Source organism: Stegodyphus dumicola, chromosome 1, assembly GCF_044657685.1.
Source record: "Stegodyphus dumicola isolate Sdum_Otavi_A_Nest chromosome 1, ASM4465768v1".
NCBI lineage: Eukaryota > Metazoa > Arthropoda > Arachnida > Araneae > Eresidae > Stegodyphus > Stegodyphus dumicola.
The window spans coordinates 39,386,543-39,516,729 of record NC_140768.1 but is presented as its reverse complement, the minus strand read 5'-3'; the positions used below and the strand labels follow the sequence as shown (position 1 = coordinate 39,516,729).

General features: G+C 32.3%; 1 protein-coding gene and 1 non-coding gene across 2 annotated transcripts; both read right to left on the bottom strand.

The window, feature by feature from the left end:
• Positions 1-10,073: 10,073 nt before the first annotated feature.
• On the bottom strand, positions 10,074-87,121 carry LOC118183416 (CDK5 and ABL1 enzyme substrate 2-like). Its single transcript, XM_035352936.2, has 12 exons — positions 86,767-87,121; positions 37,332-37,444; positions 36,978-37,080; positions 34,116-34,193; positions 33,773-33,902; positions 31,935-32,115; positions 31,070-31,197; positions 27,174-27,280; positions 21,662-21,698; positions 21,519-21,581; positions 19,848-19,952; positions 10,074-16,069 (listed from the first exon to the last, which is right to left on the bottom strand). Exons 1-12 carry the CDS (start codon positions 87,066-87,068, stop codon positions 15,929-15,931), a joined length of 1,488 nt encoding a protein of 495 aa, XP_035208827.2. The 5' UTR covers positions 87,069-87,121; the 3' UTR covers positions 10,074-15,928.
• On the bottom strand, positions 38,270-38,342 carry TRNAM-CAU (transfer RNA methionine (anticodon CAU)). Its single transcript has one exon. It is a non-coding gene; the product is annotated as a tRNA-Met (tRNA).
• Positions 87,122-130,187: the final 43,066 nt, after the last annotated feature.

Here is a 130,187-nt window from a genome sequence, read left to right as displayed (position 1 = left end):
GCTGCCACAGGATCTATAAAGCGAAAGCATGTTTCGATGTCCATCAAACAAAAAGTGGAATTGCTGCAAAAATGGATAAAGGCATATCCTTTGTTTCTCTAACCATTCCAAAATCTGTTTATCAATTTCACGCTGCTCTGAGGGGGGGGACGTCGCGGCGCGCAATGAACTGGAAGTTGATCTGCCAGCATTATCCTTATCTTCAGGGCAGATGTTTTTCTTTTATTTGGCTTATAACTCCTTACTAAATGTAGTATTTCATCTCGATGTACTCCGTCTTTGATACGATTTAAATCAAATTCCTCGTCATTATAAATATCACGAATACACATCAAATAGTTTTCTGCTTGCAATTTTCTTTCGACTATGCAGAATGTATGCTTTATGCATGCGCACGTTGAAAGAAATGCTTGATAAAGTAAACAAATAAATATTAAGCTTTTTTTTTAATTTTGATACCTTTTAGATCATAATTGCTCTTTATTTCATAAATTACGGTTTTGTATTTTTAATTTTATAATTTCTGCATGCCATCTTACCAGATTTAAGCTGATGATCTATAATCCGGAAAAAACGATAATCCAGAATCGCCGAAGTCCCGACGAGTCCGGATTAAATACTTTTGACTGTAGTACCGAATAAAGAAACTGAGCTCACCCAGCCGAGTGACAGAGTGGATATACATGTAAGATAAAAATATGAAAGCAAACTTCTAAATTTAATTCACTTTAACCTCTTATATTTTCTATTTAATTTGGGAACTTCATCTATCTGTCCTTAAAATAGCGCTTAAGTCTAAACTGCGTCATTCAAATTAACCATGCGATCTTGCGTAATTAATGCAGATGGCTCTTGACCAATCATCAAATTGCAAACCAAAACTTATCTCTTCGTGTGCTTCCATTTTGTATAACTACGCACTTTAGCTTTGCTCTCTCCTGTGCTAAGATGTAATTTCGCTGGCTTTCTTTCTATCTCAACAATATCAAAAATGTAAATCTTCTGTGGAAAGGCACGACTAGAGTGTTAAGTGATTGTGGCCACAAATATCAATTGAAAATAAAAATTGAATTAAAACTGCCTCGACTGCCAAGTTCTTTAGATATTACCAAGTTAACATTATTAGCATACTACGCAATCAAAATATTTCTTCAATATGAATCTAAGCAAGCATCGACACTGCTCCAGTTTTTCTTTGTGCTTTTATTATTGCATACATACTTTTGGTGCGGCCGATTAGAACCAAAATAGGAGGTGCACATCTACATGTTATAGCAGTCCTATATACAAAATTTCAACGTTCTGATGCTACTCTTTTTTTTAGTTATGCGAGATACATACATACGTATGTACGTACAGACGCCACGGAAAAAATCTTCTCTGAATCTATTTTAAATCAGTTTTATAATTCGTTTGGGGAAAAAAAATAATTTATTCTGTCCTTACGTATAGATGACACGCAAAAACATAGGTAAATTGCATTCGACAGAGGTCAAAATGGATATTTTCGTTGAAATATGATACTCGAAATTCTTCGCAAATGGAATACTTCCTTTTTACTTCGTACAAGGGAAGTAACAATCACTTGTAACGAGAAGGTTTAAAAATTTTTCTGCCACATCTAGTTTTTAGTTCAAAATCAGTTCCTTTAAAGTGACTGTTCCTTTTAACATTTCCATATCTATGAGGAATGTTCCTTTTATCAGAAACAGTTGGCACAAACTTTCGTTGAAGTGTAAATCGCTAAATAAAATGTTGTGATTAGTAATCTCTAAAGGGTATAACGGTTGGACAGGGCGCATGAGTTCTCCTACTTCTGTTTTTACTTTCATTACTCTTACATGATTATCCTTGTCCAGGAAAAACCCTTTGTAACTATATCCAAAGGCCAAAATATTCATTTTTTGTTATCACATCTAACTAGAACAACTTCACCGACTCATATCTGTTTCAGACTGTTTTTATTAAATTCTGCTGAATTAAAACACCTAAATATTCTTCCCTAAATCTTCTTCTTAACTCTTACCGTAGCTTTTGTTGATACCGATATCTTTTGGTCAAATTAATTCTGTCCAAGTTATCTAAGGCTGGTACTCCTACTGTCTTATTAGTGCCTTCCATTTGGACAATTTTCATGAGTATCTTTTCTGAATTTTCAATTTGTTGTACAGACAGCTTTCCCTTCATTATAGTCTCAGAATTTTTACAGTTATTGTAGAAGGGCAATATCCAGGCTATTAGTCGCAAAATCTTTGAATACTTGGAAAATCGTCGTAAGTATCATCGCTCGTCTGAGACAGAAGAGTTAACTAAAACAGTTTCCTCCCTTCTTTCGCTCTTCGTAAACCTCTGCACTATTGGTTTGAATCTGAGATTTGGGCCTGTTTCCTTCGGACTGCTCTAGCCACTCAGATCTCGCATCATTTTGATGTAAGGAAAAATTTTGGAAAGCAACCTCTGGATGGGAGGTCTGCGAGATTATGACTGCCAGGAATATGTTTCCATGAATCCACTGTAGTGATGCTTCGAATTTTCTTAACTCTATTTTTAATGAAAGTACCCCAATTATCTTCCTTAGTCCATAACAAAGTTGTGAATCCGTCCAACACGTGGTTGGGACTTCTGTCAAATTCATTTCTCTTCTAACGTAAAATATAATGCGTGGTCTTACACAACAGGCTAATACAGCAGGCTAATAACCGATAACTAGAATATTCCGATAACAACAGGCTAATAATTGTTGCTTTCTTCAAGGGAGCAGTTCTGCTCTTAGCTTGAATTAAATGAACATTGATTTCATCACTTTTTTTTTTTTTTACGAAGAAATACAACTACGCTGTAAGCAGATTTACTGGCATCTACAAAATTACGAAGACTTAATACTTCTTGGAAACCTCCTGAATCAACATATCTTGGAATTTTAATTTACAATAATAAATGAAGATCTTCCGTCCACAATGAAAAGCCTTTTACAAATACTTTCGGGACATACGTCATCTCAGCCTAATTAAAGTGTCCAGCTTTCTTGTATTAGCATCTTCATGCAGATGGTTACTGGGCACAACATTCCAATGGGATCAAAAATACTGTTGACAGCTGAAAGAATATTTCTTCTTGTTACAGGTTCTTTTTCAAAAGAAACATTATCTAAGTTTCAAGGGGCCCACCAGCGGCCGAGCGGTAAAGACGCTGAACACTGGTAGTTCGGTCCGAGGTTCGAATCCCGCGAACGGGCTGGCTGCATGGGCGTTTTCGTGGTTTTCCCCATGTGTAACGTGTATACGAGCCAGTTTCCCTTGGAAAGTCCTCCACGAAAGGCATCCCTCCCTTTAGGCAGATAGCCCTCGTGTGCTTTGCCATAACTGAATAATCCAATCCAATCCAATCTAAGTTTCAAAAAGGATATATTTCTGTCCCACAATAATCCAAGAACGAGAGAATCCTTTTCCCTTTTATCTCCTGTTGAAGAAGTATATTGCCATCCACGTAAAGTCAAAACACGCTGAAGCTAGAATTTGTTTAGCCTCATGTGCAAATTGCAATATTTCAGGGGCGTAGCTAGAGGGGGGCAAGGGAGGGGCATCTGTCCCCGGGCGCAGAATCCAAGGGGCGCCAAACTGATGTTACGACATTTTAGAATTTAATGTTTTCCATCCTTGGCAAGCAGTAGGGGGCGCGAAATCTTCAGTTGTCCCTGGGCGCTGAAAACCCTAGCTACGACTCTGCAGTAGTTTCTCTTCATCAGATACAGATATCATACAGTTATCCACATAAAATTCATTTGTTAACTTACGCACATTTCCTGTAAAATCATCACGGTATTCGTCCAAACGAAAATTAATGACTGCAGCTAAGAGGAATGTACTGCATGCGAGTCCAAATACTACCCTTTTTATAACGATAAATTTTCAATATTCTTTTCTCAAACTTCTCCCACTACAAAAAATCTCAAATAGTCTTCATCTTCTTCGGCAATAGAAATCTGTAAGAAGGCCTTTCTTATATCCGAAATGATGCCAATCGATTTTTCCCGAAACCTCAGTAGCAGTGGAAAGATTTTCTCTAAGAGGTTTGGTCCTTTCTCTAGCACATCACTGAGTGATGGAGAATGACCGGCTCTACAAGAGGCATCGAGAACAAGTCGAACGTTTGTGGAGGTTTTCTTGAAAACGCCTCGATGAAGTAAATAATGGCATGGAATTTTATTTTCTTCCTCGGGTGGTACTTCTTCAATAATATTCTCCACTAGCCATTAATAGAAAACAACATCTTAATCTGCATATCTGCCTTTCTTAATAAGTATCTTCGCAGTTGATGCACATCCGCTCTCTGCAATCAATTTATTTTCCTACAAAATCTCCTGTTCCTCTAACCAAGGTAGCTTTACGACGTACCGACCCTTCTCACCGTTCGCTGGAAATGTTGCATACCTAATTCATGTGTCTCTTCTTTAGATTTTATTTCAACAGATCTCCGATGTCTAGAGTATCCAAGTTCCCTAGATCAGCAATTGATGCATTTTTCATCAGTAGACAGGTTATTAAGTTTGCAGAGGTGCTAACAGGATTCTCATCAAACATTTTCCCCATAATCAGCCAACCAAAAACGTTTCATATGCGACTAAGCCACACTTAAGATAATGATTTTTCTCCGTAAACAAATGACCATAAAAATCAGCTAAAATCAATATCTCGAAATCGGGAAAATTCTCTCCATAATCATTAAGCCATACCTTCTTTTCCTTTTACTCTTTTCCCCGTAACCCTCCTTTCTTTAGTCGCGGAATTTTTCCACAAATAATAGACTGATCTAGAGCTTCTATATTACAGGAAAATTTATTGTTTAAGGGTTCAATGTCAAATTACTGACGATGCTCCTTTATCTCCAGCGTTAATCCTCCAAGAAGTGTGTGAATCAAAAACCTGTTACCAGTTGTTTCCATACCCAACTCTTTTATAGTTTCTCTCCATATGTATGAATGTTGGGGATCACTATCGATGAGTACCCGTACTTGTTTTTCTTCATTTCCTGATTTCAAGCTAACCTACAGTCTGTTATCGCTTGGTTTTGATTCTTCAGATTTAAGAAATTTTTAATTAATTTGTTAGTTTTCAGATCTGGACACATTGAAACCAAATGTTTTTTTTCCACAAAGAATACATTTAATATTTGTCTTGCAAAATATTGATCAATGGTCCGACTCTTAAACGTATTGTTACGTTATTTTTTCTTCTTTTCTCGTTCGTAAGTACGGGTTCGCGCGGATTTGGAGTGAATAACGACAACAGCACTTGATTGAAGTATCGAAACACGCTTTATTGGCCAGTGTTCTCAGGACAACTCCAAAATCACGTTTTTATAGTTGTCGAGGAACTACTATAGACACGCTGTAACAATCAGCGACACAGCCTTCAGGCTATAACAGTGGAGAAAGCTTCACTGCAAAGCACCAGAGTACAGCTTCCGACTCTGCTTGGTCGTTCTCGGAACTCCACGTACTCTCGAGATTCTCCACGCTAGAACTCGCGATGCACTCGATGATACACTAGAGTACAGCTCCCGACTTCTCGGTTATCGTTCCCGGAGCTCAACACACTCTCTCGACGATGCACTTGACTACCAACTCGGCACTCATTGATTGTCTATCAGCTCGATGGATTCTCTCTAACTGACTCTCCGCGTACCAGCAGTTTATATAGCTCTTGGCTTGTGTTTGAGCACATTCTGGGCTAAACCGGTAAGAATTCGTTTTAGAAGTCTCTATCCGTCTATGGCATATCGCCAATCTCGTCGCCAAATGGGCGATTTCTCGCCAAATGTGGTAACCCTGCCTTCCCTTGTCATTTTATGGCAACCATACACCTGCTTTGCGGGAAAGCTGTCCCACCGCACCTGGACATTTCGTAACAATATAAAGCTGACTTTCTTATCTTTAAAAATATCTTGTTTCTGCTTGAAATTCAGAGTTTGAGCCTTTAAACTATCTCTGCTCTCGCGTGCCTTTTCACAAAATACACAAGTTACGTTTTGTTTTCTCTCTTCGAAAACGTCAGAAAATAAATCTGCAGCTTATTAAGAGTCATCAGCAGTTGATTAAGAGCTTTAGTCATCTTTTCTTTCTAGACTAGAAGAATTATTTGAAGTTTAGATTTTGAGCGTGAAGGTGCATTTGCTCCTCGCTCCCTATTTTAACTTCGCTAATTTTTCTTGTCCTTTATGCTTGATCAGATAGCCTGGCTCAGTAAAAGTAGGCGGCCAGTGCAACTCTGATCAAAAATCCAGTTATAACCACGTGCAGTGCTGATAAGGACCCCGTGTTTCTGAGATTCCTTCTCCTTTATTTTCTTCTTTCTAGGTATTTCTTTCTCCTGATGAGGAGGGACCTTTAGCTGCCCTCGAAATCGATTGAGTGTTTCATTATACCTACGCTAAATACAAGGTTGTTTTTACGATTTTGATCTTTTCTTTCTCTCTTTTCTCATATTTATTTGAAAATCCAGATTTCGCTAAGAGAACTAGCTCCTCTCTTTCCGTTTTCATAAACAGTAACAAGTTTTTTAGCTTTACACAGTATGGATTCTCCACTGACGTATCTAGTGTACTAATTATCGCATTTTGCAACCACACACTAGAAATGTCTTCCGATATGCAAGATTCAATGACAGGGAAAAGCATGGCAGAATATTTATCCGAAGTCAAACCAATGGATTCCAGTTTATTGCACAGTCTACCAGTGTCTAATTTTTGGTTATTACCTGTCACATTTTTTATGACTAACTTTAAAAGTTCCTGCAGCTAGAATTCAATAAATAATTCATCTCAACCAAAACGAGATTTTAGGTATTCTACCAGTTTATTATAACTTTCACCCACTGGGGAATAACTGTTAACAATATCACGAGCTCTCATGTCTTCAACATGCATTGTATTAAATATTGAAACTTATCCTCATTTTCTATATTTTCATCTTCACAAATTCTTTGGAACTGGCTCCAAAAGGCAAGTCAGTCCTTAATTTCACAGGTAAATTTAACAAGTTCAATCTTTGGCAATTTCAGTTTCCTTTTAATTTGAACAGGAGAAGAACAAACTGACTGGTTACATTGAATTAAAATTCTCTTTATACAAATGTCTACTTTTACTATAAAACTATCTGTCTTCTCATTGTATTCTTCAATAATCAAATACTTGCGCTCATATTTTTCTGCATCAGCATCTGCAACTAATAAATCACTTATTTCAGAATCGAAACTAGAAAGCTGAGCATTTATCCTTTTTAAACTAACAAAATTTGATCGAATTTCTACCTCATTAGGTTTTTCCTGACTTAAAAAATCCCTCAAGGCATTAGAAGTTTTAGTAAAATTGGTTTTAGTAATAATTTCATGCTTAAAAGTTTAACCGCATTTATCTTCAATATCCAATGAGGTGACATCCAGGTTCACCACTAATGTTATGATGAATTTACCTGAATATTATTTCATTTAGTCATTCTTGCCATTAAATTAAAGCTGACTACATTCCATACTCTTGAAAAGAAATATTTAAAATAAACAACTACATTCTCTTGCTCAAGAAAGCCAAAGCTTTATTTTATACGTTTTACACACTTAAGGAAACCAAAACATTATTATTCTAATCTTTCTTACTATTGAAAAAAAAGAAAAAAAGAAAAAAAAGAAAAACTCTAAAATAAAAGGAAAACGACGGCCATTGACTATCGTTGACAAATATAAAATCATGGAGCTCACAACAGTTGGAGTACTTTGTAAGTTTTTAACAGTTATCTTTAGTTAAAGCTACTTTCCTGTCCTTTCTAACTTCAGCTTACAAATTTCTGCCAGATTGTGTTTTTAGAATCACGGGTTAATGCAAATGAAGGAAGAGTCGTACGTACGAAGTTCCACTGACTTCGTTAGACAGTCAGAGATTCTGACTAGCGCAAGTTTGCCTTTTGGCTACACTTTCTCTAAGCTGTTACTATGCTCGGCCGTATTTCACGCCCTTGATAGCTTCGCCGTTTAGTTAACATTTAGGGGCCTACACCTGTAGAATTTTAATAGATTCAGTTATATCCTTTTAGCTAAACATTAGTTAAGTTTGATTTTTCTTAGTACTTTTGAGTTCACACCCAGGTAGAGGCTTTTCTGTACGTCCTGAGAAAAGGGACATCTGTTAATCCTTATTTTGAGCAATAAAGGGTAATTAACTCTTCTTGAGTTTCCTGAGCTAAAGCGATTATTCGCTTACCAGTTCTCAATGTTCCAAACACATAGCTGTAAATTCAAGGTTAGAACCCTATAACTGGGTTCAAATTATCGAACAGTATCAAAACAACAGCTGGACAGAAGCCTTTTGTGGACTGGCTTTAAAAAAGTAGTTTATTTGGAGTACACATCTGAGAAAAAGAACAAAATTCAAATAGAAGACAAATAATTATTATGGATTGAAGTGCCCATTACTTCTGACTGTCCTCCAAGCAGAACTATTTATTCAATACGTAAAAAAACTATTTATGAACTGAGAAAGAAATTAATTCTTTTACATGCATTTTGGGTTGAGAGAAGTTAATCCCATTAGAAAAACAGTTCCGAAAGGAAACTTCCTTAATGAGATCATTATTTACATGTTCTTTTTCATAATATGGTAAACTCTTAACTGAACCTGTGAAAAAAAGGTCCATTAGAAATCAGCAGAATCTGTTTTTGGCAAGTTCAGGGGAATATGTTTGTTTATTTATTTATATATCATTGTTTATAGTTATGTTTTTTTAAAAGTTAATGATGATTACATAAATATTGAAAGGAATTACTGAATAAATTAATAGTATTAAGTGCACGTTTCGGAATGCTTTACTGTGGCTTATACTACAGTGCGGCTTATCCAACGAATTTTCTTTTCTTTCTTTTTTTTTAAAGTTAATAATCATATGAATGGCATATACACCAGGGCGACTGATCTACTCGAAATTACGGAAAACTATTGACAGTGAATGAATGCAAGTATAGGTATCATTTACAATAGTGCTTAAATTCACTCGATGCCTGGCTCTGATTCCGCTCAGTTTTTCTCAAAACTCTAAATTCCAGTTGCAACTCCGAATGTCCACTTTGTTTTGTACTTGAATTGCAACATCAGCAAAAAATTCTGTTAAACATACAGCATGTTTTCTAGCAGTTATTAAAATCAGTATTATTGGAAAGAGGGTCGGTTAAACGCTTAGCAAGCACTGGACCACAATCAGTACTATTATCAGCTATTAAAAATATAAAGAGAAAAATGTAAGGGAGATTTTAAACAGTTCAGAGAAAAACACTTTATGTCAAAAGATAAACTCAAAAAATTAAGAGCTTTTATGAATTTTCCTTATCCAGGTAAAAAGGGTTAAATGGATTAGAAACTAAGTTGAAAGAGATAGCTGATCTGATTATGAAGAATATTGCTTAAATTATAACTTTTCTTTTCTTTCATCTTTGATACCACATCTTATTATAATTAATTTACTCATCTTTTATATGCTTTATAATTAATATTATGATGTATATAACTTATCAACATTTTTATATATGTCTTTCCATCAATTAAATTAATTTGTAATTCACAGCTTAAAACAGTTTTCCAAAAAATTTTGGCACTCCTAGCCCTGGTTTGAAACTTTTTCAACAGCACAGCAATTCCAGCTCTTTTTCTCAGCTGTCTTGATCATCATCTTTTTTAACAGATCTTTCAGATGATCAGTCAACTATATCATCTCCCTTAATCATAGGCTGAATGCCGAACTCCTTAGGACATTCATATTTTCTCTACATGTAATGTAGTATGCAGTCCATTCCAAAAAATGCAGAAAATCCTTTAACATGCTCAGAATGTAACAATGTAACTAATTTTATTTTAGGCTTGTCAGTTCTATTAAATCAAACTGATCTAAAATTCTGAATAACATATGCAAATGTTTTCTAAAATAGGATGGAATATTTTATATAAAATATAGAACATACTATCAGTCTAAAATTGCAGAAATCTGTTATTACTATTAAAATATCCCTTTTAAAAAAGTAACTGAATAACAAAGCTTCTTTGTTTCTTTAAGAAAATAATTTATTTGCATAGAAAGTACTAATATATAACATAGAGCAACTGTGATATTTCAGTATGAAGATAATATTTCACAGTGACATACATTCCATTTACCCCAAGGTGATATAAAAACAGTGAAATTAAAAACAATACAGCATCTATTGTAATAAATTAACACAGCACTTTACATTGCTAAATAAGTTTTCTCTTATTTAAATAATATACAAATGTTTAAATTCGGTGGACATTTAATGCACACTTTACACATACATCTACACACAAAGACTGCATATTTTGTATATACAAGAATTTCAGTTAGAGTAATTAAGTTTGCATGCATTTAACCTATGAAAAAGAAACAAAATATTTTTTTATTTGATAAATCAATCTCTTTTTTGCTGCTATTTTAACATGAGAAAAAATGTATAAATAATGTAACAAGAATGAATAAAAACATACTATACAGGTCACAGTGGAATGTTCATGTGAGGAGTTACATATGCTATTTTAAATTTAGCAGCATATCACTCAAATGAGAACTGTTAATTCCATTTATCAATCAATATATTATTGGTATCATAAAAAAAAAAAAAAAAAAAAAAAAAACTGTACGTCAAATGTTAGAGTTTGGATGAAAAAAGAAGGGTTTATATATATTTACAAAATACCTATATAAATATATAATCATATGTCAAATCTTTTAAACAATTCAAGTAATTTAATACAGAATGAGTAATGAGTTAGCTACAAGAAAAATATATTTAAATTATTGCTCAGAATAGATATTAATTACTCAGTTTAAAACAAAAATCTTGAGATAAGTAAACTAACTATTAATTTAAAATTATTTTTTTGCAAAAATATATATATTTTTAGCACAGAAGACAAACATTTGAAAAATATGGAGACTTTTACTACATATATACTTTACATCCTAGATATATATAAAAAAAGCAATTAGCAAGTCATTATAACTAATATTTATCAAACATCTAACTGAGACAAAAGGCTCATGGTAAAGATTGACTAAAAATTAGGTAACTCAGATGGACTAAAAAAAATAGCATCATGCAAGTGCAACAAAACCAAAAGAAACCTTATTTTGAGTATTTTATTAAATATAAATAATAAACATTTATTAAATACAATTAATGTTAATGTATATACATGTTTGTTAAAATTTAAATTCGTTTAAATTTAAATTTCATTCCTTGCAGCAATGGCACAAAGAATTCATTAAATTTGTATTTAAATTCAATTTATTTAAATTCAATTTATTCTTATGAAACAATAAATGTTAAATTTACATATTTATAATAACACATTTTCAGTTTTATATATTATTTCGATTGAAATATAATAGGAGCTTCAAATAGCTTCATCAAATTAATTCTCTGTAGTAGCTAGTTGCAAAAATACCATCAAATTTATAAAATGGCGAAAATAAGGCAAGTTTTCTGACAACAACAATTTCAATTATAACTAAAGCAAACTGAAAGAATTTTTTTGACAGTCTCATTGAAAAAATGATTAGCAAGAAAATTATTTTTCATAATCGAACTTATATATATTTATTAAAAAAAACTAAATTCGAGAGACTATAATTATAAATTATCTGATAGGCCATCAATTAAAATTTTGGAGAATAATATACTGAATTTTTAAATGGCTTTCAAAATGAAATCTTTGTGCTTTTATTTTATTAAGTAAATATAGTTTAAATCATAATTCTGGAAACTTTTTTCTGGGCTGATTTTGCAGATTACGAAATAAGATTTTTTTTTTTAAAAAACAGCTTTAACAGGGCAACAATTTAATAATTGAAACTTTCCTTGTAAAGGACATGTTTAAACACTTAATTTTGCACATTTTTATAAAAAGCGGTATATGACCAAAATTATCCTAACTTAAAAGCATTTCATTTGATTCTTTTTTTAAAATGGAACTACTGTTCCAAGACCAACTATTCAAGGATGATTTAGATGTGCATCGTTTTAAATATTCTTTAGGGCAAAACAAACTAATTAAATTTTTTCTTATAAACTATAGGAAATATATATTAGTTTTGCAACAAGGAAATAGTGTGAAACCAAACAGAAACTCATGTAAACTGCATAAAATAATAACAACAGTAATAATGAAAATAAAAAAAATGTATATAATCATTTCAAATACTATTAATTTTCTAGCTCTCAAATTTTTTTTTCACATATGTGCATTTAATGTATCCACTAATTAAGAATAAAGTGTAATACTCAGTTTTATGAAGTCTTGAGGAGAAACATTAAAAACTCAATACACTTTTTTTTTTTTTTTAATCAGTTACAGCAGTGTGCAAAGACTATCTGCCAAATTAAAAAGATGCTTTCATGGAGAACTTTATAAGAGAAATAAGGTATGTTTTCACAGTAACAACGAGGAAAATCATAAAATTGCCTATGTAGCTTATTCTGCTAGAAGCATTCAGTCATTTTCTTATCCACTTGGCTATTAATAGGAACCAAACTCAGAACTTATCCTCCCTTTCTTTTACCATTTTTTTTTTTTTAATTCACAAGAAATTTCACAATTTAGAGAAATAAAAACCAGCTCATTCAGCAATGAAATGAAAGCTACAGATTAAATTAGCAAAACAAAAAGGTTAAAATATATGCGATTATTCAATCACTAAAACCCTTAACAAAAATTCAGAATTATTTCATTTGATATTTTGAGAAAAACCAACCATTAAATTTTATACCATATACATACACTATCAAATTCTGTATTAAATTTAAAATCATTATTTAAGAACCTTGAGGTTAATCTCAGAATAACAAAATTGATAGCTAAATTTGACTGGCTTTGTCTAGAATTGTTGGAGGAGATCTTAAGTAGATCATGCATTTAGTAAAACTTTATGAGAAAAAAACTGCAGGTCTGATGTCTTTGTAACTAAAGGATGAAGACAATTTTTTAAATGATCAAGAATGAAGTCTGTTGCTTTGAAATTTTGAATTATGCTATTTAAGATGGCACTGGATGGTTGAAATATTTGCACTTGTTTTTACAATTAACTATACTAATATTTCTAATATTTCTAATTGAGCTAACTGCAAAAATAATGTTTTAACTATAAACATTCCCTCGCCCACAAAAGGTTTGGACATTAATAAAAAGAATAAACTATATATTGCTACATGTTACCTTTTAATCAATGAAATATCTAAAAAAACATTTAATGTCATCTATTGATATTATTGAGTTATTCGGCTTTAAAATTTACTATGTTTTAGTGAATATCCAATGAGTATAGAAACAGTATGAAGAAAAAAATTTGCTCAAAATCGCACCTTAACACAGTGTATTAAACAATTTAGTCAAAACCTCTGCTGTGACTGTCGAAAAATGCATTTTAAATATGCCATCTAGAATGCCCACAAGCAATTATTACACCCCAGTGCTAGTTATTCTCTATGCTTTTAAATAAAACAAAATATTAAATTATAGCAAAGCACACAACAGCTATTTTTCTAAGAGGAGAGATGACTTTGTAAGGGAATTTAAAACAATATTCTGAAAAAAAATTTTTTTTGGTTGTTTCTGCAATAGTAACTTTCCGCATTCAACCATACTAATCTTAATTAGCTATACAGTGCTTTTTATGATTAATTTTTTTCAGTGTTATGTCTCTTGCAGTGATTTATCAGAAATATCAGTGTATTGTATCTTAAATTAGGGATTGTTCATCAGAAAAGGTTTTAACCATTTAATGAAGCATTTTGAAGCTTTGTTCATTCGGTAGACTGGTAAACTAATACAAACATTTCTAATTTATATATATTAAATATAATAATCAATTATACATTAATACATATATAAATAATGTACATTTATTAAATATAATAAAGCTTAAACTGATATATATCATTATACTAAATTAAATAGTTCAGTTTTCCACGTTATTTAGAATGCACCACTTGAATTAAAAAATATTAGGAGGAGGGAAATACTGTAAGGCATGATGAAAAAGGGAACTGGACAAGAAAAGTTGATAACTATTTTTCACTTTGCAGTAGCTTTTCCATCTTACTTGATAGATGTCTATCATGGAAAGTAATATTGATTTTTTTAAATAAACAATAATGTTGAGTATTTTTATTGTGAATAATTTATGTCCTATTTTATAAAAAATATACCTTTTGGAAACCTGTGTTTATAAATAACAAAGTATAAAATTTTGTTTCATTTGTCACATTCCAGTAACTTACTACTCTCTAAATAGTATGCACATATACAGCAACGATTCTCAAAACAAGGGCTGTGAACCACTAAGAACTTAATAATCAAAAAATTATTATGAATTGAACTATTTTGAAGTTTTATATATAATAATGCAGTTATCTATGTAAATAATATCTAATACTTCTTCTATCTATACTTCTTCTAAGTTTGGTTATATAGAGAAAAGTATTAACTATTTTTCTAATAATTAAGCTTCTGTTACATGGGAAATTTGTTTTTAAAATGCCCTTCTTCATTTTTAATAAGCCTTTTATTATAGATCCATGCTAGATTCTGATACATTTACTACTTACTCAAATAAAAGTAATAGTCAAAAGTTTTACCTCTTCAAAACAAGTCACAAATTGAAAAGAAGGGAAACCCTTATGTAAACGAATTAACAGCAAGTAACACATCAGCATTCACAAGTCCTTAAATATCATCTGCACAATACACATTTACTGTGTCATAGAGTATAAAACTAGAAATGTCTGAAGACCATTAGAGAATAACTGGAATCTTTTATAGTAGAGTTATAATAAGTCTTAGATCTCTAGTTCCTTAACACGTTATAACTAAGAAATGACGTATTCCCAACCTAATTTTATTCTTTAATATTTATAAGCATTTAAATTAAGTAATTAAATCATAAAAAGAAATATTTCATACTGTTTAAGCAGAGTATCTTAATCCTTTATAAAAATAGCATTTACTATAATAGTTACGGATTCATATAAATAATTTTTTCTTTATATGTAAGGGTTCAAGACATTTCCTAATGAAAATATACTATATAGTCATATGATACATAGATTAACATGAGTGAAATGTTTATTATACATTTTAAGATATAATTTATTATTCTAACTACTCTGTAAAAGTATGGGTATCATCAATAATTCTAAAATTTCTTCTGCACTTGGTTAAAATTCAATAAATACAATTAGTTTAAAATCTGAATTAGCTAATTATATACCATTGCTATACTGAAAATTTAAAATGTGCTTCAAGATAAGACATTAAAAATATCTTACTATATTTCAAGCTTCAGAAAAATTTACCACTACATCATTATGTATATATATTATTAATATAGATTATTAACATACTATTTCATATACTAAAATGCTCTACTTAATTTAAGCAGATTTCAAAATACCATATACTGTCAGAGAAACAGCTGCAAAACTTAATATGGCACAAATAATAATGCAAACAAACACAGTAAAAAATCAAATTAAGGCAGTCATTATTTATATCATCCAGAATGCAGGTATACCTACAATAACTGGCTCAATATATTATTAAATACATCACATACAATTAAAATATATTAAATAAAGGCAAAATCTGTTCTTAAAACTTCACAGGAAAGGCAAATTTTGTTAGGTGATTTACAGTTAAGAAATGCATATAGAACATTTACACACAACAAACATGGATGTATATAAATAAGTAAAAATTTAATCATTATCTTACAAAATGCTCAACAAAATTTTCAATGCAGACTCAATACTGCAAATGACTACATCACAGAAATTAAAAAACACCGATGAAATTCTCCAATATCTTACAGTTGAAATCTGATTTAAGATTCATACAATAATCGTTGATAATGAGGAAATATTTCCCATGTTGGAAGGTGTAAAGAGAACTCTAAGGCAACCAATACTCCAAATTCACATGATATTAAATCTCTGTGATTCAATCTGAAACCACTTTCCATTTTCTAAAAGAAAAGAAAAAATACATATAGACTATAGCAGATGCAGAAATTAATTCATCTCCTATACTTTTTTCATACCTTATTGTATACATTGCTTAACAAAAACAAGCAAATTCCAGTATTTCCATAATAGAAAAAATAGGATGTCATTATAGTAGTATATCCAAATCAACAACTGTTCTCACAATATGATTAATCAACAATACTGCAAAAAAAAACATACTTAAAAAAGTTATAAGTAAGTTTCTTTTCACTTGTACTGTTATCAAATATGAAATCTTGAATAATTTTGATAGTGATATTACAGATACAGCAATAAATGGGGTCATTATACAAACAATATTATCTACATAACTATATTATATTATATACAAATTATCATTATTATGTTATGTTCAGCAAATATGTATAATGGGTAAAGCATTGTAATCAGCATTATATATAATGATCTATCAAACAATTCATCACATAAATTCTGAAGTATCCACCAAGTTCCTACTTCACATTTTTTACTGACTTGTTTGTTCTCAGAGCTACTGCCGAAATCTAGTCCGTCTCCACAGATTTGAGAAGAGAGATGCAAATCACAAACTCCAAAAGAAATGATTTCCATAAAAGTACTCGCTTTATAAAATAAATTTTGCATAAATAATTTATACATGATCACTTTATGTGACATTTTGAAGGGTTTTTCTTTAACATGATAACAGAGAAAAATCTTATTAAAGTATATTTCCCATCCATGCATCAGCTTTACAGAAAACTGTTCCCAGTATGCATAATGCATAGAATAAAATTCTACACATTCTGCATTGCGATTTTTGCAATAGAATGCAATTGTATATATCTCCCTTTCTAGGCTTACCATATTTTTTAAGGGCCAATCCAGGACACATTTAAAATATATCCTGTGTTGGAACCACTAATTAAGAACATATAACCCAGAAATATTTTTTGAATTATTTAAAAGTCTTAACAGTTTACTGAAACATTAAACTTTATTTATTTAGTAGTATTTTTCACTAGACATGACTTTTTCCAGAAATGGTTTGCTTGTTTTAATTACATCATAAAATTCATAACAAGAAGGTTCTGAATTAATTTTAACATTTAGCAGACGTTTGAAAGCCTATTCCTTTCTGCAGGCCAAATGTTCTTTATAATTAAAAAAGTTCTCTCAATTGAAGCAGATGTCCCAGGCAAAGACATTGCAAACTCATCCATTTAAAAAATATTGTAACTTGAAATATGTCTTTGGAAACACTTTAAAAATTTCTTTCCACTTCTCTTCAATAGTATCTGATACTTTTTCAGAATCTAATCCACAACCTACTCTTTCGTTTTGAATTATATGGTTCAACAATGTACATTCATCAAATAAGTCATCAATATTTATGGAATCTTTTATAATTTCATTAACAACCTGTGCACTCTCTTCTAAATCAGACTAGGCAATTTCAGTTCGTAAATTTATCCACTGAAACTTACTAACTTTATCAAAACTGGTTCTCCACAATTCTAAGTATTGAATACTAGAATTATAAAAATTTTCTAAGCTTGAGTTTTGTTCCTGGACATCATTATTTTCTTTAAGAGCGCATAGCAATTCTTTGGCAGAAGATGGTATAAATTTGTGGGTTTTTCTTTTCTGAAGTTGACAGATAAATGCAGAATATGTTTTAAATGCTTCTGTTGTTGTGATAGAATTAGCTTCCAGTTTCAGAACTACATTATTAAATAAGTGTAGAGTACCATATAAAAATTTCAAAAAAAGTTCACTCTCTAGATTTAAAAAAAAAATCAAATAATAATTTTGGGCATTTGTCACAAAATAGGAAGTATGATTTTAGGCAATCAAAAATGGAAAGAATTTTATCTATTGCAGGTAACAAATTAACAAACCTTGTGCTGCTATGAGATAATACTTTTTTGTAATCTGTTTCCACAAATTCACAGAACTCTAAGTTTCGTTACTCTTACTGTATATATGTGAAAATATTTGTTAATTTTTACAACAATAACTTCTATGTTCAGGGGTAGAGAATCATATGCTGTTTGTACTGAATTATGTACAATGTGGGCTGAAAAACCAATTCCTAAAAATAAGTTTATCTAAATCATTTTGAACTTTTCTGAACACATTTGCATTCCTCTTTCTCTTCACACCACCAAAATTACTGTTAGTGTTATCGGCAGTATAACAAACCAACTTTTCTTCAAGTTTGTATTTTTTTCAAGCACTGCAAAAGATACTGAGTCAAAATTTGAGCAGTTTCATCTGAAACTTCATCGAAATTTAAAAGCTTAACTTGAATTCCCTCCTGTAGGTTGAAATATCTTACGACAATCGTAACAAGTTTTACTTCACTTTTGTTTGAGCTATCCATCATTACTGTTACATAATTAACAATTTCCAAAGAATGCAATACATTATCAAATATAAATGGCAAAATAACTTTGACAATAATTGCTTCTGTTTTTTTACTAGCAGATGAAAATTTTGGGTCATACAACTTTTTAACCAGTTTAGATGTGCAGTCTGATGCTTTGAAACTGAGTTTGTGTCTAGCAGTAGCAATGTGGTATGAAAACGAAGCTTCTTTAGCAGCACATTCAAGATCATTGTTATTGCATAGTGCAATAAACACGTTCATTTTTACTATCATTACATAATTTCAAAAATTTGTATTCTTGTTTAATACATTAAATACACATTTTCTTTTGCCATTGTTATGATGAGACAAAAAATGAATAGAGATAAAATGATAAAAGCCGTGTAGACGAGTTACTTCATACATGAGAACAACAAACACATTGCCCCTGTTGTGTTGCCAAATAACTAAGTAAAATGTTGTGGTGGGCCAGTAGCCATGCCTCCATCAAATTCGACAGTGCTTTTCCGTAGGTCGGCTGAGAAATGGATGGCCAAAGGAGAATTTTAAAAAAAAAAAAACAGGGCTGTCTGGGGTAAACCAGGACATATGGTTAGCCTATCCATTTCTCTTAGCAGTTTCAGCTGCATCCTTTAATAATAATAATTTAAATTTAACTGTATTAATTCATCTTTTTAATTACATAAGTAGTTGAAATAATGAAAATCTCAAGTGAAGAATATCACGGATAAAGATGCATATAAACTGAAAATGCAATATCTATATAACAGTGATCCAAGGTATACGCTATAAATCATGAATCAAGTCACTTATACAGATGAATTTATGTTTTGAAGATAAGCGCTGTGTGTTCAAAAGAAGCACACATTCTAATTGACTCAAACAATAAAACACGAAAATAACCTAAACTGCATCAAATAACAAATCTGCAATAATCCAGTTTAATAATTCATGCCATTTAGTCATTTTAAAAGATAATGTTGCAACAAACACAATCCAGAAAATTGTATAAAATCACATTTTTACAGTAAAGAGAATCTGTTTATAAATTCCAAGTAGATAAAACTAAAATGCAGGTCATAAGTATCCAAACCATTATTATTGATTTGGATCACAACTTATAATTATACATAGTATATAAATATTTTAGAAAAATACTTAACTCTTAAATGTATAATTAAATTACTGTTTTTGTAAATAAATAAATTACACTGATCATTGCACTATTTTTATATTTAGTGTTCCCAAATTTTTACATCTCTGTTTAGTTCTTCTGGATGAGATAAAAGATTCAACTTTTAGCATAGTGATACAAAAAATTAAAGATTTATTTATGCAGAAATTACACAAAAGTTGATCGTAGAAAAAATTAATTTTTATCATAATACCTCAATCAAATTTTTCAGGTCATTTCCCTTAACATCATTTAGCTTTGCAGACAACAACAGACAAGCAGCTGCACATGGTTTTCTGTTATGTTTATTAATCAGCATCTGCAAATAAAAAAACTGAAGCTTCATCTTCAAAAATTAAGTACACGAAAAAGCATATAATTATGAAACTTGATAGCAAATGTTAAAACACAATTACTTTTATTAAATTCCTATTCTCCACATTATTTTCAAACGAAGCCCCTTTTGCAGTGACTCACTTTTCCAAGCATCATTATTATTTATCAATACATTCTTTATATTCATTTCTTAAAATCTAGACGTGAGACTAAACATGATCCTTAATTAATGTTTATATGGAAATTCAGAATACATACACATATATACAGGGTGATTCACTACCAGGCTGACAAACTTGCAGGGTGTACAGAGATGACTCAGAATCACACAGGAATTGGGGTCACAAATGCTGTCAGTGTGAGCTATGGTGCAAAGAAGCACCGAAAAAGAACAGAAACAGCAACACATTAATGGGAAAGAAAAATTTTATTGAAAGGTTGTACTACAACAGGTGTTCAAAATTACGACCAGAAGTCGTCAGGCAGGCCTGAAAGAGGTGCTGCATGAAATTTCTTACATTCTGGTCAATTTCTGCCAAAGATGGCACTGAAAGGAAGGTTGCATGAACAGCGATCGTGCTGGAAAATGTCATTTATGATCTATTTCCCAAGGTAGTAGGATAAACGCATATTCAAACTATGAACTGATAAACATGCTGATCGTGTGCGGAGTTGCGGATTGTAATGTGAAAGTCGCTCGGCGGTTGTACTGGGAACGTTACCCGAAACGCGTGCTCCACATCACATGAACTTTGCAAGCGTGAGCAGAAGGTTATGTGAGACTGGTTGTTTAACGAGAGCTACACTGAACCGACAGAGAATACCTGACAATGAGGAGGCAATCTTACATCTGGTAGAGACAATCCAAGTACAAGTACTTGAGCGATAGCCTAACAAATGGGCTTATCTCAATTTACTCTCTGGAGAATGCATATTATCTTCATCGTGTCCAGTTATTAAAGCCCAAGGATTATCCACTCTGGAGTATTTTTGCTACGTGGTTTTGCAACAGACTGCTACAGACAGCACATTTCTGCATTAATAATGTTCACAGATGAAGCCTAATTCACATGTGAGGAAACTTTAAATCACCATAATGCCCTAGAAAATCAATCACCTATACACAGATACAATTATTTTTTAGACTGAAAAGAAGCATGCTAATGTAAAAAATTTAGGCCCTTAAGGATGGGATCTGAAAATCATTCTCTCGCATGAGCAAATCCCTCCCACTCTTCTTTTGAAGAGCAAATACCTATATCAGTTTGCTTTTGAAACAATAACTGTTTCATTTGAAAGTTATGCCAATCAAAATATTTTCTGAACTCTATGAAATAATTAAGCAAAATATAAATCAAAGACAATAGTAAAATTGACAGTATAAAGTACTTTAACTTAAAACTGCTTTAAAGGAACAAAAACAGTTATAATAAATAGAATATAAATTGCATACAGATTAAAACTGATCACTAGTAGAAATTTGTTTTACATGTTATGTCCTTTACGAATATTAGAAATGAAAAATATATACAGTAAATGAAATTTATACCTTCAGGATGAGCTTTTCAAAAAATACATATGCTTGAGCCACAGTCAAAAGATCAATTCCACACTAAAATATTTATAAGATATTATTAGGTACATGAAAGCAAATCAAATTGACCAAATAAAAGTAAATTATACTGCACTTACCTCATAATACGTTATTTTCAACATTTCTCTTTTTAAGCTAACAAAAGAATAAAATTTATATTTACATTTCATTACAATTTCAAATTAAGATTTTCAAAATCTTATTAAAAATTTCCATACTAATTACACTTTTTAAAATTTACATCTCTCATAAATACTTTATTCTTTAAATGGAATCAAATGTTAACTACTGATTCAATGCAATTTCTTCTAACATTATCTAATGTGAAATACCCCCATATGATAATTGTCATAATGGGAAAGAAACAAAACTGTAATTACTATCATCAGAAACTACTCAAAAAACAGTACAGACATTTTATTTATATTTTATAAACTATAATGTTTATGAATTATTATTTAAAATTTTTTTTGCTTCTCCGTGCAAGAAACATGGTATTTCTTTAGCCTATTTGGTAAGATTGTGGGGGTATAATGGAAAAGTACCAATTTTTTTACGATAAAATACATTCAATTTTTCTACAAAAAGCAAAATTAAGAATTTATACAATAATTTTAACAATCACAAGCACCTACAGAATTAAATTGTTTATAGTTAGTCTGGTATTTACATACTAACTAATGACCTTGGCCCAATTTGGCATTTTTTTACAGATGAAAAGGTAAAATTACTTGGTAAAGGTGGTTTTTGTGACTTTCTTTAAAAAGATTCCCAAACAATTGAAATTCATCGTAAGTTGGTAAACATTATCAAGATATGACAATAAAACACAGTTTAGCAATTTAAAATATAAATTTTAATTATTAAATAAGAACTGCATGATACATTTAAAAAATAACGCATTTACATTCATTTCCAAATCTTTTTGTAATTTTTTTGCACTATTCTCTCCAAGTAACCAGCAATCTGTTTTTTCATAAAAGAAAAATAAGAGACTTTCAAAGACTTAATTTAACCTTAGCATGTACAAACCTTAGCATAACCGGCTATCTACCAAATGCATCTTCTCATTGTCCCCTTTAGAGATTTTGTACCAAAATTCTGTATTTTTGCAAAAAAATTACCACAGTTCCTGCCATTGTGAGCAAATTCCACAAGTGAGTATTTTAAAATTAAATTTAAGGCAAAAAATATCACGATTTCTTTATGAAAATAGAATGTATGGAATACAACAAATAGAATGCATATGAAAAAGGCAAAACTGCTTGACTGAAGGACTGTCATAAGCATGGTTGCCTGAAGAATAGTTATGTGCACGATTGCCAGAGTTTGGCACATTCTGATATTTCGGTGAATTTCTACAAAATGGTTGAGATAACATTTAAGTATCATTAGTTTTAGAATAACCGCCCCCAATATCATTCTGAATTCTAATGGTAATAATAAATAAATACTAAAATTAAAAAGCCCTAAAATGACCTCAAAACCATTCTTACAGTTAAAGATGGGACATTTGAATTCCGAAACTGATGAATCTTAAAAATGACTTTGGCACTGAAAACCTTGAAGATTTGTACTTTACTCATCATTTGAATCCTAATCTAAAAAACGCTATGAAATATTTTAAATTGAAATTTTGAGAATATTAGTTTTATGGATGACTGTTACAATTTCAAAGGATCTGGACCTTCAGTATCATCTTGTAGCATCCCTGACTGCTACACTTTCAATTTTCTAAAGAGAATTAACTCATTAACTCTTTTTAGAGTTTACCTATGTTAATTCAATGTTTATGAATTATTAATTTAATAATCATCTATGCTTATTTTGATTTAGAAACATTCTGCAAAAGTGCAATGTATCTGAACTGTTACTCAGTATTTTGAAAATTTTATTTATTTAATTACAATGAGAAAATAAGTACCAAGAAATTTAATATATACTTCATATGTACTTTATTCCAGGATACATGTTTAAAAAGTGTATTTTTAAAACTTGTTTTTCTTTAAATGGAAATTTTAAGTTTTGCTTTAATCAAAGGCTTTTCATATTTCCCCCTTCTTATTACTATAAAGTATTTTCTCCTTCTTATTTAACTCTTTTGGAAAAAAAAAAAAAAATCGAAGCACCAAGAAGGACTTTTGCAATCGCCATGAAATTTTATATGCAAAAACATCTTGATCAAACATGCAAATGATAAAAGTTTGAAGGCGAACAGGAACTGCGATCATAGCGTGCATTTCTAGTGTGCAATTCACAAAGTATAAAACCAGTAACACAGGCAGAAAATTGATCTTTTTTTGTTGCTGCCAATGTAATTCTGTAAAGAAGCAACTAAAGATGTCATTACAGCGGTATCGAAGACCTTGCAGACAACTTAACGACTTTGAACGTGTCATACTGTAGGGTTGCATGAAGCTGGGTGGTCATACCGAGTGATAAGCCGCCACCTGCAGCATACAGACACTGCTGTGCGAAGATGTTGGCAGCAATGGTTGCTACAAGAAAATTGTCCATGAAATGAAGACTCTGAAAGACCAAGGAGCACAAATGAGAGGCAAGATAGGATGATTGTTTGCCAGGCCTGAACCGCCTCAATGGTATCATTATCAACTATTCAACTCACTACAGCCACATCTATATCTCCCGTGGTACCGTCCACCATCTCACGGCACTTTTCTGAAGCGGGGTTATGCTCAAAGAGGCCTTTAAGATGTTTGCCTTTCACCCCACAACATCGGCGGAGTCATCTGGAATGGTGTCGCAGCCGATCATCATGACTGCCATCAGACTGGCATCGTATAGTGTTCAGCTATAAATCCCGCTTTCCTCTTGAAGCAGATGAGTTTGACCATTTTTGTGTTTGGAGAGGATGGGGCCAGCGGTCCCAATCAGCCTTTGCTTTAAAAAGGCATACAACCATAAGCCCTGGTTGTGATGGTTCGGGGCACTGTTTCTTATGACAGCAGGTCATCTTTAATCATCCCCCATACATCTTTAACAGCTCAACAATATGTTGATACCATCCTGTGGCCGGTTACATTACCCTTCACATCATCCTAGGACCATTTTCCAACAAGATAATGCCATACCGCTCGCATATCTCTGGACTGTCTCTGTACAGTTGATACTCTTCCTTGACCAGCAAGGTCACCAGACCTTTCACCAATCGAACATGTCAGGGGCATAATAGACTACCAGATTCGGGCACCACAAAATATTTCAGATCTGGAGCGACAACTGATGAATGCCTGGCAGAATGTGTCGCAGGATGACTTAGGAACCTCTACCACTCCTTGCTTCGACAAATTCAAGCATGCATTGCCCCCAGGGGCAGTTTGACCAACTACTAATTTGAACACTCAATGCTGATTGTGAGCCGTGAACAAGTACTATGACCTTAATTTTTTAATCATTTTATTATCTGTGTATGAGCTATATACATATTTAGTTTTATCAAAAACAACCACTTCCTTCATGGTGCTTCGATTTTTTTGCAAAAGAGAGTATTATGAAAGATTCAAAAGACCTGAGATGTTTTAAAGATATGGATTCAAGAAAATCCACGATTCACTGTATCTCTAATTAGACTTTTGAAATTAATATGAAAATAAACAAAAATAAAGCCCTCTTCAAGTTAATCTCTAGCTACAGTAATAAAATAAGACATCTTGAAGAAACGTTTCACTCTTTTAATTCTGAATGAGAGTTATGCATTACAAATGATATATCTTGGAATGAAAAATTATGAAAAAAAAAAAAAAAAAAGAACTGTGGTTCTTGAAATATATAAAAGAGAGGGGGAATGCAACAACAATGTTGCTTGGATGACTTATGACAACTTTTCAAGCCATTTTATCAGTGTAACAGTTTCTTAAAAAATATTTTTTTTCAATTTTATAATTATCATTACTACTTTATACTCATTTTTAGAACAATTGTTACATTCAATGAAATTTATAGCCGGAAAAAAATGATGAATACATTATAATTTAAAACTAAACTTTAATGACATTTATCATTTCAGCATTTAACCAGAAAGGCCATTGTTATTGCAAGTAGAATTACACAGCTATTGTTCTGACAATATTCTAATACGAGTTGTGACCAACAATTCAATAATTCATTTTTAGTTTTAAAGAAGTTATTCTTTGAATATAAGATTAAAAAAAGGGTAAAACTAAACTGGTTGTTTACAACCATCATATGTACCAAATATCTAATACAAAAAAGTTCATACTGCTGGAGCAAAAAGTGATATTCAAATAGAAATTATCGATAGCATTACCAAGATGATGCTCGAACTTGCTATTCCCATTAACTATCAGTCAGTGCAGAGTTCAGAGGAATTTTGGGTGTGATGAAAGTATTTCTGTAAGAAGTACAATCTTGAAATAAACAAATCAGTATCAAAGGATGTATTACAACCAAGTTTGATTTATGAGTTCAAAATAGACAGCAAGGTGAAGTGTACAGTGCGGAAGAAGTTCAGCTAATTTGTATTGGGAGATGAAAGCCTCCGAGACAAAGCCATGAGCTGGAAAGCCCTGCTCGAGGAGGATATTGAGTGTAATCCACATCAAACATGCAAACAGCTTGTATAAGGGTTTAGAGCATTAGAGGAAAGAATACGATTGCATCTGCATAACATTGGGAAGAAATGAAAGCTCAATAATTGGATGCTTCAGGTGATGACCGAAGGAAAAAAAAAACCCAGGGCCTCAACATTTTCTATTCATTGCTTTCACACCATGAGAAAGCTTCATTCATGGATGAGATATTGTCATATGATAAAGAAATGGGTACTGCACAGTAACTTCAAAAGAAAATATCATTGATCATCTCCTGATCTGTAGCATTTACTGTCAAACAAAACATTCATCAACAGAAAGGTGTTGCTTTGTGTTTAGTGGACCAGTGCTGGTATTGTGCACTTTGAATGCCTAGAGAGAGGTAAAATCATCACAGCTGATATATACTTATTCCATTTGCAAAGGGTTGCTACTGCAATGCCTCAAAAGCAAACAGCATCAGTCATCAGGAAAGCAGTGATTCTTTTTCCCGACAACACTACACCTCATATGGCGAAAGCAAGAGGTGATCACACTTGGGTGGGAAGTCACCTACCCAAGTGTAATCCCTTTTACTACTCATGTCTTTCTCCATCTGACTATCATCTATTTTTGGCCATGGATAACATTTTATGTGAACAATAGCTACGCATTTGAGATGATGTTATGCAGAGAACTGCTAGTTTTCTTGGCTCTAGCGATAAGAACTTTTACAGATATGGAATACATATGCCTGTAACTCAACAGAAACATGTAATTCAAGCTGCAGGTGATTATTCTGCTGAATAAAATGCATTTGCACAAAATGACAGGTAATTATTTCTCACTAACAACAAGACAAACGTTTTTTGGATACCTGGTACATACCTAATTTGATAGCAATTCAACATTAAAATACGATAAGAAACAAAAAAATTTTTCTACCTAAAATTAGATTTTACTTAAAACATATTCACACAAATTTTGATACAGTTCTAGAAAGATATCACATATTAAGTATTATAAAATACAAAAAGAAATTTTTCCAGCCAATAGTTACCTTCTTAATTTACTCAGTGTTAAATGTATTTGTGGAAATCGTTCTTTAAACTTTTCATTCAATTCTTTCTTGAGATCTGATGGCTTTACATAATCAATGATGGATGACTGTAAGGAGTTTTAAATATTTTTACAACAGTATTTAGTGGAGAATTATTAATACCGAATGCATAAACAGAAACAATGAATTATATAATAAAGTCAAATATAATTTTTTGGATACAATGACATATTTTTATTTATTTCAGACTTAAAGAAAAAATTAATCCATAAAATAATCCATCAGAACTTTCTTAATTAAAAATTCTAGATTTCACTGCATACAAAAATTAACAGTATAAAAAAATTACGCTACACAAATAATAATGATACAAATCTCCTTAAATGGCACATCTTGATTTTATCAATTACTTCTCATCTTTCAGCCTGCTTCCCAGTTTAGATCAACAATATTATAAATAAAATCCAATTTTCCAACTCATGGGAACTCATTACACATTACATTACTTGATATACCTTAAGCCTAGAGTTCCATTAATGGAACAGTAGTTGACTTGGAATTATTTATATGCAACAAGGTTGTCAATGTACTTTGATTTCTCACTTCCGTTCTGCCTCATAAGGGTTTGTGCTAGCCCTCAGTAAACATAATTAGTCATTCCTGGCGATATGCCAAGCTCAGAGTTGATCTGAAAGAGTGGTCTGAATTTTTGAGCTAATTTTTGAAGTACCATCTAAAGACAGGTAAACATAATTTTAGTAAATTGTACCCTATGCATCTAATATTTTTTCTGCTAATTCCCAAGATGTTATATTATCATGGTGTAACATAGAAATTCACATGCTCTTTCTCCTGTGTTAGTTACAGGGTTGAAATTCTTTGTGTTCCATTTTTGGAACACTAGGCAAAACCATTATCATTAGGACTAACATTTTCTCATTCTCATTTTTTAGTTGAAACCATTTTAAAAACTTCAAAATACCTAAAAATCTAAGATGAAGAAGGAAGAACACTAAATAATCTGCCAGCTTCTTTCCTTCATGCTCCTGCTTATCTTATTCGAGAGGATTCTAATGCTAATTGATGATTCTTTATTCACAACTAAAGATGATTTTCTCCTAAGGATGAATTTATGGCCACATCTACTGTGCAGCAACTGTCTCCATCAAAGAGAAAAAAATATCAAAGATTCGTAAATGGAAAATACTGATCTAAATACACAGCCACAGTCCAGAAAGGGAAGAGTTACACAAGTAATAAATGATTTCTTTACAATAGTGAAAACTCCTACAGAGATTCTTGAACTTCTTCTTGATGACAAAATCATTGAACTCAATGTATTTACTCTAATCTATATGCATCAAGTAAGGGTACAAATCTTTACTTGATATCTTGACAAATAATGTTTTGTATTTGATAACTTTCTCACCACTATTTCACTGCTCGACAAGTTCAGTTCAATGGGTCATCAGGCAACAGGTACAGTGCGAAAAAATCGTATTGACAAATGTCCGCTGGAATCAGACGGTGCTTTCAAAAAGAAAGAAAGAGCCAAATTTGATTATCTAACTGATGGCAAAAGCAATATTACAATATTACAATATACAAGGCTTAATTTCTAAAATTGGAAGTGCCGGAGCCCTATGGAAGACTGTGAGGGAGGAAAGAAAAAATAAATAAATAAAATAGCTGAAAATTAAAATAATTAAATAATAAAGTTAAATTAAGAAACATGTAAAGAGATAAAGAAAAATCTAATAAATTATTAAATTAATTTTAAATAGCTAAACAGAAAAAAATATTGGACCTTGTCTTATTTGAGGCATCGGCTGGAATTATAATTCCACTTAGATGCTAAGAAGCAGGCTCAGCCGATAAAATGATTAAAGCTTCACTAAGGTGAATAGTGAGGATTCTTGAAACAATATAAGTATATGGAAGTGTAGCTTTGAAGAGGGAAAAATTCAAGATTTTCTGATCACGATGCCCTGTTGATATAATTCTAGTCGTCAGGCAGAAATTTTCCCTGAATACTTTTTCCTGACTACAAGAAATTCATTTCAATCCTGGAGAATACGCTTTTGACATATGACTGGGGTTTTTTTCTTTCCTTAAAAGTCTCAAACTCTGTACAAGGCATGAGTGCGAGGGAAAAACAGGCCTGCATTTAGAAGTTAGAATTGATGTTTAAGGCATGTTTACTATTAAAATAAAATTTATCTGCTAAAATTGGGGTTCATTCACCTTTTTATTTAGGGCTCCGATGCACTCTGGCTGAAATCATAATTTATCTGAAAAACTGAGAAGTACCGGAGCCAGTCTCCGGTGCAATTTAAGCTCTGTATATATATATATATCCCCCTTATCCGGCCTTTATTTTCGCAATTGTTGGTAGTAGTCATATACTTCTAATTACAGAAGTATTTTAAATGATGAAAATAATCATGTTTTGGCAATGCCAAATTTAAAAAATAATTAATTTTTGACAAATAGTAAAATTTAACTTTTAATGCAGTCTCTCAGTTCCTATATTTCTGAGAAAATTTTACAAACTTTAAGAAAAAATTGTAAGAAGTTTGACTCCTGTATGGTAAAAATTAACTGGGATATTTAATTTGAAAATTTACAATTCTTTATGTCATTTTTCAACTTGCTTTGAAGGACTAGTAAATTAAGTTACACTAATTCAAGGAAATAAGTTTAAATAAAATGCAGCAAAAAATGTATATAATTTAATAAGCCATACAAAGAAAGCATGGGATGTCCACAACAGATTTTTTTTATATAAAAATGCAAGAAATAGAAATTCAGTGATTTAGTAGCAAAATAAAATGAACAGGCATAAAGTAGTAAATAAAAAGATATCAACTTTATTCTAATTAGTTATAAGCATAGAATGGGTCCTTGAAGAAGAAAAGGAATAAAAATACCATATATTTTTTAATCTAAATCAATCTGTGTGTGCATCTAGAAGTGATATTTTGCTGCAGAACATCAGCCCAAACTGAAAACCTTTATATATACCAAATTTTAAATTGCCCATAATTCCAGTTATAGAACTTCAAGTGCAAACAACTGGTCACTTAATTTAGCTAGATGTGTCAGATAAGGTGAAAGCCAAGCTTTTATTCATTTGAAAAATAAGGAATCAATGTTGAAAAATTTGGATGCTGATAAATATGATTATCAGACTACAGTTAAAAAATATGACTACAGTTAAAAAATATGATTAATGTGCATTCAGATTAAATAAAATAAAAGTAATATTTTTTCATTTATTTAACCTATAATACAATTTTTTGTGATCAAATGATCTGTAAATAATTTTGAACTCGTATGTAAGTTGATTCCCAGACTTCAGCAGCAAAAAATTTGATAAAAATTTCTCAGCTTATGCACCAAAATGCTTGGTAAGAAAAATAATAATAATAAAAAATTAAAATATAAGATAATGTTGATTTAAATACTATCCTATAAAAAGTATACTTAAAATATTCACAGAAAGAATGCTTATATAATGTTCAGCAGAAAATTACGAAACCCTAAAGCATCAGCTATAAATAAAGCAAACAAATTTTTTTTTGTGGGGGGGGGGGGGGGTAAAAAAGCTGTGATGAGACAAGATAATAATAGTGATATATTTATAATTTAAATGCATACATGAAACAAATTGTTATGCACATTATTCACAAGATATTTACAAGCATATAATGCATGTTTATACTCATACTTCCTACTTTGTCTTTTATATCAAAGAAAGAAGCAGAAAATATTTAGTTGTATTTCACATACTTGATAAAGAGGGGACTGTGTGATTAAAAAAATACAATATTATGAATTTAAAAATACATAAATAACTTTAAAGCATATAAATAAAAATATGCAGCTACACTTACTATATATGATGAAAAGGTAAGAACAGTACTATGTTTTCCTGTAACAAGCTCTGGATCATCTAATAAATTTGGTGTATAAGTTAAAAGACATGTATGATGACAAAATTTAGAATCTGACCAATCAAATGCTGAAAAAGAAGTTTCTTAATTTCAGTAACAGTAAAAATTAAAAAAATAAAATCATGTATATGTTTCATAATAATAATTTTAAGTGGTAAATAAAAAAAAGGGGGAGGATTTCTTGTTAAACAATATAATACATCAGAAGTTATCTGTTATGCATTATCATATTAAAAATAAAAATAAAATAAATATGTCTACATTAATATTTTATGGGTGATAATTTAAAACTAGATAGATAGACACAGTAATATACTAGAATGGTATAATTCCCCACAATCCATGCATATGATTTATTCATAAAATTAAAGCTGATTTCTGCCTAATTAAAACATCCAGACATATATTATAAATATAAGCCTCTGAAAAAAGCTTGTTATAAATTCTCTGTTTATTAATGATATAAAATTAAAAAAGATCATTATGCCAACATGCAAAACACTGTATAAGCAAACACAACAGTTACAAGTAGCAAATAATTTAAATGATTATCATTCTCAAATTAATAACACATAGTGCTTTAATATTCAGTGAATTGAAAGTATAACTAAGCTTTTGAATTAAATAGTGTGATTTTTTTTCCCAAAAATTATTCTGAAACAGAATATAAATAAAAATAATAGCTAAAGGTTAGTTTAAAACAAATTTTTGAGCATATGCGAAAATATTATATTCTAATAATTAAAAACAGAACTGAAGTCTAACACAAAAAATATTTGAGAATGCAAAGAATCACAAAACAAACCTCTATCATAATTATATGGTGGAGTTGTTGGTTGCTTTGTATAATGAACATTAGAAGTTGCCGGATCAAAGGAATGACAGCGACTCATATGAGGACATGGAATTGTCAGGTGATCTGTGTCCTGTATTCTGCATTTTGTTTGTGCGTTATTTGATGACAGAAGGCCACTGTATGAAATTTCCTGCAGAAAATAAAATATAAACATAATTATTATATATAGTTCTTTATTTAATAGCAGTAATAATTTACAATATTCTATATTTACTATTAAAAAGGAGTTCATACTGGAAAGAAACTCCAAATTGCATTTACAATTGAAAAAGGACAATTGCTTTTATTTTTCTAAAAACTGGTTCATTCTTTTTCATATCAAATTTAAATAATGTTTGTAGTACTATTTTTTGTAGTAATTTAAATAATGTTTGTAGTACAGAGAGGAAAAAAAGATCACTGATTTCTGCCAGTTATTAACTTGTTACACTAAAATTAGTCATAGAATAAATAACTTCAGTAATACTTTGTATATTACAATATAGTATAAGAAGTACTAGAAACTTTTGTCAGTTATTAATTGGTGTTACATTTCATGTTCAGAAATTTGAAAATCCACTTTCACAATAAAAAATTAATAAAACAGAGATACTTAGTGCTTGAAGCAACTAATACAACAGACTTTTATTCCCTACTATTTTTTAGACACAAAATAAGTATCATCTTTTGATAGATATAAGAAAAAGAAAAAAATAACTTTTGCCCCTGAAGAAGTTTTATCAGTTTTTTCATGAAATGAATAGAATTTTATTCAAAATCTATGTCAGTATATGACTGCTTTCTTTTTGTTTAATTTTAAAGATCATGGTCATTAAATTAAGTGTACTGGCAACAATAAAAGGTTGGTTACTATTGTGCTAATATATTATAATACAAAATATAATACATATGTTTGTAGTACTACAGTTAAGACATCTTTTTAATATAATAAATACATTAGTAACCAATAATAAAAACTGCATTTATTCAAACTACAGGCCAACTTAAATATTCATTAATAAATTACATCTTCAGCGACATTAAGTTTAATGATTTTTAGAAATTAATGGAAATGCAATATACTTTAATAAACAAGAATTCACTTTTAGTTTATTAGGTAATTTTTTTAAAAAATAATTATAATATTACATTAGCTAGTTCTGGATGAAATAACACAAAAGTTTTAGATTTGGACCCATTTGTAGTTTAAATATCTCTCCACAATATAAAATTCTATATCTTATCAATATCACCAATGAGAAGCTCTCCTGAATTCCTGATCTTTCTGTAAATGAACATGGGATTTTTAAACTGCTGATGCCAAATGCTTGATTTCATTTCTTAATAAAATTAATATTTTATAAAAACAAAAAGATCTATATGTTACGATACACTCACTTGATTAGTGTCACAAAATCATAGTTGTGTTTAAATTGTTCACCATATGATTTTGTTACTTGAAATTTGAGAGTTAAAAAATTTCAAACAATAAGCAATTTTTGGCTTTTTTTGCCCCAGTAATTTCTTTTTTTCTTTTTTCTTTTTTTTTTTTTAACATTGAAAGGTGAGCTAAACAAAGCTATAAAAATATGTAAATCATTTCCCACATTTTACAAGGGTAAATGAACAAAGTGTGAATCTAGTATCTTCTAAAACAATAAATACCATTATGCATTAAATACTATTAAATGATCTTTTTACTTGTTCTAAAAACAACAAAATTTCCTACTTTTCATTCATACATTTATATTTTATCATTTATTGAAAAAAATTATAAGAGACTAAGATATTAAAAGTGAAATACATACTTGTCCTTCATGTACACGGTATCCCAATGCTGCTAATAAATTTAATGGATCAGATTCATCGTTTATGGCAGACAATGGGCAATTGCCTGATGCTTGACGCCTTCGATTATTATCTTGCTTAAAGTCAGACCTATAAAGCAAATACTTCTTCAGAAATTTAGTTTTACGTTTATACAGAGTAATTTTAATTTACGATTACATAAAACAATTTTAACTTTCAAAGGGATCAAACTCTTCACATATAATTTGAGTTAGTTTTATGAAAGCAAATTACTCTTTGCTACAAAAATGAAACCTTTAGCATCTAATAAATGTTAAAAAAAAAAAAAAAAATATTAATTACCTTGAACTGTGATGCTTTGCATATCGCAAACATGAGAAAACAATGAAAGGAACTTTATGTGAAGATAAAAGGACAATCCTGTTAAAAAACGGTTAAAATCCTGTTAAAAATATTAATAATTGAAAGCAAAATATATTTTAATATATATTTTAGTTGTTGAGTGGGAGAGTTTTGGCACTCTCCAAAACTTGGCAATTTAAAACAGCTGTCTATCCATCTATGTTTGATTAGGTTAGGTTTACTGATTAAGGCAGCCCACTCACTGGAATCAAACCCATGTGTTCAATGACTTTATCACTTGGCCATAGTAGGCCATCTATGTTTGGAGCCGGCCTTGTTACTGTACATAAAATAATAAATGTTGTGTAGACACACAACTTCTTAATACAATTTTTAGCTCATCTATGCTTAATACAGTACAATAAAAATAACCACAATTTTTAGCTCATCTATGCTTAATACAGTACAATAAAAATAACCACAATTTTTAGCTCATCTATGCTTAATACAGTAAAATAAAAATAACCACAATTTGTAGCATGAAATGAGAATATGTGAACTATTATCGTTTTTTACACTTATTTTCTTTGAAGTAGAAATACAGATCTTTCTAATATTTTTCTTAAATTGATACTGACGAAAATAAAAATATTAGGACTTGATTATTGATCCAGAATTCCCTTCGGAGCAAATTTTCTGTTAATAAGAAATACGTCTACCTAGCTTTTCTTCAGCCCTTTCACAACAAGCACCAGTAACACCCAGTGTCCAACAGATATTTCACACTAGTTAATACTCGTTATATCTGTTCTCCATTAGATGCATCACATTGGGTAGTGATTTTTGCATTTATGATATGCGAATTGGATACCATGCATAAAGTTCTCGATACAAGTAAAGTGCACTTGTTTTTCTACATGCTACATTATCATACACATTACCAACTCAATTTATTATTGGCTTACTAATAGCTAGTTTTGCCAGCATGAAAGGGTTTAAAACTGCTATGAATTAGTGTTTCAGGAGTGTATAATTAAATTAAATGGTAACTGTATTTCTCCACAATTTGCTTATGGATTTCAGTCAATGATGAAAAGTATTTTATAAAAAAGGACTGTATAACTTTTCTAATGATAGTTATTTATTTGGTGACATTGAAATCTGCAATGCTACGGATTGAGTAATAAAACGCCAATTTTCGCGGCCAAATGCGCTGTCAAAAAATATTCTTTTTTACACTAAAATAAAGCTCTATAATTTTTTTCACTTTTAGCTAATTATTAAAATGTGAAAGACAGCAGTATATCATTAATTAGAAAAAATAACAACTTAAAAAATTACTATGAAATAAAAAAGAAATCATAAGAAAACTATGAAAATTTCAAATTAAAGACCAGAAGAATTTGCCATTAAAAATGAAAAGTACTATTTTAAAATGTAAGACCATTAAAAAGGACAGGTAGAGAGAGGGAGGAAAATTATGATTTCGTACAAGCTGTGTGGCATACGGCAATGCCGTCCAGTAATTACAACAAAGCTGCAAATGTTATAAAAATGATCAGTAATATATTACAATTTAACTGTATTTTAATTTATATTATTAAAGTTAAATAGACGCTTTACTAATCAATAAGAGAACGAATAAAGCTGAAAGACAAACTGAGGATTTTCATGCTTTGCCAAACAATAATGCTTTGAGAATCAGGTACACACATAAATTAAAGATTATATGTTTGGTACAGTGCCACTTGCCAAGGGCTGCTCCTAGATTCTTTCTTTCTTGCCTATTGATTTCAGATGCATGATTGTGTCTACGGATTTTAATTCACAAACAAGGGTTTACAGATTAAGTAAGAACAACATTTAATATGTTATAAAAGAATAAATAAATAAAATAAAATTATTCAAATAAAAAATGGTAATAAAATACAAAATACTTAATTATGACTAATATAAGATTATACATGAAATGATACAAATTGCTTTTGCCATGAGAAATTTATTACCCTGATCTACTCCTACATTTTACATTTAAAAGGCCAACAAAACTTTTCTAGAGTTTGTATTTTTTCTTGCAATATGATTCATTACAAATAACCTATCTGTTAAAACTGTACTGTTAACATTACTGTGACCTGGAGCTATACTGTATATAACATTTCAAGACACTTTTACATTTAAAAGATATTTTCCAGTTAAATAGAAGGCTCAGCAGAGGTATTTCTTATTTCCAGTGCATAGAGCTCATACAATATTAAATTTTATTACTTCACCTTAAGCAGTGATGGGGTTCAACCAGTTCATTCCAGTTCGACATAAATAAATTCCTTCCTAAAAATTCTGTTTGGCAAATTATATGCTAAAATTAATTGTAATATTTATTTAAGCAATTGATACCTATTCAGCAGTAAAATTTACCATTTATTTTGGGAAAAAAAAAAAAACAGTTTTTAAAATGTTCTAACCTAATCTCTTTCTAAGGCTATGTATTTAAAGTATACTAATGTTAAATATGGTAAATAAAAAAAAAGGACCATGAAAGATATAATTTTAAGACTCCAGGACACAAAATTAAAAAAAAAAAAAAAATTTTTTTTTTTTTTTTTTTTTTTTTTTTTTTTTTTTTAGGGGGCTGAAGAGAAGAGAAATCTTTCTAAGTTTTGTCTGGAAACTAATTTCGAAAAACGAAGTACACACAAAGAATGCCATACCTTTTCCAAGTTCTAAGACGAATGAAAGTATTAAAGATCTGTATTTTCTTGAAAAATAATATGTGGAGTTAACATTTCAGAAAATATGTCTCAGAAAATCTATGCGAAATGCTAAAATAAAATAATTTTTAGTTTGACATTTCCAGATTACCTTTCATCTTGTACATCCCGAAGAGATTTACAGAATCTAACTTCTAAGCCACCAGGACATGAGGTATCTGATAAACTTGAAGAAGTATGTCTGCTACATAAACCTGCTCTCAAAGAGAAGAAATGTTAGAATGCTTATGTGCTTATATGCCTAACAGTGACTTATATTTCTAGTCATGCAACTTTATACATCTACACAAAAAACAAATTATTAAATAAAATTAATAAATATTTTACATACAGAAATTTCTCGATATACGTACATTAATACAGAAGCTTCCTCTAAATTAGAGTAAAAAATTTAAGACATTACTTATGCTACAGGAAAAAAAATTAAAAAGAAATGATTACTAACCTAAGCTTTCGACACTGTTATACTGAACTTGTGAACGCTCATGTACAGTTAATGTAGGTTTCTTTTTAGAACTCAGGAATTTGGATTTCGTTTCAGCAACAAAACTGTGAACTCTGAAATGAAGAGAGGAGAACATTCAAATTGACATTCATAATATTATAGTAAAAAACAAATGACGCAATTATTATAAAATAACAATAAATACCCCCCCCCAAAAAAAAACAGAAGCAAGTAAAATGCAATTTAATTACATAATATCTTTAAATAAGCCTTCATAAAGCTTTAAAGAATATAGAAGTAACAAAGAACACAGGTAGAGATTACTTCAGATTATGGAAGGAATAACGGCTCTGAAATGATGCGTCTTTGAAAAGAACAACTCGTTATTGACAGAATTTATTATTCCTCCGATAAACAGAGTCGTAGCTAGGGTTTTCAGCGCCCAGGGACAACTGAAGATTTCGCACCCCCTACTGCTTGCCAAGGATGGAAAACATTTAATTCTAAAATGTCGTAACATCAGTTTGGCGCCCCTTGGATTCTGCGCCCAGGAACAGATGCCCCCCTCTAGCTACGCCCCTGCCGATAAAGGATTTTTATTCATGAAAGAAGTGGAAAGCTGTTAGTCTGTAGAGATGTTAGGTATTTCTGAAGCAGGAGCTTGAAGAAATGAGCAACGTCTTCGCCGGAATTTCGAACCACGGGCCTCTCGAATATGTGCCCAGCGTGCTGACCAGTACAGTACGAAGGCACGCTAAGAAGGCGGGAAAAATACCATATATACTCCCCCCTTTAAAGAGCGACTGGGGATCAGGGGACCCAATCGCCAAATCCTGGTTGTGGAAAGATATCATTCACCACCTTTTTTTTTTTAGTTCGGATGCCACTGTAGATTTATTAGGTATTTTTGGAAAGCAGGAAAGATGAAAAATAAGTAATGCCCTCGCCGGGACTCGAACCACGGACCTCTCGAATATGCGTCGAGCGTGCTGACCACTACACTACGAAGGCATGCTAAGAAGGCGGGAGAAATACCCTATAAAGTCTAAATACTGTTACGAATTTGGTATTTAAAAAGCTAATGTTAGTTCAATTATAAATTAAATGGTTTTATTTCTCGCGCAGTGCAGCGCGTGACAAATATTAAAAGAAAGCTAAGTCGGAAAATTGAAAATACAAGAGCGCGTGCATTAAATAAATAAATATCTCTTTTTGATTTCGAGAAAGTACTGGAAAATTCTAGCGCGTGATTTTAAAATCTTATAAAAGGAGGAAAACATCTCAGTTTGGAGGAGTTGCTTAGTTTGTTGTTGTTTAAAAAACTGCTGTTGTTGATTATAGCGAATTCGCGGATTAACTTTCTTTAGCTGTTTTGAATTACGTTCTATTGTACATTTGAGTAGTTAAAAGATAACTACTGTGAGATATTGTAATACTGCATGATAATTTGAGAAAATTTAAGCATTTTTGTTGTGATAATAATAAATTTTTGTTCATTTTTCATCGGAATTGTGCATTCATTTCATAACGAACCCGTACGCACGCAACAATACGAAACTCATCTGTGTTCACCGTTTTTGTTTTTAAGGATAAGATGGTAAATTTAAATAACAAATAATAAATATAAGAACACATAAAAAGATAATTAATTGAAAAATTTAAAGGCCCTTAACCAAATCCTTGTAATTTATTCCATTCCTAAGACCTGCCTTTCTTTATTACTATATAAAACTTTGTAGAAAATTAATTAATGCTTATAAAGAAGCAAAACCCAAAAAAAAATTTCGACAAATTTCTCTTTTATTTGGTCTCACTTTAACAGGCCCTATTTTTATCAAGACTTTTTCCCCAGCGAATCCTTACGTTATCTATTCTAGGATAAAATACAGACTCGATATGATATGGTATTTAGTACAGAAAGTAAAATTGAAAAAGCTGTTAATTTTCATAGCTTAGACTGTAATTGAAATACCACAAGACACTAAACTACACTACAGAAATTTATATTTAATAGTTTGTAATTATCACTTATCGTTAACAGAATTGTGAGAAACATGGTTTTTTTATTTTGTTTTTGGACATGAAGTTTTATGCAACATATTAAATTCTAACGAAAGATTTTCACTCAAAAATTATCTGTCCTTTTCAGATGATGCCGACTGATCCATTAATTGCTATATAATAATCTCATATATAGAAGTTTCCGAAATCTACTAGCATAACACTCCTGAAAATCTGTAAATGCAGGCTCACAGAATTCAAACAAAAATAAATAAATACCGATCCCCAATATCTGGCCGCTCCCCCCAAAAAAACATATTTCTGCGAAAATCTTCAAAGTGTAAGACTTTAGGCACTCTTTTATATCTTATAATGTACAGAAATATTTCCAAACCTCTTCTGCAAAAGTGAAGATTCCCCAGCTGCGACAGAAACACATATTGAAAGCAAACAGTGTTTGATGAAATCAATAACACAGCAGATATTGACAATGCCGCTGGGAATCTGTCGATTCCATGACTGCACAGACTTTTCTTTCATTCTCTACATTTCCTCCAGGACAGGCAAGAAAAAAACAAAGCAGGAAAACCTCGATAATAAATCACTCTCAAAAACGGGATACAAAGTGGCGTATTAAGCAAAATGACTAAAATGGATATAAAGCAGATTTGCTCAATGGACTTAAGTGAAAAGAAAAAAAATTGTTTTAAGCTATATAGTTTTTGTTTGCTTTAAATCAGATGTATGCCCGTTGAACTATCAGGTTCTGATTATTCAGCACCTAGGCTGACTGTCCTATCCCAGTGCAGAAGAAATTTTACGTGAATCCACATTTCGAATTTTTAATGGCAGCATTTGCGGAGATAAGGTTTTTTGAAAGTGTAGCAATAATAATGGTATTTCAAAGCAGGAATAAGATGTCGATTCAATTTATCTGCAAAATTAAGGAGGTGGGAGGATTATTTACCATTAAAAGTACGTTTACCAATAACTGCACTTTTATGGTTATAAAATCGATTTACCAAGCATTATGAATCCGTAAAAGACAATATCAAAAAAGTTAGATACACGAATCAAACAGCAAAAGCTCAAACCATAGAGATAAAGCATAAATAGAATTATGTTCTTTTAGTAGACACGTACGAACCAAAATGGATGACCTCAGTTCAATCACGACAGCTACTAATGCTCATACAAAGAGAATTAGCAACAAACAAAATGCTTTTATTGCTTTTGCACCAGTTCTATAAAAGCAAAGTCTACTTCAGTATAGGATATAAGTCGTAGTCAAACTGAATTTGAGAAGTTGAATATCCACAATTTGATATACTTTCCATACATAAAAAGCTTAATTAGAACCTTTTTGCTAGGAAAATGCCATTTTTTTTAAAACAAATAAAAATAGAAAGATGGAAGATACACCTATACTTGTAATGATCTCAAAAAGCAATAAGTTGATATTAGCACGCTTTTTCCGTTAAGATATTAATAATGGCAGAATTAATGACTCTTGGGGCTGACATTAGAGGGAAAAATGAAAAACAGCAGAGCTTATAATCAACTGCTGATGTTTTTGCCAATCCCTATGAAAAACTGTGATTAGAAAACTTTCAAAGCAAGCAAATAAAAGCATGCCATTTAGAGTTAGTATTTAATATTAGGTTACCATGTAAATAAAATATTTTCTTTTATTATACAGGAGGAAGTTGGCATCATAAATTTATTTTTAAACTACACAGCATTACATGCAAGTCAAAGATAGTCCTTTCTTGCTTGAATGCTTTCAAATACATTCTACCGTTTCATGCATGAAAAGTTTCGCTTTTATAAAATAAATAAAAATTTCCTAAAAGCAAAAAATTAAGACTATGCCGAAGATATATTTTCAAGCTGAGCTATGCCATTTCACACGTGAAATATAATGGATGTCAAGACTTTAGTGCCCCTCCCCTCCTTCAACACCACAAAGGATTGAGAATTCACCGCTTTATTCAAAAAGGAGATTTTGACAAATAAATTTTCAAGCGAAGACTTTTAAAAGAAATGACAAAAGCAATTTCGTACAAGCACGCTCTCATGTCACAGAACTTACATAATACCATTTCAATGTAATAAGTTAAGAAAGCCGTGAAATACTTTCCTGAAGTAGAATACCGTTAAGTAAACTGCATATAATCATCTTTTAATTCAATTCTGATTAAAAAAAATTAACAGACGTTACCGGCAAAGTTTGAAATCCGGCATTCTATAGAATGCCTAGACATTGTATATAATGCCTAAAACTAGCCATCAGTGTATGAAACGATTCATATTTCATACATTTCCTAGAACATTTCACACACTTCCTTTCCTATAGAATGCCTAGGTAAAGCTTAGGTAAAGCAAATAATACTCTTATTTCATACTCTGCCTAAAATCGTCCGGCATTATATACAATGGCTAGGCATTCTATAGAATGCCAGCGTTTCATACTTTGCCGGTAACATAGGTAATTCATAGCACCGTTATTTCCCGCCTTTATTCGAAAGAATTTGTACCGTACAGAGTACAATCGTATACTACCGAAAAGTGAAATAAATTTTTAAATCTTTTAAAATCTTTGGACAGTACGTAATTTAAATGCGACTAATACCAGAGGTAACATAACTAACTTTTGCATGACTGATGAAATATCCCATCCATCACTGACGATTTACCTGTACCTAAAACGTCTTATTATCATCTAACTTGCTTATGATAAGTGATGGAAATCATAACGCCTCACACTGTTCGTGGATTTAAGTTTTTGCAAGACATAACTGAAGCTACAAGTTGGAAGTACAGTTATTGTATCTGAATCTGATTTTAGAATATTGAGCTCCGACGACAAGCCTGAGCAATGAACTTGAGAAACGAGACAAAACTAGGAGAGTTCAATGAGTGCAGGCACACGTGGTCTTGCATTACCTTGATGGAAGCCTTTAAGCGCCGGAACTCAGTTCGACGTCAACACAAACCAACATATGTCCTTGTACACCTTACCGTCGAGAGTTTTACTTTTTCCAGATACTCCTTGTAGATAATACCACGGCAATGTTACCAGATACAAAGCATGATCTTTTTGTTATTCAAGCGCTTTGCGATGCTGCCGACGGGCTCACTGGGCGCAGACCAAACTCCTTTTCGGCCTATGTTATTGAAGTAAATCCACTTTTCATCACAAGTGACGAACTGGTCCAGAATTATTAGCGATTTTCAGTAATTGCAACAAATAAATATAAATTACGCATAATGGCATTTATAAAATGAAGAAACGATGAAAACAGTGAACGAAGTTGATTATATTTTGATCACTTTAGAATGATTTACACTAAGTGTTGATACTAAAATGCAGCCTCACTTTTGCCATTACGTCACTGTTCTTCGGGATTAATGATTATAATGTCTGAAACACATCATCTTACAAAAGGATTTCGCAATGGCCGCTGGAAAAAACACGAAAGGGACTATCCTACTTACTCATTAATTAATTAAATTGAGCTTCATTTGTGCTCAATTTAATTAATTAATGAGAAAATTAAGCTTAAGAAATTGAAAAATTAAGCTTCATTTGTGCTTTAAAAAGCTCACAGAAATTCGTCGTTCATGTCTTTCAAATTTATGGGGGAGGGAAAGAGAAAGAGAAAGATTGATTGCCAGGAAAGGTAACTTTTTCTCTCCCCCCCCCAGGAAGTCAAGACGTCATTCTGGGTTTTAAATTGGTTGCACATTCTTTCTTTGAAGATCGTAAGACTAAAACGATACTGTCATCTGATCTTCGTATGCAGTTTCAGAAGAGCTTTTCAAACAATTTTAAGCTAAGAAGTTAGGAAGATCTATTAGTTTAACAGTTAGTCTTACCCCTCCCAGAAATTACGGGCTATAAAATTTTATATTCAAAATGGCAAAGCGAAACTGTAGGGAGAACAAAATACTATCTCTGGGTTATTATTAATTATACTATTACTAATTCCTTGTAAGCTAAAGCCATTAGGAAACTTGCGAGCTTATTTAAGTTAAAAATATTTTTCAAGATGCTGGTATACATTTATTTCAATAGATCGTTTGTGCACCATGCTTGCTATAAATATGTCCCTCTAGCAATACTTATCCGTGACACGAAGGAGCTTCCTTTGAAGTGTTGAATAAATTTTCACAAGAAATGGGAAGAAAAATGCAACTAAATCTTTAAGCAAAGATACAATTTTTTAAAATCATGACCCTTGATGAATGGTTCTTAATAACTGACGCTTAATGATTTTTTAAATAATTATTGTACATAATATCTATTATTAAATAGGTCATTAAGCGTCAGTTATTAAGAACTAATCGTCAAGGGTTATGAAATACCGTTTCAGACGCCAGAAGGGACGCAATTAATGAAAAGCAAATATGAGAAATTCCTCCGTAAGGAAAAGAATTATCGATTTTTATCGATCTCATTCATCACACAAGTCATACCTATCTTAACATGAAACTCTCTCGCCATCAGATTTTAGAGCTTCAAAGTAACTGAATTATTACGATTGCGATTTGCAGAAAGTAAGCCTGAGTTTATAAGTAGTGTATAAGTAAGAAATTTAGAATAATCGTTAAATCAGTTTAAGTACGGCGGTTTAATTATGCTCGAAATTTAATTATAGCATACAATTATACAATTAGATATATTCAATAATTTAGAAGTGATTTATTATTACTGAAAAAAAAAAAAAAAAAATCCCCCCTACCAAAAAAAAAAAAAAAAATGCACATTAACACTCCATTTGCGACTTTGATCCATTACGGCTAAAATGAAAAAAACAGGTACTTGTTCCAGGATTCGATCTTCAATATGTTGCGTGCGTACAGGTTCGTAATGTATTGAATGCATACACAGCTTGATAAAATTTATTTTACCAAAGAAACCTTTTACAGTCTAGAACTTTCCACAAAAACACTCGCACATTTCTTCTCAATATAACAGAGCACAATCAGTAGTTACACTTCAAACTATTAAGAACTTTACCAAAACGCAATACATAGCGCATCTAAAAGGCGATACACAGATATCTCCCAATCCAGGTCTGAATTAACAACTAAGAAAGTAATGCTCTCACGGGTCTTATACAGTTTTTCCCGGCTGCCAAAAAATCTCTAGTACCTTCTACTTCTCGAAATTACTGGAAGGCATATGAGGACCGAGTACAGTTACGTATATGGATCAATCACAGTTATACAGTTACATTACCAGTTACAATTATAAAGTGACTGGACTCAAATGTCGCCAAGTTTGGTGACTTTTAGCATTTTGTCGTTAAATTTGGCGACAAAAATTAGTTGCCAAAACCATTGCCAGCTTGGCGATATCTCGCTAATTTAACGAGATAGTAATTTACCACAATGTTAAATGGACTTGCCCTTTTAATTTTATTTTTCTGGCAGAGCTTTGTCTCTTTCATGCATTTCAAGTTATAATGCGGGGGGAGGGGGGGGGGAACCATACAATGTCACTGAATTACATATATGCAAAATCCGTAAGAAATGGTTCAGTGGACTGGTTGCCTGCGTCTTCTCTTAGTTTTATTCATAACTGATTAGCTAACTCATTCCGTAAATGATTTCAAGGGATCCAAGATCTTGAACCGGTTTCAACGGCAATATATTTATAGGATGAGTTAGTTGATCTCTCCCCTCTCAAAAGAAAGATTTCATCAACCAAATCATGCATTTATTCCCTCTCCATATTAGATTCGTCCATTCATCCGGTCCTGTCCCTAATGTAAAAGTGTACTCCAACGGTTGGAGAATGACTTTGCTCATAAAGCGGTCGCATGAATGTGGGTAAGTAATAATGACGGTGATCTGCTAGAAAGATGAATTAATTTTCGGAATATCATACTATGAGGTATAACTCAGCAAATAAAAGTTATTTTAACACAATTAGGGCTTAGTGATAACTAATACGATAGATAATTAATTCCTTGAAGAATGATTTATTTTATATAAATGTATTTTGAATATCAAAATCAGTTTGAATAAATATAGAAGTTAAATCAATAAAAAATGAGCTTAATTCACTTTGAATATTTGCTAATTTAGGTATTTTTGGAAGCAGAAGACGTGAAAAACGAGCAATGCCCTCGCCGGGACTCGAACCTTGCTCCTCTCCAATACGCACCGTGCGTGCTGACCATTACATCACGAAGGCATGCTAAGAAGGTGGGAGAAATACCTTATAAGGCGAACTTTGACGTCTGTGAGAGGAATCATGCAGTTTTTTTATAAGAAGCATACTTCATTGCACGGATATGTATAGTCAGTCTTTTTCCTTTGTGATTTTCGTACATGCTTATTCTTGCGTCACAAAAATAACTGGATAATTTTGTCATCGATTACAACGACTTCTTTCTCATATCACTTCACAAGTATTTTTAATTATGTACGATAACTTAGCCATAACAAAAAATAATAAATAAAAATTAAAAAAAACTGAAAGGTTTCACATTTTAAATTGCGTCCAAAGGGGCGTTTTTTTAACATTTTGTGTGTTACCTTTGTTTATTAAATATCATGTTCTTCGCACTCAAATCATAAAATTCAGTTCAACAGCAATATCGCAAAATAATTCTAAAATAAGCATATCTTTAGAATTTCCGATACAGAGTCTTGTGCGCTGGAGATAAAAAATACTTCTTTTTTTCCGTACAGTGTTGCCACTGTTCACTTTCAAATCGTCGAGTTTGTTAATCAAAAATTCGTTGAAGTGTTACAAAATATGAAATCGATAATAAAACAAATTTCGAATTCAAATTACGGCTTCCACATGTCCATATTCTATGGAAGATTATGTTATTCAAATTTTGATGGCTCTAAGTACCGTTGTTTTATCACAATGCGAGAAACATATATATATTCATGCAGATTCTTCATTATTAATTCCTTTAAATATAATACAGGGCGATAATATTTGGTGGCAACAATTTGAAAAGTGAATCGCCGTTTATGGTTTTAAACGCAAAATGCCAAAACGAAATTAATATTTCTTCAGGGCAAATTGCCCCTTTAGACTAAAAAAATACATAAAAACGTATATTAAGAGCTACATGGGCGGCTGCTCGAAATTAACTAGGCTTAACTGGGCGCATAGATCATGGGACAAACTTGGAGGGGTGATGGAGCGTACTAAAACATGCATTTTTTGTATAGGAATGTAGGGTCTTAAAGTAACGGGTTAAGGCAAGAACGGGGAAAAAAAAAACCGACACGAGAGAAAAATGTGTTTACGTACAAAATCAACGCAAAGTGCTTCTTTGCAGCAATACAGGTGACAGGTGAATGCAGGGCCTGGACACCCGGACGGCTTAGTATGACAAATCGGGTGTCGTTCGGTACCCGCACCTATCTAGAAAAACACAACCCTCGCGGCTTCCTGCGAAGCTGCATCAGAAATATATTAATGAAGAATATGAGGTTTTGTCGTGGCATACAAGGGCGTATGCATATATGCTTCAGTAATACAATTAATAAAAAGTTTCATTACATTGGCTGGTATGGGTACATTGGATACATATGTATATTGGTCTAAGTGGTTAATGAGATAGGCAAACAATAGACACTTATACATTAAAAGAAATGATACACTTATACACTAAAAGAAATGATACACTGATAATGCAACTGGCGCATTAATGCAGAAGATTACAATTAATGAATACACGTAGTCGTGTGTCATCTTGTATGACTACATAAACTACTAGAAATGATAATGATTCTTCATTATTTAATTCCTTTAAATATAATACAGGGCGATAATATTAGGTGGCAACAATTTGAAAAGTGAATCGCCGTTTATGGTTTTAAACGCAAAATGCGCTAATTTTGCGTTATCTATTCTTACTTTCGCTTTTATTATCGTTATAGAAATAACAGATAAGTCTTCTCAAATATTCTTTTCTGCCTGATAATACATAGGGTTGGGCAAGGAAAAGAAGTCTTAAGACCTTTTGTAAGAGAAAGCCAAAGCCCTTGCACTCAAAGTCACGCCAGTTGTCTGCGAGTGAAACTGGATGCAACGAGTTATTTACTATGCATTAAAAATATCTGATGCGGACATCACATGACTTCTTTGCACGGAATATTAAATTATACGCATTTTTTGCTTCATTTCATTTAAATTTATTTCCTCAAATTTCATTAGAGGCAGACTACTCATTCAATTTTTGCTTCATTTTATTTAAATTTATTTCCTCAAATTTCATTAGAGGCAGATTACTCATTCAATTAATTCTGTTCTCACTTCGCAGTAAAGCAAAAATGCATAAAATCTCAAAATATCTTCATTAAAAACTGAAAATAATAATAATAATAATAATAATAATAATAATAATAATAACACAGTTAAAACAATTAAACATTTTTACAATTAAAATTAGCAATTCTACGCAAAAACAAGCAATTCAGCCAGCAGGCAAGAGGGCAGATTTATCTGCGCACAAAACTAAAAGTTTCATTTTGATCTCACTCGCAAAAAGACACTGAAGGTGCAGAATGACTTAATTCACTATTCTGCTAAGTTTTAAATGTAAACAAACATGGCTGCTATGGAAAAATAAATAAATAAATAAAATAATTAATTAGGCTTAACCGCACTTAAACAACTTTTGAATTGTTGACAATTCTACGACTATTGCATGAAAATTAACTAAGGGCACAAAAACTTTAAGCGGAAGATAAGAGCAACATAATTCAATCATTTTTAAAGCAAAAGATGCATAATTACCAACATATAAGAATAAATAAATAAATAAATAAATAAATAAATAATAATAATAATAATAAAAAAAACAACTCACTGAGCCGAGTGGGTATATTCAAAATTTGAAGGATAAGAGCCTACTCGTTTTTAAGTTATGCGAGATACATACATACTTAACAGACGCCATGAAAAAATCTCTTTTGAATCCATTTTAAATCAATTTTATAATCCGCTTGGGGAAAAAGAGCCCTTTTTTTCCTGTCCTTACGTACAGATATCACGCAAAAACATCCTTAAATGGATATTTTCGTTAGCGGTCAAAATGGATATTTTCGTTGAAATATGATACCCGGAATTTTTCGTGATTAAAATACTTCCTTTACTTTGTACAAGGAAGTAAAGAAGAAAAAAAAAAGTATATTTGGGAAATTCAGAACTAATTTGAGTTAAAGAAACACCAATGTTAAAATACTAAATTAACCCAAACTGTAAATTGACGAAGAGAAAGAAAGAAAAGTACGTCAGATCTTATTTGATAAAGAAATTTACTATTATAAAATTTAACATCAATAAAGCAAAACGACATTACAAATAACCGCCCATTTACATTATAAACGGATATTACTCATTCTTTGCATTCTTGACAAACGCGAACAATGGATTAATATTTAAAATTTGGTGTGAAAACAACCGGTGATTCAGGATTTCGTCAAGAGCGACAATGAGAAATCAGACTTAATAGCCCTCCTAACCAATTTTTGTTGGCTTTAAGTGATGATTTTTGGCATCCATCCTGAAAACAGAGGGGAAGGGAGACGTAACGAATTCTTACTGCTATTTCAAGATATCAAAAGACACGTATGATTGCAAAATATTATCAAATTTTACAAAATGCCAATACTTCAGTTCATTCTGACAGCTAAAATCTCGATTTCGAATTCTACTAACAAAGCTTACCGAATGCGAATTTTTAGTCCAAAAGAGCAATTTGCCCTGAATTTCGTTTTGGCATTTGGCGTCGAAAATTTTAAAAGGCTGTATCACTATTCAAATCGTTGCCATCATATATTATCGCCCTGTCTTATATTTAAAGAAATTAAATAATGAAGAATCTGCATAAATGTATGTATGTTTCTGGTATTGTGATAAAACAACGGTACCTAGAGCCATCAAAATTTGAATAACGTAATCTTCCATAGAATATGGGCATGTGGAAACCCTAATTTGAATTTGTTTTATTATCAATTTCAGATTTTGCAACAGTTCAACGAATTTTTTATTTAAAAACTAAACGACTTCAAAGCGAGCAATGGCAACACTGTACGAAAAAAGAAACATTTTTTATCTCCAGCGCACGAGACTTTGTATCGAAAATTCTAAAGATATGTTCATTTTAAAATTATTTTGCGGTATTGTTGAACTGAATTTTGTTGTTGACCTCGTTCGGGTACCATTTTTTAAAAACGGTTTTTATTTTAACTATAAACATATTAATTTGAAGATAAGCATATTAATGAGTGAAATCAATTTAAAACGTAATGCTAAGTAATTTTAATTTTGAAGAATAATGAAAAAAAGGATAATTTTTGCTTAAATTTTTCCTTTACGGTCACAACCACGGTGAACAAATGTATATACAAATATGCAGTTTTTTTAATTTGTATTTATGTTTACACTTGTTTTGTATGCAATGAAACAAAATAATTAAAAGATATTTATATATTCTTGAGATATGTCAAAATATAAAGTGTTTACTGTATATTTTCATATTATTGCATCCAAAATCTAAAAATAAAAAGTAACAATTCAATTTCTAATTAATATTTCTAAAATCTTTTGCTTCAGAGCATGCATCAAATTATATGAAACATATATAGAAAGTATCATTAAATTTTATCCATAAAATTTTGAGTTATGGCTGTTACCTTTGGCAATATTTACAATAAAAAAAAAAAAAAAAAAAAAAAAAAAATCTGAAATGTTTCAGATTTTAAATTACGTCCAAAGGGGCGTTTTTTAACATTTTGTGTGTTACCTTTCTTTATTAAATATCATGTTCCTCGCACTTAAACCATAAGATCCAGTGCAACAGCAATATCGCAAAATAGTTTTAAAACGAGCATATCTTTAGAATTTCCGATACAGAGACTCACGCGCTGGAGATAAAAATGTTTTTTCTGCACAACGTTGCCATTGCTCGCTTTGAAATCCTTGAGTTTGTTAATCAAAAATTCGTCAAAGTTTTAAAAAATAGGAAATCGATCATAAAACAAATTTCAAATTGGGTCTTCCACATGCTCATATTCGTTGGAGGATTACGTTATTCAAAATTCGATGACTCTATGTACCGTTGTTTTATCACAATACGAGAAATATACATACATTTAGGCAGATTTTTCATTATTTAATTTCTTCAAATATAATGCAGGAATCTAACATTTTGTGGCAACAGTTTGAAAAGTGAACCGACATTTATGAGTCCGACGCAAAATGCCAAAACGAAACTAATAGTCCTTCGGGATTCAAATCCCTTTGGACTAAAAAAAAAAAAAAAAAAAAAATTCAGAAAACAAGTTTAAAGTTTTCATAAAACAATTTCTTAGTGAAAGAAGCATCCATGATAATTAAAATTCCCCTGCTTTGTAACTTGACACCTTGTTTTTTTCTTCCCACACTTTGCACCTTTTCTTTCTAACAAAGCGTAATTTTTTCTTTGGGTTTTTGTAAAATTCGTGGAATGCCACCAAAAGTCATGATTTTGCCCTTTATCAAGTTTTCGAATTCCCTGCTCAGCGTAAAAATTCAGGGCACATACCTAACCTTGAAAATGCTTCAAGCAAACCTATAAATCCGTCATTAAATAACATAAAACTTACATTTGCTCCAAACATTAATATTCGCAAGTTTATGAATGTTTCTTTCGGAACAATTTGCAATAAAATGCCATTAAAACGTTCCTTGATATTTTGAGTTTTGCCATGTAGACACTTTTTAGTAACTCTTGTTTATGCAGTCAACTCCATATATGTAGGTTTAATTAAATTCAAAATATATATTGATATACCAGAGCTTTTGCCTAATTTTTTTCTTTCTGATTTTTTTTTTTTTTTTTTTTCCTGATTTCTGCAATCACACATTCATAGTTGCACCAATTCATTGATTATTGAGCAGGGCATTGGCTTCGAAGAAGAGCTACAATGGAGCAAGCAGTTAGTACAACCTGCTGCATCTCAATTAAGTTTCAAACATGACTTCTAATTGCAATCCCTGATTCTGCAGTTTGTCAATAAAAGAATCAGTCAGTTTACCTTTTCCTTTCAATTCAGGAGCGGAGTTTTTTACTTTTCGTAGTCTACTACCAACCCTTTTCTGTACATGTTCAATGCATTCCACTTTCTTGACCGAATCTTTACCTTATATATCTTTCACAATTAAAAACCCCTTAGGATCCCCATCCTCGTAATACTCCGTGTACTTCAGCTTTCGTAATGTAATAGATCATTCAAACAGGGATAAGTACCAACTGCTTTCCATACTCGAAGCTGCTTCTTTATAATTTGCAGAACAATTATGTTACGCTTTACATGTGTCGTGCTGAAGATTGCATGCCATTCTGTTTATTTTGTTGCAAAGGATGCAAAAAATGTGACATAGCTTTCAAATCAAGCACTTTGTCAACGCTAATCGACAAAGCACCAACACATACATTCAACGTCGAATACCCTCTGTGCCAAACTAAATACGAAATTAAAGGAAAAAACTGACACCAGATTCTTAAAATGTATTACAAAATATCTAAACTTAGTACGCAGGTTTATAATTTACAAAATCTTGATGATAGATAAAGTTTCTAAATAGGTATATCTATTTAAACGCTCACTTCCGGCCCAGAATATTGGAACTTCCGGTTTATTCAGTTACAGAAAAATGCTTATAACTTCAGTTCTATTTAACCTATCAACAAGCAAAAACTTGTATTTGATAGCTAAAGATGTATTCTTTAAGATAATGTAATAAAGTAAAAATCGAAATTTTGACCGAAAATCCTCTTTTGTACGAGGTTGGATACCTTAGTGCAAAGAACATGATATTTAATAAACACACAAAATGTTACAAAAAAAGCCCCTTTGGACGTAATTTATCTGAAACCTTTCATATTTTTTATTACTTTTGTTAATGCTTTTTTTTAAATGCACATCTTTTATACCAGTTTGCAACTGAATTACTTTTATTCATTTTATTCAAGAAATACCAATTGTTGATTTGAATCGGTGGCCTTGGAAGCCAATTAATAATCACCACCAATTCAAGTAATCCTATTGATTCACAGAGTTTGGTTATTTTTCCGTTTTAGCAATAGTATAATACCACCTTACCGGTTTAATAACTGCTGTGGTTCTTTCACTTGCGAATTGAAAATGTTATCAACAAATCTTCACATACATTTGCTCAGGTTTTCCAAAGGCAACATTACTGCTAGTGAAAAATGTACCTAAATTACATGCGAAACAGCTGTTACAACATACACAATTCGTAACACAAAACTGCTGCCTATTTATACGCAACGCACGTATACGTTCTGCTTCACTGAAGTATATATAAAATTAAGCACCTATTAAAATTCTTTCTACAGTCTAAAAAGCAATTTGAAATTATTTGACGAAAATTTCTGAAACTTTTAACACCTGTTATAACAGGTTAAAAACTGGGCAATCTACGGGACTACACTGCCCATAACTAGTATCTTGCAAACGGAGCACGCACATTTAATTCTTCCCTTTCGTCATCAATGTGGGTGCGTGACACTATTACCACGAATTAAAATTCTCTCATAAGTTAAAAAGAGTCATTCGAAAATATTTCTAGAAATTTCTCAAATTTTAAAAGACATTCATTTGCAATCAACGAAGCGTTCATGCTGAAGCAACAACACATTCACTCACTATGAGTACTTTAATTAAAAGCTACTACATGATAGTAAAAATAAATTGGAATTTAAATAACAAAAGCGCAATTCTTCTAAAATATCCAGGTTTAAGGACATAACGGAACTGAATCTTCTGAATAAAGAATGTACACCTTGCACAAAAGGGAGGAGGGACAGCTCTATATCTTCTGTTCTACTGCAACGATTGGGTAAATTTAACTTGAGTTTTCCATGTCTCGTGGTGTGGTGTATTTAATTATGGCAAAGCACACTAGGGCTATCTGCCTAAGGGGAGGGATGCCTTCGTGGAGGACTTTCTAAGGGAAACTGGCTCGTATACACGTTACACATGGGGAAAACCACGAAAACACCCATGCAGCCAGCCCGTTCGCGGGATTCGAACCTCGGACCGAACTACCAGTGTTCAACGACTTTACCGCTTGGCCGCTGGTGGGCCTTTCCATGTCTCGAAAGCGCGACTTAGGATATATATCAGATGTATACATAGCAATTGTTCTAACTTAGGTATTTTGACACAAAAATCGGAATTTTTCTGAAATAACATAAAATTCTTTTTCCATATTTCGATTCTACGACTCAACTTATATCTAGATATTAAATTTTGTAATTTTTGGTAAGAAATTTATGGAGAAATTCAAAAATTTATTTTAGCGCATTTTTTTAGTTTGTGCCAAGAATAATTTACTTAGCCAACTTATTTTCCTTTCCTTTTTTTCATTGTACACGAGCGGAAAAAAAGGCCATCGTCCATACTTTCAAATAATTTTAACAAAGTGCGCAAACCACATTTAGCGTTATTATCGCTTATAACAAGTACGCCAAAATGTGCCAATATGAAAAATCATGTATATCTTGGGTATTTCGAATAAAAAAAACTAATTTTTTGCAGGTATGCTTAGAAAGACATCAACTTTAAGATGATGGTAAACATTTCACAGGCTCTAATTCTAAATTCATTAAAATTATTTAAAAATACAAATTTTTAAAATAAATCATAAAAAATGGGCGAATTTTATTTGGAATGAACCTAAATTTCGAAATGTGAAAGAAAGAATCAAATAAGTTTAATAAAAAAAAAAGATATATTAATAAATATATACCAAATTCAATGAACATGGAGGCGCTAAAATTTTGAGAGCTCAATTTTTAAAAACTACTCGTGCGATTTTTACAAAACTTGGCACTTTCGAATAATTTGAGTCGTAGAATCGAAATATGGAATAAAATTGGTATGTTATTTCAGAAAAACTCCGATTTTGTGTCAAAATACCTATGTTAGAACAATGCTATATATAAATCTAATATATATATATATCCTAAGTTGCGTTTTCGAAACATGGAAAACGCAAGTTAAATTTCGACAATCAGTCCAATAGAACGAGAGATATAGAACTGTCCTCCCTCCTTTTTTTATTTTATTTTATTTTTTTTTTTAATGTGCAAGGTCTACTTTCACAGAAAATGTTCTTGAACTATAAGAAAAAACATCATACAGGTTTAAAAGAAAGCATGTAACTTCTTTACCAGCAGTTATTTCGATGATATTTTTTTTAATCATTTCGAGTTTTACTTGAATTAAACACTATATATCTATTCCTTAAAACTGCTGAAGCGATGTAAAATCAAATCTATGTACTTATTAAAATTTGATTTAAATGCAAACATGATTCTTTATGAGTTTCCGTCCAAGCAGAAATATTCTAACAATGATTAGATGATAGAAAACAGGAAGCAAATCAGTCCAGAACAATTTTTTTTTTCAATGAAATGACTCTAGCAATGAAACTTTCAATATTTAAAATGTTACTATCACATGAAAATTCGAATAAGCTTTTGAATAAGAGTTTAATGCTGAAAATTTTCAAAAGCAAACGCTACCTCCGAGAAAAGGGGAAGACAGTTTGGATATTGTAGAACGTTATTCATTTACATATTTGGTTTAAATCTGAACATTTAAGAACTATAACAGCTCTTAAACTAGGTAAAATTTAATTTTAAGACTGGCATCCATATCAAAGAAATACTCATTTGTAGGTATTCTAACATTCCTTTTCTAAAAACAAGATTATTCTCAGAACACACCAACTGCAAGGGAAAAAAAAAAAAATTCTATCATTTTTCTCACGGAATGCAGAGAAAATTTATATATATATAAACTGAAAGCTTTCGGATATTACATTTACGCCTAAACGGGCGGTTTTTTTTAAACGTTTTGTGTGTGTTACACCTTTATTTATTAAATATCATGTGAAAAATCTGCATAAATGTATGTATATTTCTCGCATTGTGATAAAACAAGGGTACATAGAGCCATCGAATTTTGAATGACGTAATCCTACTGCGAATATGGGCATGTGGAAGCCCAAATTTGAAATTTGGGATTTGTTTTATTATCGATTTCATATTTTGTAAAACTTTAATGAATTTCTGATCAACAAACTCAAGGATTCCAAAGCGAGTAATGGCAATGTTGTACAGAAAAAACCTTTTTATCTCCAGCGCGAGACTGTATATCGGAAATCCTAAAGATATGCTCATTTTAAAATTATTTTACGATATTGCTGCTGAACTGAATTTTATAGTTTAAGTGTGAAGAACGTGATATTTAATAAATAAATGTAGCACACAAAATGTTCAAAAAACGCGCCTTTGGACGTAATTTAAAATCTGAAACCTTTCAGGTCGCCCCCCCCCTGTACAATGTTGCCATTGCTCGTTTTGAAATCGTTCAGTTTGTTACTCAAAAACTCGTTAAAGTGTTATGAAATAGATAATAAAACAAATTCAAAATTGGAGTTTCCAGATGTCCATATTCGCAGGAGGATTACGTTACTCAAAACTGGATGGCTCTAGGTACGTTGTTTTATCACAATGAGAGAAACATACATACATTTATGCAGATTCTTCATAATTTAATTCCTTTAAATATAATACAGGGCTGTAATACTTGGTGGCAACAGTTTGAAAAATGAATCAACGCAGGAAGTGAATCGACGCAAAATGCCAAAACGAAATTAATAGCCCCGAGTTAACGCTCCTTTGGGCTTAAAAAGTAAAGCTGAACTGCAAGTAATTTTGATTGCGTCTCAGCTGATAGACATAAATACATAAACAGCTATAATAATGAGCAAAAAAAAAAAAAAAAAAAAAATCCACTTAATATGAAAGTATTGTATAATATTTAAATAAGAATTTTTTAAAACATTTCAAAATTAAACATAAAATATAGTCTTTCCTTTTGGCAGAAGTGAACTTCTCCTCGCTTAAATCACAGGAAATATTTTTATGCCTAAGCAAATAACTGACTGACCTATATTATGATGGTAGCTTATTTCTTTGTATAAATCGAAGCCATTTTAATGGACCAACAAAATAATTGCATTTATATAATAGGAATTTCCTTTTCTGATATTCCTAAAGGAAGCAATATAAACTGATTTACAACGGCTGAAGTACCTAACGAAAATATTGGGCCGTATAAAAAGTCTCCGCAGTTTTGGGGTACATTTTTGAACAAAAATTTTCTTTATTGAAAATCAATTTCAATCAACCATTATTATCTATGGACCTTCTGCCATTTTCCGGGTAGCTTCATAATCTCATCGTTGTAGAACTTCTGAGGTTTATCGTCAAACAACTTGGCCAAGTGATTTTCAGCAGCGCTTTGGTCGGCCAATTTTTTACCATAAAGAGAGTTTTGCAGAGACCGAAACAAATGAGAAACAGATGGTACGAGGTCCGGCCTATACGATGGATGCATCAAAACTTTCCAACCAAGTTCCGTCAATTTGTTCCGAGTCATCAAAGATGTGTGTGGCTGTGCACTGTCATGGTGGAACACAACTCCCTTTCTGTTAGCCTATTCTGGTCGCTCTTTTTGGATTGCTTCGTTCAGAAGGTCGAGTTATGCACAGTACAGGGTCGAATTGATGGTTTCGCCAAGTTGCAGCAGCTCATAATGGACAATTCCAAATTCTTTGACATTTTAATTTCCGGAATGGAATTCAGCAAGCCTAAGTCCTTCGTTCACTTAAAGCATTCTCACAAATTTATAAAATTTTCGGTCTGTTTTTGCAGCCTTTTTTATAGTAAAAAAGCATCACATAGAGTATTTCTTCAGATATTTCACTTATTTTTAAATCACTATAACTTTTTACACGAGTAGCGAATTAGAAAACTATCTTCACAAACAATGCAAGCTGAATGTAAGAAGTTCTTGAAAAATTTCATTAGAACTAAATGAGTGAAGTAAAAAAAGTACCTTGTTCTAGTTCATGGTTAAATAGCGTCTTTACCGAAATACTTCATTAAGGAAATACTCTATGCAACTAACAAATGATTGCGCAGCACTCATACGTCGCAACACCAAGTAAAATTTATGAAATAATTTACAGTCAAGAATGCACGCAGGAACACTAAATCCCAAGCAAAGCGTTATGTAACTCAAAAGTTGACACTTCACGCAATTAAGAAATCTACATACAAAGCTTATATTTAGATTTTTAGCTGCTCAGTTCTTTAGACAAACTGCTACAAATAAAGATAAATGTTTCATATTTTCGTCACACAAGAATGACGCTGACAGATGCGTTGTTTCTATTAATGGACTAATCTGCTTCGGTACATATCCGAAGCTACAAAGATAAGATATATTTAACTTTCTTTTATAGCAGCTTTTCTTAACTTTTTGTTCTTACAGAACCTGTAAAGCGGATTGGAAAACTAAAATCGCCTCAACCGATTACTGCATGAAACAGTGTAAAATATCTCTTTCTTACCGCTGTGTTGCACAAATTAATTGGAGAATGGCACTGTGAGTAAACAAAAGGTATTTCATATTTGAAAATTAGGGATAAAAATGTTCCTGATAATATGTAGAATTGACCTTGGCATTTATGTCCACTCTCTTTATTTTTAATTTGCCGTTATATGAAAAACCAGCAACAATCATTAAATCCTTAAAAAATCTTTCTTTAGATTCCTTGAACCATGTTTAAGGATTGTTCTTCTCCTCTTTGATGATAATAAATGTGTCTCTTTTAATTGCAGTCATTTAAGTATACCCAAGATTCTTCTACTGTGATAACATTTTCCCATTTTTGTCCTGATAAATGTTTCTCATAAAGAATTCTTCATTCTGCAGTGCGTTCTGCGTTCGGCGATATGTCGTGGAGAAAGACGATGCACATTATGTTTTTTCGCCTTTCTAAGATTCAAATCAGCGTTAACCACTTGTTTAAAGTTGACACTGAACATTTTAATGATTTTGCAACTGTCCATTAACTTGGCGGATTTTCTTTTAATATTAAAGATCTTACCATTGCAATATTCGAGACATTCCGTTTTTTCCTTGAATATGTATCTGGAAACAGTTTTCCATTTGAAGCCAAACTGAAGTTTTTTTGTTTTTTTTTTCCTATTCTGTTGACAATATTATCTATTGTAGCTTTAGATATCGAAAATTCATGGCTTTTATAGCCAGTCTTCCATCCACTGATTCTTTAAAAGCGCTATTTTGAATGAAAACAAAACTGTTAAGTAGCAGACGATAATTTATACTAACTAAAATAATATAGCTGCAGAAAAAAAAAAAAAAAAATTCCAAGCAGACGACTGTTTTTTATAGCAAAGCAAAATCATCTAAAATGTGCGAACAGCTTCTGTATTACATATATATACATTCCTCTTACATGGTTCATTAGTGTGACCAATGAGTTGTCAATACAGTGATCTAAAAACAAATGCCAAAGCATAGAGAATATTTCACTGCGGATCTGCTTATTTCTGCTAAATTTAACCCACATTTTAGCATTCTCCTCTTTTCTCCACAAACGAAATCAGCGTAAAGGTTAGTTAATTGATTATGTCAAAGCACGCAAGGACTTTCTGACAAACGATATGAAATAATGCTTTGACGAGAAAACTGAAAGTTGTTTAGCAAAAAATAGCTCGGAAAAGAGACAAGTGTGATTTAGGAGTAAATAAAAAAACCTTACAAATTTTAAAATTGATAACACTAAACAAGGTTCTTTTTGTCTCATTAGTTACACTAGAAACTCAACAGTCAAAAAGGTAAGAATATTTCCAAGATTCTTTTATTTTTATCGAAAAGCCTACTTTAACTTGGTAGTCGGATTATTTATAATTAACCAATAATTTCAAAACTTGCGAAGATTCCCATCTAGAGGAATAACTGTCTTCTTGACAGTATTTTAATGAAAACGCCCGCATCTGCGTTTCTCATAGAGAAATTCTATGAAAACCTAACGCAGCGGGTTCTGCAAGGAAATGAATTCGGGATAAAATAACCAGCATTTTGCAGCTTTAAACATGTAGTGTGCTTATACCTCACTGTCTGACTGCTCTAGGGCCATAGCATCATCTGTTCAATTCATATTCTCCTACCAAATACTTTTATAAACGATGATCTTCATTGCCCTACAATTAATGCTTATCGTTCTAAACCTATTGCTACCATTCAGTTTCTCCACATACAGGGGTTGGACAAAAATATGGAAACACCTTTAAAAAAACATGTTTCTTTGCTTAATATGGTGTAGGAAACCCGTTGGCATCCAAAACAGCTTGCAGTCTTCTCGGAATGGATAAATACAGTTCCTGTATGTTTGCCAAGGGAATATTATACCATTCTTCTTGCAAAACGGTGGCAAGTTCAGATAACGATGTTGGCGGTGGATAACGAGAACGCACTTTCCGTTCCAATGTAGACCACAAAGGTTCGATAATATTCAGGTCTGGTGACTGTGGTGGGCAGGGGAGATGGGACAACTCATCCTCGTGCTCAGAAAACCAGTCCTGGACAATGTGAGCTGTGTGAACAGGGGGTTTGTTATCTTGGAAGACACCATCACCATCGGGGAACAAAGTTTGTACCATGGGATGAACTTGATTGGCCAAAATGTCTTGGCAGTCATGTGCCCTGACACAGTTATCATGGGGCTAGCAGAGAACCACGATATGGCTGCCCAAACCATAACAGAAACCCCGCCATGTTTCACTCTTGGCAACAAGCAGTCTGTATTATAGGCTTGAGATGGCGTTCTCCAGACGTAAACTCAGCCAGAAGTGGGAAACAATGTGAAAGAAGACTCGTCAGACCATATTACTCGCTTCCACTGCTCTATAGTCCAGGCTTTATGACTTAAACACCACCTTTTCCTGTTACGGGCATTAGCATCACTGATGAGTGGCTTCTCAATTGCAGCACGGCCAGCAATTCCCTGTTTATGAAGCTCCCTTCTAATTGTTTTGGTACTCACAGGGTTCGGTAACACAACATTCATTTCAGCAGTAACTTTTGCAGCTGTGGTCTTCTTATTTTTCGTCAGAATTGCCCTTAATGATCGTCTGTCACGATCACTCAGGACACACTTTCGTCCGCGCTGTGATTTAGCAGATGATGTCTTTCCGCTTTTCAAATATGCGGAATAAATCTTCGATACAGTACCTCTTGAAACACTAAACACCTCGGCTACCTTGCTTACGGAAGCACCTACCATAAGTGCTCCAACAATTTGCCCACGTTCGAAGTCTGTTAACTCTGACATAATGCAATGACAACCTCACATAACAGTACTCCGACAACAACTGAACTGTTTAGCACATTTACGAAGTTGTATAGGTGGCGTCAGTAGTCAAAAACGCCAGCGCCACCTACATATTTCATTAAAATCAATCTTTCTTTTCAAACATGCATTTCACAAGGTGTTTCCATATTTTTGTCCATCCACTGTAATTGCTATGCACACAACTTATACTATATATGATAAGGAAAAACCTTATATGTTATAATGGGATAAGGCTTCGGCCTAGGAACCCGAAACTCGTGGTCTCTGGCCACCTAAACAGTGTAGCTTTAACCATTCGAGTACAGGTGATTCATAAGATTCCAATAAAGGAATTATAACATCGCAGGGAAGACGTTCGTTAAAAAGACAGTTAAGTTTACAAACTGTCTTTAAGATCCTGGTACCAGAATAAGACCCAATAAAAAAAAAAATAGGAACGGTTTCAGATTTTAATTTAAGTCCAAAGAGGCTTTTTTTTTTTCCCATTTTGTGTGTTACCTTTATTTATTAAATATCATGTTCTTCGCACTTAAACCATAAAATTCAGTTCAATATCGCAAAATAATTTTAAAATGAGCATATCTTAAGAATTTCCGATTCACAGTACCGCGCGTTGGAGATAAAAAAAGGTCCCCCCCCCCTCCGTAGAGTGTTGCCATTGCTCGCTTTGAAATCCTCGAGTTTGTTAATCAAAAATTTGTTAAAGTTTTACAAAATATGAAATCGAGAATAAAACAAATTTCAAATTTCAAAATTGGGCTTCCAGATGCCCTTAATTCGCAGGAGGAATACGTAATTCAAAATTCGATGGCTCTTGGTACCGTTGTTTTATCACAATGCGAGAAACATACATGCATTTACGTAGATTCTTCATTATTTAATTTCTTCAAACATAATACAGGGCGATAGTATTTGGTAGCTACGATTTGAAATACAGCCTTTTGAAGTTTTCAACGCAAAATCGCAAAACGAAAACAATACTCCTTCAGGGACAAAGCTCCTTTGAACTAAAAATATTTCTTGGTTGGTATTAACTGAACTGATTATGGACTGATAATCTCTATGTAGTATGAAAGTTTGATAATTACACGATAAAACAAGAAGTACGAAGTTGCAGAAAAAATCAGAAATACATTAAAGACGATTCAATAAGATACACAGATATGCATGCGGAGAGGCAAAAAGTAAAGTGGAATTTAAAGAAATCTAATCTGACTTTATAATATAACCATGCCAAATGGCACCAAATTAAAAATTCCAACCACGTATACCACCATAAAAATTTGAATGAATTTTACTCACTGCTGTAAGAATCATAAGAATAATGGGTACCGAGTTACTCACTACACAAGAAAGTTTCATCAAATTGCCATTTTAAAGAAGGAAACAACGACAAAAATTGAAAAAAACGGATTTAGTTTTCATTGATATTTCTTGAATTCGATATATATTGCTAACTGAAAAAACGATGATAAAAATAAATCCCTTTAATGTTTACAGATTTATGTTTAAGCAAAAATATTACGATAAATTTTTTAAGCATCTCGAAGGAAACATATTCGAAATATTTAATGCTTATAGCTCGCGGGTTTCTTATCCTCGCAAAGTATTACCATTTGAAATACTTGATGCAAGGCGGTCGCAAGAAACCAGTGTAATGAAACACAGCTATTTCTTTAATAATATATACATTTTAAATTAAATAAATGCACAAGTTTCCTTGCTGTGTTAAATTAGGATGAAGTGATCGCACAATAAATTCCCCACCTCTCGGCATTTGGCCGTTATTATAACTGTCTAGCTTAAAAATTTAAAAGAAGAAAATTTTGGTAAATTAAAATTTTTAGCTACTGCACTTTTTTTCAAAGAAACTATATATTCGTTCGTATTTAGAATTACTATTCAATACACACGTATTTAAAAATGTTTTATTTAAAAACGGATTTCAAATTAAAAAAAAAATCAGATTACATCAGACTATTGCAGAAAAAACGAAAGAACAGTAGCTTAAAAACTGTACGGCAAAAGAAGGAGCAGCCTTGTTCATTAAGCGAACCTGTTATGGATTAAACCATTCTTTTATGATCCATAGTATCATATTTCATTAGTAAACACGTAAGTAGGAAAAGACCAGAGGCCAAAATGTTCGATTTTAAGAATTTTATACACATCGCATCTAAATCCTATATATCACAGGGAAAGAGGGGGGAATGGAATTTTTTTTGCAGATACATGACTATTACATTTTAATACTTTCGTTATTACATTCTAAATCTCACCTATTTTCCACAGCCTACTATAATACGGTTTATATTATGTTTAGAGGTTAAAATCGGTGAATAGTGGGAGCTCGATCTCAGCGAACGGGCTAGTTACATGTTTGGTTTTTGTGGTTCTTCCTATGTGTAAGGCTCACCAGCGGCCGAGCGGAAGAGTCGCTATACACTGATAGTTCGATCCAGGGTGCAAATTCCGGCGAAGGGGCTGGCTGCACCGGCGGCGTTTTCGTAGTCTTCCTCATACGTAGCGTGGATACACGCCAGTTTCCTTTAGAAAGTCCTTCACGAAGGCATCCCCCCTCTCAGGCAGATAGCCCTCGTATGCTTTACCGTAATTAAATAAACCAAACCAAATCCATCCCTTTATATGTAACGCAACTACGAACCAGTTTCTCAACGAAAGTTCTCCACGAAGTCATTCTTTCCCTTAAGCACATAGCCTTCCTGGTCAAGTAATTTAATCTAATTTATACTTTTTTGAAATAAAAAATAAATAAATAAATAAATAAATAAATAAAAATAAATAAAATTAAAAAAAAATAAAAATAAAATAAATAAATAAATAAATAAATTTTAAAAAAATAAAAAATAAAAAATAAATAAATAAAATAAAATAAACCTTCTAAAAATGTGTCTTTAAATTCTACGTATACAGTAATCTGTACATATCAAACGAAAAATAATTTTAATCAAATATCCATTTGCAAAACTTTAGCAAACCAAACATGAAATACGAAACTCTGATGATGCCGAAAATAAGGTTTTACAGACGTATCGCAACAAATGCTTTTGTTTTTACCCTTCCTCTTCCAACCCGGTTGGGTTGGGTTGAAGGTCTAGGGAACCTGCAGGCCATTGGCAAACAGAGATGTGATACTTCTGAAAAGCACTTAAAACTTCCTTTGACTTGTAGTATAGGTTACGATCTTGTTAAAAAATTCTATTTCCATAAGGTCTTTACATCCTTACTTTGAAAAATTCTAAAATGATTTTACAAGCTCTTTCCAGTTATCTCAATTAATCCTAAATAGGAGCCTGAATTTGAAAGTTCCTGAAGAAATCTCCTTTGAAAGATCTGAAACTAGAGAGAAAGTAAAGCCTGGTCTGAGTTCGCAGTTCATCATTTCAGATTAGAATTAGAAAAACCGAAAGAAGGTCAAGTCAAATTAACTATTTAAACAATTAAAAAAGAATCTTTTGTTGGGATTAATTTGCACGCTATTTGTAAGTATGATCCAGAAAAACTTATAGAAACTAAAATAACTCTTTTCCGAAAATCTAAATTGGACACTGGTCCCACTTTTTTCTTGGCGAAAGTATACAATTAAACGGCAGTAAATCCTATTTGATTAATTCATTTTTAGAATCTCATATATTTTTCTGAGAATTTTTATACCCCGAAATGTTTATGCATAAACATACCTTGAAAGAAAAAGCTAGCGATACGGACTACGAAAATGCAAAAGAAATGTGTCTTGTAAAATCTGAAACATTTTGTAGCACTCAAAAAGTTAGGAAAAAAAGCGTATATCCCCTCACCCCTCCTCGGTTCCGATGCCAGCTGGCTCAGACTTTATTTAGATCGAATTCCTCTTCAACTCCTTTAGCACCAAGTTTTATTTCATTGGAATATCTCCCTAACGTCACTCGGGAGCTATAGCACAAAACAAACTGCAAAAGACTCAAAAACGGACCTGCATTTTATGAAGCGACGGGGAAACAAACAGCACTTAACATCATGAAGAGAGAATATTCTTTACAAGAAAATATATAAATAGATGAAAGAAGATTTACATATGTAAAAATGAACTCAGTTCTGTTCGCCAGATTCGTTATTTTTATAGCTTGCTATAATACGAATCGCTTCTTAAAAAAGGAACAGTTAGTGAGGATAGGAGACATGACTTTCCATAATAATTTGAAATATAAATTTTGCACAGTGATCTGAATTGTGGAAAATAAAATAAAATAAAAAAAAAAAACATTTAAATTACGTCCAAAGGCGCGTTTTTTTTTTAACGTTTTGTGTGTTACCTTTATTTATTAAATATCATGTTCCTTTCCTTTAAACCATAAAATTCAGTTCATCAGCAATGTCGCAAAATAATTTTACAATGAGCATATCTTTAGAATTTCCGATACACACTTCCGCGCGCTAGAGATAAAAGGTTCCCCCCCCCCGGTCCGGTGGAGTGTTGCCATTGCTCACTTTTAAATCGGTGAGTTTAATAGAAATTCGTTAAAGTTTTACAAAATATGAAATCGACAATAAAACAAATTCAGAATTTCTAATTTGGGCTTTCACATGCCCATATTTGCAGTAGGATTACGTCATTCAAATTTTGATGGCTCTAGGTACCGTTGTTTATCACAATGCGAGAAACATTCATACATTTATGCAGATTCTTCATTATTTAATTTCTTCAAATATAATACAGGGCTATAGTACTTGGTGGAACCGTTTGAAAAGTGATACAGCCTTTTAAAGTTTTCAACGCAAAATCGCAAAACGAAAACAATAGTCCTTCAGGGACAAAGCGCCTTTGGACTAAAAAGAAAATGTTTAAGTTTCCTTTTAATGTTCAACAAAAATGCTTGGCATTTTAATTAGGTTAGATTAATAAAGTGTGTATAATTCATATTAATAAAAGTAGATGAGTCTAGTACGGAGAAATATTTAATATAGATCTAATAATTGATATTGTGTCCCTTTTTCCCGAGACTTTTTGCAACAAAGTAATCTTAAAGTTTTCATGGTGCAAACAGTTCACGTATTCATTTAGTACTATCAGTTACACTGAAGATTTAATAGTACAAAATATACGCTGTGGACAAATGTAAATAAGAGATGAAATTCATACGTATCCGATGCAAGTCACGTGACTCGTTCGAATGTGGCAATCCTTATTCTAAAAACCATGTACCCCGATGTTTTTTCTTATCATTGCCTTCAACCAGTGGTACGCACACCATTGGTGTAAGACAAGAGAAAATTTATTGCAAATATTTAGTACTTACAACAATCCCCAAAAACCTGAAAATCGTTTTGAATCAAACTGTGAAAATTGTTAATTTTATCAAAAGCCGAGGTTTAAATTCGAGAATATTTACAATTTTATGCGAAGAGATGAGCAGTGAACAGGAAACGCTTTTGTCAGATTCCGAAGTAAGGTGGTTATCCAGAGGCTAAGTTTTAAACCGTCTTTTTGAATTGCAAATATCTTTTATTAATAAATTATGATTGGCGCGTTTAGCATATTTAGCTGATATTTTTGGAAAATTAAATCAAATTAAATTTAGGATTACAAGGACAAAGTATTAATTTGTTTACCATTAGAGATAAAATAAATTAAATGATATAAAAACTCGAGCTAATAATCAAAGAATTGGATAATAATTTTTTAAGCTTTTTACCGCTTTTAGAAAGTTTTATAACCGAAAACAATTTGAAAATAAAAGAATTAGCATCCGACATTAAAAATCATTGTTTTTCATTGATAAAAAATTTCAATATGCATTTTCCCGAGGATTATGAAAAAGAAAATTGGATTAGAAATCCATTTTTTTTTTTTTTTTTTTTCCAAATGTACGTCAAATTTTATCTCGTGAAGAAAAAGAACAACTGAGAGAAATGAGATACATTCCGCAAGAGAAGAGGAGGAAGAATGACCTTGCTTGTTTGTATTAGCTGTACATAAGTCACGTGGTCTCTGAGGTCATCTGCATTGTTTGTTTACAAAAGGTATACATAAGTCACGTGATCAATGAGGTCATCGGAATGTATCTCATTTCCTGTGATCGAACTCTAACTGAAGATTTTAAAAATACCACACTTAGTAACTTTTGACTGCACCGAAAATAAAAGAGTGTAAAGGCATTTCAAATAAAGTTATCACATTGTTATTTCCTTTTTGCAGCACTTATCTGTGTGAATAAGGATTTTCTTTTGAAAAATAAATACAGAACAAAATTTAAGTGGATTAAGAAATTTAAGTGAATCCCAACTTATGGTAAAAGTAAGTGAAATAAGACCAAATATAAAGAAACTGATCTCTCTTAAATAGGCCCAAATTTCGCGCTAGATTTTAGAATTAAAGTATTATAACTTAAATTTTGTTATTAAAATGTTAACCAATTTTAATCTAATACTTTTCATGCGTGCTTATTAAATACAAATAGCCAAGTGGTTGTGCAAATGGATAAAAAATATTTTTTTTAAAATATTTCGATTGAGAAATTGAAAAATAATCATTGTAAAATGAACTGGTGGTACTAAAGTTTTTCAGTTTTTTTTAGATGGCACGCGTTAGTCAAAAGGTTGAAAACCGCTGCTATAAATGATACTGATATTTCAGATCTAATGCTATAGGTAACAAATTCAAACATTAAAATGATATAACAATCAGGCGAACTTTTGAAAATGTGACATTATAAAGGGAGTGACCGTATAATCAGAATAGCTTATAACGAGATTTAATTATAATAGTAATTTTTGGGCCTAACTGTATAAAAATTTAATTTATTTAATTAATTTTTTTTTTTTAATTTAAGAAAAATAAAATTGAAACACCGGTTTCGAGAAAGCTATGCTAAACTTGCACTACATTAAGCAAAAGAGGGAATTTAGTATATAATAAACTAAATTGTAAGTTTTCTACGAATTTTTAACAATAGTATAAGAATAACGCAGGTCAAAAATGGAAAAATGCATTCATTAATAAAGCCTACCCATAAACACAAAAACATGTATATTTATTCCTCCCTTCCCCCAAATATTTCAAGCATTGCTTATTTTGCGCTTCCAAAAAGACAATGAACGCACATGGGAAAGAAGACATTCCTTCATTTCTTATAAATTTAAGAATGATTTAGAGCTCTTTGTAAATCACTTTTTTTTTTTTTTTTTTTGTATTGTTTTTGCTCTCTTCCGGGCTTTATGTTTGCTTCCTCTTCTCATTTATTGCTTTCCTCCCTTATTAAATGCCACTTAAATTGTTCTGTTTAAAGACCTTTTACATCCCTGAAACGATTATGCACAATTTAACAGCAAATAAAGTACACGCTTCTGTATTTATAGCTAAATAGCGGGCAAGGCCGCCAGATCAGAGGGCTACGGCCAAAGCAATGTTTTTAGGTTCTATGTACTGAAAATAAAATGAACTATTAATTTAATGTACTGTATACATGGAAGCTAGCTGCGACCAAAGCAAAAAATTATATAGTTATATGTACATTGCGAAAAAAAAACAGTTCTATATCTGATGTTCTACTGGGCCGATTGACGAAATTCAACTTGCGTTTTTCATGTCTCGAAATCTCGACTTAGGATATGTATTAAATTTATATGTAGCATTGTTCTAATATAGGTATTTTGACATAAAATCGGAATTTTTCTGAAATAACATACCATTTTTTTTTTTTTTTCCATATTTTGATTCTACGAGTCAAATTACGCCAAACTGCCAAGCTTTGTAAAAATCGGCCGAGTACTTTTAAAAAATTAGCTCCTCAATGTTAATTGAGTTTCGTATATATTTATTAATCTCTCGTTTTTTATTAAATTATTTGATTCTTCCTTTCACATTTCGAAATTTAGGTTCATTCCAAATAAAATTCAACCATTTTTTATGATTTATTTTTTAAATTTGTATTTTTAAATAATTTTTATTAATTTTTCAAAAAAATGTTTTACTTATAATCTATAAAATTTTTACCATCATCTTAAAGTAGATATTTTTAAGCATACCTGCACAAAATGACATTTTTTTATGGCCGCCATTAAAAACAGGCTTAGCGGCAATTAAACAACTTTAAAATTGCTGATAATTCTAAAAATATTGCACGCAGATTTACTAAAGGGATAAAATCCTTGACCGGAAGATAAAAACAACATAATTCAATCATTTTTAAAGCAAAAAATGTACAATTTACAAACATATAAGAGTAAAGACACTGAGATCACTGAGCCGGGTAATAGAGTGGATTTATATACGTTTGGTGCGGCCGATTGCAACCAAAATACGAGGTGCACATCTACATGTTATAGCAGTCCTATATACAAAATTTCAACCTTCTGAGGCTACTCGTTTTTGAGTTATGCGAGATACGTACGTGCGCACGAACGTACATACGTTCGTACAGACGCCACGAAAAATTCTCTTCAGAATTAATTTTAAAGCAGTTTTATAATTTTTTTGAAGGAAAAGAGTATTTTATTCTGTCCTTACGTACAGATATCACGCAAAAACATCGTTAAATTGCATTCGATAGCGGTCAAAATGGATTTTTCGTTGAAATATGCTGCCTGAAACTTTTCGCCATTACAATACTTCCTTTTTACTTCGTACAAGGAAGTAATAGATTTTTATCTCCAGCGTGCGAGACTGTTGGCACTCGGAAAAATGAGGGCGAAAATTAGCGTTTTCAGAGTTTTTAATTAATATAGCCGCTAATTTAAGGTGAACGAACATGAGAATGGTCCAAATGGCTTCCCATGAATTTGTGGAATCCGGGGGGTGGGTACCTCTCTTGAAATTTAACTCTTCGCCGTTCCAGATGAGAAAATGCCACAACAGACAAACGCACATATATTTTAATAGTATAGATTTATTGCATTCAGTGTTCGGTTAGGATGGAAATTTTGATTTTTTTTAAGCCAGAGCTTGGCAAACGTTTTTTACGTACGATCAGGTATAAAGATAATTTTAAGGCTATGCAGACCGTTACGGAAAACTTGATTTATGAAAACAAAAGATGTTCCCTGAAATCCCTTTTTGACAAACGATGAGTACAATTATTCGTAATACAGATTTAAGATTTAGTATTGAGACGATTTAAATAACTTCCTTCTTTTTTTGTTTTTGACAATATTCGCTTAGATGAATGAGGTTGAAAGCTTGTGTTCCCTATCTTCAATATCGAAATCGTAAATATTCCACTTTTGTAATGTTACTTTATGCATTTTGTCTCTGAAAGTATTTATTCAGAGAGACTGGTTGATACTGGCATTTTAGCATATAATTTACACTGTCTGAGTTGAAGTTCAGGTGAACAACTCAATCGCCTAACTAAATGGATTTGAAAACGTAGAAATTTCTTTAGCTATTGTATGAATATCTTTTTACACCTCAGTAGAGGTAAATGAGAGTTCTGGACCGGGATCTTGGGGATCGGGAGTTGAGGGAGCTAGAACTTTCATTTGCCTCTACTCACCTCGAAGGAGATATATTATTTTTATTTAACATAAAACCCCCAATCCTCGAAAAATAAAATCGATACTCAAGATCATGTCTTGGAAACGGATGGATGAAGAACGGAAATAATCTAGAAAGTGCAGTTATCGTTTAAACGTCATGCAAGTATTGAACGCCGCATTAAACGCAACACCTTTAATTTATCATTCACATACCCTCACGTATAGCCGATTTTCAGGTAATGCCATTCGACAAAGCATAAGATCTTAAATTTATCTTTCAGGTTTAAATAGGCTGTCATTGATTAACAAAATAAACGATTAAAAGCAATAAATTTAATACTTAATAATTTAAATTTTTATTTTACACTTTTTGATAATTTATTTAGCTGCTAAAAATAAAAATACATTTAATTTATAATATACTTATCTGACAATTTTCATGACAATTCGCAACTTTGCTATAATCACTAAAGACGTTTTTGACACCAGTGACAAAACTACAACAGAATCATTTAAAAATTGTTTTATATTTTACGTTTTTTAAAATAATTTAAAATTTTCAACTATAAACTTTTCTTTAGTTGCTAGAATGTAATGTGAAGTATTCTACGTTGCATATCTATTTTTCCTTTTAAGTTCAGAAAATCTACTAAACATCTAGAAATACAAGAAGTGTATACAAGCCCTTCAAATACCATAGCAAATAAATTCTCTTTCCAAAACTACATATGCCATCGCGTAAAAATTGAGCAACCGCGAAATCTGTCATGCTAAGACTCAAAAGTTATCCAAATGATAAGAATTCCAGTGTAAGCAATATGCTATACGACTGACTTGAAAAAAGCACAGTGTATCCATTAAATGAACTGATGTTCTCGCTTACAAGGAATGTCAGTTTTATTTTCTAGCTTATTACAAAATGGCGTCTAAAAATGTCTTTGAGACATACTTGTCAGCGATACGAACCATTACTTGATTTAGACAGATGTTGCATTATAGGCTTAGAAGAAGGTGGAGTCATCTAATAGGCGTATTAACTGTCATCTAGATCAGAGTAATATCGTAGTTGCTCGAAGTTTGACTGCAGTATATTACAGAAAGCACATAAGCTGATAAAGGTGGCTCAGGATGTCCCAGATACAGAAAAATGATAGAAAAGATTATACAATCAACAGAACAGCAACGACAGCATCAATAGTATCGCTATCCTGCATTCAAAAGTATTAGACATTCGTTAAATGTATCTCTAAGTATTACATGAACGACTCTTAGAAGCTGAAATAAGCTCTCATCATCCAATAAGGAGACTGCCTCTGAACTGGGCCCAGTTTGAGTCAGTTGTCACTATAAAGATGATCCTGCTTCATTCAATGCTGTTGGTTGCTGGATACGGATGAAGATTAGGAGTAGCCAGCATTCCATACCCACATTCGTTGTTGAGTGGCAGATGGTAGTCACGCCAGATGTGACAGTTTAGGTAGGTATTTCTTGAAACAACCGGTCTCTTCTAGTTGAAGTGCAGGGCAATCTGACGGCTTCGCATGGACTGCTTGTGCTATGTCAAGAATTAATACTGCCAGTCACTGGGTGGTGTTCTAGAATCCTGATTCTCTGGAATGTATTTTTTTTTCGGCAAAGAATGCAGAAGTAACGATGATAAGCTCATTATTCTGAAGACATATATCTAATAATCATTCTTTTAAAATTGTTCATTAGTAATTAGTAGTTCATTAGTTCATCATTAAAATTGTACGTATTTTATGTGTCAAGACCACTTATTTCTAGATTGAAAGAATTTTTGTTTTGAAGAAACTCAGAAACGTTGTTGCGTGCTATCAAGATGTTCAAGTAACGATCTCACTAAGCATAACTTTCACTAGCATTCTGAAAGCTCTTAATATCAGAAACGATTTTAATATGCCGACTCTGTTACTTCATCATTGGCAGAATCTGCCTCTTTTATGATGCCAAGGGTCAAACTTTTCCAAATATGAATTAGCATTATCTTAAATTCCTTAAATGCTTTAGCAGTCTGGTTCACTATATCGCGTGTTTTTCTCAACAGGCCTCAATGTTTGGTTGATCTTTACATTATGGTAACTTGGCGTTTTTTTGGCGAAAATTTGGCGACCAACTCTCCTACAGCAACCCTCTATTTTTTTTTCCCGCCGCCATTTTGTCTTCACGAAGTAAAGACATGTTTCTTTTCTTTTTATCTACTGAACACTTCTTCCAACAATCTACTAGCCGAATTACACTTATGCTAGAAATTTTATCTAACAAAACTGCTTAATCATGACAAATATTCACTGCAAAATTGGGAAAAAGTGCACAATACCATACTCCTTACGCGTTTTTCAAAATAACACATACACATAAACCATGTACACGCCGACTTATTTTTACTTAAAAAAACATCCCAGAATTGCACAAAAATGGCATTGCGCATACTCTTCACTATATCCATGTACACTGCTTTTTTCTCATAAATTAGAAAAATTTCACGAAAATACATGACAATTTTCTCAATCTTTAAACCCGGTAAAAAGAACATATATGAAATTACCTGATTGCGAAAAAGTATTTACCCTTTCCAAATATGAACATTTCCACATATAAAATAAATAAAATATCCAAAAACTTTTACCTCTAAATCATCTATTACATTATACACGTCACCAACGAATTCATACCGCAAGCATTACAAATACTTAGTATCAAATATTTAAATTATTTCCATGCACGTTTACTTCAACTTAAACGTGTACCAAATTCCTACAAACATAAAATTCACAAAATAACTATCATTTAATTAAAATATCACTAAACCGTGTACACGTCGACTTATTTTTACTTAAAAAAAATCCCAGAATTGCACAAAAATGGCATTGCGTACACTCTTCACTATATCCATGTACACTGCTTTTTTTTCATAAATTAGAAAAATTTCACGAAAATACATGACAATTTTCTCAATCTTTAAACCCGGTAAAAAGAACATATATGAAATTACCTGATCGCGAAAAAGTATTTACCCTTTCCAAATATGAACATTTCCACATATAAAATAAATAAAATATCCAAAAACTTTTACCTCTAAATCATCTATTACATTCTACACGTCACCAACGAATTCATACCGCAAGCATTACAAATACTTAGTATCAAATATTTAAATTATTTCCATGCACGTTTACTTCAACTTAAACGTGTACCAAATTCCTACAAACATAAAATTCACAAAATAACTATCATTTAATTAAAATATCACTAAACCATGTACACGCCGACTTATTTTTACTTAAAAAAACATCCCAGAATTGCACAAAAATGGCATTGCGCACACTCTTCACTATATCCATGTACACTGCTTTTTTCTCATAAATTAGAAAAATTTCACGAAAATACATGACAATTTTCTCAATCTTTAAACCCGGTAAAAAGAACATATATGAAATTACCTGATCGCGAAAAAGTAATGAACATTTCCACATATAACATAAATAAGATGGGTTTTCATCCGCAGAGAACCCGTTGGCGCGTCGGGAAAGAACCCGTTGGCGCCGTTGCATTTTTACTCGCCAAGCTCGCCGTTCATTGACGATGAGCCGATCCGTAAACATGACATTTTGTAAACGTGATTTTTAGTGCATGTAAATTCAAATTAGCAGACAAAACAATATATTAAGCATATGGTAGTAAAAATTCACAGATAATAAGCATGTAGATGTAAAACTAACCGGTTAAACGTGATATACGAAAATAAATGTGTATTAAATTCAAGTTAGCACAGAAAAGAATATATTAAGCATAAGACAATATATAAGGGTTTATAACGGAAATAAAAATTTATTTAAAAATATAAATTAGTATTAATATACTGAAATTAACCGGTTAAGCGTGATATACGAAAACAATTTGTCATAAATTCCAGTTAACACAGAAAACAATATATTCTTTCACCAGCAGTGGTTTGCTAATTTTGATGACCATGGTGATGCATCGAACTATTCTGACATCTTAGATAATCAATATTTTTTATTTCAATTTAATCATCTATTTATGTCACACCTGCCATCCTCTGAAAGGTTATTGTTAGAAAAGCATTAACAATATATTATGTTGTTAAAATTTTACTCCATAAAAATTGATTTATTCTCATAACTTTAGATGACAATAACCAATAATAAAAATAAAAGCATTACTTAATTATTTAAAATGCACATGCACATTTTTTCGGTCTACGAAATCAAATTATTTTAGACTTTGGAAACCTCATGGTTCTTAGAGCTGTTAATAATTAAGAATACAACGTGAACAGCCGTGTTACAAATTAGCATTCACCTCTCCTTTCATCCCGAACCGAGAACCGGCATCTATCTACGAAAATATTTCTATGTATTCATTGTTAAAAATTCAGAAAAAATAATAATAAATAAGAGAAGAATAATATAAATCTGCAAATGCGAACAACGACAGTGTTAATTCAACAATATAAACGCAAGAGAATGGTTGCAAACTTCGAACAAGCGAATAGGATAAATCTGATGGGTTACCAAGGTTTGAACTATTATCGCCAATGTTGGCGATGTTTACATTTACCGGGTTCTCTGCGGAAGTGCTTCCAATAAAATATCCAAAATCTTTTAGCTCTAAATCATCTATTACATTATACACGTCACCAACGAATTCATACCGCAACCATTACAAATACTTAATGTCAGATATTTAAATTATTTCCATGCACGTTTACTTCAACTAAAACGTATACCAAATTCCTACAAACATAAAATTCACAAAATAACTATCATTTAATTAAAATATAATTAAATTCAAAAACACTACTTAAAATATAAATGAGCACATACATTAAATTAATACATACATAAATACCCATTTCGAATTCACTTTAGTTACGGCCATGGGATCCAAAAATTCACGAACACTGTTTCACACAACACAGAATAAAGCCAAATACAAAATTTCCAGATTTTTTCCCGCTTTCCCCCCCTTTTCCGATTAAAGAACCGTAATTCGTCCATTAATATCACATGACATATCCCATGATCTCTCATTTCCCTCACACAAAATAATGCGTAATCGGAACTGAGTACTGCTCACATTATCACCAAAGTGCCAGGTAGTAACCTTTATCGCCTCCAAAATGTCGCCAAACTACCAGTTACCATATTGTAAAGATCAACCCAATGTTTCTTAACTTTCATATGTCAGTCTTACAGGGCAATCTAAAACTTCCTTTGAGGAGAGACGGATAATAACACTCACTGGTATCAGGATGTTTAGAAGTTACCTTCTTGATGGGATGCATCAGGGAAGTATGAGAAATTCCTACGGCCCTATATTATGCTATAATTTTAAGAGAATTGATTTGCTATGTCTTTTCTGTTACAGACACTGAGCGAAGACGATTGCAAAACTGTAAAATTTTGTGAATTAAAATTGAATAATTCTGGACCTAAACAGCAGAACAACTAAAAAAAAAAAAAAAAAAAGAAAAAGAAAAACTTACTTTTTAACTCTTTAAGAGATATCTTTATTGTTGAAATTATTTATTTATTGTTGAAAACGGCAGTGCTTGTTGGTTAGACGTACCCATCGCTACACAGCAAAAAATCATCTATTAGCACTTTCTGAAGATGAAATCTACTTCCCCCTTCCTTCAGGACCTTGCTTGACAGACGCATTCAAAAGAACATCGAACAGATTATAATTATCTGCGATTTGTCTGTTTCCATATGAACTCTGATAAATAAGTTAACTGATGACACTTGTACTACGGTCCCGCTTATTCCCCCATTTTGCTACACTACTTGCATATGGACACCTGTCTCGGAATTGAAGGGGAGGGGGGAGAAAACCATCCCCATCCTCCTTTGATAGGGAGGGTGAAAAAAAAACTCACAGTAGAATCTACATAGAACAGTTTGCAAGAATCAGAATCATAGGTGGTGTTTTTGGCGCGATGTCATCCGCAGATACCGAATAACCAACAAATACCGAAACTGCTGATCATTCATTCCACAGTGCCAACACTGAAATATGAAAAACCGGGAGTTTTCGATATTTCGGTAACGCCATTTCAAAAGAACTCAAATTTGACGTAAATTCACTCTATAATGCGTGATTTAGGTTAAAAATTATTTTAATGAAAAAATTTTAAAATTTATTTAGATATTTTAAATTTTACATTCTTTTTTCTAATTTCATTTTGTGAGTTTCTTACACATGTATACTGGGAAAATCCTGGAGAGAGAAAGAAAGCTTTTATTAATTCAGTTCTTTCAAATGCAATAAAAAAGAAAATTAATAATTAGTATACATAGCAATGTGTGGATAAACTTAGTCATGTACCATATATTCATGTAAAACAAAATTAAATAAAAATATTAACTGATTGAACACTGCTTGAACATCTATAAAAAATTCCACAAATGCCTACAGTAGATTAAAATATTTCAAATAAAATAAAATTTAGTAAGCAACATTTATATTGAAAATCAATGAGGTTAAGGAATAGAATGTGTGTGATTTAAGTTTTATCAATTCCATGAATTTCATTAATTTGTCGAAAATATTTTCCTTAGTAAAAGCTTAAAATTAAAAACTGGAAGATCAAAAGATGTGATAAGAAACTGGAAGATTTGCCAGTTATGGTGTCAGTATACTAAAATAAATAAATAGAATTTTCATGAATAATTTCATACTGGTAAAACTACCTTTTGATACAAACTGCCTCGTTATCGACTCTATTTCAGTTAAAAACTAAACTCAGTGGCGCAACAGCCCTAGTGGGCCACAGCCTGCAGTGCCCCAAAATCTGCTTTCTTGACCTCGGACCCGGGAATGCAACAGCCTGGGCAAGTGGTCAGCTTGTCGCAGGTCCTCTGATGTTAGCCCAGGAATTAAACCCCAGACCTGTGGTACTGCTACATGACACACTAGCCCCTTCGCCACCGAGCAGTCCTATTTCATTTAAACTGAAATTTAAATTTTCAATTTTTTTAATCTAAATGTTTTAGGCAGAATAAGACAGCATTGCCAACACAATAATTTAAATCTTTTACTTATGAATGAATACACTTTGACATTAATTAAATTGTAATTATTTGACACTCTCTACATAAAGTAATTGTAAATATTTATCATCGTTCAATCTAAAAATCTCACCCCTCACTTCCAAATTTTACATGACCTCAGAGTTTATGGCTGCTGTATATTTACAGAATGGAGGGAAAGAGAAATACGACACTTGAATTCCATTTCTCTACCCCCTTTGCCGGAATTGGGATGGAGCTTAAGCTGACAGCCCTTAAGTTATTTGCCTGAATAAAAAAACTTATTCAAAAAATTTACATGAAACTAACTAGGTTCAAAATGTTGGACACTACCAATATTCTTACTAAGTATCTACTTCAAAGCAATATACATTAAAATAATTAGCTAATATATCATTTAAGTTTTCTTATTTTATGACTGCTTACTTTTGTTCAGAGTTTTTAATATCACATACTTTTCTTAGATTCATAAATCACAGTGCATTTGTGATATCTGGCGACTGTTTGGCGATCAACAGAGCATGCTTGGCGCAGGTAGCTCTTCTTCGAGAAGGGTTAATGTATTTATTAGGAGTTGCATGTTAGCCTCGGAAGAGGAAGGTAGTAGATTGTACTATGCGGTAGGAGCGACGTACTGCTCTGAGTAACTATTATATTATGCTTTGAATTATATATTTAATAAATGTTTGTTTCGTCTTGCTAAATGGTGCCTTATTAAACCACGAAGTCATCACAACACGCTCTCTTACGAGAAAACCAGAGAGGTTAGAAGCTTAGAGCGTTGAAAACGGAAGAGGCGTAAAGTTAAGCCTAACTAACGAAAGAAGTGTTCATTTGCAAAAGAGAGTAAAAACGTGAGAATTATTTAATCGAGAGTTTGAAAGGCTTGATTCTAAAGGAAAATAGAAGAAAATGTTCAAAAACGCAAAGAAAGAGGATTTAGTAACAGTTCTATTGGAAATTGGCGAAGAAGCATCCCCAGATTTGAAGCTGGTAGAACTGAAACACAAACTCCAGAATAGCAAGGAATACATCGAAGATGCTGATTTCGTGAAAGAAATTCTGATTACTACAGTGGAGAATAGAAAAAGAAAAGAAGAAATGGAAAGAATGCAAATGGAAGAAGAAAGAATAAGAACAGAAAGAGAACACGAAATAGAACTAGCGAAGAATCGAGCAACTCAAAATGAAGGAAGTAGAAGTCCAACACCTTTAATACAAAACACAGAACGAGAAACCGAAATTTCCCTGGACAAGCTGATCAAAGGAGTAGAAACACTGACTATACCAGTACCGAAGAGAGCAGAAGAATGGAATATATTTTTCGATTCTATCGAAAGAGCATTTAAGCACAAGAAGGTTCCTGAAAAATACAAATCAGAAATATTATTGAAATTAATTGGAGAAAAAGCTTCAAATGTTCTTGTTTATATAAAGGAGGAAGATCTGCAAAATTACGAAAAAGTGAAAACTCTTGTTCTGAAGGAATATCAACCTACTCCTCAAACCTGTTTAGAAAACTTCAGAAAAACTAAACGTTATTCCGGCGAAACGCATATCCAGTTCGCTTCAAGACTAACAGCTACATGGGACTACTGCAAGTCAAGAGAAGTAAAGGATTTCGAAACACTCAAGGAGTTAATTATTTCCGATAAATTATTCCAAGCATTAGATGAAGAAACAGCTGCACACGTCGCAATACGCCAAGGAAATAAATGGCTGAAGCCTCAAGAATTAGCTACAGAATGTGATATTTATTTCACGGCCAAAGGAAAATCTTTCGACGAAGTTCGAAATGGAATTCACCGAGATTCCTGGATACAACATGTGCACACGACAAATATATTCCACCACCCATGAGAAAAGAATATCCAAAACACGAAAGATTTCACGCGAGAAGAAAATAATGTTATATTTGTGGAAATTATCAACACATCGCGAGAGATTGTCCAGACAAAATAAGAAAGAACGAAACTGCAGTAAATAAGAAGGGAAAGGATGATTCCAAAACTCAAAAAAATTCAAACAGAACATCAAAAGAAGAAGCCATCGTAGCTAAAGTAGACTCATCCCATCTACGATCTGAATTCGCAGAACGCATCGTTCAACCACTGCAAAAAGTAGATATTTTTATTAACTCTGAGAAAATCGAAGCTATCGTAGACTCTGGAACGCAGATAACGATCGTACATTCATCGCTCATTCCAAATTTAGAGGAGAGAGAAGGAGGTAAAATATTGCTAACACCTGCTTTCGGACAACCAATTGAAGCAAAAGTTTGCCGTGTACCTATTTACCATAAAGATCATGGAAGCAATATATTTAATTTTGTGGATACATTAATTGCAGTGACTGATAAGCTAAATGTGCCTTGCCTAATAACTTCAGAAATATACGAACTGTTGATTAATCCTGCGGCAGAAGAACCAAACGCAGAAAGAAATAATTACCGAAGCGAAAACTTACAAACTTTATTCGCCAATGCACAGTCAAACGATAGCGTCGATTCTCCCCCGCTAATGCTTATGGAGGAGAAAAACGAAGAGGAGGAAGGGAAGAAGGCGAGTGTTTATGTAAACACAGACTTATCGTCTGCTGAACGCCTACGCGAAGAGCAAGTTAACTGTCCCTCACTGAGAGAAGCATGGAAGCTAGCAATAGAAAAAAAAGGAAATTATTTATTTATTGATCATCTTTTACATCACCAAGAAAAAATATTAGGACAGAATGTTTTTCAGTTAGTGCTTCCACTTAGTAGAAGAGCACAAGTGTTGGAATTAGCACACAGTTCCATTTTCGGTGCACATCTTGGGATAAGAAAAACAAAGGAGCGAATACGATATTCATTTTATTGGCCTGGATTAGCACAAGATGTTGAAACCTTTTGTAAAACGTGCAAAGATTGTCAGTTGAAAAGTCCAGAAAAGCGATCTGACAAGATTCCCATCACACCAGTCAGAAGGCCAGGATTACCTTTCGAAACAGTTAACATCGACATTATTGGACCTATTGAACCTTCCTCTGCTAGGAAACATAAATATGTGTTATGTCTGGTAGATCAACATTCCCGATGGCCAGAAGCCATTCCACTGAGAAGCTTGACAGCAAAAGCCACTTGCGACGCGCTTTTGGAGATTTTCATGAGAACAGGAATCCCTAATACAATAGCTAGTGACAACGGAAGTAACTTCGTTTCAAAATTAACTAAAGAATTCCAGAAAAGACTAGGTTCTCTACACCTGCTTACAGTGCTTCAAATGGATTAGTAGAAAGATGGAACAAGTCCTTCAAGCAAATGTTACATCATGTCATCAGGACTGATCCTTCGAATTGGGATAAGCACATCCCATACCTGCTCTTTGCATACAGAGAAGCACCAAACTGCACCACGGGTGTCTCACCATTTCAGCTGATGTATGGAAGACAACCAAGAGGTCCTTTAGCAGTACTGAAGTCTTCATGGTCAGGAGAAATACCTATACCACCTAATCTAAGTGAATCGGCAGTGGATTACTTACAACTTTTAAAAATAAGGTTAGAACAAGCAGCCGAACAAGCCAATTTAATTGCAAGTGATAAACAACAAAAATATGCTGAGTACTTTAATCGGAGATCAATACCAAAAAATTTCAAAATCGGAGAACAAGTTTATTTACTCATACCAGATTCAAATAACAAACTCTATGCACGATGGACTGGTCCAGGAGAAATCGTGAATCATTGCCCACCTCATTCCTATAAAGTAAAACTACCTGATGGAAAGATCAAACATGTTCATGCAAATAAAATTAGAAAATTCCAAGCTAGTGTCAATGCAGTTGGAGTGATATTTGAAAATGAAGAAGAATTTGGAGAAATTATAACTTTACCAGGAAAAGATCTCTTGACCCCCCTGGAAGATTTTAAAATAGATGCAAATCTGAATTTAGAAAATTTGAATCCGCAGCAGAGAAGAAAATTGATAGCTCTTATCAACAAACACCGAGCACTATTTACCGGAAAGCTGAAAATAGCTAAAGTTGAAGCTCATAAAATTAGATTAATACCCAATATGGAGAGGAAGAAACCTTACATTTATAGGATTCCTGAAGCATTGAAACCCAAGGTCGATGAAGAAGTAGAAGAATTATTGAAATCGGGACTAATAGAAGAAAGTAATGCAGAAATAGCTCATCCAGTAGTTTGTGTAAGCAAAAAAAAATGGAGATATCAGATTGTGCTTAGATTATCGAGCTTTGAATGCAGTGACGAAGCCAGATGACTTTCCTATGCAAAATGCCATTGATTTAATGTACAGTATAGGAAGAGCCAACGTCATAACAACTTTAGATTTGCTGAAAGGATATTGGGCAATTCCCATGGAGGAACAAAGTAAAGAGTACACATCGTTCAAAACTCATCGAGGTCAATATCAGTTTAAAGTGCTACCCTTTGGATTAAGGAACGCAGCAGCAACTTTTCAGAGAGTAATGAATAACGCGCTGAAAGAATTTCAACAATTTTCAAGAGCCTATATTGATGACATAGCTATATTTTCCACGGATTTCGACACTCATCTCCAACATCTGGATAAAGTTTTTACCAAATTAGAATCACTTGGATTTACTATCAATTCGAAGAAATGTTCGTTTGCAAAACCTCAAATTAAATATTTAGGACACATCATTGGATCAGGAAACATCAACCAGATCCCGAGAAAATAGAGGCAATCAAGAAGCTGGAAACGTCGAAAACGAAAAGAGATCTTAAAAGTCTGTTAGGACTATGTAATTATTATCGCGATTATATCCCAGGGTATGCAGAGATCGCCTACCCACTCACAGAACTCACGAAAAATAAACAACCGGAAATACTTGAATGGAAAGAAATTCATGAGTCAACATTTCAACAACTGAAGGAACGATTAGCGATGTCATCGGAGCTGATCACCCCAACACTGCAGGATCCGTTTGTCATTCATTCTGATGCATCCCAAATCGGAATAGGTGCATGTTTGTCACAGCAAAGGGGAGAGAAGCAATTTCCCATCTGCTACGCGAGCAAGAAATTATCGAAACCTCAACAGAGCTGGCCGACTATAGAGCGAGAAGCTTATGCTATAGTATGGGCATTGAAGAAGTTTGAACCTTGGATATTCGGTTCATCGGTGAAAATTGTGACTCATCATAATCCTCTAGCCTTTATAGTGAGAAATGCTCCGCAATCGTCCAAATTACAACGATGGGCCATAGCTTTGCAGAAATATAATCTCGAAATAGAACATTGCCCTGGAAAAAAACTGTCAAACGCGGATGCATTATCCAGACTTCCCACTTGTGAACTTTGAACATTAATTTACTGTTCATCTTCACGAACATTTTGTATAGTTAATAATTAGATAGTTTCTTTGCTTTTCATAATCATTTTACAATTTTGTGCAAATAAGATGTTTATGTAATTTGAAATAGATAGAGAAATTATTGGATAACAAATATTCAAGGTAAGTGGTAAATTTAGATATTTGTCTCCCAAGGATTTAAATTATGCTGCAGCATCATTAATTAAAAGGAATGTTAAGAATATAATTTTATATATATATAAGAAACTTAATAATTTTACTGTCATCATTGGAATAATACTAGGGTATATTTTAACATGTTTATAAAAGAAAATATCAACTTGGTTTAATAATTTTACTGTCATCATTGGAATAATACTAGGGTATATTTTAACATGTTTATAAAAGAAAATATCAACTTGGTTTCTTTGAATTAAGAATTGATAAATTGTTACAATAATAATAAGGTTCGGAACAAGTGAAGTTAAAAATGATTTATCTATGTTTATATATAAAAATGTGTTATCTATGTTTATGTAGTAAATTGAGGTATGTCTATAGTAATTGAGATTTGAAAATTAGGATAGAATGTATAAAAGTATATGTAGTTTTTTTTTCTTTTTCACGTTGATCGCAAACAGTTGCTAGATTTTAGTTTCCAGATTGCTGATTGATTTGTGTAAATAATATCAACAACAATCTTACGACGGGGGTGTGATATCTGGTGACTGTTTGGCGATCAACAGAGCATGCTTGGCGCAGGTAGCTCTTCTTCGAGAAGGGTTAATGTATTTATTAGGAGTTGCATGTTAGCCTCGGAAGAGGAAGGTAGTAGATTGTACTATGCGGTAGGAGCGACGTACTGCTCTGAGTAACTATTATATTATGCTTTGAATTATATATTTAATAAATGTTTGTTTCGTCTTGCTAAATGGTGCCTTATTAAACCACGAAGTCATCACAGCATTAAAATCACGCATTATAACCTTTCCTATTTTAAACCTCAGCATCTCTATATTTTATTGCAATTAAGAGTAAAATAAAAATTAACATGATATTTAACAAAATAAGCTACATATATATATATATTTAATTTATTATATCATTCAATTCATATTATTAATAATACTCTATGCATATAATTAGGAAAACATGGGAGGGAAAAAAGCTACATGTATTTTAAGTGCAACATAAAAGGATTTTATCACACATTTAGTGATGACAAGTAACAAAAATTTGAATTGAATCAATTCAAAAACCAAAGGAACATAAAGCAATAATTTACTTTCTTTGGAAAATGCATTATTATATATATATATATATTATTTTACATGGCACTGCAAAATCACAGAGAAGTTTGAACCTATCCCTTCTAGCAACAGTTCAAAAATAAATAAATAAAAATAAAAAATTGGGAGGAAAAGTGTGATTGGATTATTTTAAGTAAAACATTTAAATAGGCAATATCCCTCAGCTCCATCCCAATTTTGACTGAACAGCACCAGAATCCATAATAGAAATAAATATATGTTTATTTAAATTTAGTTTATTTTTTAAGTGTTTTTTAAATTAAACTAGAAAAAGGATAGAAAATATAGATAAATGCCAAAACTTCAAAAAAGAGTAGTTCTTTATATTCATAAACTAAAAATAAATATTTAAGAAGTGAATAAAAAGCTCACAATATTCCCCTCTCCTGAACTGTGAAATCCCACTCCTGATCTAAACCTTAAACAAAAACAAAAACAAAAAAAATGTTCCTAAAGTTTCATGAGTGTACAAATAACATTTATCAGTGAAATGTACCACTTGCATTTTGAAATGGAACAGCACTTGTAGTTCCTCAGAGCTGAGATGTTCTGCATTTGACTTAAAAATAAAATTTAAAACTTTCAGACTATTTTAAGATTTTCAGCATACCACTAAATTCAATATACTATTACATCAAAACAGTCAACTAAAAATTAAAATTGCCTGAAATGATTAGAAATTTCTTTAGAGATGGCAATGTTCTATATGAAATACCAACATATATGACAAAAAAATGCAAGTGATGAGTTAATAAAAACATGCACTATTAAAAATAAAAATAATTAAATAATTTTACTGGAAGAAATTTAAAAATAAAAAAGTAAAATATATTTTTGAAAAACAATGTTACACAAAAATAAAAATATTCTTGAAATTTCTTCCAAGTTTATTTTTTTATCAGTATTAATGAATAACAGATAAACATGCTACAATTGATTATTATATTCTTGAACATAATAATATAAAATGTTGATTCAGAAGTCAAACAACAAAAATCAGCGTTAATTCACAAAATTAACAAAAACGCAACAACAAAAATAACACTGATTTTTGTTGTTTGACTTCTGAATCAGTATTTATTCGGCGTGTTATTGTGTCTTAATAATATAAAATGTTGCTAATAATATTAATTTTGAAAATGAGAAAATTATTTTATAGCAAATGTTGCATCATACATGGATTCCAGATCTGTGAACTAACATTTAAGTTTTAAATAATAATAATAATAATAAATGTCACAAATTCCATGCTACACAGGTTTAAAACGCTCTACTGCAAAACCATACATTTTGTCAATTATAAGTTTTTGTAATTCACTCAATATTTAGAAATATATTGGATTTTTATAAAACTCACAAAATTGCAGCAAAATATTTAAGAACAAATTGTTATGGATGTGAAGTATATTTTGTTTGAAGAAAGCATCTGCAATTTTATTATTAGCGGAATCAATGCTACCACCAATTACTTTTGAAGTTACAGTTTACAAAAATCACATTTTTAAATATGATCTACACACTGGCATGATTTTAAGTTATAAGATTTAAGTAATACGTGAAATTCAAGCATTTTATATTTTTCCTTAAATCATAAACAAAAGAAAAATTTTTTTGTTGAAATATCAAAAGATATAAATGAATGATTTTGGATAAGATGGCAATTCATAATTGAAATGTTATATTTTTAAAATTTAATCTGAAAATGTATTTTATTTTATATTTCTAAAAATGCTTACGAAAACCTAAATTTACAAATTAATAGCTATTAGTATCTTGCATATATAATGTACACTACTTGAACTTTTCCATGAGATTATTCCATACTTGTATTTTCAGATTATGTTACCAATATTTCTTCTTCACAAGTTAATTGACAAATAATTAGTCTTTCAAATTTAATTATCAACAGCTTGATTTTTTAAGCCAGTGACGCTTGATTTAAAACACATTTTCATAATTAAAAATAGCATTATTCAAAATACAACACTTTTACAAACTTATGGCAACTCATACAGACTTCTAAAATAGCAAATTTAACAAGGTATCATTCATTTTTATCATTAAAATATATGGGCATACTTCATGCCAAAATATGGCCATGTTTTATTTACATTTGTGTAAAATTTTATTACTGACATAAAATTAAATCTCTTTCATAATTATAACATAAGTTAGCTCAGAATAATTAAAATTATTCAAAGTTACATGCATATATATAGAATTTCAAAACTGACTTTGATCTGAAGACAGTATAAAAGCATTTTCTGATACATACAATATGATGCATTATACCAAAATTAAACATAAAGTTTAATAGTAATACTAGATATGTGATAATATTTGCATTCAATTAGGAAACAAAGTTGCATAATAACAATCACAGTTTACTATATATATAAGGATATTATTTTAAGCCCATGCTATGACAGTAAAATGTTAACTAATCTAATTAATGAAACTGCACGTGTCAGGCTCTCTCTCACGGAAAACAAATGCTAGGATTATCAAAATGTCTTTACTTATTTATTTTTTCATGATAGAAGTTTTAAAAAATAGCTTCCAACATCTATAAATTAACATTTTTATGAAACTATACGCTTCAAATTTTAAGCAAACAATATACGAAATTACCGATAGTAATAGATTGCACGTACCTTTAATAGAGAATTTCATAAATTTAACATTTACTTCTTCAAATACATGGAAAAAATTAATGAAAAAGTCAGTTCTGGCGGAAAAAAAAGAGCACAAAGCGATGAAAAAGAAATGAGTTCAATTGAAATGACTTAAGAATTAATAATAAAAGTTATTTTTTGATTAAAAACAAACCAAAGATGCTTAAATTGCGGTTTTATTAATGCAAATGCTTACAAGACGATCTTTTACTCCCGGCCTGTAAACAAACTTTGTTTCGATCTCTTCTAAAATAAACAAAACAAACGGAATGCTCGTGTTGTCAAAGACTTACCTTTCCCTTGGGCTGCTTCCGGTGTGCTGACCGCTGTATGTTTGAAGCTTTTCTTCGCTAACAGCAAGTCTACTAATGCGTTCATTGTGAGACTCAGGCTGTAAAACATTCTTCTTAGTAGATGAACTGACAGAATTCACTGTTTTCACTGCAACGTTACATTTCACGAAATCAGTTTGTAAACTTAAATTATATATTCCTATTTTAGTGTCTCTATGAGTGCCATCCAATGAAATATTTGATAAAAAGCTATAGGCTGCTAACCGGCGACGCGATTTTTGCCTTTTACTGACAGTGCTCATACCACATGCAATTCCCAGATCATAAGAAGACACATCACACACAGTTAAATCGAAATGTAAAGTGAGAAAAGTTGAGAAAACGTTTCAATCCATCTAACAAGAACCTGTGGCGCCATCTATGAGTGATTATAAGAGTTCCATCCATTTTCCTAAACAATGCTGGTAATGATTATCATTTCGAAGAAATATTTACTAATTTTTGTTGGCTGTTGGCAACAATATGATATGCACCAATTTTCACTGTTATGCGAAAGCAATTAAATTACTAGTCTAATGTTCATTCAAAGGTATAGAACAAAAATAAAAAATTAATGATTTTGATATAAATAGCAAATGATAAAATTCATATTATACCTTTTAAACTATGAAAAAATTAATTACCTAAATTATTCATTTATTCAATTTCAAATGTCACAAATCGTGCAAAAGAATGATTGTCATTATTTATTCTCAAGTTTTTTCCCTCTTGGCGAAAGTAATTTCGCATAAAAAAGATCCTACTTCTTTGCTCCTCTTTTGAAAGATTACGTAATTCTCTTTAGATACTGTGAGTAAAGTTGTGTTGTCAAACCTAAGACAACGATCTTGTATTTACTTAAATGTGATGCATGTGTATAAACGTGAGGCTTTAAAAAGCTGTTATTATAGTTATCTTAGAAAGAGTAATAGAATTCTCTCCTTAGTATGCAGATGAAGAAAAGATAATGAATGCCCTAGTTTTTTTCCTTCGTGATTTAACAATAAGTGCACAGGGACAGAAAATGTAGCGTATTTAATCTATTGCTTTAAAATTAATAAATAGATATTATTAACTTTTTTAACGTTGTAAATGCTTACAATAATAACATCTTCTCTTCTAAATTAAGGCTATTTTTTCTTGCACAATGTTTTTAAGACTTTTTTTTTTTTTTCCAAATTTAAAACTTTTATTTCTTTGCTGCGAATTGCGTCTTTGCATGACGTAGCCATGTCGACATGGCTACGTCATCACACCTCACTTCCTGCTTCAGGGAGAAAAGGTGTATGAACTACATCTTCTCTTCTTACCTAAAAGCAGAATTAGAAAGATCAATCTATCGACTTCTACACTACAAAGAAGACCTTCACACTAAAGAAGATTTACATCTATCCTATGTCAGCATAGAAAGCCTCCAAGATCCCCCTGACTTACACCCAGGAGATCTACCCATCCTTCCCTGGTGCAAATCGGCACCCTCAGGACAACAAAGAGAGATTTTCTCTGACGGTTCAAAAATTTCAGGACGAGTAGGGGCCCCGTTCACGGTCTTTTCGAACAATGAAGAAATTTATCAAGCACAATTCCGTCTAAGCAACCATGCTTCAGTCTTCCATGCCGAATCCTCAGCACTCAAAGAAGCAGCAAAGGAAGTTCCGCTTTCCTCAGAAGTTGCAAAAAGGCTCCTCAAGACAACATTTCAAGACACATGGTCATCGCGATGGCAGGAAGAAGAGACAGGAAGATTTACTTACAACATCTTCCCAATACCTTCTCTCAAGAGGCTCAAATGCAACCGACTCTTCCTCCAAGCCTGTACCAACCACAGGAAATTCCCAGGGTATTACAGACGATTCCTCAGACGGGACGTCAACTGTTCTTGCGGGTTTCGCGGGGAAGACGCGTACGCACTTCATTACCTGATCTCCTGCCCTCTGACAGAGCACCTTCGACAGCAGTTCTTTCCTTCCGACTACATCACATATCCTGCGAAGAGACTGTTCACGGACTATTACTGCAACAAGGGCATCTTAGAGATAATGAACCAAGTGAATGAAAATAATTACATCCAAGAAACTACAGATTAATGTAAAATGTAGAAAAGCGGCCTAACCGTCAGATTGCTAGCAATGACTAAAATGACTTCCTAACCCTGTAGTGCCATTAACTTAGTTTGGCGGAACAGGTTAAGTAAAGTGACCATATATCTTCTCTTCTTAGTTCTAGTCTGGAGTACGGGAGATAAAAGCGTTTTATTCTGTACCATGTTGCCACTGCTCGTTTTGAAATCGTTGAGTTTGTTAATCAAATTTCATCAAAGTTTTACAAAATATAAAAAAGATAATAAATCAAATTCGCAATTCCAAATTCGAGCTTCCAAGTGGCCATGTTCGCGTGTAGGACAACGTTATTCAAAATTTCATGGCTGTAGGTACCTCTATTTTTTTCATAATGCGAAAAATATACATGTATTTCTGCAGATTCTTCATTATTTAATTTCCTTAAATATAATACAGGGCGATAATATTTGGTGGCAACAATCTGAAAAGTGATTCAATGCTTTTAAGTGATTCTACGCAAAACGCCGTTTCGAGGCTAATAGCCGTTCTGAGCTAACGCCCCTTTGGGCTAAAAATAGACACGAATGTGAGTCAATCCTGTTTTCCCCACCATGCCCGTTAAGATGCATTTATATTTCGATTATGTTATGCAACATAACAACATATTGTTCTTGTTATGCAACAACTGGAATTGATTGCAAGTTGTTATGCAGACAGTAGGCAAATTCTTCTCACAGTTAGCAGAGCATACAACAACTGCGAGAAAAGTTTGCAATAATATTGTAATATTTAGAACTTGTTCTTGAGAAAGTATTCAAAAAATAAACTGCAAAACTTCAAAAGGACAGCTTTTTCAGGACCCTGTTTCGCTTTCTTTTAATAATAATGGAAATAAAATCTGAAATATTTCTCTCTTAATGTCATTGTTGTCATAATTTAGTTAATATTTGCATTTTTCATTCAAAAATTTCGACTGAAGAAGGTATAAATAAAGTAAATAGCTTTAAAGTCACGTGCTGATTTCTTTGAATACTGTGTTTATCTAGAGTAAAAGCTATGTTTTCTCTCAATTTTAATTCGATAATGTAATGTAGAATCTCGTTGTTCTTTACTTGTTTCGGTGATCCAACTGACTAAGTCCTATAGATCAACATTTCACTGTAAAACTTCACACCCTCCCAAATGTACCGATTAGGGCATACCACTCTTCAGCTCTCAAGGCCTACCACTTTTCAGCTCTCAAGGCCTACCAGGGAAGTCGTTGAACAGTGGTAGTTCGGACCGGGGTTCGAATCCTGGCATACGGGCGTTTTCGTGTTTTTCTGCATGTGTAACGTATATATGAGCCAGTTACCCTTAGAAAGTTCTCTACGAAGCTATCCCTTCCCTTAGGCAGATAGCCCTTGTGTACATTGCCGTAATAAAATAAACCAAACCCCCAAACTCTGCTTTCTCTTGTTAAGTCACACCTAGACGATGAGGTTTATACTCATCGTCATTTCACCGGTGAGGTTTATACTGCAGTCCCTGACGCATGGTGAATAATCCATGATCCACATGATAAAACCGTATAAAATAATATTTCACTGAAATTCTGCCCTCTCCTCCCCGCAAAACAATGTGCCGCCAAGGGCGTACCACCCCTTTGTACTCTCTAGTTAAACTGTAGAGTCATCAGGTTAATTGGAAGCAGAAAAGATGAAAAATATGCAGCCGTCTTCGCCGGGAATCGAAGCACAGACCTCTGGAATACAGGCCCAGTCTGCAGAACCATTACACCACGAAGGCTCGCTAGGGAAGTGGAAGAAATACCTTATATACTCCCCTTTTTAAAGGGCGACTAGGGTTTTAGGGGACCTAGTCGCCAAATCCTGGGAGCGGAGAATCATCATCCACAACCCTTTTTTAGTTCGGGCGCCACTTGTAGAGTCATCAGGTTAATTGGAAGCAGAAAAGATGTAAAATATGCAACCGCCTTCGCCGGGAATCGAACCACAAACCTCTGGAATACCGGCCCAGCGTGTTACCGTTACAGCACGAAGGCACGCTAGGGAAGTGGGAGAAATACCTTATAAAGCGACTGGCGGGATTTTACTGTAATTCTTGACGTATGATGAGTAACTATCTAAATATAACGAGTGACTAATATTAAAATTATGAAGATATTTATATATGAATATTATACACAGTAGTATAAAACTTAATAGTTAATTTATGTTATAAGGTATTAAATTTCTGATAGAAGTCTGAAAAACTGGTCAATCACTCTATCAAACGAGCCGTTGGCAGACTATTCCAAAAATCGAACTGTCAGGCAGCAAAACCGTCTAGGTGTCAATATTGTTAACGCTATTGAAGTTAACTTAATTACGAATGAATGAATCAAAAATTCCATTCTAATCTTAATCTCATATTGGAAATGGCATTGCAAAATTGAAATTTACTCATTAAAATATTATTATTATTATTATTCCGAAAGTGCTTAAAAAACGTGCATGCACTGATGGAGTTGCAAGGTTTGTAACAGAAAACTCACACTTTCTACCAGCAAAGATTCTTCAGATTCTGATCTCTAAACTTAAAACCATTGTTGAATCTACGAATTCATTAAAAATTCCTTCCTGGCTTGGGTTTTATTCCTTTTCCGAATTTCACAATACTGTCATTTTATTCTCTCTGATGTTTCCAGTTTAAAAACTTTCCATTCATATCATTAACCAGATTTTCATTTTTCATTTCGTCCTAAAACTGCTATTTTGATCAGCTAGTTAGTTGCTCAAGTAGTTGCTTAACTAATTGAGCAGTTCTTGGAATCCAAAATTAGTATTCAATTCAACGCTGAAGCAGCTATCAGATCTGGTAGGCATGTGAATTCGAAGCTAACAGCAGTGAGAGAATTACCCGTCATTTTATGAAATAATGACCAATGGCATTTTCAATAAAACAGTAAAACATGAAGCACAAAATTTGTATGCTAAAATTAAAGATTATTAAATTTGTTTCCTCTGTCATCATTTGCAAAGTATTCTTAACAGAATAAATCCTACCAGTAAAAGCTTCAAGATAAATCTACAAATAACTAACTTGCTTAAGTATCTTGCATAAGTATTAGAATAATAAATAGATATTTTTAATATCTATTTATTATTCTAATACTTATGCAAGGGAAATAGATATTTTTATGAGAATACCAGCTAGATTCCAGTCATAGCTAATACCCTTAAAAATCACTCGGTATTTATTAGTATGGGCCGGCGCCAGGGTGTTCAGGCCTGTTTGGTGTTCAGGCCGCCAGGGTGTTCAGTTCCGTCTTCAAGATCAGTTTCTTTTATTTTCATTTCATTCATAGAGAATCATAGAAAAGAGTTTCGAAGAGAAAATAAAACAACAAAGTTTATTTTAAACAATTAAACTGTATTTTATTTAAAATAGTTTAATTATTTTTGATATAATATTAAATTAGGTAGTCTGAAAATTAATTAAACTTTATAGATAAAAATTTACTTGATTTTATGATAAATGTTTGAATCCTGAATTTTTAGTCCAAAGGGGCAATTTGCAGTGAAGGACTACTAATTTCGTTTTGGCATTTTGCGTTGATTCACTATAAATGTCGGTTCACTTAAATGTTCACTATAAATACACAAATTGTTGCCACCAAATATTATAGACCTGTTTTACATTTAATGAAATTAAATAATGATGAATCTTCATAAATATATGTATTTTTCTCGTATTGTGATTAAACAATGGTAGCTAGAGCCATCAAAATTTTGAATAACGAAATCTTCCACCGAATATGGGTATCTGAAAGCCCAAATTTTGAAGTTGAAATTTGTTTTATTATTGATTTCATATTTTGTAACACTTTAATGAATTTTTGATTAACAAACTCAACGATTTCAAAGCGAGCAATGGCAGCACTTTACGGAAAAAGAAAAACATTTTTATCTCCAGGGCGCGAGACTGTGAATCTGAAATTCTAAAGCTTTGCTCATTTAAAAGTTATTTTGCGATATTGCTGTTGAATTGAATTTTGTGATTTAAGTGCGAAGAATGATATTTAATAAATAAAGGTAACACAGAAAACGTTAAAAAAAACGCCCTTTGGGCGTAATGTAAAATCTGAAAGCTTTCAGATTTTTTTTATGCTTTTATTTTTCTACAGTTTTCTAATGAACAAAAGTAAAAATTGTTTCTTCGGCCCATGAGTAAGTTTCAACTGCTGTTAATGTAAGTTTCACGAATCTTTCTTGTGACATAATTATACATAAATATATCTTAATTTTAATTTGGAAACTGGTCTCCCCCCCCCCCGCCTTTCAACACAATTAGGAAAAGTCGATAATATTCTTAATGAAACATGCAAGTTAGAAAAAGAAAATCATTAGAATAATTAACAGTAGCTTTTCAAAGGGACTTTGAGTATTAAATTTACCATTAAAAGAACATACCTTTGGATCTTTTTTTTCAAAAACTGTTACAGCTCTTCCATAGATCTTCTTTATTCATTTCATCGAACATTCATTCATTTTATGGAAAAATCTTAAAATCTTGAGCTTTACATTATTACAAATGGAAAAAAAAAAAAAAAAAAAAAAAAACAGAATGTAATTCTGAATTAAATTATAGCTAACTTGCTTAAGTATATTTTTGTAAAGTATATTTTTTAAACTCATAATAATAATACTACTGTTTTTTGCTTGGATAACTGTGTAAACCAGAAAATGGCGGAGTGCAAATTACTTCATATTCAAGGTTTCTGCAAATAATATCGGATTTCGCTTTATTGAAAAGGAAATCAAAAGAAAACTTTTTGCTCTATAATTTCATTTGTATACATTTTTCTAATAAGTCCATTACATCTTTAAAAACTGTCTCTTATCTACTCCCGGAATTATAAAGAGAGAGTGAAAAATACCCAAGATAGGTTTTACTGAATTCGGATGAAAAAGAGTGAATTTTAATTCTTAAAGAGTGCATTGGGAAAAAAAAAAAAAACCTTTCGACTGACCAAGCTAAAGATATTCGATTAATCAAGGAAAATAGTGTAATAGTTCGGATATTATAATATTTAATAATATCCGAGCTATTACAACTTGAGGGCAGCAAACAGGAAATTTAATTTTTCTAATAAAAAAGCATATAAAATAAATAATGAATTAAAAGAAATACAATAAATAAATAAACAAATGTAAATATAATTATTTAAGATTTTTATATTACGCCCAAAGGAGCTTTTTTTTTTTTTTTTTTTTTTTAAAGTTTTGTGTGTTAAATATCATGTTTTTTGCACTTAAACCATAAAATTTAATTCAACAGCAATATCACAAAAAAATTTTAAAAGAGCATATCTTTAGAAATTCCGATACACATCTCGTGGCGCTGGAGATAAAAATATCTTTTTTTCCGCACAGTGTTGCCATTGCTCGCTTTGAAATCGTTGAGGCTGTTAATAAAAAATTCGTTAAAGGTTTACAAAACATGAAATAGCTAATAAAACAAATTCAAGTTAGGCCTTCCAGATTCTCATATTCGGGTGGAGGTTTACGTTATTCAAGATTTGATAGCTCTAGGTACCGTTCTTTTTTTATAGTGCGGGATAAATACATACATTCATGCATATTCTTCATTATTTAATTTCTTTAAATATAATGCAGGACTCTAACATTTGGTGGCAATAGTTTGAAAAGTGAAACGGACATTTATAGTGATTCAACGGAAAATCACAAAACGGAAACAATAGTCCTTCAGGGACAAAGCCCCTTTGGACTAAAAATGTCTGTTTGAAAAATGATATACCGTTTATAATGATTCGAGCAAAATTCCAAAACGAAATTAATAGCCCTTCTGGGCTAATAGCTTAGCAATTTAATAATTTTTTTTAATCTATTACCATAGGTAAGAGGTAAGGTATTTCTCCCGCCTTCTTAGCATGCCTTCGTGGTGTAGTGGTCAGCACGCTCGGCGCGTATCGAAAGATCCGTGGTTCGAGTCCCGGCGAGAGCGTTGCTCGTTTTTCAAGTCTCCTGCTTCAAAAAAATCTTAATGTCTCTACGGTGGCGCCCGAATTAAAAAAAGGTGGTGGATGATGATTCTTCACCACCAGGATTTGGTGACTGGCTTCCCTAATTCCCAGTCGCCCTTTAAAAGGGGGAGTATATAAGTTATTTCTCACGCCTTCTTAGCACGCCTTTGTGGTGTGGTGGTCAACATGGTAGGCGCGTATTCGTGGTTCGATTCCCGGCGAGGGCATTGCTCGCGGATCCATGGGGATTTCAATAATGAAACTATGGAATACCGCTGTGTTATGATAGCAATCTTCATAAAAGTATAGATCATGATCAAATTTTGCTCATGAGACCTTCAGAAATAAAAGTTGAATCATTGGATACTCAGTTAGTTGATAGTCATCTAACTTAGCTACTAGAAACATATTATGGATAAAGGAGCTCAGGTCTAAGAAATACACACATAAAAGAAAAAAAGGAAAGAAAACTTAAAAAATTTTTTTCTGATATTTATTCAGACTTCAGAGCTTTTGAAAATGATGCTGTTTTTTATGTAGGAAAAAGGGAGGTTGGTTTTAAGATTCAGAAATCGTTAAAAACTCTCCACTACATTTATATTTCTAGAGAACAAAGCGAAATGCAATACGAAAAATTTCAAAATTATTGTGGAGTAAAATGATCCAAATTATACAAACTGGTTACTCCAGGGGAAAAACAAAGTTATTCCAATCGATTTACACCACAATATGGCAAAGAAACATGTATTTCTCTTAAGTAACATTAATCATAAATTGGAAGACAAATGAAATATCTGCAATCTTATGGGAAAATTGTCTTCGCAATTTAATAGAATAAAGGATCTTCTTTCTTCCCCCCCCCCGCCTCTGATTGTCTGTATACTAGGCTTCCAAAGTATCTTTCCCAAATAAGTAGCATAACAGAGATTGACTGTTTAAATATATGATACAATATCCTCTCCACACTCTTATACTGAAGGCCCATATATTTCTTGCAGAATGACACTAGAGATCTTATGTGAAAGAAATGGCAGCAATTTCCGGTTTTGAAAAGACGCAAATTTAAAACTTCGCAATGAACGCGAATTTTTTGTGCAGCGATAAAAATAAATAACACTTCCTTTCAGATGTGAAAGTTATTTTACCTGTTTATGATGAGATGTAAAAAGGTTTTGAAAGAAATAGTAAGTCATGGCTCTGGTTTTAAATGTGCTTCGTTCTTCTAATGTCAGGTAAATGCTCTCAAGTGTGCAACCGGAATTCAAGAAAAGTAAAAAAACATGGGGATAAAATAAAGGAAGGAATTTAAAAAGGGCTTGGAAGTACTATATTTTTGGTAAACAATGGATTAAAATTGCATTTAAAAATTATATTAAATTGCTGAGAAAATGTGCTCCTATTTTTCTCAATTTTTGACAATATGTCTATCAATTATCAGATATCATCAAGAGTTGTCACAAAAAAAATCATGTTGATATTATAAAACAGAGAATTTTTATTGTTTTTTATATGCAAACATCTACACAACGTGTAAGAATTTTACATGTGAATATACTCTCTGTCTTTTTTTCTCATTTTTATATTGGACTAGCGGAATTACCCAATGCCAGTTAAGTTAGACTGAAAGTAATGCATCTACCAACAGATAGAACGATACCGCTGTAATCCTTCTTTAATAACGAAAAAAAATACGACGCAAAAATTATAATAACGCAAAAAATAACGAAAAAAATACGATTATAACGCAAAAAAATACGATTCATAATCATACATTTTTCAGTCTGATGCGATATTGTTCCCATATAAAAAATTTAGATATAAAAATAAACTAATTCTTTCATTATATCAACAGCAATGACACGCAGTATTTAATGATTTTCGTCCTTCTAATCAAATGATCCTAAAAACTCAATTTCGATCCAATATTTCACCTAGATTCAATTTTACTCGATTAAATGTGGCAAAAAATTGATCCTAATTGATTAGAAATCAATAACGCGAACAAGCAAACAAGCATTCTTCTTTATATGTATAGATTTTGTAAAACTTAAAACTTTTTGATCAACAAACTCTACGATTTGAAAGCGAGCAGTAGCAACACTTTTTGAAATAAAGCATTTTGATCTTCAACGCGCGAGACCGTTGCCACTCGGAAAAATGAATGCGAAAATTAGCGCTTTCTAGCTAAATTATTCTAATTTCTAGCTAAATTTCTAATAAATTAGCTAGGGTTTTTAATTAATATTTCGGCTGATTATAGTCACACGAAGATGGAAATAGCCGAAACGGCTTCCCACCAATTTTTGGAATCGGGAATAATGTATTTAATGTTTGGCAATGCTGTTTTTATTTCATCGTAAAACTTAGAAATGTTTTATTAACAAACTTTAGGATTTAAAAGCGAGCAGTGGCAACAACTTTCGAAATAAAGCAGATTTTTCATTTCCAGCTTGCGAGACTGTTGCCACTAGGAAAAATGAGGGCGGAAATTATAGTTTTTCCGAGTTTTTAATTAATATCTCTGATTTAAGCTATTTTTTTTATTTTTAAGAGGACGTCCACCTTTTCCAGGACCCAGAAAAGAAATGTAGAAAGTTTGGTAACGATAGCTATAGTAGTGACTGAGTTATTAGAGGACAATCAAACATACAGACTTTCTTCTTTATATATATAGATTGCTACTGAACTTTAGAATTGTCCGGTTTGAATGGTTTTTTAAAGTTCAAAACCTTGAAAAACAACACTGTTTTGTTAGTGAATAATAATGCACATGATAGTTAAGACAGTAAATGATATTATGCTACGTTATGCTACCATGCATTCATCATCCCCATACCTTGGCAAATATTTCTGCGGCACGTAAAATTACTTCGCTTTGCACCATTGACTGTCAAGCCATTTGTAAAAGTGACCAACTGTCATCGATGATGACCTACGGCCTTAACAGTTATTGGTATCATTTTATTTTATTTTATCAATCTAAATCATACAGTAAATTTATCTAATTGCCGCTAGGAATCATGGATCAGCAAGAGAGGTTTCATCAGATAACAAATGTGAGATAAAAGGTTTTAATCATATATCACGGGATAATAAGGGGAAAAGGGGGGAAGTTCTAGGGAAGAAATACCCTCATATGCGGTCAGGTCGTAAATTTAGAACCCCTTTTTTCACGGGGGGGGGGCTGAAAAGCAGGGGATAATCTTGCTCCTGCTCTTGAAAAAATGTGAGGGTCGTTTAAACATCTAACTTCTCTACATTCAGTTTTATACAGAGGAAAATACAAATTGAATTCTTCGAATGAATGCAATTTTGTACAATGAAAATGTATTACTTAACGATAAACTGTAAGATAAATAACATCTTTTTTTAAAGCCATAGGTGTAGAAAGACAGATATTTGTTACACGAATGAATTTGTAGTAAATATTGAGTTTTTCATTTTGAATGCTATGTTCCATGTATGCGAAGTAGCTGAGTATATGAGATAATAGTCATAACCGAATGGCTTTCAACCTTTTCACGGCTAAGGCCTGTTTCTCAATTACATTGTGGTCGCTGCTTTTTGGTTAATTTTCTAATGACATATAAACACTAATTGTTTTTATTTGAGACTTATGAATAAAATAACGCAAACTAGACTGCAGAAAATTCTTAAGAATGAAGTTAAATAATGCTGAAAAATACATTATTGATGCACTTTTGTGTTTTATATATAGTAGTATTAACTACTACTATAATCCTTAGATGGAATCCTTAAATTATATATATCTATGTATAGGTATATATAAATGGAACCAAATATAGAACAAGGTATAAAATATCTTTATTATACAATGTCCATTACCATACGTATATTTATGTAATATCAATATAAATAGTTAGTTAGGTTTCGTACATATATAATTTATTTTTATATTTTGTATTTTTTGTATTAGATTCAGTATTGTATACGTATCTGAAGTTTAATTTGTTCTCCTTTTGGGTTACGACTTTAAGTGAGAAAGAATTGTTAGGGCCTTCATAGGGATTACATTATATACAATCAGTTAGGATCCGACTTTTCCTTTCTTTTAATCATTATATATATTGAAATACTACTTGATAAGTATACATAAAATATAGCAGTTTTTTAAGCTACTTATTTATATATCTATTGTTTGGTCTGGTTTGTTTGATTATAGCAAAGCATTCGACGGTTATTTGCCTAAGGGTAAGGGTGCCTCGTGGAGAACTTTCTAAGCAAAACTGACTCTTATGCACGTTACACGTGGGAAAAACCTCGAAAACGCCAATACAGCCATCCCCGTCGATCCGGATTCGAACCCCGGATCGACCTGCCACAGTTCAACGACTTTACAGCTCAGCCGCTAGTGAGCCACACACACACACACACACACACACATCCACACATGTACATTAAATAGTATTTACATGTCGTTTATAAAGTATAATTGAGTGCAATTTAATCATAAAGAGTTAGAAAATATTCTACGGAATTACTTCACTTCGTAGACTTTTTGTTAAGCTTCACCATATTTCTTAAAGAGAGTTCCATTTCCAAGCTGTTTATTAACCTTATTTTTCAAGCTTTGAATTATATTTAGAAAATTATTTCACTTGGTTATAGCTGAAAATGCAGTTTTTTTATTGAAGAATTTAAGGGTAAGAAGAGAATTATGCCCTTTTCTAATTATTCTTGAAGCATTTAAATTTTTTTAAAAAACGCGCACATTAATACAGATCACTGAACTAAAGTGCTCGATACAAGACAGATTAGATAGCTACTAAATTTTGATTTTGAGTAAAAATGAATTCATCTGCATTCTATAAGAAAGTAAATATTCAAAAAATGTTTTTTTTTTTTTTTTTCTATTCTCGCAGTCATAATATTTTTCTTAAATATTCAGCTAATTCATGTTCAAATATTCCAATCCATTACAATAAGTAATAAATCGATACAGTAAATAAATTGCCCTATTGCATACATTAGAAATACTTATTCTCGTAATAACAGATATGTATGTGTTATTCTCTTCGTAATTTTCAGTATATATATTTATATTTATAATTAAGAAATCTTTTGAAAGCAGCGTCAAACAACTGTCAAAATTATATTTTAAAATTATTATTTAGAAATTCGCTTATAATGGTTTTTATATTTACGAAAGATACTTCCCGTTTACTCAGGCTCACTGTATTCAAGTCGATAGGACCAATTGAATGGAAAGATCGATTTGTTAATTCATTTCCAAGTTTCAAATCGGATGAATGGACTTGCGAATAAAATATCACATTAAAATACGGTCACTGACCTACAGTGAGCAATGAAAATTTTAACAAAGGTTTCGTACTTTATCTTATGAAAACAAAATATCAGAATCTAGTTAAATGTTTCACTTATTAGAAAAATAGAAAATATAAATATTTGTGAATAAAAAGAAATTATCTTTAAAAAAATAAAATTTAAATGAAAAATAAAAGAATTGCAAAATATTGCAGAAATTAGATAAAATAGCGAATAAACTTATTCGGCACAAGCTCGCTAAATGTAAACCAGATTGTACAGTCAGAAAGCTCGCCTTGTCGCAGAAATATACTGTTCATCGGGTTTAAACGTTATTCAGACTAACGTGCGAAGTTCAGTGAGTAACTTGTTTTCCTTTGAATGTATAAACTAGCCAAAAAAATTGAGCACTTGACAATTTGATACAAATTTAACAGATGGGAGCACTTGACAATTAGATGCAAATTAGAGCACTTAGATGGATTGACAATTAGATGGATTGAAGGAGCCCTACTGCTACGTACTACTTTGTGTAAGCATTTTCGTGGATTTCCTTAAGGTATGTAAATGTGAGCCCATTTTCCTTAGAAAATTCTCCATGAAATCATGCCTAGCCAACCCTCATATGTTTTGCCATATTCAACACAAAATCATTCTTAAGATGATTAATTAATTAATTTTATGTTAGATGATACGAAGCTTTTCAAAAACTAGGATGCTTTCTGTAAACAATTATTATTAATAAGGGCTGTTCAATTGGAATTGGGTTAGATTATTTGTTTATAGCAGTGATTTTCAGCCGACTTACATGTACCCAGAGGGGGTGGAAGGAAATTCCTGAACGAAAACAATGTAATAATGAAATGTTAATAAACAAATAAATATAACTTTTCGTATCTTATGTAATTTGTCTCCATTCTGATACCATGTGCATCATTTATTTCTGATAAACTGATACTGAATGAGACCTAAAAACACTTTTTTTAATATATCTCCCCTTATGATCCCTGACACAGCCGTTTACTTTTCCCTTCGGTAATTAACGTCAGTCTCGTGCTCTTGACCGCATTTGCCAAGCCACCCTAGGGAAAAGTAGCGCGATGTGCCAGACGTAAATTTAGGCAAGGGAATAATTTGCAGCAATGTTATCATTGGAAAAAAAAAAAAAAAAAAAAAAAAAACGAAATTTAAAATAAATGGAAGATCTTTTTAAAGTAAACGGCTTGTATTCACGTTACCCACAGTTAAAAACATGAAAACTCTCCTGCAGTCAATCCGTTTACCCTGATTTGAACCTCCTTCGAACTACCTGTGACCAGCAGGTTTATTGCTCGGTCGCCGGTGATCTTGCAGAGGCAGAATCTTAGAAAATTATGGATAGTATAATCAATTACATAATCAGAATATGAAACAGGGATGGATTATCATCTTCGTATTTTTATACATGGTGCTTGAAGATTGCATTTAGCGAGAATGGACTTAACTCTTAATTCGAAATGTAAGGGAAAGGGTTAGATGTAAAACTGAAAAACTACAAGGAAGTAAAGAAGCAACAGAAACTACCGCGACTCTTCCTGCTACAGTTATAAAATTCAGTATTTGTTCGCGGATATGCTGTACAAACGAGAGTCCTTTTAATACAGCACAACGCAGCTGGATAAGGATAATAAATCTTCGGAGAATGTCGTTCATTTGATTCTTAAAAAAGTTCTTATTCATCTACAAGGAATGCATGCTACTGTAAATAAAAACATTTGTTTTTCAAGGCCGAGAACGAGGAGAAACGTCAACCATTGCGAGGTCTTTGCTCTCGTTTTCCTGTCTATGTCCTTTCTTAGTTCATGAGAAATTTCTCAATAGAATGTTTTCAAACGGTTTGTAAACACATATGTTAAACGTCAAATAACACGTTAAGTGTCAAGCTAATAGTGTTTATTTTCCCCTTTGTGCTATGAAACGCCACTCCATGCATTTCGAAAGAAATTAATTGGCCAGGGACGTGTTCTGAATTTCTACAAAGAACATACTAGCTAACACCAATTTCTTAAAAATATATATATTAATGGTCAGAAGTTGGAATTAAAAGCATTTTAAAGTTGACTCCATTATTTGCTTATTAACTTTGTTGAATATTGCATTATATATAAATAATAAAATGCACCTGAGAAAAATTTAAACCTCATCAGTTTTGATGACGGAAAAGAAATAAAAATTTTAATTATTAGTTAAGACTGTTAGAATTTTGAGTTCCGTTTCCTTTATATTTTTATCAGATACATCCATTTCCTTTATGTCTTATCAGATACAAATTTAAAACAAATTTTCCTTACATTTTATCAGATAAATTTAATGAAAAGTGATTTTCATTTTTTTTTTCCAGTTGATTTGAAGAAGAAAATATTTCTTCAGTTAGTAGGCTTAAGAGTTCAAACTTATAAAAACTACACTTTTCTACTAACATATATTGTAATTTCAGAAAACGCTTTCCTGATTTCCCGTTTTTACTTCCCTATACGAAGTAAATTTTCGCGTTTACAGTACTTCCTTACAGTACTTCCTTTCATTACAATAGATTTCTGGGCATTTTTTTGTTAAATTTTGGAATTTTAATTTTGAAAATTTCTTTTTTAATAAGCTTATTAATATTATTTTTCCATTCCAAAAAGGTACTAACAGGAAGTCCACATTTATTATTGTTTTTTAAATGTGTTGCAGATTACATATATCGTCAAAACAATTTTTTGTTATTTATTTTTGGAGTAAGACGGAATTTAATACCTAGTGTCATAAGTTTACTACGCTTTAAATTTCCTAAAATTTATAAGTTTCTTGAAATCATGTGTTTATGAAAATTGAAAAAAATATTTTAAATTAATTTTCTAGACAAAGATAGTTGTTATCATCATAACAGTAGTTATGTTTTAAGGAACTTAAGGTTTTAGCTTACTAGAAGCAAATTCTTGTATTAACATTAAAAACATGAAACATCTTTTTTACGAGTTTGGAACACTTTATTAAAATTAATTTGGTCTATATTTGACAATAAAAATTCAATGAGACAAAATTTATTTGTATTTTTAAGGAGTTTTTTTTATTTTAAATTCTCTTCAATAATATCTCTTACAGTAGTAGAATATTTTAAGTTTTTTTAACATGTTTTTTTTGGCAAAAAAAGAAGTTTTTTAGTGTTTTATTTGGTTTAAATTTATTTCGTTGCAGGCGTTTTCTATTGAATTAAAAATGTTGCAGTAGGGTGCTAGATTATAATTAATGTTTCTATTTTCTTTTTTCTACTTTGAATGCCAAATTATCTGTTCGTAGATATACACCATACACACTAATGCGAGTGTTAAATATGTCTGTGGTAAAGACTTCTAAGTTCTGTATTTGTGGTTAGTCTAATCTGAGAAATTATTACTGAACATGACAGAAAGTATATCTTCTGCCAAAAAGTATAATTTAATCCTAGGAGTGATATTTTAAAATTTACATAATGAAACATGAATACTGAATAGAGAAAACTGAACTGAAAAGGCACACATTAAGACCTAAATTTCTATTTAAAAATGAAACTGTGACAACAGTCATTTAGTGACCCAGGCGAGATTCTGTTTTTGTACATTTCGAGAACCTGAAACTGCAGTAACCTCTTCTGCTTTTACAGAGAAACGCAGTTAAGCATTAACGTATTGCAGACATGAAGACTGCAGAGCAGTTGTCATTTTGAGTTTGTCCAACAGGGAATTCTCAGTAGCCAAGTTGGCTTTAGCGATTGAAAATTTTGATTTCAAATATTTCCTTCTGGTCCGCCAGTAACGGAGCGGTAAAGTTGCTGAACACTTTACTGTAATTCGGTCCGGGGTCGAATGCCGGCGAACGGGCTGGCTGTATGGGCATTTTCGTGGTGTAACATGGGTTTTACGAGGCAACTGCAAGCAAAATAACCTAAGTACCATAAGCCAACCTACCTAAGTGTACGAACCAGCTATCCTTAGAAAGTCCTTCACGAAGGCATCCCTCCCTTTACGAAAACTGCCCTTCAGTGCTTTGCCGTAATCAAATAAACCAAACCAAACTGTTTGACGAATGCCATTTTGTACGACGTCATAATTAAAAAAAAAGGGGGGGAGAAAGAAAGAAAGAAAACCCTGCTTGGTAAGAAAAGTGAAAAGTTCTGTTTCAGTAGAAAATTAAACCTGTTTTATTAATATTTATGCATGATTTTATTAATATTCATATTTGATTACTATGCAATAGTCCTCTACCGACGTCGTTCACCTTTAACTTCTTTCACAAAACCTGCCCTATAACTGGTAATCTGTATTGTTCGTATTTGCAATAAAGGTATGAAAAAATATTGCAGTGTGAATACTTATGCTGGAACCTTTCTGAAGTTGCGCACACCTAAAGAGGCCTTGAGAACATGCGTTATGTACGGTATTCGGAAAACATCTTTTATTCATTACAATAGTTCTGCAAATATTTCTAAAAATTACTGCTAGATGTATTATAAATTAAATGCATTTAAATTATATCGGTTAGATAAAAAATATAAAAATTACATCAAAATTTAATTTACTTAAAAGTGTTTTATCTCAATTAGCTTAAATCCTGTAGCAATGCAGTTAGAATTTGTAAGACATGTTAAGGATCTTACGTCACGTTAAATGACAACACTCTGGAAACTAGTCATTTGTCAGACTACCTGGAAGGTAAATTAAGGTATTCAACTATGTTCGGCACTCAGATTTTGAGAAAAAAAATAATCTATTATTGGTGTTATTTGGCAGAATACTACGTAAAAGAACAGGAAAATATATGATAAACATATTATTAAAGTACAGTTTTTTCACATTTTGGGTTAGAAATGTGTTAAAATGTTTGGATTATCTTCCTCCAAAAATATTTATCAATATTTTATTTTTATATTTTGACTTATATTTATTATAGTATAAGGAATTAAATGGACTAAACTCTAAGTGGTAAAGTAAAATGTCAACTAAATATACCTGTTTGAGTACATGCTCTAGCTATTTTTCAAGAAATTTTTCACTTTTCATTTGCAAAATTGTCTGCAAAAATTTTTAATGTGCTCATAAACATAAACTCTTACTCCATTAATTCACAATATTTCATGAAATATTTGTGGAAAGTTTCATAAAATTACTATAATAGTATTTTTTACGTTAAAGTTGTTTTCATAAAAAGAAAAGGGAGAAAAACCAAGTTTTCCTAAAAATACGTTTAATATAATGTAAACACAAGCAGAAGGAAAAGGTAACGTTCCCAAAAACGAAAATTAAACTGTAAAACTAATCATGTTCCCGAGTACTTAATAGTAAATAGAAAGTTTCAAAATCATGTTTTGAACCAAAAGTGCTCGAAAGAAAAAGTCTCAGTTTAAAGTTATTTAGAGTAGTCTGTATCCTTTTAAATATCAACTTCCGTGTTCTTAAACGAAACTTCCGGTTTACAGTATAGAACAAGAATAACCGTATCTGTGTTTCTAATGACCGGTGAGACAAAAAGAATAAAATAAAGTAATAAAAATATTTTGAAAAATTTCATCGAAATTGACAATTAGATCGTAGTCGGATACCTTAAAAATCTTGTATATGATGTAATCATAACACACACACCCGTTAGCGGATGATAAATGGTGTGTTGGCAGAATGTAAAGTAACCGGCTGAAATTTTGTGGGAAACTCAGCTAAATGCATTTCTGGAGTAAAACTCGCTATTGATAATTTTATTAGTGTATCAACCGAGTTTTTAACTGATTCTACTGAATTATCTCTTCTGTATCTAAATATATTTGTTATTTATCTATAGTTATTTGTAAGGAAATAACTGAATAGAAACAAATTGAGCAAACGTAAGGACATATGAAATTCCCAAACGTACAACCACTATTATCTAACTACAACAGGAATAACAATAGTATATAAACATATAAAAAAGCACCTTACAACGGACGTAGTAATAACTTATGAAAAGCCCCAACGAAACTTTCTGAATATTTACGAAAAAATATTGGATCTATGTTTCAAAACGATAGAAATATCCGTAAGAAAACGTAGAGGACGATATCTCGCCTAGCAATCAAAAGAACTTCTGCAAGTACTGAACGAAATGGAGACATTTGATCTCCCTCATCTGCGTACAACACAAACATAATACAACAACTAGAGAAACTGCAGCACAGTCATAAGAACAAGAATTCAATACCAGAAAAATGTTTCGGAAGTGATAAAAAACCTAGGTTAGTTCTACTAGTTTACACCCAAAACTTTCACACGAAAGACCAGCTCCAAGAGGAACTGTCGCAAATTCCACCGCTAAAAGGGATAGGAATCAAAATATTAACTGTCCGCAAAATTCTAAATGAAAACTCTGCAGTTAAGTATCATACAAAGGAGGAACTTACCAAACTGGAGAATTCCGCTCCTAATGAACATCGGAATCAAAATATTAACTGTCAGCACAATTCTAAATGAAAACTCTGCAGTTAAGTGTCACACAAAGCAGGAACTTGCCAAACTGGCGAATTACTTAAAACAGGATCGAGTTGCGGAAACAGTAAAAACGAAAACGCCAGTCCAACGAAAGCCAAGGCGTGCAATATGTAATTTACCTTTTACTATGTAGAAAGAAGAACAACAAACTCTCTACGTGCTTTTATAACTAAAGGCACTAAAGGATACTCACATAAAATCCCCACGAACTGATCTCCTGGCATTCCAAAGGTTTTTAATTTAAGATAAACATCAGTATCCAAAGTTTCAGAAAATTATGCAACGACTCTCTTCCTACGGCCTAGATCTCTGTCAAGTGTAAGTCCGCATACTGCATAAACTTAGTGAACTTTTACATGCTGTGATTATGAACAAAATGGCTCCGCTCGTGAACTTTATAAACTGCAATATATCTGAAATAACCCATGGACACCCACCTCTTTAACATTACTATTACAATTCATTTTAACGTTGTGTTGCCAGTACTAATTATAATTATCTCATTATGTTTATCTCCTATTTTTGTTGTACCAAATCAGATGTTCAATTTATCTTGTGAATCTCAAATTGTATTCCGACTATTTTGTAATCTACTTATGTCCTGAATCATTATTTTTAATAAATACTGGATGTAGGGCGTACTGGTGGATTGCACGATGTACCATAATAGGCAAACTCTAGACCTTTTGGAAAGCTTCAGTCTATACAAATTCTTGCAATTCCCCTCCCCTTCTTTTTTTTTAAAGAGTTAGTATGGGAAGGCATTACAAGTTGACTTATGGGACATCGCTGGTGTCCCTCATACCTGTACCTGTAACTAAAGGTAACTACATGAAAACCCCCATATTTGGCAAGGGGTGCCAAATGTCATCTGGAAGGTGAAACAAATTCCTTTGCCGAGAATCTAGGGCTCCAAGTCCGGTCTCAACGGGCTTCTTAAAATTCCCTAACCTCACTTTCGAACCGGGCACGATATGTCACCACGTCCTGTTCTCTGTGCTACTTGTGAGATGTGACCTATTCGCCTGGAAGTTTGATTGGCCGTTAAAGATGCTACCTGCCAATACTACGCGGAAGGCCTGATGCCGCATTGGACTTACGACAGGGCTTACACCACCTCACCCTGTGGCCACTCGAAAAAACGAGGACAGGTCACCCTGCAAACACCCAAGATCACGGGGAACTGAAACCCTCAATGTTTTTATACCGTCGTGGCCAAGACTGCCTAGGTACAAATCCTAGCCAGCAGCTTCACTGGATTTCTTGCGTCGGCCCCCAGGGGAATGCTATATAGAATGCAACCTCACCGATTACACAGTAAAATTTTTCACGCTCAACTTTTTGTTGTACGCCACTTGCAATTCACACTAAAAGCCAACTACAGCATTTGCACTCCAAAATAAACCAGCTGAAGTATTTATCTCTGTTACTTGCATAGTTACAGAAAATGCTACTCAAATATGTGTTGTAACTCACAGGCTCTAAAACGTAAAATTAAAATATGAAACCGACAATTCAGAATATACTATCAAAACGCATGTGGCAACAATCAAAGGAATAATTTCTTTAGCTGGAAACATTTTCAGCTGATTTTAATTTACTACCGATATTTTAAATAAACTTATCGCTTACAGACATGGTGTTTCCCTTGTTTAACTAAACTATATTACCTGCCCAAGGCCAATATTAAGACACTAGACGGGTTCCAAAAGACTTCCTTGATGGACGTACTCACTACTAATTAATTCTCTCTGTCTCCGAGATTATTACACGCCGCTCACTATGTCTTCTTATACATGCTTTTTCTGTACAGTGATGAACTGAATTTAAGAGTAAAAGGATGCAAAATTTGAAACGAGAACAGTTAGTTAAACTTACAAAGTATTTCTCCCTCCTTCTTAACATGCCTTCTTAGTGTAGTGGCAGCACGTTCGGCGCGTATTCGAGAGGCCCGTGGTTCGAGTCCCGGCGAAGGAGTTGCTCATTTTTTCATCTTTCCAACTTCGAAAATACCTAATGTCTCTACAAACAAACCTTCGAAATACTTTAATGCATTTAGCTCTTTCGTAAACTAAACGAAATAGTTTAAGCTTCTCACTTCATGTCCCCTTTTATTAACCATAAATTAAATTGAAGAATCTACACTAATTTTACTGTAATATTTTATCAAAGAATCCAAAGAAAACGAAAAAGGATGTTTTCGCCTTATCAGATAATTTAATGGCATTTATCTTCGACATTTTAAGCGATCAAATCTTACTTCTTAAAGCTAGTAAAATTTTGTTTTATAACTTTGCCAGCATTCATCGTAAATAATCTACACAATTCAATTCATTGCTGACAGCGTAGAACATTATTGCCTCGTTTCACGCCGCAGAATATGCTGCACGAAATATAATGTTACCATTCCTGGATCTAAATATAACCACATTTTCTTCGATCGAATTTGAGTTACCGCATGTAGGCGCAGACTCCTCTTTGAGAAGAGGGAGTATAGTAAAGTTTTCCCAGTTTGGGTGTCTGTGGTTTCCTGACTTGGGTTTGTAAATTATAACATATTTCTCTGCTTAAACCGCAGTAATGTCAAGCACATATAGCTATTCAAATTAGAAGCTTTTATTAACAGTGAAACATAGATATTTTACTTCGTTACCATTAATGTTTTCGAAATTAGAAATAGCGTACATTTATACGCAAAGATAAATAAGAAATAAATAATCACACTAATAGATAAAAAATATATTTATTTGACAAACTTATTTTTTTAAAAAATGGCATTTTGTTTCCTTTCGTTTTGTATTCAGATCAAAATTAGCTAAAATTACTCATAATAAAAATTAAAACCTGAATTAATTAAAATAAACCGATAGTCATTTAAAATAACTCACTTGTGAAAAAAGAAACAAGAGTCTATACAATACTACCTTCTTTTATCTAAGGGGCTCCACCACTGAACGCTGAATGCTGGTACTTGATCCTAAATATATTTGTATACCACCGCACGTCCTACCTGGGTGGTTGGTCTTCGTGACTTTCTCCAAGTGTAAAACGAATACAAGCCATTTTTCTTTCGAAAGGTCCTCAACAAAAGCATATTTCCATTTAGGTAGATAGCCCTCGTATTTTTTTCCCATATTCCAATAAACACCAACAACCATCTTATATATTACGTGTTTAAAGATATGGATTATAAATGGCAGTTGGACTCAATACTATTTCAGGTCTGTGTCGTCCATCTGCTCAAATGCATTTATCCGACGCTGAAAATTTCCTATATAACTATAAAACTTGGAACAGCGATTTTGTAGGCAGCTCTAGTTATATAAATAGTTTGACTAATCACCGGAGCTCATACTCTCTCTGTCCTCTTCGCAACGTTTCAGGGGCCGTTAGTCTTTTTAAGGATTCTGCTTGAACCGAGTTTTATTGAGATTAGAATTCACATGTTTCTCGGACCTCATAACCGAAGCCCAGACGCCAGTATCGAAATTAAAATTTTGTTGTTTTTAGAACTTTCAAAATATTACTTATATACAGTGCTCCATAACCAGGACCCTCGACCTGGGATTCCTTACGAGGTTAGATATCCGGGTCACGTAGGACCCCTCAGTGGCGGCGCAGGCCCCACAGTCCCTGCCCGGCTTTATACATAGCCTCAGCAGGACGAAAAAGAAAATCGCTAATGCAGAATATAAAACGCTAAGACACCTTTGCCTCGGGGCACCACTTCCTCGGCATCGGACGAACAATTGGTGCCCTGCCTTACTGTGTCAGTCCCCGTCACTGGGACTCTGAGGGCTGATCCCCCATCGAGAAGGCCACAAAAATATCTACAATATAGCTCCACCACAGCCAGAGGAACAGACTACAGCACCAGTACGGTCCCTGCCAAGCCTGAACCATCCTAAGCACAATACCCGGGTTCTAGTCCTGTGAAGACTGTTTGTATACCCCCGTGGTTGAGACTGCCTAGGTACAGATCCTAACCAGTACTTCCCAGGAATTCTCCTGAGTCAACCCCCGGGGGGGGAGAATTTGAATAAGTGGTAGAACTTTAGAGGGTGATAGAAGGCAGCTATACGAGCAATATTCGCCATAGAATATATGGTCGGAATGCAAACGGCGAGCCGCTAGGTGACATTGTAAATGGTATAAAAAGGCGCGGTACTCGTACCCAACGGCATTTTCTACGTGGATTGCCGAGAAGATGGCAACCACGAAATTTCCAGGGCAATGGATTGGTCAAGGTGGTCCCATAGCTTAGCTACCAAGATGGCCGGATCTCCCGTGTTTGGATTTTTTCCTGTGTGATCATATGAAAAGCCTAATCTACGAGTACCCCATTGAAACCAGTATGCATCTAGTCGCCAGAATCGCCTTTGTTGCCGGCGATATTTGGAAAATGCGTGGTGTCTTCGCAAATGTGCGTCAGTCCATATCCCGCAGGTGTGATGCCTGCATTACAGCTGGCGGAAGGTCCTTTGAGAAATTTCTTTGAGAATGTACACATCAATTACATTCCTGTTAAAAAATATTTCTGAAGTATCTCCTCTCATTCTTGTGGTAACTCTAAATGTGGCAGTGGAAAACTACCCTTTAACTTCTCACCGCTTGCGTTCCGTTTATACATTCTATAACGACTATTGCTCGTATATAGCTGCCGTCTGCCACCTCCTAAAGTTTTGCCCACTTGTTCAGATTCACCTTGTATAGATCCGTAAACCTTTCGTCATAGAATTTTTTCAAAAATTATCGTAAATATTTTTTATATTTTTCCTTTACATTAAAACTGATATTACAGTACATTATAAATTAACAAAGCGGCCTATAAAGAATTTCCTTCTAAGCACTTTCTTGAATATTCTAGCAATGAGTGATAAGATAAAGAAAGAATTACCAAATCTCTGATGTAAATTTATCAGCTTTTGAAATAGAAAGCATAAAGAATCATAAACTAATTTTTCTTTTCCCGGAACTAAATTTATATTTCAGCCATTTAAGAAGATCTTCAAAATATTTCTTCTTTACCTGGGAAGTAAATAATTTATACCCACTTTCTATGAGGTTAACAGTAACAACTAGAAGACGTTATTTCTATGCATACTGCTAATAAACATAGAGTAAAATATTTTTTCTCCTTTAAGAAGCACGATTCCTTACCGGTCACCCTCGAGAGTTTTTCGATAAGATTTTCGTCAATCTACGTATGAATTTTCACTAATTTTAAATTAGTCAGTGAGTTCCCTTGCAATTTAAAATATAATTTTTACACTTCCAGTCTCCAGCTTCTTAAAATGAATGAAAATATTGTTGCGTTTTACGGGTTCGTAGATTTGGAATGATTGATGACAACACTTGATGAAGAATCAAAACACAAGAATTCTTAATTCTGGAAGAACACTTGCATATCATTTTCCGGATTATTCTTGAGAAATTATCTCGATTTCTCTCGGATATGAGTTTCATTAAAAAGCTGCTTCCTTTTAGTGCAGTTTTTTGTTTTAGAAATGGCAAGAAACCGCAAGAAGTTAAAGTCAGATGAATAGGCATGATGATTTAATTGGATAGTCGAAATTAATCAAATGCCTCTGGCAAGAAGCGTAATATGAACGTGAATGAGAAATAAGAAATGTGAATGAGATATAGAAATTTTTCTCATACAGAACTTTTAAATTAAAATTATTATAAGGTGTTTCTCCCGCCTTCTTAGCGTGCCAGAGGTCCGTGGTTCGATTCTCGGCGAAGGCGTTGCTCATTTTTCATCTCTATCAATTCCAAAATATCCTAATGTTTGTATATTATCATGTCTATTTTTCAAGTAATTTGCAGTTTTATAATAATTCTTACTTCTAACATCTGAGCTCTGTGCCAGCAAATTTAGAGTACCTGAGATCTGATAAAGATTGTATCAAATCATTACGGATTTTTAAGTTGGCATGTGGTTATTACAAACTTTCATTACTTTCACAAATATACTTACAAGCATTATATTACATAGCACCGTGTTTCATGTAACACCGTGTTTAACAGCATCCCTTTTTATATTTCCTTTTTTTAACTATCAATATTATTCCTTCTTCATTACAAGAAACACTCTTCATGGAACAAACAGATTTTCTGGGAGGACAATTTTGGAAGACAAGACAAAAACGTATTTCTAATACACACTTTTCAAGTTATCTTCATTAAATGAAATCCTTTTGACCTTCCATTTTAACATTCGAAATTCCAAAACGAGGGATAGTCAAAATGCGAAAGGCTCCCGCTCGCTTAATTTACAGCGAAAATATATAGGTATAGTGCAAGGAAAAATTACCTTAACTTCACTCTCACCATTCATTTCTCATTTGAAGTGAAGTTGTTTAATTCTCTCCTTTAGCTCTGATATTATAGTGGTTTATAAGAATTCAGTTTTAGTATTTCAGCAATTTTATCGGAAATCAATTAACCTTTTCCTCTTCTGGTACCAAATTCCATTTTTGCCAAACAGCTGATCTCTTTTTACTTTTTTAGTCTGCATGTTATTTTAACGTTTGTTTTCTCCAGTCGAGGTTCTTAGTCATTAACGGTACTGTTTAAAAGTTGCTGCTGTTACCATACAATCAATGGAAAAGATATTGAAAATCGTTCAATTCGCCATAATAAAAAGTTTTCCGTAAAAGTGTCTATACTAACTTCATAATAAAATGGCACAGTTTTTCTATTATTTTAACATTAAATTTATTTGTTTTATAAGGCATTTTCTCCCTCCTTTGTGCTTGCCTTCGTGGTGTAATGGTAGCACACTTGGCGGGTATTCGAAGGGTCCAGGTTCGAGTCCCAGCGAAGCCATTGCTCATTTTTCGTGCTTCCTACTTCAAAAATCCTGATGACTTCACAGTTTCTCTATAGCGAAATTCATATTTCCTTAAAATCTTGCTCAGATCTGAATTCTTGAATTATAATATCTTTTATCACTTTGGTTTAATTTAATAGGTAGACGCGAATTGAATATCAGCTTTCTGTTTACGATTATGGAAATCTCTAGAACATAGTGGAATAATTGGAAAATGCCATATATTATACGGTGTTATACAACTGCTATACGATTAGCATGTTTATTTATTTTATTACATTACTGATAGATTTATCGTTGCTGCATAAAGTAGCTTTTAAGTTCGGTTCAGTTATTTATTTCTGCAGTACACGAAGATTACCTGTTTCGGACAGGTTGTCTTCGTGGAAGACTTTCTACGGGAAGTTATGCGCAAATTACACGGGGAAGAGAATGGATACTTCCATGTGGCCAGCCTGTCAAAGTGACTCGGGCGGTGGTTTGGACGAATTATCAAGTCTGAATAGTTTTTATCTCCACGACCAGGTTATAAAAGGACATTCTTATTCTGCACATTTGGATCGCATCTACCTAGTACATTTGCGAATTTAACATAGCTGCTGTTTTAAATTCTCAAATTCTTTTAAATCTGCGCAGTGCTGAAAATGGAAAGGTAGTGAAGGTGTCTTTCATCTACAGTGGAAGTGGCCCACCAGATGGCGGAGAGGTAAAGTCGCTGAACGCTGGTAGTTCGGTCCGAGTTTCGAATTCCGCGAACAGGCTGGCTGCATGGTCGTTTTCGTGACTGCATATTCCCATGTGTGCTGTGTGTGCGAGCCTGTTCCCCTTAGAAAGTCCTCCACGAAGGCATCCATCATCTTAGGCAGATAGCCCACGAGGGTTTGCTGTAATAAACCAAAACCAAATCTCCAGTGGAAGCTACCTTAGGAGCAGAATGCTGATTCTGCATTTAAGGTAGCTTCTAATGCCACCTAACCTTCTAACGCCATCTGTGATTGTGGCGTTAGAACAGATTAATGGCTGAAGAAGCGTGCGGAATGGAATGCGGAGATGCGGCGCCGGCCACCGTCTACTAAGTACGAAATCGTCGAGTCTTAATTTCATAGATCCCAAGTTCCTACAAAAGCAAATTTTTGTTATTTTATAATATGCATTTCGATGGCTGTTTTTCCAGTAGTGTTTCCTTCATAAGTATGGCAACGAGAGCTGTGGTAAATAGTCGAGTCGCATAATTATTTTTCTCACTTCAGTTCCGTTTAATGTCTTTCACTTTGTGAAAAAAGCGTGCGAATGAAGCTGACTTGAATACTGTCTTAAACGGGGTGCAGAAAATAAGCGCACTGATGGGTAACATGTATTACGATCGTAAATAGGGGAGGGTCAGAAAGACCTTGAAGCGCACATTTAAAGAAAGAGACTATAGTATGTTTTTTTTACCAAGCTATACTGCATACATCTGCCTTTTTTTTTGAATCGTCGATGTGGTTATCACTGTTTCTATGTTCTACAAGAACGGTTTTCTGAACTCGTGTCTCGGGCGGTACCATAGCGACACTCTGGCGCTAGATTCACTTAACAATAAAAATATATTGCTGTGTTCCATTTCACTTGTACAAAACACCCTTTCTGTTATGTTTAATGACGAGTTAAAAGTTATGTTTTTCATTTAACACTGTGATATCCATGTGCATGTCACACAATAGTTATTTTGGTTTCAAAAACAGACATTTTACAGCATGTAAGGCTAAATTAATAAATCTTATATCGCTTTTCATTCTTGGGGTTTCATTGTTTCGGAAAATCTCACAGAAATGAATAAAAGATTTTTGCAACTTTATACACTTTAAATAATAAAAATACGAAAAACAAAATCTTAATTTAATCTATGATTGAAATTTAAATCTCAGTAATCACTGATTCTTAAAATCCTATTTATTAATTATTTTTTTAATTAATAGATCAATTTTCAATAAATAGATAATATATAGCATTCATTTTTTTCACATAATATCTGAAATGAATAGACCTGGTTTTTATTTCCCGAAATACAGTTATTTCTTGAAATAAAATAAAGTGGATTTTATATAATCAGGTTATACTTCCGCATTATAAATGAAGTTCAGAAAAGTTTTAAAAAATTATAATATTAAAATAAACTGCAATCTGATCTTGATATGCAGATTTTAGTTTACACCTGAAACTCTTTTAAGCTAAGCACTCATGATAGGCTTACTACTTTTAAGAATAAGATCCCCCCTCAAGAAATTAAAAATATAAAACATACAAATTTTATATTTAAAATGAACGTTTCAAAATGGCAAATACAAATGTTAAATTGCGGCGATATTATTTCATAATAATGTAACGTCACATGTAGATTTGTGTACTTATTTAATAAATGAAACGCTTAATTATTCAAGAAGTAGCTGTGCATTTATTTCATTACATCGCTTGCGCACAAGACTGGCAATAATGTGATTATACTTTCTATTTTGCCAGGACGCAAAGTTCGAAAACTAAAGACAAAAAATATCTCCATGAGATTGTTTTTGAGGTATTTAAAAGAATATACTTAGCTTTCACACTTCACCTGTTGAAGAACGCATGCAATCATAATAAAGATTTTAATCATGCATCAGATGTTTTTGAAATGATATCGTACATATTTTATTACGAGATCGTCAATAAATATGAACAAATAAAAATTTAGAAAACTTTCTTTAAAACGTAAAAAGAATAATTACTCAACGTCTGATTTAAGCGAGTAAATGATATTAAAAAAATCTGATGTGTACACCACATGACTTCCTTGTACGGAATATTAAATTATACGCATTTTTTTCTTGCATTTCATTTAAACTTATTGGATTGAATTAAATCTACTTCGCCGAAAGCGCATAAACCACAACAGAATAAATGCATTCTTTAAAATTCACTCTAGTATTTGTTTACCATAGCGACACTCTGGCGCTAGATTCACTTAACAGTATTATATTTCGTTCATATTGTAACTCATAATGCACAAAATTTATATCATTTAAAGAATAGAATTATCTAATCGTTGCCACATATTCTATTCAAATACTATAATAAAACTAAAATGATGTATAAAAGAAATTAAGCAAACAAAACAAAAAAGAAACAGTTTTTCACAGACGATTGAGTATTTCTCATTCAATTAATTCACTTCTCACTTCGCGACAAGGCAAAAATACATAAAAACTCAAAATATCTATATTAAAAATTACGAAGTAAATCTTAAACATTTATTTGCTCGAATAAATTCCAGAATGGGTTAAGCATGATTTAATTCGCAATAATAAAAGAAGACATTATCTTTGTTATTGCGAAGCTTACTTTCTCTAGATTGGCAACAAATCTACTATTCTGTTGTTTCAAATGTAAACAGGCCAACCAGCGGCCGAGCAGTAAAGTCGCTGAACACTGGTAGTTCGGTCCGAGGTTCGAATCCTGCGAACGGGCTGGCTGCATGGGCGTTTTAGTGGATTTTCCCATGTGTAACTTGTATACGAGCCAGTTTCCCTTAGAAAGTCAAGCAATGGCCAACATGGCAAAAATTATTAGGCTTAGCGGCACTTAAACAACTTTTAAATTTATGATAATTCTAAAAATATTGCATGCAGATTTATTAAAGGTATAAAACCCTTAACCGGAAGATAAGAACAGCATAATTCAATCATTTTTAAAACAAAAAATGCACAATTTACAAACATATAAGAATAAAGAAACTGAGATCACTGAGCCGAGTAAGAGTGTGGATATACATATATATATATATGCATATATTTATACACTTTTGGTGCGGCCGATTGCAACCGAAATACGAGGTGCACATCTACATGTTATAGCAGTCCTATATACAAAATTTCAAAGTTCTGAGGCTACTCGTTTTTGAGTTATGCGAGATACATATGTACCTACGTACGCACAGACGCCACAAAAATTCTCTTTAGAACTCATTTTAAATTAGATTTACAATTTTTTTTGGGAAAAAAGAGTTCTTTATTCTGTTCTTACGTACAGATGTCACACAAAAACATCGTTAAATTGCATTCGATAGCGATGAAAATGGATATTTGCGTTGAAATATAATGCTTGAAACTTTTCGCGATTACAATACTTCCTTTTTACTTCCGTACAAGGAAGTAAAAAGAGTCCTTTATTTTGTTACAGATATAAAGCAAAAACGATGTAACGCAAAAACATCGTTCAAATGGAATCGAGAGCTGTCAAAAATGGATATTTTCACTGAAATACGAGACGCGAAATATTTTGTTCTTTTTACAGTATTTCCTTTAGTTCGTATAAGAAAGTTGTTTATGTGAGTATCGTTTGCTTCATTTTATTGTTGCAAACAGCGTAAATTTCTTTTGTTTTCTTCCTTTAGTTTTGAACTTTATGTGTGGCAACAAGATAATTGATTGATAGAATTGTGTTTGTGACAGCCATGTAGAATGGCTCGCTTATTTTGTATCAATTATTTCGCATCGCTGACAAGTGTAATAAAATAAAAGTGTAGGAATACAGTCCATTTGTTGATTGATTATTGTTTGTGAAACATATTAATTTAAAGAACATTTATTGTTGGTCCGTCGAGCCGGAGAGCTAGTGAAGATAGTGACTGTTCTAAGTGTATTCTAACAACGCAAATATGCATATGGTTGGTAAAATATTCCTCCACTTTGTGAGGTAAGTGGATTTTGAACAAAAATTCGTTTAATTTGTTGTTAAATTTTAAGAACAATGTTGTAATACAGCATAGAATTAGATTTCATTTTAATAATTTATTATTAAAATGAAATAATTTAAAATTTAATAATTCATTTTAATAATTTTAATAAGTGATTTAAGAACAATTTCTGTATTTGAATTAATCAATTATGAGTGAACTTATAATTTTTAAAACAAAAAGAACGGTTTTACGCAGGAGCGTTACTAATTATGTAAAGAAAATTGAAGCTATTTTAACTGCAGATGAAATTAATTTAATAGAACTAGAGGAATGTGTTGAATTATTGACACAAAAAGAAACTGAGTTAAGGAAGCTTGATTCTGAAATCGAAAGTTTTATTACAGATACTAAAGAATTAGAAAACGAAATAGATAATGTTCAGGAGTACACAGATAAAATTTATTTGTGGAAATTTAAAGGTGAAAAAATATTAAAAAATCAAAATAATAAAAATAATTCTAATAGTATAATTTCAGAACAGGTTCTTGACAATATTAAATTACCCAAGTTAACATTACCGACTTTTGGTGGTAATACTACAGAATGGATAGCTTTTAAAGATCTTTTCAGTGCTTGTGTAAGAAATAATACAAATTTATCTAATGCTCAAAACTTGCAGTATTTGAAGGCTTCGTTGAAAGGTGAAGCATATCGCATTATTCAAACCATTCAAATTTCGGATTGTAATTTTGAAATAGCATGGAATCTGTTAGACGAAAGATATTCAAATAAGAGAGAACAAATTTTTGCATATATTAAACGTTTTCTAAGCTTACCAACTATTCAAAATGAATCAGCATTTGCTATTTTAAATTTAGTCGACAATATTAATGAAGTAATTGGTTCTTTAGAAGTATTGAATCAAACCATTGATAATTTTGGTGACACTTTAATGACTTATTTAATTTTGCAAAAATTAGACCCTTCTACAAAATTATGGTGGGAACGTCAGTTAAAATGTAATGAAATTCCAAAACTTACGACTTTAATTGAATTCCTAAAAAACTATGCAAGAACACTACAAAATAGCAAATCAACAAGTAATAAGGTACCTAAATCTGTGTTTAAAAATAAGAATAATGTTCTGGTTGCTACTTTGGGTTGTGGTTATTGTAAAGAAGATCATAGTTTAGCCAAATGTTCTAAATTTCCAAATTTATCGGTTCAGCAAAGGATAGAATTTGTAAAATCTAATCGTTACTGTTTTAATTGTTTATCTAATATGCACTTGCTCAAAAAATGCAAGAGTTTAAATACATGTCAACATTGCTTTAAGAAGCATCACAGTATTTTGCATATTGTAAATAATTCAAAGAATAAAACTCGGTTAAACAGTATAGCTCCGCCTACGCAATCTATCCCTAAAAGAGATAAATTAACGAGTCCTAAGGACGTTTCAGCCACAGTTTGTGCCTCTCATTATGATTCGAATGCAAAATGTAATCAAACCAGTCACATTTTATTGTGTACTGCTTTAATAAAAGTTCAAAATTCTGAACAACAGTTTGTGAAGTGTAGATGTTTATGTGACACTGGATCTCAGAGATCATTTATTTCAAGGGATTGTGTGAAGAAATTAGGATTACGAGTGAAAGATAATTCCATTTCTGTATCATGTCTAGGAGAATTTAATACTATAAGTAATGGGAAAGTCGATTTAGTAGTCACTTCTCATTTTAAAAGTGATATTCGTGTATCAACATCAGCGTTTGTACTGGACAAGGTGACAGATAACATTCCCTATGTATCTTTGCCATCAATCATCTTCGATAACTTCAGTGATTTACAATTAGCTGATCCATTATTTTACAAGTCACAACCAGTTGACATTTTATTTGGAGTAAATGTATTTCTGCATTTAATGACGGGAGAAATTGTCAAACGTGGTCCTGATCTACCATTTGCTCTAAATTCGAGTTTGGGATGGATAATTTCGGGTACTACAAATTTTGAATCTACAAATTTTGAGCCAGTATATGTAAATCATTTGAATACAAACACATATGAGTTAGTAAATTCTTTCTGGGAGTTAGAAAAGTTTCCAAATGTACAACCTTTAACAAATGAAGAAAAACTTTGTGAAGAACATTTTAAAAACTCGCATTTTAGAGACACATCAGGTCGTTATTCAGTTGCATTACCATTCAAACATAATAGAGATATTCTAGGTGACTCCCGTGAAGTGGCGTACAGAAGATTTCAATACTTGGAGAAGAGGCTGTTATCTATGAAAGAAATTTACAATCAGTATATTCAGTTTATGAAAGAGTACTTTTCACTAGAACACGTATAATTAGTGCCAGACACAGATTATAAATTAGAGAATAAACACTATTATATCCCACATCACTTCGTGTTGAAGGACTCTAGCTTAACAACAAAATTGAGAGTTGTTTTCGATGCGAGCGCTAAAACAACTACAGGTGTTTCTTTAAATGATACATAAATGATAGGCCCAAAAATACAAGATGACTTAATTTGTATTTTACTAAGATTTAGACTTCATAACATTGCAATAACCGCTGATATTAAAATGATGTACAGACAGATAAAGGTTCATGAAAAAGATAGAGATTTTCAGAGAATATTATGGAGAGATAGCCCGTATAAACAAATACAAGTTTGTCGTTTGAAAACAGTTACATATGGAACTGCAGCTGCTCCATATCTTGCAACCAAAGTTTTGAGTCAGTTAGCGATTGATGAAGGATTGAACTTTCCAAAGGCAAAGAATATAGTTTTAAGAGATTTTTATGTTGATGATATGTTAACTAGTGTAAAAGATAGTTCGGAAGGTATTGCATTGATATACGAATTGCAACAACTGCTAAAAAGGGGTGGCTTTGAGTTTCACAAATGGTCGACAAGTGAACCGTCATTGTTAAAAGCCTCTGGTTTAACAAACACAGATAGTGACAATATTCATCGTGTAATAGAAGACAAAACATTGAAAGTTCTGGGATTGGAATGGCATCCGAACAATGATGAATTCAAATGTAATGTCGGTGTAATAGAGTATCAAAGTGTTCCGACTAAAAGGATTATTTTGTCATTCGTAGCAAAACTATTCTATCCATTGGGGTGGATAGCTCCGTTTGTAATTCTCGCTAAAATTATCCTTCAGCAATTGTGGAAATTACAATTATCATGGGATGATCCTGTAACAGAAGAGATTGATCAAAATTGGAGAAATCTATGTAGAGAAGTTAAACTTTTGAATTCTGTAAATATACCTAGGAAAATTCTGGTACCTGATTATTTTCGATGTGAACTTCACGGATTTTGTGATGCGTCTGAAAGAGGTTATGCAGCAGTTATTTATATCAAAACTTGCAATAACTCTGACATTAATGTTAAACTCGTAACAGCTAAAACTCGTGTAGCACCATTAAAATCTATTACGATTCCAAGACTGGAATTATGTGCAGCAGTGTTATTGGCACGCTTAATTCAGTCTGTAAAAGCTGCATTAGTTATAAATTTTGATTTAGTGCAAGCTTGGAGTGATTCACAAATCGTGTTGTCATGGCTAAGGTCAGATCCTAAAAAATGGCAAGTATTCGTATCCAATAGAGTTTTTGAAATACAATCCATCTTACCACCTGAGAACTGGAGTCATGTTGATGGAAAGGAAAATCCAGCTGATTGTGCTTCACGTGGGTTATTTCCTGCAGAACTACTATCTCATTCATTTTGGTGGAATGGTCCTTCTTGGTTAAAGTGCAGTGAGATTGCCTTGTCTAAAAATATTCTTATAGATGAAGAGGCATTACCAGATGCACGTAAAACAGTCTCATTTGTAGTTTCTGAACCTGTACAGGAACTTGCTATTATATCAAATACATCTTCATTTCCAAAGTTACAACGCATATTTGCTTGGATATTAAGATTCATATCGAATTCTAAAGTAGCATATCTAGAAAGAAATACGTCTTTTTTATCTAGTAATGAAATTCGAGCTGCAACTTTCTGTATTATCCGAATAATACAGCGATTTCACTTTTTTAAAGAAATTCAATGTTTGGAGTTGGGAAAGGACTTACCTACAAACAGCAACCTCCTTAGCTTGTGTCCAATTTTAGATGACAACAAAGTGTTACGTGTAGGAGGAAGACTGAAAAATGCGCAACTATCAGAAAATGAAAAACATCCAATCTTATTACCTTCAAAACACAATCTGACAGAAATCATAATTAGACACTTTCATGTCAAATATCTGCATGCAGCACCGGAACTTCTTCTATCTCTAATTAGACAACAATTTTGGATCATAGCTGCTAGATCTGCTATCCGAAAAGTAGTAAAATCTTGTATCACGTGTTGCAAACTTAGAGCTAAAACTGCAAGTCAAATAATGGCTGATCTACCGGAATCTAGAGTAACACAATCGCGACCATTTCATCGAACTGGAATAGATTTTTCTGGACCGTTTTATGATTAAACATCGTGCAGAACGTGGACAAAAATCATTTAAATATTACGTATGCTTATTTGTGTGTTTTGTAATCAAGGCAGTACATCTTGAAGTGGTAGAAGATTTGTCAACAAAGGCATTTTTAAGTGCATTGAAACGATTTATTGCAAGAAGAGGGAAACCATTTGAGATTTATAGTGACTGCGGTACTAACTTTAAAGGTGCACACAAAGAAATCAGAAAATGCTTTTTGCAATGTAAGCAAAATCAAGAAATTCACAAATTTTTGTCTTTAGAGGAAATAAAATGGATATTCAACCCGCCATCATCTCCCAATTTTGGTGGACTATGGGAATCGGCAGTAAAGTCAATGAAATTACATCTAAAAAGGACTGTTGGTGATACTGTGCTGACCTATCCGGAATTTCAGACCTTGATAGCGCAGGTTGAGGCTTGTCTCAACTCTAGGCCATTGTGTCCAACTTCGGCTGATCCAAATGATTTAACTGCATTAACACCTGGTCATTTCCTAATAGGAACGTCTTTAACTGCCATACCTGAACCAGACCTAAATTATAGTTCCTTCAATCACATTGACAGATGGCATGTGAGACAGTTTATTTTTCAGCACTTCTGGAAAAGATGGAGTCGAGACTACCTGTCTCAGCTTCAACAAAGACCTAAATGGCAAAAAAGTCAAAACAATTTAGAAGTCAATGACTTAGTCCTCATCAAAAAAGACAACCTTCCGCCTCTTAAATGGAGGTTAGGGAGAATAATTGCTGTTCATCCGGGCTCAGATCAAAGAGTCAGAGTTGCTAGTATTAAAACTGGTCATGGTGTCATAAAACGACCAGTCGTGAAATTGTGTCCTCTTCCTATTCAGACTAAAAACTATGAACTGCTTCGCATATAATATTTTGTATTATTTTTCTTATGTTTATCTTTTATTACAGACTAAGAAGTTTCAAAATGCTCCAACTGTTAAAATCCCTTGGGATTTCAACGAGGGCCAGGATGTTTATGTGAGTATCGTTTGCTTCATTTTATTGTTGCAAACAGCGTAAATTTCTTTTGTTTTCTTCCTTTAGTTTTGAACTTTATGTGTGGCAACAAGATAATTGATTGATAGAATTGTGTTTGTGACAGCCATGTAGAATGGCTCGCTTATTTTGTATCAATTATTTCGCATCGCTGACAAGTGTAATAAAATAAAAGTGTAGGAATACAGTCCATTTGTTGATTGATTATTGTTTGTGAAACATATTAATTTTAAGAACAGAAGTAGAAATGTTTCGTGATTACAATATTTGCTTTACTTTGTACAAGGGCGTAAAAATTCCTAAAATGTATTTTAACTTTCTTTCAATACTAGAAATGCAAAATATATAAGCAATTTAAATTTAAGAATCATTCAAGGGCGATGAATATTTTTATAAACAAATTATTATTGTTCATCTTTTACATTGAATGATACTTTTGTTGAACGTAACTCCGAAAACAAATAATAGCGCATGGGAAACTTTTATATCCCTTAAAGTGACGCAATTATTAGCACATTCCATTCAAATATCTATTTTAGAATAGCTTTTTTTATTCAAAAGAGGATCGGTTGATGAGCGCTTCGCAGTTTTCTAACCTTAAGCAGCACATTTATTAAATTATTTATATGAATTATTCAAGAGATTTCATAGAATAAGAAATGCCTGTCGACTTCAAACGAATACAAATGTGATGAATAAATAGAACTTGAAGTATAGTCTGTGGATTTTTTATGTTTCTTGCCGCTAGCGTCTTTTCCTCTTGTGCATTCTTATTTTATATTCTTTTAACCAACGCTAGTATAGAGGACCAAATAACTAATATACTTTTATAATTATAATAACCCCATGGACATCTCTTTAGTATTATTATTACAGTTCATTTTAACATTGTGTTTCCAGTATTTCTTATATTTATCTCATTATGTTTATCTGTTATTTTTGTTACACCGAAACAGATGTTGAATTTAATTTATGAATTTCAAATGTATTGAAAGTATATTGTAATATCCTTAAGTTCTAAATCCTTATTTTTAATGAATAGTGGATGCGGTGGGATTGCACGCTATAACATATACACCTGCACCTATTTTGGTTGCAAATCGGCCGCACCAAAAATATATAAATATATGTGTATATATCTACATTCTGTTACTCAGCTCAGTGAGCTCAGTTTCTTTATTCTTTTATGTTTGTAAATTGTACATTTTTACTTCCTTGTACGAAGTAAAAAGGAAGTATTGTAATCGCGAAAAGTTTCAGGCAGCATATTTCAACGAAAATATCCATTTTGACCGCTATCGAATGCAATTTAACGATGTTTTTACCTGATATCTGTACGTAAGGACAGAATAAAATATTTCTTTCCTCCAAAAAATTATAAAAATGCTTTAAAATGAATTCTGAAGATAATTTTTCGTGGCGTCTGTACGAACGTATGTACGTACGTACGTATACGTACGTACGTACGTACGTATGTATCTCGCATAACTCAAAAACGAGTAGCCTCAGAACGTTGAAATTTTGTATATAGGACTACTATAACATGTAGATGTGCACCTCGTATTTTGGTTGCAATCGGCCACGCCAAACGTATATAAATATATTTATATATATATCCACTCTGTTACCCGGCTCAGTGATCTCAGTTTCTTTACTCTTATATGTGTGTAAATTGTACATTTTGTGCTTTAAAAATGATTGAATTATGTTGTTTTTATCTTCCGGTTAAGATTTTTATGCCTTTAGTAAATCTGTATGCAATATTTTTAGAATTATCTACAATTTTAAAGTTGTTTAAGTGCCGCTAAGCCTAATAATTTTTTGATGGCGGCCATTGCTTGTTTACATTTGAAACAGCAGACTAGTGGATTTGTTGCCAATCTGGAGAAACTTAGCTTCGCAACAATAAAGATAACACCTTCATTTATTATTGCCAATTAAATCATGCTTAATCCTTTCTGGAATTTTTTCGAGGAAATAAGTGTTTAAGATTCACTTCGTAATTTTTAATATAAATATTTTGAGTTTTTATGTATTTTTGCCTTGTCGCGAAGTGAGAAATGAATTAATTGAATGAGAAATACTCAATCGTCTGTGAAAAACTGTTTCTTTTTTGTTTTGTTTTCTTAATTTCTTTTATACATCATTCTAGCTTTATTATAGTATTTGAATAGAACATGTGGCAACGATTAGATAATTCTATTCTTTAAATGATATAAATTTTGTGCATTATTAGTTATAATATGAGCGAAATATAATACAGTTAAGGGAATCTAGCGCCAGAGTGTCGCTATCGTAATCAAATACTAGAGTTAATTTTAAAGAATGCATTTATTCTGTTTTGGTTTATGCGTTGTCGGTGAAGTAGATTTAATTCAATCCAATAAGTTTAAATGAAATGCAAGAAAAAATGCGTATAATTTAATATTGCGTACAAGTCATGTGGTGCACAAATCAGATTTTTTGCTTTAAAAATGCTTGAACTATGTTGTTCTTATTCTGTTAAGGTGTTTTTTCCTTTAGTTAATCTGCATTCAATATTTGTAGAATTGTCAACAATTTAAAAGTTGTTTAAGTGCGGCTAAGCGTATTTTTTTACCACAGCATCCATATTTGTTTACATTTGAAACTTAGTAGAACAGTGAATTAATTAAGTTTCTGCACCTTCAATGTCTTTTTGCCGAATGGGGCCAAAAGTAAACTTTCGATTTTGTGCACCGAAAAATCTGTCTTCTTGTCCGCCGTCTGAATTGCTTGATTTTGCGTAGAAACACTCATTTTATTTGTAAATTTTTTTTTTTTTTTTTTTTAAACATTTTTAACTGTATTTGGTTTTTTATGTTTTTCGGTATTTTTCAAATTTTAATAAAGCTATTTTGAGGTTTCATGTATTTTTGCTTTGCCGCGAAGTGAGAACTGAATTAATTGAATGAGAAACATACCTCTAATGAAATTCGAGGAAATAAGTTTAAATGAAATGCAGCAAAATATGCGTGTAATTTAATATTAAGTATAAAGAAGTCATGTGGTGTACACATCAGATTTTTTTTGAAGCCTTAGTATTAGAATTATCACCAGTTGACCCATGGTACCTTGCTGGTGTCCCCCATATTTTCTTCTGTACCTGTAACTACAGAAAACCAAATATATTAAACTCGTTAAGAGCAAATGAAACTGGTAACCTCATATTAGCCGTCAAGGATATGGAACAGCATTTCTCACAAACGTTTCACACATACAGTCATTTATAAACCAGGCAAGCAAAGACAAAGAACGTGTTCTTAATTAAAAAAATTATTACATTCCACAAAGTATTTTTCTGGCTGCATTTTTGTTCATTCATTAGCAAAACAGTTTGTTGCAGTGGAACAAACTTTGACAAGTATATACGACTATACGTATGACATATAGCTCATGCAACTATGACATATAGTTCAAGGTCCCCTCCCCCTAAAAAATAGTCACGACGTCCTTTCCATCGTGTGATTTGAGAAAGTTCACGTGACGAGGCCAGATTTAGTATCAGATTTAGTCACATTAATAAAATGCTTCTATTGAATTTGTGGTGTTTGCAGTCCTAGCTTAGTTCAAATTTTGCCAGTTTGGGTTCGAGGTTTGAAAAATCTGATGTGTATACCACATGACTTCCTTGTACGGAATATTAAATTATACGCAATTTTCCTGCATTTCATTTAAACATATTAACAGTTAAAGAAATTTGGATTAAATCTACTTCGTCGATAGCGCATAAACCACAATAGAATAAATGTATTCTTTAAAGTTCATTATATTTATTTACCATAGCGACACTTAGGTTGACTTAACAACGTTACATCTCATTCATTTTATAACTCAGAGCGTACAAAAATTATATCATCCGAAGAATTACCAGATGTTCTATTCAAACACTATCACAAACCTAAGACGATATATCTTTATTTGTTTAAATTAAAAGAAAAACATTTTTGCAGACGATTTAGTGCCTCTTACCTAATGCGCATGCGCTAATAATTAATTCATTTCTCACTTCGCGGCAAGGCAAAAACACATAAAAATTCAAAATATTTTCATTAAAAATTGAAAGATATAGAAAAATATAAAACACCAAGTACAGTTAAAACAATTAAAAAAGCAATTTTTATAATTAAAATTACAGTTTCTACGCAAAAACAACCTAATAACGTAAATGATAATTCCAGAATGAATTAAACATAATTTAATTCGCAAGCATAAAAGAAGACATTACTTTGTTGTTGCGAATGTAAAAAAACATGGCTGCTATGTTAAACAAAAATTAGGCTTAGCCGCACTTAAAAAACCTTTAAATTGTTGACAATTTCAGAACTATTGCATGCACGTTAACTAAAAGCATAAAAACCTTAACCGGAAGATAAGAACAACATAATTCAAGCATTTTTAAAGCAAAAAATGCACAATTTACAAACATATAAGAATGACGAAATTGAGCTCACTGAGCTGAGTAAGCTTTATATTTATATTTATATATATATGGTTACTCGTTTCTGAACAAAACTATTCAGCTTGAGAATTCGCAGTATGTCAAAAATTTAGTATAAAATAATCTAGTGTTTTTAGGCTATGTAAATTTGCCGGTTTTGGAGTTCTTCAGGTTTCTTAAAAAGCATTGTTTGAGACCATTAGGTCAAATATAAAGATGATTTGGTTAAGCAATTAATTACGACAAAGCAGAGCTGCGTTGACAGATTTTTAACATCTTAGACTCTCAAGATTTCGCCTCTTAAATATATTGCACCCATCTCTCATTTGTTGAATTATTTCTGTGGCAGGGCACTTACAGTTACCTAAATATGAAGAGATGTCGTCATGCAGATGCTAAGAGGAACTGATACATATTTACATTGCATAAGGAAAACAATGCAGGTTTTGTGCAATCACTTGTTCAGTCACCGTAAGTCACGTGGCTTCTTCACAGGCTCATAAGAATAGAATATGAGCTGATCCGCAAAGCATTTGTCTGTTAGCGCTAATTATTTGATGCATGAGATATCTGTCAATTCTAAAATAAGAACGCACCTTCGATATCTGGGAATTTTAAAATAGTTTTCTTTCCTGTTTACCAGTCTGCTCTAGCACTCTAGCACTAACTTTTCTTAATCATTTAGCTTCATTTTTAGCATAATTTTCTTCGCACTTATGCCATATACAATTTAACAACAAAATTACAAATTTTTTAAAAAGCAGCATATATTTATTGTGTTGAAACATAAGTAATGGCCGTTTTTTTAATTTAAAAATTTTCATTTTAATGAAACTAAAAACAATAAATTAGTCAATAATATCCGAGTTTTTGAACTTTTCCCATAGACTCAAGATATCGAACTGTAGTCATTTGGCTACAACCCATTCGTTCGGCTAATTCTCGAGTGGTTTGACGCGCGTCTTCGCGCAGAAGTTAATTCAAACGCTCTTCCTCAAACTTATTTGGTAGACCTGAACGAGCAGCGTTTTCGAGATCGAAATTTCCATTTTTGAATTTGGCAAATCAATTTCTTGCAGTTCGTTCAAGCATTGCACCTTCTCCATACACTTCACAAATCTCTCGGGCAGCATTGGCGCCTCGATTAAACGCCAAAAGAAGAAGGTATCGAAAATGCTTATTTTTATCGACTTGACACTCCATTTCAATGATGTGAAAAATAAAAATTAGCTCAGACAAAAAAAAATCAAATACGCCATCTTGTACAGGGAAAGATTCTCTTTCGAATAACACAGAACATTATGCCAATACGTTCTATTTTTACCACGTAATTTTAAACACAACATAAACGGCCATTACTTAAATTTCACCCCAATATAATTCCCCATGCAGTGTTAAGAGCTCGCATACTTTTTCTCACTTTTTTCAGTCTTTTCTCAATTTATCATATCAATATTCAGTCCTCTTAATAATATGGCCTAAGCGTTTTTTTTTTTTTTTTTTGTATTTTTACTATGAACTTTTTCTGTGTTAATTTTATTTATTAAGCACCTGTTGCCTACTCCTAGTACTCCTTCAGAGGAAGAAGAGGGCGACCCACCTGTTAAAGATACTTCACCACATGAAGACTCTCCTACTGAGGTCGTACCTTCACAGGAGCAGTGACCTTTCACTTCTTTACTGTGCAGTACATCTCTTCATCTTCACCGCTTATCATCGAATAAGCTGCATTATTTTCATAGGTTGGTGGTTGCATGCAGAAACTGTGTATGCGTAATTAACATACAGCAATAATAATATGATATTTGTAAAATCTAATATGTCTTATTTTCTGTAATTATATTGGGTAATACGAGCACAATGTTGGCTAATAAGTGTTATTTCATGTCTAAGGCTCTAATAATATTTAAAAAAATGAAAGCTTTCATATTTTATATTACGCCCAAAGAGGTGTTTTTACATTTACGCATACATACATGTTTCGAGAGC

Excerpts from the sequence above, each read along its gene's own strand:
- LOC118183416 (XM_035352936.2), bottom strand. The coding sequence starts at position 87,068 with ATGAGCACTGTCAGTAAAAGGCAAAAATCGCGTCGCCGGTTAGCAGCC. Across the intron at positions 34,194-36,977 it reads CGGGATGTACAAGATGAAAG|GATTGTCCTTTTATCTTCAC; the intron begins GTAATCTGGAAA and ends GTTTTTTAACAG. Across the intron at positions 31,198-31,934 it reads ACCATATAATTATGATAGAG|CATTTGATTGGTCAGATTCT; the intron begins GTTTGTTTTGTG and ends CTTCTTTTTCAG.